This window comes from Gigantopelta aegis, chromosome 9 (assembly GCF_016097555.1).
Source record: "Gigantopelta aegis isolate Gae_Host chromosome 9, Gae_host_genome, whole genome shotgun sequence".
NCBI classification, from domain to species: Eukaryota; Metazoa; Mollusca; class Gastropoda; order Neomphalida; family Peltospiridae; genus Gigantopelta; species Gigantopelta aegis.
The window spans coordinates 6,459,409-6,583,872 of record NC_054707.1 but is presented as its reverse complement, the minus strand read 5'-3'; the positions used below and the strand labels follow the sequence as shown (position 1 = coordinate 6,583,872).

The window sequence follows — 124,464 nt, the reverse complement described above, 5'->3', positions numbered from 1 at the left end:
CAACATAGGTTGTCCCTTATTATTTTTATTAAAGTACCAACATTTTTTAACTTTGTGTTTAAACAAAAATACTTGGATACTTCAGACTATTAGAATAAGATATCCTTTCATTGAAATGGCAGATTTCAGGAAGCACATTTTTAAATGTAAAATTGCAGCACTTTTAATTGCAGGACAAAATAACCTGTATTAATAAGTCATCACCTGTTTTTAGATGACACTTTTATACTCAGGGTTTACCTGTATTTTCGACGCAGCCAAGCAGAAACTATTTTTAATCACTTACATATCTACAACTTTTCTTAATCACTCGCAATAATTTTATTATTTTTATACTATCTTTGTACCCCAATTTTAATTGGTGAATATTGCCATTTGCATTTTTTTGTAATATATGTACATTAACCAGATTTAAGTTTTCTGCTGCTTAATATGTCTTTATATATTTACAATGTTTAGAATGTAATACACATTTTTATTATACAGTTATGTACGATTAATAAAGCTTTTAGTTTGTAATATTTACTTTGTTTTTATTTGTCAGTGTGCATTTATTGGACAAGATATTTAAATTTTGGATCACAATTCTCTTAAAACTAAAGACTATATATACGAAGAAATGTTACAATACTTATATATATATATCTATCAATTAGTGACAAGTCAAAAACTCAGGACATGTATGTACCAGACTTAAGAAGAAGAAGAAGTTTGTTTTGTTTAATGACACCACTAGAGCACATTGATTTATTAATCATCGGCTGTTGGATGCTAAAACATTTGGTAATTTTGACATATAGTCTTAGGAAACCCGCTACATTTTTCCACTAGCAGCAAGGGATCTTTTATATGCACAATCGCAGACAGGATAGCACATACCACAGCCTTTGATATACCAGTTGTGGTGCACTGGCTGGAACGAGAAATGGTCCAATGGGCCCACCAATGGGGATCGATCCCAGATGCTTTACCACCGAGCTACGTCCCACCCCCTAAGGATGCATGTGACACCTCAGCACATCGTTTAAGTATTAGTGTTGTATATGGTGCATGGGTGACCCCTCAGCACATCGTTTAAGTATTAGTGTTGTATATGGTGCATGGGTGACCCCTCAGCACATCGTTTAAGTATTAGTGGTGTATATGGTGCATGGGTGACCCCTCAGCACATCGTTTAAGTATTAGTGGTGTATATGGTGCATGGATGACACCTCAGCATATAGTTTTAAAAGTTTGTCAATCTAAAAAATAAAAAAAAAGGAACACAATCATGAAAATAAAAATCTTTAGATATATTGCATATTACTGAGAATTACATGTTCCAATTATACAAGTATTAAAATAATAATAATAATAATTAACCTGTTCAGAGCGTTAAATCTATGTAAACACTTAGGCAGCACTAAATGTTTGTTTTCTAAACACAAGAAAATGGGTGTACTACAGGGTTTCATTTTACAATCATTACTTTTTGTAAATAATGAAACAAAATAAAAGCCCACATTCTATCTGCAACAGGTTCAGTAAGACCAATCTGCAAATGACGTAACACTGGTTCATGTCTACGGTTGCAGATAGAGTATTAACGGACTATAATTCTATGTTTACATTATTCAGGCATCTGATATCCACTTAGAAATAAAAGCTGAAATAATCTCTAAAAAGCTGAAATATCTCTAAAAATTTGAAACCTCTGTACTACCCCTAAATAAAGATCATTTTTCAGCACTTCAGATCAAGTCCAGGCTACTGAGAAAAGCATTTAACACTAAAAGAAGAAGCTGAAATAAGATAAAAAGTTGAAAAACCATATTCCCGATTATTGTTGTCAGACAGCTGGACGTGATAACCTGTACAGGTATACAATACTAGTAGCCCATTCTTTAAAAGCTCACTTGTGTGTATGTTTAGGTTCCATAAAACTAAATGCTGACAATGTTAACATTTCTAAATACAATATGAAATATTTTCGAATGAAACAAACTATGTGGTGGTAGTGTGTCCCCCCCCCCCCCCCACACACACACACACCCCTCTCTCTCTCTCTCTCTCTCTCTCTCTCTCTCACATAAAACAGATAATATATATAAATAATAAGAAATTAATATCATATTGCAACCCTGGTAGTCCCACTCGGGCAGTATGCATATAAAAATGTTGCATATTATATTTATTCTACCTGCAGGTGACATTTAGAAGATTTAAATACTATTATTTGCTTTTTTATTATTATTATTGGAAAACTCCGTTTTATGTTTTAAAAATTGTATTCTATAATTGTTTCTATCTAGTGTACACTACATAAATACTGTAGTCTACACTAAATGAAATATATTTAATAATAATAATAGGACAAAATTAATCAATTTCACATATTATTACCAATAATGCAGTTGTCTGTTTTTTTCAAGAGCAACAGCCACATCAGTATGAATTCAGAGATTGCATGGTTCTGTCTCACGTTCAACTCATCAAGGATGTCGCAGAGAAGAATTTCAAAGATATGGGTATGTATGGTGTCAAACATGGTAATTCTGACACATAGTCATTAGAGGAAACCCGCTACATTTTTATACGCCCATCTATGGGTCATATTATAGTATGGTGTTGTCTTTCCGTCCATCCATCTGTTAACTTTTTCTTGTCCGGACCATATCTTGCATTCAGATGCCTACAGAACCATCATACCTCACATGTAGGAACAACTTGGGATAGTGATTGGTCCAAAACAAACTGTTCATCCATCCCATTGCAAAAATGATGGTTTTCCATCAAACTCCTGATGGGCGTATCATGTACCTCACCGGTACTCTTGTTATTTATGAAGTAAAATACAGCAAATGACTGATATTTTGTTCTGTAACAAAATATTTTAAATTTAGTATTTATTACCTAGCCAAACAACTATAAATACACATGTATAAATATTGGTCAAATTACATCATAATATGAAAAACGGGTGTGGGACGATATTAACAAGCATTATTTAATTGTGGTGGGGAGAGTTGTCTTAGGGTTACAAACATTACATTCGGAACAGGGTATAAAAAGACCAGACTTTATGTTATGATGAAATTAAATGTTTAAATAATTTAATGTACCAGTATATATTTTTAAAGTTATATTTTTGATGTGTTTTAATGTTATGTACACCAATTGGTGTTATAATATAATACATGTATAATATAATATAATATAATATAATATAATATATATAATTACATGTTTCAATGATTTAATGTACCAGTATATATTTTTAGGTAATAGTGTGCTGGGTTGTTTAAGGAGTCAATTGGTACATGACTCTTTCTTTTAATTTAACATGATATATTTTTACATATAACTGTTAAATTTTATGTTTAACCTATTTAAGAATGTTTACATTTTAAATAATTGCTTTATTTTTTTATTATAGGCTAGGGTTAATAACAAAATACATTTAATGAGCATAATGAAATTACTTACTAGTAATTTTCAAGACATTTATAATATTTTTAACGAAAACACCATTTACTTAACACTATTGTGGGATATAGTACAAAATGTCATGATAGAGGGGAGATGAGGGTGTTTGTCAAAGAGTTACATTATGTTTTCGAAACAGAAACCCCTAATACAAATACTATAGTGACATATATATACTGTTTGTTATATAACATTACTATAACATATCTAAGGTTATTGTTTGGGGATACTGGTGTTCAAAATGATGTCATTTTTATTCATAAATTCAGGCACATGCCGGAATTTTTGCAGTGGAGGGGTCTAGACTCTGGAGACCAAAGTTTATAGGGTGGGGTCGAATCATGCTCTCTTGAAAAATATATAAAAAAAAAAAAAAAAATTGAGCTTGGAGGGGCTTCGACCTCCAAAACCCTCCCACTGTATACGCACCTGAAATTAAATACAGGCCTTCAAAGCCAGTTTGTTTGTCTTGTCTTTATGAAGTGAAAACGTAAGATATAGGTATTTAACACTGAAACTTTTGTGTTTAGCCCAGTGTTAACAATTCTCATTTAGCTCCCATTTCTTACAAACTGTAAGTCCCACATCAATGAAACTTTTGTGTTTAGCCCAGTGTTACAAATTCTCATTTAGCTCCCATTTCTTACAAACTATAAGTCCCACATCAATGAAACTTTTGTGTTTAGCCCAGTGTTACAAATTCTCATTTAGCTCTCATTTCTTACAAACTGTAAGTCCCACATCAATGAAACTTTTGTGTTTAGCCCAGTGTTAACAATTCTCATTTAGCTCCCATTTTTCACAAACTACAAGTCCCACATCAATGAAACTTTTGTGTTTAGCCCAGTGTTAACAATTCTCATTTAGCTCCCATTTTTCACAAACTACAAGTCCCACATCAATGAAACTTTTGTGTTTAGCCCAGTGTTAACAATTCTCATTTAGCTCCCATTTCTTACAAACTATAAGTCCCACATCAATGAAACTTTTGTGTTTATCCCAGTGTTACAAATTCTCATTTAGCTCCCATTTCTTACAAACTGTAAGTCCCACATCAATGAAACTTTTGTCTCAATGCATGTTAAACTAAAGTTTTGGTTTAATTTTTTCAATTCGAATTTTTTATTTTTAAAGTTTAATTATTAAATCACAATTTTAAACCTGCATGGAGATGAATCTCTATGGATCCATTGGTAAAGCATCCGCCCGATGTACGCTCATTTTGGGATCGATCCCCGTCGGTGGGCCATTGGGATATTTTTTGTTCCAGCCAGTGCACCACAGTTACAACTGGTATATCAAAGGCCATGGTATGTGCTATCCTGTCTGTGAGATGGTGCATATAAAAGATCCCTTGCTACTGATGAAAAAATGTAGCAGGTTTCCTCTAAGACTGTATGTCAAAATTGACAAATATTTGACATCCATTAGCCGATGATTGATAAATCAATGTGCTCTAGTGGTGTCGTTAAACAAAACAAACTTTTACTCTATGGATGCAACTATTAGCAGCAGCGAATACTTTTACAGTAGGTTAGACATTCTTATTGACAGAATTCTTGTTACTAATGATCATGTATTTATTAATACTAAAGAATAAAAAAAAATTGTTTTGATTTGTTTAATGACACCACTAGAGCACATTGGTTTATCGGCTATTGGATGTCAAACATTTGGTAATTTGGACATATAGTCTCAGAGAGGAAATCCGCTACATTTTTTCATTAGTAGGGATCTTTTTGTATGCACCATCCCACAGACAGGATAGCACATACCACGGCCTTTGATATACCAGTCATGGTGCACTGGCTTGGATGAGAAATGGCTCAATGGGCCCACCGACGGGGATCGATCCTAGACAAACTGCACATCAAGTGAGTGCTTTACCACTGGGCTATATCCCGCCCCACAAAAGAGAATACAAAAATACTTAATAAGAAAACATAATAATGTTGGTTAACAAAGAAATAGGTGGAGGTTGTGACAACAGCCTTACATAATTTTAGAGGGTAAAATGTAAAATTGCAGCACTTTAATCGCAGGACAAAATAACCTGTATTAATAAGTCATCACCTGTTTTTAGATGACACTTTTATACTCAGGGTTTACCTGTATTTTCGACGCAGCCAAGCAGAAACTATTTTTAATCACTTACACTTTTTTACAGTACTCTCGTGATATATCACAGATCTACAACTTTCCTTAATCACACGCAATAATTTTATTATTTTTATACTATCTTTCTACTCCAATTTTAATTGGTGAATATTGCCATTTGCATTTTTTTGTAATACATGTGCATTAACCAGATTTAAGTTTTCTGCTGCTTAATATGTCTTTATATATTTACAATGTTTAGAATGTAATACACATTTTTATTATACAATTATGTATGATTAATAAAGCTTTTAGTTTATATATGTGTATATAAAATATATATATATTAGTGACAAGTCAAAAACTCAGGACATGTATGTACCAGACTTAAGAAGAAGTTTGTTTTGTTTAATGACACCACTAGAGCACACTGATTTATTAATCATCGGCTGTTGGATGCTAAAACATTTGGTAATGTTAACATAGTCTTAGATAGGAAACCCGCTACATTTTTCCACTAGCAGCAAGATATCTTTTACATGCACAATCCCAGACAGGATAGCACATACCACAGCCTTTGATATACCAGTTGTGGTGCACTGTCCTCTCAGGATGCATGTGATACCTCAGCACATCATTTAAGTATTAGTGATGTATATGGTGCATGGGTGACACCTCAGCACATTGTTTTAAGAGTTTGTCAATCTACAAAATGGGTAATTCTTCATAGCTTCAAACACAGGATTACATACAAAATTTCCACCACAAAAGTTATTCTTCATAGTTTCAAAACAGGACAATATATACCAGTCTTTGATAAATCTGTTGTGACAAATATAATATATAATATATATATATATATATATTAATTCAATATTGCGAGTTCTACCATTAAAAACCGAAACAAAATAAAACAAAGATTTAAATAGTGAGATGTAGAGTTTATTCAAAAAGTGAATAATATAAGAAGAAAAAAAGAGAACAGATTTACAGTACTAAGGCACCGAGTGCATCGATTTATATACAGAATAGTTATTCGTGAAAATATATTATCACATTCTTACAGTGTGTTCAAATATACAGAAGCATCTTCTCTATTACAGTGTTCCACACTTCACTTTTACCATAGACTGGTGGATAGTCTTTCCTTTTTAGTATACCAGATATATACAAACTTAATAGTATTGTTAACAAAAACATCACAGCACACTGATTAATTAATCATCGGCTATTGGATGAAAAACATTTCTTAATTTTGACACATAGTCTTCAGTATATCTTTCTACAATACTAGTTGAAAAAATATTTTGATAAATCTATAGCCAACCATAAATACACTAATCTCATAACTTGTTCAAAATAAACAATCAAGATTCACAAGTTCAAGATTCAGATTAAATAAATTTATTGTAAAGTTTAAAAAATACTGAACTTCAAAATAATAAATTTATTGCTAAGTCTGAAAATATTAGTACAAAATAATTAAGCTTATTGCGACGTCTAAAATATATCGATGTTCAAGATAAATCATCAACCTTATTGTGAAGTCTTAGAAAACATCAAAGTTCTTTGACTCATCATCAATACATCATTGATCATGAAGGCACAGAAACAAAGACGTTTCAGATAATTTATTACACTTATGAATGACAGAAAATACTGAAGTTTAAGCCAATGTATACTGAAGTCAAAAGGAAATACTGAAATGTATTCTAACATATAATGAAGTCAGTGGAAACATTCAGTTTAAGATAACTTGTAGTAAGTTAAAGTAAAACTGAAGTTAAAGCCAACCTATAGTGAAGTACAAGTTAAGCCAACTTATTCTGAAGTGGAAGGAAAAGATGTTTACGTCAAATTATCCTAACTCGAAGGAAAAGCTGAAGTTTAAGCTAACTTATTGTTAAGTCACACATAAAATTTAAGCCACCTTATAATGAAGTTTATGTTAACTTCTAGTGATGTCACAGTAAACACTAAAGGTTAATCTGAATATTAAATAGGCAGAAAACAAACCACTGAGCTGACCTAATATAATGAAATCAGTTAAAAACTGAGCTTCATCAACGTCTGTTACCTAATATAATGAAGTCAGTTAAAAACTGAGCTTCATCAACTTCAGTAACCTAATATAATGAAGTTGGTTAAAAACTGAACTTCATTAACTTCAGTAACCTTATATAATGAAGTCAGTTAAAAACTAAACTTCATCAACTTCAGTAACCTAATATAATGAAATCAGTTAAAAACTGAGCTTCATCAACGTCTGTTACCTAATATAATGAAGTCAGTTAAAAACTGAACTTTATCAACTTCAATAACCAACAGTGAAGTCACAGAACACAATCACCATTTCCAGTAAGTGTTGTCTCTATATGCACACAGTCCTATCTCGGATATGATATGTTTTCATATTTACACATTGGTTTTATACACAATACTGCACTTAAGGGTTTTATTTCATTTTAGATACAAACATGAATAAGAAATCCTTATTTACATAGAACATACACAAAAATCATTTGCATAAAGTGCTGCCAAAGATCGTTGTTAAAAAAAAAAAAAAATGGAACACAATCATGAAAATAAAAATCTTTAGATATATTGCATATTACTGAGAATTACATGTTCCAGTTATACAAGTATTAAAATAATAATAATAATAATTAACCTGTTCAGAGCGTTAAATCTATGTAAACACTTAGGCAGCACTAAATGTTTCTTTTCTAAACACAACAAAATGGGTGTACTACAGGGTTTCATTTTACAATCATTACTCTTTGTAAATAATGGAAAAAAAACAAGCCCACATTCTATCTGCAACAGGTTCAGTAAGACCAATCTGCAAATCATGTAACACTGGTTCATGTCTATGGTTGCAGATAGAGTATTAACATACTATAATTCTATGTTTACATTATACAGGCATGTGATATCCACTTGGAAATAAAAGCTGAAATAATCTCTAAAAATCTGAAACCTCTGTACTACACCTAAATAAAGATCATTTTTCAGCACTTCAGATCAAGTCCAGGTTACTGTGAAAATCATTTCAGATATCAGAAAAAGTTGAAAAATCCCATCCCCGATTATTGTTGAAATGAATATATAATTCTAGCATTACAGATATTCTTTGAAATCGCTAAATTTTACAGATGTAGGTATGGTATGAAATGACTATAATGTTAAGGATACAGGTAGCGTGACGATGAAAACTGAAGCTTGATGCAAAAACAATCACATATACTTTAAACTAAGATACAATTAGTTAAAACCCAAAAACCAACTGGTTACGACTACTTCATCTAGCCAAATATTAACACTGAACACCTGGGACTGTATTTACAGTAAGACTATCAGCCAGACAAGACTTTAAACTACATCTCCAGACTTTAGCTACGTCTCCAGACTTTAGCCACGTCTCCAGACTTTAGCCACGTCTCCAGACTTTAGCTATGTCTCCAGACTCCAACTACTGGGTACATGTTATCTGTATGGATGATTGAGTGGGACGTAGCCCAGCAGTAAAGTCCTTGCTTGACGTCTTCAGACTTTAGCCATGTGTTCAGACTTTAGCTATGTCTTCAGACTTTAGACACGTCTCCAGACTTTAGCCACGTGTTCAGACTTCAACTACTGGGTACATGTTATCTGTATGGATGATCGAGTGGGATGTAGCCCAGCAGTAAAGTCTTTGCTTGACGTCTTCAGACTTTAGCCACGTGTTCATACTTTAGCTACGTCTTCAGACTTTAGCCACATGTTCAGACTTCAACTACTGGGTACATGTTATCTGTATGGATGATCGAGTGGGACGTAGCCCAGCAGTAAAGTCCTTGCTTGACGTCTTCAGACTTTAGCCATGTGTTCAGACTTTAGCTATGTCTTCAGACTTTAGCCACGTCTCCAGACTTTAGCCACGTGTTCAGACTTCAACTACTGGGTACATGTTATCTGTATGGATGATCGAGTGGGATGTAGCCCAGCAGTAAAGTCTTTGCTTGACGTCTTCAGACTTTAGCCACGTGTTCATACTTTAGCTACGTCTCCAGACTTTAGCCACGCCTCCAGACTTCAACTACTGGGTACATGTTATCTGTATGGATGATTGAGTGGGACGTAGCCCAGCAGTAAAGTCCTTGCTTGACGTCTTCAGACTTTAGCCATGTGTTCAGACTTTAGCTACGTCTTCAGACTTTAGACACGTCTCCAGACTTTAGCCACGTGTTCAGACTTCAACTACTGGGTACATGTTATCTGTATGGATGATCGAGTGGGATGTAGCCCAGCAGTAAAGTCTTTGCTTGACGTCTTCAGACTTTAGCCACGTGTTCATACTTTAGCTACGTCTTCAGACTTTAGCCACATGTTCAGACTTCAACTACTGGGTACATGTTATCTGTATGGATGATCGAGTGGGACGTAGCCCAGCAGTAAAGTCCTTGCTTGACGTCTTCAGACTTTAGCCATGTGTTCAGACTTTAGCTATGTCTTCAGACTTTAGCCACGTCTCCAGACTTTAGCCACGTGTTCAGACTTCAACTACTGGGTACATGTTATCTGTATGGATGATCGAGTGGGATGTAGCCCAGCAGTAAAGTCTTTGCTTGACGTCTTCAGACTTTAGCCACGTGTTCATACTTTAGCTACGTCTCCAGACTTTAGCCACGCCTCCAGACTTCAACTACTGGGTACATGTTATCTGTATGGATGATTGAGTGGGACGTAGCCCAGCAGTAAAGTCCTTGCTTGACGTCTTCAGACTTTAGCCATGTGTTCAGACTTTAGCTACGTCTTCAGACTTTAGCCACGTCTCCAGACTTTAGCCACGTGTTCAGACTTCAACTACTGGGTACATGTTATCTGTATGGATGATCGAGTGGGACATAGCCCAGCAGTAAAGTATTTGCTTGACGTCTTCAGACTTTAGCCACGTGTTCAGACTTTAGCTACGTCTTCAGACTTTAGCCACGTGTTCAGACTTAAACTACTGGGTACATGTTATCTGTATGGATGATCGAGTGGGACGTAGCCCAGCAGTAAAGTCTTTGCTTGATGTCTTCAGACTTTAGCCACGTCTTCAGACTTTAGCCACGTCTCCAGACTTTAGCCACGTCTCCAGACTTCAACTACTGGGTACATGTTATCTGTATGGATGATCGAGTTGGACGTAGCCCAGCAGTAAAGTCCTTGCTTGACGTCTCCAGACTTTAGCCACGTGTTCAGACTTTAGCTACGTCTTCAGACTTTAGCCACATCTCCAGACTTCAGCTGTCTCTCCAGACTTCAACTACTGGGTACATGTTATCTGTATGGATGATCGAGTGGGACGTAGCCCAGCAGTAAAGTCCTTGCTTGATGCAGTCAGTTTGGGATTGATCCCAGCCAGTGCACCACGACCGATATATCAAAGGATGTGGTATGTGTTATCTTGTCTATGAGATGGTACATATAAACCATTTCTTACTACTAATGAAAAAATGTAGTTGTTTTTCCTCTCTAAGACTATATGTCAGAATGACCAAATATTTGACATCCAGTAGCCAATGATCAACAATTTAATTTGCTCTAGTGGTATCGTTAAACAAAACAATATTTTAAAATTATTTTTTTGTTTAACGACACCAATAGTTCACGCTGATTTATTAATCATTGGCTATTGGATGTAAAGTATTTGGTAATTTGACATATTGTCTTACAGATGAAACCAACTTCATTTTCCATAAGCAATAAGGGATTGTTATATGCAACATCCCACAGACAGGACAGCACATGCCACGACCTTTGATATACCAGTCATGGTGCACTGTCTGGAACTAGAAATAACCCAATGGGCCCACGAGCGCTTCACTACTGGGCCAAGTCCCGCGACAAACAAAACAAAGTTTAAACTTTCTGTATGGATGAGACTGGTAAAGACTTGATGTTAGATTTAAACGTTTTGTAAGCACAGGTTTGGCAAGCACTACCTACTTTCAACATATTCGTAAATCTAGCCAGCTGGTTAAGGCCATGCACGTTTGGCAATTCTATAATTTATAAATCAGAACGACTGGAATCAAGTGACATATTCAGATGGATTCTGACAATTCCTGAATGGAGATGATGTGAACAGAATCAAAGACGGTGGATGTTAGTATAGCTTGTGAATGCAGTGCTGTGTATATGCAACTTATGCAGTGCTTTCAAAACAAATGGTGGGGATATTTACACCAACCAACATAGGGCTTCTGTTTCAATTCTGTTTGGTGGATACTGGTTGTCACTGCCCAAACGAATTGGTACAGTTTTTAGATGCACATGATAAAGTGAAATTCTACAAATATTTTGAATCACACCAAATCAGGGCTTTCAAGGTCATATATTAAGGCATGCAGACAAACGTTTGACCTCCAAATGTAGTAAAAAAATGTTACTGGTAAGTGTTCATGTACAAATGCTATTTTCAATATCTAGGTTTGATCGAGCTACCAGGCAGTGAAAGACATCATTTATCATTGTTGTGTCATATTTACCCCAAAGCCGAGTAGAATTTGAAAGGTGGCCGTAGTCTAGATGGTTCATATACATGCAATCTGATTAAAATTTGCTCTACTGGGTCTACCAGTAGATCTAACAGCATTGCGTGGACTCCCATGTCCAGGTGACATTTCATCTATAAATAACAATTTAAATATTGACCAATTATACTTAGCCTTTTATAACATTATTCAGGAGCATACAAATTCTAAAATTATCAGGCGAGACTATTTATGCAATAGGCGAACTTGTTGGTCTATTTCAACATTGAAAAAAAGGGGGAAAAGTGCAGTAATAAACTCTGGATTGTATACTCATATAACTAAACAGATTTTATGGCTATATCATCACAGTTTGTTTTTTTCAGTCTTGAAACTAATTTTATATTGCAATTAAGTTTCCGGCATACTTCGTAATTCACCCGAATCATTTCGTATACCCTCTGTATAATCCCGAATGTTTTCAAATTCAATTCAAAACACTGGCATGATTTTGCAAGTAAGGTTTTGATTGGTCGAATGAAAGGTACTGGACATGAGCTGCAACTGGCTGCTGTTAGATCCACATGTAATAGTGGAACTAATTTTAATTAGATTGATATACATGCATTTTTACTATTTACATTGTCATATACAAAAATGATCTAAGATGTTACTGTAATGTGGTGATACCAGGATTCCACCCCAACACTACCACACCTGTTTTCTAAGAGTAATAATACTACTATACAGTACATGTACGTTAGACTACACAAGACATACATACACTACTGTGCTTCCTTCTGTATGCAGTCAGACCAAGAGGTAAATGGTTTTCAAACTCCGAGGCGACGGAAAACAATATGGTTGTCTCGTATAAGAGGAGCCGATTATGACAAGACAAACATTATGATTTCATTGGATGCAATACAAGCGGCTATTCTCATACAAGGCACTAATATCGTGTGTCGCCTTAAGATACAAAAAGTAAGACAGCTATGAACATTTTGGCAAAAGTATCAAGAATATTTCAGTTAAATTTTTTTTTACCTGTTTTACATATTCTATTAAAATAATAATAATAATAATAATAAAAAGTTTCTGAGCTGTTGACAATTATTAATTATAAAAATGAAAATGAGATTTTTGTGAGCTATTTCTGCTGATACGTATCATGATAAAGCCGAGTATTAATCTATAATGTGTCCGTGACCCTTTGTACTTTCTATGAATGGGTTAAACTACACGTTTAAATACTTGAGACAGAAGAATGGTAAATAACAAATCTAACCGAACCATCATTATGATCCCCAGTTAATATTTCATAAATTCAGAGTTTAAAGATTTAATTGACTCTAGTGCATGTCTTCTCGGTTAATATTTCACAGATTCTGAGCTTAAAGATTTAATTGACTTTAGTGTGTGTTTCCTTCTTACTTAATATTTCATAGATTCAGAGTTTAAAGATTTAATTGACTCTAGTGCATGTCTTCTCGGTTAATATTTCACAGATTCTGAACTTAAAGATTTAATTGACTTTAGTGTGTGTTTCCTTCTTACTTAATATTTCATAGATTCAGAGTTTAAAGATTTAATTGACTCTAGTATGTGTCCTTCTTACTTCATATTTCATAGATTATGGGTTTGGGTAAAATAAAAAAAATGTTACACTGATTTCCACGGGACAAGTTTGACCACATTGTTTAACATATGAATTGTTCAATCCTTCAGAACATAACAAAAAAGCATTAATTAAACCAAGAGAAAAAGCCTTTGATCTTGATGTGAGTGAGTCTTTCGTATGTATAGCAGTTTCAGTAACACACACTAGCTTTAACAAACATTTTGAGAGTATGGTACTGCTAAAGCAATACATGTATACATGTATTATATGTATATATACAGGGCCCAACAATTTTTTTTTTAATTTCCTAAGTTCAAGGGCTATAACTAAAATATCAAATGTCAAATATAGGTAAATCGCCAAATTTGATCTGCAACTGTACATGTACATGATACGGCTGTATACAAAATTTCAACTCAATATCTTGAAGCTTTGAAAAAAAGTATCTAAAATTATATGTCGGACAGACAAACAAACGGACGCAAAAGCTACAGTTCTCTCCATTTGGACTAAAAACGGACATGACTAATTGTATAACGGCATAAGCAAAACATAGTAGAAACAGTCCATGTCAACATCTGAAAAGTTAACTAATAAATATCAAACTGTTGACAGCAGCGTAGCATCATTTACTAATATAAACCAGTGCAAAGCACTCCTATATTTACAAAACTCCGTCACTAACAAATATCAGTATAAAAGTGGCATACAACAACAAATAGTAGTAATAAACTCAAATCTCTGCACAACACGGAGTACATGTGTCACACCTATATAATTTATTTCTTTTAGTTTAAAATTACAGACCCTTGTTTTTAACACTATAACATATTTTTCTCTATTATTCCATTTCTCTATTCAGTATTGTAGGAAGGTGCTAAAAAGTGGGAGGCACACACATAAATATATATAAACCATTACTGCTGCTACTGGATCAAGAAAAGGGGGGGGGGGCATACAACCGCCACCCCACCCCCTGCTTCCTACGCCATGGCTATTATCATTTGTGATAATTGAAATTAGATGTTACTTGTATTTATTTCAGATCCATTTCTGTACATCCAAAATGTTTCTGGTCATCCTGCTCTTTGTAATGCTATGAAATGCATTTCGTATAATTCTAATAATGTATGGACCTCTGACAAGTAATGGTTATAGAAACGAGCTCTAGTCTACTTTTATAGGGTATTTTAATGTCCAAGACTATTGTTTAAGTCCAACATAACTTTATCTATATGTTTTACAGGCTTGCTGATTAAACTAGGGTCTGCTGCGGCTATAAACCAAGTCATTATTTCAGTGTAGGCACTGATAATTCACAGCTCAAACTTAATAAATGGAACCAACAGCAATTACCATAGCTGCTATATGAATATCCATAGGTTATAGGCTTTTCCGATGATAGTTTTTTGGCCACTGGATAATTTTTGGTTTTTAATTTTGTGTCTATTTGTTGTACAGTTCTAACCCACTGGATTATTTAATCATTTGCTACATTGCAAAGCTTCTAGATTATGGTAACTCCAGTCCCATGGCTAGTGATATTCAGTGTTGGGCTAGTAAATAACTATTATAACTAGCCCAACGGCTAATAAAAAAAAACCCTTGTCAAATGTTGCATTTAAGTCTTATTTTGTAAATACGAATATCCTGCCCCCTCTTACCACCCCCAATCTAAGAGGGTTTAACCTCTATCTCACTCTTTAGGTGACATATCTGATTATTACAATTAGTAAAATTATATTTATTTAAAGTAGGGCTAGTGGATTTTTAATCATGGCTAGTAAATGTTTTAAATCACTCATCCCATGGCTAGTGGATTTTTAATCATGGCTAGTAAATGTTTTAAATCACTCATCCCATGGCTAGTGGATTTTTAATCATGGCTAGTAAATGTTTTAAATCACTCATCCCATGGCTAGTGGATTTTTAATCATGGCTAGTAAATGTTTTAAATCACTCATCCCATGGCTAGTGGATTTTTAATCATGGCTAGTAAATGTTTTAAATCACTCATCCCATGGCTAGTGGATTTTTTTTATAAAATTCTAGAAGCCCTGGCTATTGGATGTTAAACATTTTCATCATTCTGACATATGAATGAATGAATGGTTTAACAACAGCCCAGCACAACAATGGAGATCGGCTATTGGATGTTGAACATTTTCATCATTCTGACATATGAATGAATGAATGGTTTAACAACAGCCCAGCACAACAATGGAGATTGGCTATTGGGTGTCAAACAAATGTAAGTACATCAATATGATTATCTCGAGAGGAAGCCCACTACATTTTGACATTTGCAGCAAGGGATGTTTTTATATGCACTTTCCTCACAAACCAGATTTTTCGTTATAACAGTTACTGCTTTAAAAACGTTATAGGAAGGCTGAAAAATGCCGTAGGTAACAAATTCGCCTGATAAATTAGTTTTATTATTAACATTTTCATGAGTGTACAAAAGATTTCATGGGGGGTGGGGGGGGGGGGGATGGAGAGAGAGAGGTTGATTAAAGGTAAGTTAGTAACAAACGTTTTTATAAGAAAAAAATGTCATTAAATATTCGTCATAAACTCAACATTTTATTTGGACATTTTCAGGAAGGACATACAAAAAACCCAATCAACAGCCTATACACCCATGAAAACATTAATAATTGTGAACAATTACGCAACAAAGAAGTGTACTGGAATTACTTTCATTGCCACTGATTCAGTAAGAAATACTTGAACAGTACAACAGACACCAAGTGGAGCTGTTTCAGTTGGTTTACAGCAGACGGAAGCTAAATTGTGAGGAACTAAAATTAACAAGTGTGTATAAAATCACGCGCGATTCAACTGAACATTTTCATATGACTGAAACATTGTCTGCAAAAAAGAAAACAAAAAAAGAATCAATGAATATATCTCAGGAACAAAGATTTCATGCACGATGACTTAAAAATACAGAAACTATTTTTAAAATAAATATGATCAACTTGGGTCATGAATGAATGAGTAATTTTAGCTATCAAAACCTTCAAAATAGTTAATTGTTTAGAAAATATCAGTTTACTTACGAATATTTAATATAGTAAATTCTAAATATAATTATTTTTAAGAAAAGATTAATTTGTTTGCTATAATTAAAATCTTAATGTTTAATTGACACGTTTGTATAATCAAAATGTATAAGGTACCATGCTTTAATCCAAGAATATCACAAGTTGTAAAAATAATTAAAGCATACTGGGCCTAATTTACAAAGCCTGTTTTTCTTAAACACAGGTGTTTAAGCATCGTAACTGTGTGTAGTTACACATGTAAGACATAAACAGGTGTTTAAGCATTGTACATGTGTGTAGTTACACTTGTGTAAGACATAAACAGGTGTTTAAGCATTGTAAATGTGTGTAGTTACACGCGTGTAAGACATAAACAGGTGTTTAAGCATTGTAAATGTGTGTAGTTACACACGTGTAAGACATAAACAGGTGTTTAAGCATTGTAAATGTGTGTAGTTACACGCGTGTAAGACATAAACAGGTGTTTAAGCATTGAAATGTGTGTAGTTACATGTGTGTAAGACAAACAGGTGTTTAAGCATTGTAAATGTATGTAGTTACGTGCGTACAAGACATAAACAGGTGTTTAAGCATTGTAAATGTGTGTAGTTACACGTGTGTAAGACACAAACAGGTGTTTAAGCATTGTAAATGTGTGTAGTTACACGCGTGTACAGTAAGAATAAACAGGTGTTTAAGCATTGTAAATGTGTGTAAGCATAAACAGGTGTTTAAGCATTGTGTGTAGTTACACGTGTGTAAGACATAAACAGATGTGTAAGACATAAACAGGTGTTTAAGCATTGTAAATGTATGTAGTTACACGTGTGTAAGACATAAACAGGTGTTTAAGCATTGTAAATGTGTGTAGTTACACATGTGTAAGACATAAACAGGTGTTTAAGCATTGTAAATGTGTGTAGTTACACATGTGTAAGACATAAACAGGCTTTGTAAATTCGACCCATGATTATTATCATGTTCTTACATTAGCAGGGACATCAGTGTTTGTTGTTTCGTCGTCATCAGATGAGTCACCTGAAGAGTGTTCTCCCATGCTTGAGTTAGGGTCTAGGAAAAATAATAAACATGAATTAAAACTTTTTATTTCACATGTAGGCGTACTGTCCTCTACAACACTGAACAGGGTGTGATAAATATAAAATACTAAACTAGCTTGCCTGTCATACCATTTTTATGAAACGAGCGAACAGTTTGGTATCTGACGAGCGAAAGCAAGTCAGATACCAACACTGTTCATGAGTTTCATAAAAATGGTATGACAGGCAAGCTAGTTTAGTATTTTATTTATTACAAACCAATTGTAAACAAGCCACAATGCAGTTCTAAGTAAGCAGTTGTCGGGACCTACTACACGTTATTTTTCTACGAACTGGGTCAGCAAGTAATCTACGTCACACATAAACTTAAATGACATCACAATGAGCAACGAGACGTTAGCAATGTAGTTTAGATTTTGGTGCGAAGCGTGAATTAATTGTCAGTTAATGAGGTTACTGAATTGTTGATCGGACCAGCAAATATTGAGCTGACTGAATGGGATTGACTAGATAGGGCCGTAAAAAAACAATTTGACGACAGACACTTGCTGTAACATCGTTTTTGCTTCAAACACAGTAGGCCCAAATATAACAGCCTATCTTATCGCAATTTCAATTCATGACCATATTTCGTAATGGTACTTTTAAATTACACTTAGGAGATAACCATATGGAGTTTTTAGATTTGCGGGTGTTATTGTCTATTTGATCCTGCAAATGTCATTAGCCTGAGGTAAAAAATGAAACATTTGCGGGCATCAAATAGACAATAACACCTGCAAAGCTAAAAAATCTATATGGTTATGTCCATTGTAAACTGAATCATTTTTCTACAGAACTAACTGTATATTTGGTATTTCTTGAGAAACAAAAACCTGGCTACAATCTAACTGCAGACCCTTGAATCGTCAACTTCGCCTGCTCTAATTGCTAATGTTGTTATTAGCTTTCCGGGTGTTATTTTCATTTGATCCCGGAAAAAAAATGTAATTAACCAATCACAATAAAGAACACACTCACCATCAGTTTACAACATTTCGTACAAACACGGTCAGATACGTTAATAATCTCTAAACAAAACATTTCCCACAGCAGTTTTGCACTTAATGTTGTCTAGCGTTCATAAAAAGGACTCGTCATGCAACTAGTTTATTTTATCGCAACCTGACGTCAATCGAATACTGACGTCATTCAAATTAAAAACCCTACCGTGCCAGTCTGCTCATGCCAATATTACACTAGTTAGATATTAGGTAATTGCTATGACATAAGTAATATCTTACACTGGTGTGTAATAAATATTGATATCTCACATTTAGGTGTGTTGTTCTCTTTATTACTAGACAAGGTGTAATAAATATTGAAATCTTACATGTAGATGTGTTGTTCTTGGTGTTACTGGACAGTGTAATAAATATTGATATGTTATATTTAGGTGTTGTTCTTTGCAATACTGGACAGGGTATAGTAAATATTGATAACTCAAATATAGATGTGTTATTCTCTGCAGTATAGGAAACAATATAATAAATATACAGAACTTCACATGTTATTTTCGCTTCCTATTTATTGCACACGTTTATTTTGCGCAAGAATATAAACCACAAGAGTAGTATGTTCATGCACAAAATAAACTCGTGCAATAACTAGGAAGCAAAAACAATGTATGTGAAGTTCTGTATTTATTACATGACATCAGTAACAAAGACGCTATCTCCAGTAAAAATAATAAGGCAATTCTCCATTTACAAGTTCTGGTCCAGATTGCACATTTGTGTGATACAAGATAAATGTATCACATAGTATGAAACCGTCTTTATCACTAAAATAGAAATATTGAATAGGTATGTAATAAATATTAATATCTTACAAGTAGGTGTGTTCTGTGTGTTACTAAACAAGGTGTGATAAATATTGTTATCTTATCAGTAGGTATGTTGTTCTGTATGTTACAAGACAAAGTGTAAGAAATATTGATATCTTAAATGTAGGATTGGTGGGGTTTTTTTCTGCTGTACTGGACAGGTGTAATAAATATTGATATCTTACCTGTAGGTGTGTTGTTATCTGCAATACTGGATAGGGTGTAATAAATATTGATATCTCACATATAGGTATGCTATTCTCTCCAGTACAGGGAACAATATAATAAATATTGATATCTTACGTGTAGGACTGTGTTGTTCTCTGCGGTACTGGAGAGGGTGTAATAAATAATGATATCTTACAAGTAGGTGTATGGTTCTCTACAGTACTGGACAGGTTGTGATAAATAACGATATCTTACATGTAGGTGTGTTGTTCTGCGCTTTACTAAACAAGGTGTGATAAATATTGTTATCTTACATGTAGGACTGGGTTTTTTTCTGCTGTACTGGACAGGGTGAAATAAATATTGATATCTTATCTGTAGGTGTGTTGTTATCTGCAATACTGGATAGGGTGTAATAAATATTGATATCTCACATACAGGTATGCTATTCTCTCCAGTACAGGGAACAATATAATAAATATTGATATCTTACGTGTAGGACTGTGTTGTTCTCTGCGGTACTGGAGAGGGTGTAATAAATAATGATATCTTACATGTAGGTGTATGGTTCTCTACAGTACTGGACAGGGTGTGATAAATAACGATATCTTACATGTAGGTGTAAGGTTCTCTGTGGTACTGGACAGGGTGTGATAAATAACGATATCTTACATGTAGGTGTACGGTTCTCTGCGGTACTGGACAGGGTGAGATAAATAACGATATCTAACCTGTAGGTGTAAGGTTCTCTGTGGTACTGGACAGGGTGTGATAAATAACGATATCTTACATGTAGGTGTATGGTTCTCTGTGGTACTGGACAGGGTGTGATAAATAACGATATCTTACATGTAGGTGTAAGGTTCTCTGTGGTACTGGACAGGGTGTGATAAATAACGATATCTTACATGTAGGTGTAAGGTTCTCTGTGGTACTGGACAGGGTGTGATAAATAACGATATCTTACATGTAGGTGTAAGGTTCTCTGTGGTACTGGACAGGGTGTGATAAATAACGATATCTTACATGTAGGTGTAAGGTTCTCTGTGGTACTGGACAGGGTGTGATAAATAACGATATTTTACATGTAGGTGTAAGGTTCTCTGTGGTACTGGACAGGGTGTGATAAATAATGATATTTTACATGTAGGTGTAAGGTTCTCTGCGGTACTGGACAGGGTGTGATAAATAATGATATCTTACATGTAGTTGTAAGGTTCTCTGTGGTACTGGACTGGGTGTGATAAATAATGATATCTTACATGTAGGTGTAAGGTTCTCTGTGGTACTGGACAGGGTGTGATAAATAATGATATCTTACATGTAGGTGTAAGGTTCTCTGCGGTACTGGACAGGGTGTGATAAATAATGATATCTTACATGTAGTTGTAAGGTTCTCTGTGGTACTGGACTGGGTGTGATAAATAATGATATCTTACATGTAGGTGTAAGGTTCTCTGTGGTACTGGACAGGGTGTGATAAATAATGATATCTTACATGTAGGTGTAAGGTTCTCTGTGGTACTGGACTGGGTGTGATAAATAATGATATCTTACATGTAGTTGTAAGGTTCTCTGTGGTACTGGACAGGGTGTGATAAATAACGATATCTTACATGTAGGTGTAAGGTTCTCTGTGGTACTGGACAGGGTGTGATAAATAATGATATCTTACATGTAGGTGTAAGGTTCTCTGTAGTACTGGACAGGGTGTGATAACATGTCAAACAGACTCGCAGTGGTTTGTCCGATTGTTCAGGAAATTGCCATTTCTGATTGGAGCACGGGTGGCACACCACTTTCCCACAATTTCTGCAGTGATGCTGTAATCAAAGAAACAAATAATACTAGCACATAAGTCGAAATATTGTCTGGACTCTGCCGTAACTAAACAACAATTCTTGTAATAATTACCATAAACCTAAGATAGTATAATTACTATAAACCTAAAGACAGTATATAGAGGATACTCCCAGAGTGTCTTGTGACACCATAATTTATCAGCACATGTTAATAAAAGTATGAAATCTGAGACGTGCCAAAGATTTTTTTATACTTTTATCAAAAAGTGTTGATAAATTATGATATCACAAGACACGGGGAGGGTATTCTTTTTATCAGCCATTATCATTCTTTTCATTTGCGACAATTGTAAACAATATTAGTAATGTGGGTTGAATGTCACTATATTTGGCAGCGGTAGACTCATTAACTAGCAGAACGATAGTGACGTGACATCACTAATGATAGGTTTAGTGTTGAAACAGTGATGTAACAAAAAGAAGCGATATCTCCTAGGAGAATATCACAGGAGACATCACAAATTATAGTGCCAGCAATATCTCCTACAAAAGCCTTTATTTATCATAATCCTAAGACTATATATTTACCATAACCCGAAGACAGTATAATTACCAAAAACCTAAGACAGTATAATAACCACAAAACAAAGACAGTATAAATCTCACTGGTGGTAAAATATTGTGTTACATTTGTGTTTAATTATCTGCAGGAGGTATGACCTTTTAAATGAACTTTGAGCAAACTTGCAATTTCGTGTTATTTATAAGGTGACGAAGTTGGGGGTGGGCTTATTTACGAATGAGGGCCTAATTTCTTAAATGCTATCAAAACGGAGGGGGGCTTATTCAAAAACATGGGTTAATTTCCAGTCAAATACAGTACCATAAACCTAAGACAGTATAATAACCACAAAACTAAGACAGTATAATTACCATAAACCTAAGAAGCATAATTACCATAAACCTAAAACAGTATAATTACCATAAACCTAAGACAGTATAATTACCAAAAACCTAAGACAGTATAATTACCATAAACCTAAGACAGTTTAATTACCATAAACCTAAGACAGTTTAATTACCAAAAACCTAAGACAACCTAAGACAGTATAATTACCATAAACCTAAGACAGTATAATTACCATAAACCTAAACATGTAATATTACTATACTTAAAACTATGAACTTAGTATTTAATTAGTCACAAAAATCTACTAAGAGTTATTGTTTAGTTAAGTAATCTACTAATAAAGTTTTAGTGCCTCAAAAATATTAGTTAAGTAATCTACTAACAGCTGTTAATATCAACTCTTAGTGACTCATAAATATTTATTAAGTAATCTATTAGGAGATGTCAGTATTAAGTCTTAGTGGCTTATAAACATTAGGTAAGTAATCTATTATGAGATGTTAGTATCAAGTCTTAGTGACTCAAATATTAGTTAAGTAATCTACTAACAGCTGTTAGTATCACATTTCATGACTTATAAATATTAGTAAAGTAATCTACTAACGGCTGTTAGTAGCAAGTCTTAGTGACATGTAAATGTTAATCAAGTAATAGATCTACTAATTAGATATAAGTGACTTACTCTTCTGTTGATAATTGAGAACTCGTACTTGTTGCAGTGCATACAAACAGCTGCTGATGAATCTGGTAACCACACTGGCGCCTCTTTACCTGTCTGATCAACTGCACCTACAACACAGCATATACTAGTGTTAGTGTTTTACCTGACGACACAACCAACCAGACACAGCACATGTTATCATCGGTGCTTAAACTAATGAAACAACTAACAACACAGCATGTTACCATCAGTGTTTCAACTAATGAAACACTTTACAACACAGTAAATGTTATCATCTGTGTTTCAACTAATGAAACAACTTACAACACAGAACATGTTATCATCAGTGTTTCACCTAATGAAAGAACTTACAACACAGCACTTAATCATCAGTGTTTCATCTAATGAAACAACTTACAACACAGCACACGTTATCATCAGTGTTTCAACTAATGAAACAACTTACAACACAGCACACGTTATCATCAGTGTGTCAATTAATGAAACAACTTACAACACAGCACATGTTATGATCAGTGTTTCACCTCATGAAACAACTTACAACACAGCACATGTTATGATCAGTGTTTCACCTAATGAAACGACTTACAACACAGCACATGTTATGATCAGTGTTTCACCTCATGAAACAACTTACAACACAGCACATGTTATCATCAGTGTTTCACCTAATGAAACAACTTACAACACAGCACATGTTATCATCAGTGTTTCACCTCATGAAACAACTTACAACACAGCACACGTTATCATCAGTGTTTCAACTAATGAAACAACTTACAACACAGCACACGTTATCATCAGTGTTTCACCTAATGAAACAACTTACAACGCAGCACATGCTATCATCAGTGTTTCAACTAATGAAACAACTTACAACTTACAACACAGCACATGCTATCATCAGTGTTTCAACTAATGAAACAACTTACAACACAGCACGTTATCATCAGTGTTTCACCTCATGAAACAACTTACAACACAGCACACGTTATCATCAGTGTTTCACCTCATGAAACAACTTACAACACAGCACATGTTATCATCAGTGTTTCAACTAATGAAACAACTTACAACACAGCACATGCTATCATCAGTGTTTCAACTAATGACACAACTTACAACACAGCACGTTATCATCAGTGTTTCAACTAATGAAACAACTTACAACACAGCACATGCTATCATCAGTGTTTCAACTAATGAAACAACTTACAACACAGCACGTTATCATCAGTGTTTCACCTAATGACACAACTTTGCATGATGTTGGGCAATATATCTCACCTGCAGTAGTGAAAAGGTTAAATTAACCACATTTCCACGTTTAAAGAAATACTCTATAAATGTGAAAACTGACGTAATCAGACTTTGTTCCTATGTGAGCCCTGTATCCAATGGAGAACACAAGACACTGCACTATATACTGAAATTAATTTGTTTTTAAATTGCTTGAGCAGGGAAGTATTTCGACCTCCAAAAATATGCTTCAGCAGGGAGGTGTTTCGAGCCCTGAAAACACCCTCCCTGCACACATGCCTGATTATTTAACAGCGAGGGAGGACACTTAAACTTACCATTCATCAGAAGATCATTGACGCATTTCTTTATGTGTGCCATCCATTCCTTTTTCTCCGTCACTGTGGCCGCGTGAACAATAAATGACTTGTGAGGGCTGATTATTTTCCAACCGTTCTTGTTAGCTGATGAAGGAATAAACTAATTAAATACTCACTACAAATGGAACTTTAAAAAATTCACATTGCATCACTAAAGAACAATATAAAATTCTACTGAACTACTAGAATAGCAGAAAGGATATTAAATGATTATAAGTAAATACATATTTTAATTAATCTTTTGAAAGAACGTGCATGATAAAATTCACAACTATAATACAAAAATGTAAATAATTTTGGTTTCGTTTGACATAAGAAGAAAGTAAAAATGTTTCAGAACCCCCCCCCCCAACTATTTTTGTGTCCAGTTTAAAAAAACAATCAGCTCAAAAATAAATAACATGTAGTAAATTTTATAGTATGAAAAAAGGTGTTCCTTGTGGGAAGGACTATAGTCCAGATTTAAAAACTTATATTATGAGCTTAGCATGGGGTGGGCTTATTCCCAGACAAGGGGTCAGTTTTGTCAAAAATATAAATAAATAAAAATAATAATATAAAAACGAACCAAGAAGAAAACAAAAAACATTCAGTACCACATCTATTAATAAGTTTTCCATTTGTTATTAATTAAAAAAAGAAACATTATTTTGTTTATTACTAGTATTTAATTATGAAAAACATGCATAAAATTAACAATTTTACTTCCTATGTAGTATGTTACAATTACTTACCACTGCTGTTTATTTACATCCAAAATTTAATGCTGTGAAAACTTATAACAGCGATTAACAACATACTGGAATTAGTGGTACTGGTATGTATATTTAATTTGTCCACAAAGGTAGTTTATTGAATCATCAATATAGTCTTCATATCCCACCTGTTATTGACATGGGGGTACATACTGGAATTATGTACCTTAGTACAGTAATTAGTGCTAGCTCTGAGTCAGAGGGTTTTTTTGCCAAATTATCCATTAAACTTTAAAAATTGCAAAAACCCATTTATTTTTTTACAAAATAACAATTATTACCTGAAATTATTTCACCAATTTCAATAAAATTCATCAACTATCTTTAACCTTTGTAACTGGCTAATTTGATGAATGGCAGAAGTAGCATAACCCAGAGTGCAAGTTAGTGAGAAAATCACCTTTGAACAGCTTCTCGTGTTTACACAGGGGCGGATTATGGGGGGGGTTTCCCCAGTTGCACGAACACCCCCCACCCCACCCCGGCTAAAAAAAAAAAAACCACCATGTAGATCTAAATTGATGTCCATGTAAAAAATTTAATTTCAAATTATAAACATTTACATATTGTTTCGGAAACCCCCCTTACCTAAAGCATAATCCACCCCTGTTACATGGTCATGAGAAAGCACTAACACTGAGACTGTTAATGAACGTAATAATATCGTTCTTACTTCCAGTATCAGGTACGTCTTCTAACTTGACGTCCAGCAGTGGAATCACCCGCTGCTTGTTGTACTGGAAACAACAACACAGAGGAATATGGAGAACATTAACAACAAAGAGGAATATAGAGAACATTAAAAACACAGAGGAATATGGAGAACATTAACAACACAGGAATATGAAAAACATTAACAACACAGAGGAATATGGAGAACATTAACAACACAGAGGAATATGGAGAACATTAACAACACAGAGGAATATGGAGAACATTAACAACAGAGGAATATGAAAAACATTAACAACACAGAGGAATATGGAGAACATTAACAGAGGAATATGGAGAACATTAACAACACAGAGGAATATGGAAAACATTAACAACACAGAGGAATATGGAGAACATTAACAACACAGAGGAATATGGAGAACATTAACAACACAGAGGAATATGGCGAACATTAACAACACAGAGGAATATGGAGAACATTAACAACACAGAGGAATATGGAGAACATTAACAACAGAGGAATATGAAAAACATTAACAACACAGAGGAATATGGAGAACATTAACAGAGGAATATGGAGAACATTAACAACACAGAGGAATATGGAAAACATTAACAACACAGAGGAATATGGAGAACATTAACAACACAGAGGAATATGGAGAACATTAACAACAAGGAAGGAAATATTTTATTTAACAATGCACTCAACACATTTTATTTACGGTTATATGGCGTTGGACATATAGTCGCCACTTCATGGACTACTCTTTTCGATTAGCAGCAAGGGATAGCACATACCACAACCTTTGATATACCGGTCGTGGTGCACTGGCTGCAGCGAGAAATAGCCTAATAGGCCCACTGACAGGGATCGATCCCAAACCGACTGCGCATCAAACGAGCGCTTTACCACTGGGCTAGGTCTCCCCCCCTCCATTAAGAACAAAGTCAATCACAGTTAGGCCCAAAACACATCGACACTGGGTCTGAGGAGTATGGTACCAGTCGAAAATAAAATGCACTGAATCATGTGTGTGACAAAACACACCGCGTCTGTGCTGGCTACAGGCGACAAAGAACATGAGCTATATTTTCACATAACAAAAGCAAAAATATAATTATTATATTAAAAAGTAGGATTCTCATAATTATTGTTGTTTATAGATTAAGAAGAAAATCTATCTGAAAATTTGAAAGCAGTTAATATATATTGAAAACATGTAACAGTTACAGACCCAGATGACATCTTTGCCACACTCGTCAGACCCAGATTCAGTGTATTTTGGGCCTTAGGAAGAGATGTGATTTAACAGCTACATACTGCATGACCCGCTTTCCATTAATACAATTTATCATGCATGTTTCCGGGTGCCGAAATAAGCATTTTCATATCTGCATTTTCGTAAACGGATTACTATTCAATATTTGACGTTGTCGATGTGTACTTTAACTGAAAGTAAAACTGCACATAATGATGTCATAATGCTGAAAACCTCGCAAGCACAAAAACTGATCATCAAATCATTTTGTTCCAATGCGCAAACGGAACCGTGTATGTGAAAACGTACTGTGTAAATGTATTGCATCAATAAACTCTAGCATGAAAGAATGTTAATGGACAGCAGGCCTAAACCAGAAGAAATTGTGAAATGTTCTTACAAATAAGCACTTTAGTACAGGTTTGTGATATACATTTTGTGCCCAACAATTTTTCTTATCTCCTAAACTTGATCTGCCACATACTTGATAAAGCTTATCTCCTAAACTTGATCTGCCACATACTTGATAAAGCTTATCTCCTAAACTTGATCTGCCACATACTTGATAAAGCTTATCTCCTAAACTTGATCTGCCACATACTTGATAAAGCTTTACACAAAATGTCAGCTCAATATCTTCAGGCATTGCAAAAAAACAAAAAAACAAAAAGTCTGCAAAAACTATTTTTCATATTGCCTAAGTTCAAGGGCCATAACTCTGTGAAAAATGCGTAAATTACCATGAAAATCGAACTTGATCTGTAATAGAACATGATAAAGCTATGCACAATTTCAGCTCAATATATTGATGCATTGCAAAAAAAGTCAGGAAAACTAATTTTCATTTATCCTAAGTTCAAGGGCCATAACTCTGTCAAAAACAATTAACATGCAATGAAAGTCAAACTTGTTCTGTAACAGTACATGATAAAGCTGTACACAAACTTTCAGCTTAATATCTCAAGGCACCTAAAAATATATTGGTGAAACTATATATGTGACAGATACACGGACAGACAGACAGACATGACAGAGATGAAACCTGTGGTTTATATCTTACCCAGGTTTTTTTATTTATTTCCATACACTATTGTATCATTGAAGAGAAAGAATATTTGAGTTTTATATCTTACCCGTTTCTTATGTATAACTATATTTCCATACACTATTATATCATTGAAGAGGAAGAATATTCGAGGTTAATATCTTACCTGTTTCTTATGTATAACTATATTTCCATACACTATTACTTATGTATAACTATATTTCCATACACTATTATATCATTGAAGAGGAAGAATATTTGAGCTTTATATCTTACCCGTTTCTTATGTATAACTATATTTCCATACACTATTATATCATTGAAGAGGAAGAATATTCGAGGTTAATATCTTACCCGTTTCTTATGTATAACTATATTTCCATACACTATTATATCATTGAAGAGGAAGAATATTTGAGCTTTATATCTTACCCGTTTCTTATGTATAACTATATTTCCATACACTATTATATCATTGAAGAGGAAGAATATTTGAGCTTTATATCTTACCCGTTTCTTATGTATAACTATATTTCCATACACTATTATATCATTGAAGAGAAAGAAAATTCTAGGTTTCGTCTTTTTGCGGCACAGTTTAGTGAGAACACCTTCTCCAACCAACACCCGACCATCCCTGCTCAAAGTCTGCAAAAGAAAAACAACCTTTAGTCATATACAGTAGAATGTTGTTAGATTTAACTTGGAAGGGTCTAATACACCGCAACACTTGAACCAAAAATGAAGACACAAGTTTTGTGTTCCGTAAACCTGTATATTAACTGCTGATGGGTCAAACACGTCCAGGGTCGACTATAAGCCTTCGCTGGAACTAAATTATTGGTCCTGTCAGTGTTATTAGCTATATTTCCCTCGAACTGGTGATCAATCAAATATCAAATGGGAAACCACTAACAACTGCTGCACTTGTGCAGTTGGTTATTACAACCTTATGATTATTTATTTAGGCGAATGAACTGTAGAATGAACAGGGGAATTGTAACAATAACCATGCAATCCTTTCTTTAGCACACTTGTCATGTTGTTTGTTAAGCAGCTGTCGGTCATGATCTTTGAAGTATAGCTAGTGTTACTGTAACTGTTAGATGAACCGTGATGCTAATCAAACAATTAGAGCACACTTTGGACTCGGAAAAAAGCTTTATTTTGAACACATCTTCAATACCAGTTTTCAATGAACCAACATGGGTGACTTAATCAACTATAATCACTTCAGCAACTATTAAGAATTTGTCATTTATTTATTTTATTTTATTGCACTTACCTACATAGCTAGTATCTATTTCAAGTTTCGATGTTGACCGAATGGTTAATTCAAACTACCTGATGGGTCAAACACTTTCTCAAGCACTGACAGGGTTCGAGCCAAAGGGATTCCACTGTATTGAACTTAAGGCAAATGCACCACCCAATTTTAGGTACATGTAAATGATGTATTGCTACCGTTTGTGTGAGCTTGGTATAAAACGCACAATAACTCTAAGCCAAGAATACTATTTCTGAGGTTTTTTATTGCCTACCAGGACATACCCAGTTATACAAAATCAGTTGAATGTATTATTTCTCTCTTCTCATATCCCTTTTGTAATTACAAAGGTGACTGGTGCGTCAACACTGGAGGTCAGTGCACATTAAACAATAACGTGATTTGTATTACCCATAATTTGGCAGCATTTTAAAAAAAAATTAATAATAAAAATATATATATATATAATAAATGATATTTTGCAAATTAGATGTAAACTGACATGTAAGTATACGTACTAGTAAAGTACAAACTGGTCTTTACAATTTTTTTTTGTCATGTTCCAAAATTGACAAATATATTCAATCATGAAATACAATTTCAATGGCAATTTTAGATTGAAAGTTGTCCAACATTGTGAAAACAGAAATGTTAAATGCACTAGTTTATTATATTGTAAGGATATGCAGAATGTCTCATTTCCATAACAAAAACACCCCAAAATAACGATGTGTCATATATCCGTATGTCATTTGAATATCAAGTAATGGCTCACTGCCACTGGAAGTAAAATCAAGTATAGAAACGTTTACAAAAAAGTCATTGTTATTAAGCTTGAGATTATATAATAAAGAGATAATTACACATCATAAAATTCTTTTGTTATATAAAAATAATGTATTGTCAATTTGTACCCACAAGAGGCTTGTATAATACAATTTTTATTCCTAATGTATGATATTGATAATACCGAAAAATTCTGGTAATAATCTATATATATATACACACACAGAGACAAATAAGCAATGTTTTACAACTTATTATCATTTCACTTTTTGAGGTGATACCACAAGAAATATGATAGGAAATTTAAACATACGTGGTATGATACCACACACATCACGGTTACTTGTTAATTTTGCATTATTAATAAAACAATACATCTGCAATTACAACAGTAAATTTGTTACCCATGTCAGCACTGCATCGTTATTATGAGTTTAAACATACCACACCACCCGAGCCGAAACACTGCTCCACACAAGCAATCCGCCGCCCATTGGCTTCAGAGTTCACTGAAAAATACAAAAATGTACAGCTGATTGAGAATCAGTGGCTCAGTTTGTTTTGTATATTTGCTTTCAACCACAATGCTTTTCATTATCACTATTTTGTCTGCATTCCTTTCTCAAGTTAAATTCCGTAATATTTTTTCCAAAGCTAGCAACTTCTTGGACTTTTCAACTTCTTTTGCTGTCCACCTCCACATTCCAGTTCTTGTCTTTCTAACCTTAATGTATGGGTCTCTTGTGACCTTTTAATTAATATTTTGACTTTTCATCTGAGCTTATATTCATTTTTTAATCACACCACTATTGCAGTCAATCTGCAGCATGTAGGTGACCGAGTTCCATTGAAAATAGTGCCCCTTTTATTTATTTCATTTTCTTCGAATCAGAACTGATTTTACTGTTCGGTTATGCAATGTTGAAGAAGGGGAGGAATTGTCATTATTAAGGCATAAAAACAGGGTTGAATTCTGCATCTAGAACAGAATACCATATCATGTACATGTTGGGTGTTGCCTGTATACTGAGGTTTCATTTCACACCTCTCGTGGTAAAGAGTGGTAATATTTTAAACTCTAGCTTCCACACTCTTTTTTTTTTTAATTTAATTTTTTTTTTTTTAATTACATGGGTTATTCTCTTCTTCCAAGGTAGGAAGTTAAACACTGCTTTTCTGGTTTGTTTAATTGCTACACAAGACTAATGTTTTATGCTTGGTTACGTAAAAACCTATTATATTCACCGAGATAAGATAACCTTACGGTTCAATCAGGGCACATATCTCAACTACTGTACGTCTGTCTAGGATTGTGGTTAAAGGTCACCAGTTAGGCTTAATTTCCAATGAAGCAGTTCTTTTGAAAATTAGTGTAGCCTAGCTGATTGACACTGAACATTTCGATTGGTAGTAGTATGTATGTTTACTTGATTTTAATTTTTCAGACTGCTTTGCCTTTGCCACTGGGAAAATCCTTGAAAATAATACCATACACAGGACATCCCCACTTCATCATGGCTCAGCACAATTTATCCACAAAGCGATTCAGATTTCATAAAACATAATCTGCTGTTATGAGGACATGGGTCCATATTTTTGAAGCTATCTTAGCATCATGAAATCATAAAACCATCACAAGCTATGACAGATAAGATTCAAAAATTCCTACTAGCCAGATGCGGACTAACAAAAAATGTATAACAATATACATATATAGTGAAAATGGTGTGCTCTGACCCACCTCCTAATAGTGATATCTCATACCTGTATGTGACAGTAATAGTAACGATATACATATATAGTGAGTATTTGAGTCAACAGAATACACCCAGTTCATTCACTCATCCTCTGAAGATTCTGCAATACAAATATTGCTCTTCTACTAATATATTAAATTATTTGATTGTAATTCTGCGCTAGCTCTGGCACGAGCAAACTTTGCCAGCTGCAAACTTTAAAAACAATTGGCAAATTTTATTTTAATTTAGTGAATAAATTTCATGTAATAATTGTTATTTTATTTTAAAAAATTAACTGGGTTTTTGTCATTTTTGAAGTTTAATAGATGATTTGGCATAGTTTTCCGTTTACCCAGAGCTAGCCCTGTAATTTTGTATGGGCATATAGCTGTGGTATATATTATATATATTACATTTACAATTTAAAGCAAAGGTTAATAAATAATTTTGGCGGGAAGCCACCATTATTCAACTCTGATAATGCACCTTTAAGACACCTTAAATCAAAGTCTAAACAAAACACTTAATGTAAATGTCATATTACATTAATAAATAAGTAATATATCTCCAAATACAATCACTTACCACACATTAAAAATAGCTGCACACTGATGTAGGAAGCGGGGGGCAAGGTAAGTATGTGCCCCCCTCCCCCCACTCTGTAGCAGCAGCGATGGTTTTTATATATTTATACATGTATTTGTGTGTGTGTATGTGTGTGTGTGTGTGTGTGCTCACCCACTGTTTGACACCTTCCTACACCTGTGCTGTAGATACTAAATACCTATCATACAAGTCAATAATGTCATAATATAATGTTATAGTTATATTACACATGTATATGTAATATATATCGCTAACACACAGACACACCCATTTCCAGATAAACACATCTTCAAATACAACCACTTCCCAAACATTCAAAATAGCTATACATATTAAAACTCTGGTAGGTGTGTGGATATGTACCTATCATAATGTCAAACATCAATTATTCAACTTGTTATACTTATAATACACATGCATGTGTAATATATACAGCTAACACACACACACACACACCCTATCCAAATAAACGTTTACAATTTATGGTATGTACATTGTTCAATAAAAATAAAATAGAAATAAAGGAAAAGCTTACAAGACATGTATCCAGGTATCGTAACAAGACCAGTGATCAGAGAACAGACACCTACCACTTACATCCTCGTTGATAACCTACATACTATTACCATCTCGGCTGATGTCCGAATATTTAACTGTAAACTAATCACGAGGTCAGAATGAGAACTTACGTCAACAGTAGTTGATAATGTTACAGGAAGTGATTTGTGAAGCTGGCAACAGCATGAAACATATTTGCATGTAAGTGTTACTATTACTGTACATGTAGATGATCTATATCTATAAAACACATCTACGTTAAGTGTTACAGTTACGTGTTACAGTTACAGTATACAGGTTACAGAATACAGTATACAGTTAACTGTATGTAGATGTATATAAAGGAAAGGAAAGGAATGTTTAATTGTATCATAACATATATTTACAAAAGAAAGGAATGTTAATATATCTCATGTTATTTAATCAGTTATTACATATCTAACATTATATTGGCAGTAGCTAGTGGAAAGACATCTAGACATGCAGGCTCCTTTGGGGTGGGTGGGGAAGGGTGGGTGGGGGGTGGGGGGGGGTTAGAGGCTGCTTTTTGACTGAATTAAAAACGAAAAAGGTAATCAACCTGTCTTATACACTTATGGGAAAACAAATGAATGTTTAACGAATGTTTAACGACACCCCAGCACAAAAATACATATACAAAGGTAAAGTAATGAATATCATATATACATGTATACATAAAAAAATAAAATTATATAATTATGTAAAACCAGTGTAAAGAGCTGTGGGGAAAGGTACAATACAATACAAAAAACCAATTAAGTTTATTGTAATACTTTTATCGAAATCAAAATGTTTTAAAACCTTTAAAATTAACTATGATCTGGAATTGAATGTTTAATGACATCCCAGCACATTTTAAACTATGGCTATATACAAGCTTGTCATAATGTGTGTAAGCCTGCACCCTTCTTTGAAATGAATGAATGAATATTTAACGACACCCCAGCACAAAAAATACATCGGCTATTGAGTGTCAAACTATGGTAATGCAAACAAATAAGGTGATGATCAACATCAATATAAAAATTCAAGATTTAAATAAAAACAGTGTAAAGAACTGTGCAAAAATACAAATATCACAGATAGATACCGACTTTTACTCAAAATTTCAATTTGTGCTGTATTGGCCATTCTCAAAGAGAACGTTACACCCCTGCACCACGGTGAGGTTACAGCACGCGCAGGGGCCCTTCTTTGGTTACTGAATTACCGTACTGCATCAGCTGTCTTTTGGAATTACAGATTACATGACAGGTTGATTTGTCTGTTACGGCAGGTGTTTAACATATCTACCTAACCTGAGTTTATCCTGTTTTAAAACATAATGCACAATCTGGGTATTACTAGTACTGTAGTGGTATTGGGTGTCTTCGGGCATCAAAATGAGTCACAGTCGTTCAGGTTACATGTCACGAGTGGGGCTTCATTCTCAACAAAATATTAAACAAAGAGAAGTATACATGCAGTCCGTACAATGTAGTTTGTTAAATTGCAGTATATATTACACAAACATCTAGACGAACATATACGAATACGAGATATACCTAATTATTTATCTAATTTTTTTTTTTTTTAAATTTCTTGGCTTTATTGCTATATACCTCTGCGTGTGCTGTAACCTCACCGTGGTGCAGGGGTGTAACATTCTCTTTGAGAATGGCCAATACAGCACAAATTAAAATTTTGAGTAAAGGTCAGTATCTATCTGTAATATTTGTATTTTTGCAGTTCTTTACACTGTTTTTATTTAAATCTTGATTTTTATATTGATGTTGATCATCACCTTATTTGTTTGCATTACCGTAGTTTGACACCCAATGGCCGATGTATTTTTCATGCTGGGGTATTCATTCAAATATTGCTTTATATGATTTAAATTAATTAATTAATTAATTTGTCTGTTGTTTACAAATGATTTCAAAGTAAATACTAGGCAGGATTTGTTGAAATAGGTACTGGTTCAATGAAAAATATCATATAATCTTCAAAACTTTATTGATTTTTTAAAATTATTTTAAAATTAACTTATGATTTATTTATGTTTTGTATTTATAGTTTTTGTGCACACCACATATATATTCAATAATATATAATAATACCACAATAACTATCTATTCTGCGATTACTGTAAAAACAAAATCACTACTACTGTTGCGAGGTCTTTTTTTTCTTCTTTCTTTTCTTTGTTTTGTATTCGGTTGCTTTTGTCAATTTATCAAGTAATGTTACAGGGCTTGGGGGCATAAATGAATCCCAAGACATCTCCCTCTGACCCTATAGAGATGTTTTTAATTTTCAGATGTTTATTAGGAATCTGTGTGTTGGCGATTTGTATGTGTGCGTATTTGTTTAAATATCATTTTGTTTTTAAATGTTCTGTGTAATGAGTGGAAAGTATTCAATGAATTGCTGGGGATGTTAAAAAAAGGAAGGATGTTTTTAATTTCCTTAGGTCAAAACAATTTTCAATCTGTTTTCTTCAGGATACTCATTTTACAAAAGAAAAAGCCTATTATTTGCGCTGAATGGGGATTTGAATGTATTTTTAATTCTTATAGTAGCCAATCCTGAAGTGTTGCAATATTGATAAATAACACTTTTGAATACAAAATACACACAATATTTCGACATGATGGAGGAAATGTATTAGTAGTGGATATAACTATTTGCAATATATGATTGACTTTAGTAAATTTATACGGTCCAAATTCAGATGATCCTAACTTTTAAGTAAAACTTTTTAGTAATAAAAATTGTATATTTGGTGGGGATTGGAATCTTGTGTTAATCCCTGATATCAATACATACAATTATATAAATATTAATAACCCAAAAGCATGTGATAAGGTAATAGAGACCATTGGGGAGCTTGATCTTGTTGATATTTGGAGAGATCATAATCCTGAATTACACAAGTTTACATGGAGGAGAAATACACTGATTAAACAAGCTGGTCTAGATTTTTTCTTAATATCAGATTCATTGTATTCATCCGTAGTAAAATCCAATATACATTGAGGGTACAGAACTGATCATTCTATTGTAAGTCTTAATTTTGAATTTATGGAACATGAAAGGCACAATACTTATTGGAAATTCAATAATTTACTTTTAGAAAATAAAAATTATATAACAACAATCAAAAATGTTATTTCAGATATTAAGAAACAGTATGCTATATTAGTCTATAATTTGGACCCTAACTACACATTAATAAAACATTTGATTCATATGAGCTTTCTCATTAAGAAACATCTATAGGTATATACTTCAAATCAAATAACAGTTTGTATCTGTGATAAATAATCAGGGAGTAATAGGGGTCTCCAGGACAGAAACTATGACAGATATGTACAAAATGAGTACAATTATAGATTCTCCAGGTATGAATTAGCTAATACAGCAAATTGTAGCTTGATATCTTTATAATTAAAAAAGTTACTAGCATCCAAAAAGCCTCCGAAATCACTTGACAATTTCATGAGCTCTTGTACGGGGGTTATAAATGTAAGTTCATTTAACTATCAAGGAGTTGAGCCACAAAGTCAAAACTTGGTACATATATAGCATATGCACATGAGTTACTCATGTTAAAAACTCATGATGCTGGGTAATTGCCCACGTTGTCAAACCATCCCTGGTATGCAGGTATATTTTTCACAATTTTTTTTTCTCAACTTTGGACCCTAACTACACATTAATATTTCAATGATCCAGATAAGCTTTCTCATTAAGAAACATCTATAGGTATATACTTCAAATCAAATAACAGTTTGTATCTGTGATAAATAATCAGGGAAAGAAAGAAAGAAATGTTTTATTTAACGACACACTCAACACATTTTATTTACAGTTATACGGTCAGACATATGGTTAAGGACCACACAGATTTGGAGAGGAAACCCACTGTCACCACTACATGGGCTACTCTTTTGATTAACAGCAAGGGATCTTTTATTTGCGCTTCCCACAGGCAGGATAGCACAAACCATGGCCTTTGTTGAACCAGTTATGGAGCACTGGTTGGTGCAAGTGGTTTACACCTACCCATTGAGCCTTGCGGAGTACTTACTCAGGGTTTGGAGTCGGTATCTGGATTAAAAATCCCATGCCTCGACTGGGATCCGAACCCAGTACCTACCAGCCTGTTGACCGATGGCCTAACCACTATGCCACCGAGGCCGGTCCTAAATAATCAGGTAGTAATAGTCCCCCAAAATTAAAAAAATATCATTTCCGAATGATAAAAAAAACTAAACTTTAGGGGTCTTCAGGACAGAAACTATGAGAGATATGTACAAAATGAGTACAATTATTCTCCAGGTATGAATTAGCTAATACAGCAAATTGCAGCTTGATATCTTTATAATTAAAAATGTTACTAGCATCCAAAAAGCCTCCGAAATCACTTGACAATTTCATGAGCTCTTGTACGGGGGTTATAAATGTAAGTTCATTTTACTATCAAGGAGTTGAGCCACAAAGTCAAAACTTGGTACATATATAGCATATGCACATGAGTTACTCATGTTAAAAGCTCATGATGCTGGGTAATTGCCCACGTGGTCAAACCATCCCTGGTATGCAGGTATATTTTTCACAATTTATTTTTTCTTCTCAACTTTGGACCCTTAACTACACATTAATAAAACATTTGATTCATATAAGCTTTCTCATTAAGAAACATCTATAGGTATATACTTCAAATCAAGTAACAGTTTGTATCTGTGATAAATAATCAGGGAGTAATAGTCCCCCAAAATTATAAAAATATCATTTCCGAATGAATTAGCTAATACAGCAAATTGCAACTTGATATCTTTATAATTAAAAGAGTTACTAGCATTCAAAAATCATCCGAAATCACTTGACACAGTCGCGAGTACAAAAAATGGGTCAACGGGCCCTGCATTTGACCAATCATAATTTCAAAACTACATGTACTTAGTATTTGGATTTAAAAGTTTGTATGCATCCATCATTTATATAGATGCACAAATGGGTGAAATTTCATCAAAACTGGAGATGGTCACCCAGGAAGATTTCTGGAATTTGGTTGTTTTGGCGTGGAATGACCCAATTAGCATCCACATGTATATCTGAACAAATAAAAAGGGTCCTCGATATCTTAATCAATGAAGATCAAACTGGATTTATGTCAAAACGATATATTGGCGATAACATAAGGATTTTGTATGACACTTTATACTACACTGAATTCCAAAATATTCCTGGTATGTTACTAAGAGTAGATTTTGAAAAAGCGTTCGACTCTATTTCATGGTCATTTATACATAAGACTCACATTTTTTGGGTTTGGGGATCATATTAAACGTTGGATATCAGTTTTTTACAAAAATATTAAATCAAGTGTTATAGTTAAAGGCAATATATCTTCATCGTTTGAAATACACAGGGGATGCAGACAAGGGGACCCATTATCGCCATATATATTCTTCCTTTGTGTAGAAATTCTGGCAGGACTTGTACGCAAAAATAAGAAAATTAAAGGAATTTCAGTACAAAATAAATAGTATCTCATTTCACAGTACGCTGATGATACAGATTTTATACTTGATGGTAGTAGAGAGTCCTTCGAAGAGACAATAAATACTTTGAATATATTTGCGAAATTATCTGGACTAAAAATTAATTATGATAAATCTGAAGTCATTGGCTTATTTAAGAACAGTGCAGTCAGATATTTACAAAACCTTCATTTAAAATGGAATCCTTCCACTTTTAAAGCACTTGGCATTACCTTTAGTCCTGATCTAGCTGATATGACTAAACTTAACTATAATTCTAAACTGTTTGAAATTAAACAGGTAATAAATAATTGGAGACGAAGAATTATCACACCACTTGGTAGAATAGCTATAATAAAATCCTTATTAATATCTAAACTCAGCTACTTACTTTTAACACTACCTAATCCCTCTGAATATTTTATGCGTGAATTAAATTAAATATTATTTAAGTTTGTATGGAACCAAAAGCCGGATAGAATTAAAAGAAATACCATGTGTAAATCTATTAAAGAGGGAGGCCTAGGCATGATAGATATATTTAAATATGTTAAAGCTTTGAAAATTACTTGGTTACGAAAACTGGAAAGTAATGATTCAAAATGGAAACCTCTTTTATTGGTATGTTTTCCCCAACTACATAATATTCCTGCATTTGGTAATGATTTCCCTCAAAGATGTTACAAAAATATTAACAACTTGTTTTGGAAGAACTGTATTGGGAGTTTTTGTGATTTCTCTACAACTATTAAGGTAACAGACTTTAAAGATTTTTTATCAGAACCAATCTTCTATAATTGTCATATAAAAATTGATAGGAAAATTTTTCTAAAACAAAAATGGCTCGAAAAGGCATCTCTCAAATATGTGACCTAGTTAATGATCATGGAGAATTCTTTACATTAACTGAATTTAATTATATTTATGACTTACATGTGTCTTTTTTTAGAATATCAGGGAGTCATTAATTCACTCAAGGTATACCTTAAAAAAAACCTAAAATTAGTAAGATAGACACAAATATTCCTTTAGATGATTCGCCTGTCCAAAGAAAACTTTGTTCGATTAAAAAAGGATCAAAATTATACTATTACACATTAACATATTCAGATGTACCAAATACTGCTATGGCAAAATCGGTTTAGTACTGATCTTATCTGGCCCATTATTTATTTGAAACCATTTCTCACCACACAAGAAGTAAAATTAAGATGGTTCCAATATAGGATATTACACAGAATACTAACAACAAATATTTTTGCCTTCAAGCTAAAACTTATCGATACTGAAACATGTACCTTTTGTAATGTAAATAAAGAAACAATAGAACATCTTTTTTGGGAATGTAACTTTATTCAAACGTTTTGGAATTCGTTTTTAAATTGGTTATCGAAGTACTGTAATCATTTATGTAACATAAAACTGTCTCTCGAACTAGTCATATTTGGATTTAAAGACAACATTAACACAGATAATATTTTTGATCTCTTGTTACTTCTAGCTAAGTATTTCATATATAAATGTAAAGTGCAAAAGGTTAAGTTAAATATCATTCATTTTAAAAAAGAAATTAAACAAAGATACTGTATAGAAAAACATTTATATTTTAGTAACAATAGTCTTAAAAAATTTTTACCAAGTGGTCACTGTATCATTCATTAGTTGAAAATATTTAATATAATAATTTTTGTATTATTATTATTATTGTTATTATTATTATTATTATTATTATTTAAATCCTCTCATCTCCAGCAACAGATGTAATACATGTATATAGTAATTTAATAAAACATCTACTTCCCGCAGTATCACAGAACATTAACAAACTATAATACAACTGATGGGAAACTAATCATGTATACATTTGTTATCAAGCTACAATGTATGTTTCGTGCTGGTGTATGTGCATGTATGTTTTTTTAATCTTAAAACTGTCTTGCTGTCCTGTTTTACTTCATGTCCTGTTTTACTTCATATCTCTCTCTCTCTCTCTCTCTCTCTCTCTCTCTCTCTCTCTCTCTCTCTCTCTCTCTCTCTCTCTCTCTCTCTCTCTCTCTCTCTCTCTCTTCTTTCTCACTTCTATCTTTCCCTCCCTCCCTCTTTCTATGGAAAAATGTACAATCAATCTGAACATATTTAGTCTAACAATACTCATGATGTATTATATATGTATTTAATGTTATTTATGTTCAACATTATCTGTAAGATAGTGATTCCGGGCCCCATTCCTGACACTATCGACATTAAATAAAACATTTAAAAAAAAACCTAAAAAAAACCATTAAACAAAAACTACACCAACTAAATTGTAATCAGTGGTGTTCAGTTCAAATATATAAGATACACATGTACAATGAGAAGAGTGACACGAATGAATAACAAACTAGCAATGTGTTTATACTCAAAAGTTATAGTAACTTGATTAATGTGCTGTAACCTACATAGGTTACCAAGCAGTGGCGTAATGACGGGGGGCGCTACAAGAGTCATTCCCCCCCCCCCCAAATTAAACTTTTTTTAAACTATTAAATTTTATAAAATCATAGATACATACATAATGTGGGTTGCGCACCCCCCCCCCCCCCCCATATGAACTGAACTCCCCAATATAACATCTTGGCTATGCCAGTGTTATCAAGCCCACATTTTGTGTTAACCTGTATGTGGGTTATCAGGTGCTCATTTCAATGTCTGGGTCTAACAAACAGACCCTGTACATAATGGTGATTATAAATAACACTCCATCCAGAGTATAACATGGTTTGGACCGGGGGTGGGGGGTGGGGGGTGGTAGAATTATTTGAATATAACTGGTATGTACATTCATTTTTAGATGTTATATGTTGATGATAAATGGATTCTGCATATGAGCATGGGAAACCAAAATGGTGACATTTCAGTTTAGGTTTTTGAAGAGAAAACAAAAAAATTTGAGGTGGGTTTTTTCTAGTTTTTTATACTATTGGACTTTGGCTGAAAAACTTTATTTACTTGCCTGACAATGAAAAACACTAGCCACGGGCACCAGGCTACCATAATCTAGAAGCCATGTCAAACAAGAACCTAATTTATATATTAAACAAATTCGAGTTAAAAGTTGAATGTGGCAAAAATATAGCAGTACCTATACACATTCATCAAAAAGTTAATTTGAAAACCGAACAATTTGGTTTAGCTAAATGTTACTTGAATTAGGCTACACATTTTCTGATCAAATTCGCCAAATTGCTATTAATTTTTGGTGTCCTGCTAAATCCTAATACATTTTAAAGTTATGGTTTAGCATAAGCATATAGCATATATAATAACATGACAAGGCTCGAAATAGCAGCCTGCAAAAAGCAAAAGGCAGTCCATTTTTTAAACCTTGCAGGTGAAATAAAAAATCATCTGCTAAAATTTTCAAAAAAATTGCAGAACATTTTTCAAGACAGAGATGCATGTACGATCGTCTCATCTTCTATTTAGCCGAAGCTGTGCTCAAGACTGTTAGATTTTAATTTTATAATGCTCTAGATGTCCTAATTTTCCACACACTGTCCCAAACCCTCCACTCACCCCGTGATGTCTTATTTCTGGCATGCCATATTTTTTTTAAGCAAGCCATATTTCTTTTGGTCTGCTATTTAAACAAAATAGTAACAGCAGGCCAAAGTTTACTTCCTATTTCGAGCCTTGAATAGATTATATTTCATATACATTTAGCTTCATACTTTCATACATCATACCAAGGTTTCTGCCAGAGGGTAAAACAGGTATGCATGGCACCATACCCAAATTTTTGTCTGTTTTTGTTTTTAAGTTAACCTTTTGACAAAATTAATCATTGTTACTGTATGATTTCCTTAACCCTAACTAAACTTAACCCATTTTCTTTCTGGGGGAGGGACTCCCATACCCACTTGTGGTTGCATTAAATTCCATAGCACCATACCCAAAAAAAAAATTCTTGCAGAAACACTGCATACTACTAAAAAATATGCACTTTAAAGCTGGCTTTGGACATAAATGTTTTTTTAACCTACAATTTTCAGTTACTGGTCTGATAAAATGTCACTATAATCCAAAAATCTGATATTTTTGTAAATGTAATAATAATGACAGCAACAGGTTTTAAATTGCATGCACTATGACCAGATTACTCATCAGTCAGAGTGACATGCATGGTCACTATGAGATTTGTTAAAATGGCTGTACATATTTTCTACAACAAAACCTGAAAATATGATACGTATTACATGTAGCACTGTAAACCAGGCATGATGGAAGCATGTAGACACTGGTTGGGGGGGGGGGGGGGGGGGCACGCTGACTAAAATTGAGGGTGCAAAGTAAAGTTTCAAGGGGGTTCGGGGATATGCTCCCCCATAACTATTTTCAAAACTAGATGTCCTGAAATGCAATTTCCTGCATTCTATAAGTAAAATTCATCTCTGCCTTATGATTTACTACAAATAATATGTTTGATTCAGAATTACTGCTGTGCCTAACAAGTCAACAAAACATATTATATGCAGAACTACATTTACATGTGAACAAGATCAACTAAATACTATTATTAAAAAATAGCATATCAATATGGAATGTATGTACATAGGCAGACAGGGTTTCTGCCAGAGGGTAAAACGGGTATGGCACCATACCCTAATTGTTTGGCAATTTTTTTTTTTTAATTAAAGTTAACCTTTTGACAAAATTAATTACTCTTACCATTACTGTATGATTTTCTTAACACTAACCGTAACCCTTTTTTTTTCTGGGTGAGCCCCCCCCCCCCCCCATGTTGATTGTGGTTGCATTCAATTCAATAGCTTCATACACAAAAATGTCTTTCTGGCAGGAACACTGGTATTTATGAAAATAACTAATTTAACATAATACTTACACCAGGCGATTTAAGTAAATAAGTTGCCCTGTGACACTGAACTTTGCCTTTCTTAGGTCCATAGGCAAAATCTACTTCGCCTTTGATTTCTTGGAATAAAATCCATTAAATGATCTGTAATAACTAATATGATCACCATGAAAACAAACCTCAACCAAGTGTTTGTCAAACATTGATTTAACAATCAAATTGAAAACTTTAACAAGTAATAAATATTATTAGTCAAAGAAAACTAAATCATTACAAATTTTTCCTTTGTTCACTTTAAATTCAAAATACTTTATATTTTAATAAGTATTATTTTCCATATTATAATGCCATATAACAAAACATTATAATAATTGGAAAACAAAAAATGAAAAAAATTATCAAGTGACTGTCACTGATTGACATAGACATTTTTATGCAGCTCACAAACATATTCAGCATAAAGTAAAAAAATAAATAAAATTAACAATCAGCAAATTATGAATACTGTAAAACGGGTATTATTCGCGAATGTGTAATTTTCACGGTTTTTAAATTTAGCCGCGAAAATTACACTTACGCAAATAATAAAATCCATTAGATAAAAAAACAAAAACAGTTTAGCAATTTTGGCACGATGTTCTGCATAATACAGTCCATATTCACCGTGTTTTTGTTTACGAGTTGTAGAAGTGTTTAATTTATCAACGGCATCATTGGCGGCCTGTGTCGATTGAACTTCTTCGATTGTTAAACACGTTGAAGGGTCAGGTAAACCAACAGTTTCAGGTTTGTTTGCATTTTTTTCAACCACTGCAAAATTGAACCTGCCATAACGCTGCCACGAATAATACCAATTTTATAGTATATCTGATGATACCAGGAAGTCAAAACAAATATATTGCTGGTCTCTGGTCAGAATGCTTATCAATTTTGACCCTGCATGTCAACTTTTTATATATATATTTTTTAATTTACTGCAGTAGCTACAACAGTACCATCTGTACCAGAAATAATACTGAATCACCTAACTAATAATATTGTGAATATATTGTTCTCCTATTTGATATTTTTAATTATTTGTCTATTTAATATCTTATGTTCAATAACTTTACAGAGAACGAAAGATATCTACATCAGAATATTTAAAGAGACTACCAGTCCTAAGCACGATGTGTCTTTTTCTGACTCACTGACCATAATTAAAAAAAACCCAAAAAACATTTCATTGAATCTGCAACTCCACATTAACAATGTTAGAATTCCAAACCATTGAAACAAACAATTCAAAATTATGACAAAATACACACTACCGCATTGACAATAGATGACTTTATAGTTCTGAATTTCACAAGCGCGACATTCCGGAAACACAATCGATCAAAGATCAATACTTCCCAGAAATAGCTTGTTTATGTTGAAAGTATGTTGCCATTGTGACAGTGTTTTGTTAAATACTTGCAGATGTAATTTGAATTTTATAAATCTATATGAAAGAAATGTGAAAAACTTTGTTTTTAATACCAGAATATTTCAAAATAACAATGTATTGTTTTGTCAATCAAGATTTGGGACTTCATTTGACATTTCGTTTGCCACATGATGTTGATCTCTTAGCCAACGAAGGGTCCTTAATATTGTTTTTGTCAAATATATATATCTATCATTTGAAGTGATAACAGTGTATATTATTTAAATTGTTAAACAAAAATATATTGTTCTATAGGCTGGCAGACTAGTAAATTTTAGTTGGTTCTGGTCCAGTGAGATCAGGCTAAAACGGCACCACTATCAAAAGAAACATTTTCGTTGGCGAAAACAGAAACAATTTGGCTATAACAGCACCTCAATGTTTTGGTGAAAACTTAACTTTTTTTTTATTTTATAAATAGGACCTAACAGTTGAAAGATCGATGCATTGTGTTATATCTGGTCCGTATATCCATTCCATCACTGAGATACTTAAAATAGTCCATCCCATCTTCCTAAAAATGTTTTTTGTAAATAAGTTTACAATGTCAAATAATTTTGTTTGTTCATAAAACACAAGAAAAATGATATAAAAAGGTGAATAAAAATAATAACTGTTATTGAACTTAGTAAATTACATTAGTTGGCACATTTTTCAGGAATGCCAGACAACTCGGCCCGGAGGACAACTCGGCCCAGACAACTCCGCCCAGAGTTCTGAGACAACCCGGCCCACCGCGAGACAATTCAGCCCGGAGTCCAGAGACAACTTGTTGGACAAGTGTTGTTTTAAATTAAAGTATTCTCACTGAAATCAAAGAATGTGTTTTTGTTAGTATTGAATTAGTCCAACCTTAACCTAAACGTCCCGAAATGATTTTGAGACAGGTATTTATATTTTAGGGGATTAAACATTTAAAATACATTTCTTGAATTTGTAACAGACTTTGAGACACGTGACTATGCGAATATGTGGATCTTTAAACTTATGTTTATATTTGTTATGCCGGTTTGTCTCGGAGAGGAAGATGCGACGGCGACAGAGGAAGGCCTTCAGGAATCTACAGGGGAAAATTTTCGAACTGTGGGGACGCTACACAGATGGTGACGTGTCCACTTCTAGATTCCTGTCGGCCTTATTTCTATGTTCTTTTGGTGATTGGTGTTTTATTTCATTATTATAACTATTTATGTATATGTGTTCTGTTGGTTTTTAACGTATATATATGTGTGTTTAATGTAATAAATGTGAGAATTTGGCAAATGATGTTTTTTGCGTTATTTCTATAGTACAATACTTCTAGAAACCCATCTGACACTACGATATACGCATACGACATGCACAATTGTCATTCTTAATGGTGACCATATAGTTAGCGGTATCTATCAGTATAATGCATTATTATTACTATAGTACAATACTATGACATGGCCAACTATCACACGGGGCCGAGTTGTCTCGGACACTGGGCCGAGTTGTCCCCTGGGCCGAGTTGTCTGGTCCCCATTTTTCAGTATGGCTGGTCTAAATAGAAATTTTTTAAATAATATTAACTTTAATATATTAAATTATTTATAATTTAAAGCCTTGGAGGAAAGGTTAGCAAAGGGGTGGGCCTTGCGTCCAATCTGGTGTATGTTCAAACAGGCGAGCACACAAGGTATATCATCATTCACAACTTGTAATGATTCTTGTTCCGTTTCTGCCAACACTAGGTTCCATTTTGTCAATTGATTTTGGTGCTGTTTTCGTTTGGGGCCATTTTGTCACAGTGCCATTTTCACTATAACCCGGTCCAGCAGGCTAGTGAAATATTTTCCATTTTTGCACCCCTGATATGTCTTCCCAACATTCATGTATAAACAGAGACACACATATTTAGTCTAGATTTTGAGTAGAAAGGATATAATTTTATAAACTAAAGGACTTTTCTTTTTAACTCTCAGTTACTCTGGTATAGGATTATTATTTAGTAAAACTGAAAACTGATTTAGTGAATACAGCTGAATAAAACAGAAATATTTACTTTCTAATGTCTAAATGTGTATGCAAACACCTGCTGTAATTGAAACTGATTTATTTAAACTGTCCGACAGTTTTAAATACAAAATGTCAACATCATAAACATCATCAAGTCAATGTGAATGTTCAAAAACGTCTTCCCGACTTATCTTCGATTAAAAGTTTCAACCTTTACATAAAGAGTATATATTATATTAAGATTTTCACACATAAACAATGTATTTTATTACAATAATGGATAAAAAAAATCTTAAATGTAGAGATCAAATTAGTTAGGTAATTCGACATAAAGTTTGTCAACTTCTTACCTAATCTATCAACCATCTTAAAATCACACGACTGAGATTATTTGTACTGCTACGCTTCAATGTTTGGCCACTGTACAGGTTGGACTATACCAATTCAAATCCCATAGGCGACCATGTTAACGTTTGTGTTTAAAAACACTATATACAATATATCAACCAAACTGTGACCCATAAATATCAGTACTACAACCCCTACCTCAAAGTATTAACTGCAGAAAATGGTACCTTTCATGGCTCATTTTCGATATAACCAGATGTTTCTGCAACACCCCTAGTTTCGCACAAAATTTGAGTACTTTTTTTTACAGGTACCCCATACATGTTCCAAGCACAAGGCTACTTGACACGGTGGAACTACATCAAATAAAATTGCATACATTTTTAGCCCAGATGAAACTAATTTTTTTTACAACCAACACACTCACATTTATAACCAATCACAGGACTTGTGGTGTTAACTTCTCTGTACACCTCGAACTTCGACCCAGCCGGAAATTAATTGGTATAGTGCAACCTATAGGCAAACCTCGTCGGCACATTCCGATGCCTGCTATTAATATTCGGATTACTTCGTCCAATAGTTTATAATTGCCCGAAGTATACCGAATATAACCGAGATATTATTTAAAAAAAATTACGCATTTTCTCGAGGTGGTGTGGGGGAGGGGGGGGGGAAGTCACATGATTTTCATAGACCGATTTTCAGTAATTCTCTTCGCAAACTTAGTAAAGAGTTGTAGAGCCAAATACAAGAGCGAAACAGTCTATTGGTCATCAAAGCTGTCATTGCGGATGTTTAGCTATTTTTTGCATCTAATCATGATTGCTTGTCCCATCTGTGGACCGAAATTGTCGGTTTACTGTACAATTCTTAGTATTTGGGCTATCATAATGCTAGTAGGTATTTTTAAATCTTCAGTTTTAGCTTGTATGTGGGTGTTTCTACAGTGTTACCTTTTTAAGCATAACCATCTCAGCATCTGTTTCTTCACTTGTGACATCAGTTAAACTTTTAAGTTAAAGTATTCATTTTAAACACTGTTAAAATATTTACTCTTTCTTGGTATTGACAAGCATTTTTAATTACTATCATAACAAAAATGTCTTGGTATATACTGTTCTGCTGATGGGAAAGTGTATAATATTAACTAGGTGAAACTTAAAAGGAGGGCAAGTGAGATAAATTAAATATGCTGTAGCCTATAAATTATTAATATTATAATAAAATGATATGTGTGTGTGCCCATGTTTGTTCGATTCCTGGTGTATGAGTGATAAGTTAGTACTACTCGATGAAACAAGCCATGCGTGTACGCTTTATTGTTATATATACTATAGACTATAATCAATATATATATACAACAATAGAGCATATTATGCACATGACTAGTTCCATTGCGTTATGGTATAAAGCAATTGACATGACGTCATATTAATAACGTCACGTTGTTAGGAGGCTTCCACCCCTCTTGAAAAGTATTCAAATTTTTTTGTTTTAAATGGCAGTCGGCCAATAAATTACAATAGTTTTTTTCAAGGATTATGTCTGGACAAAATGTGGGGGAAATCTAACAGTAATTAAAGGTAGGTGAGTAATTTATATTCATTAACAATGTTGTTCGGACTTCAAAGCGTTACATAATTATTGAACGGCGGGATGGAAGGATGTGGCGTAATCTAACACATCACGATATCTGTTGATTATGATATTATGCAATAGTGATGATGTCACATTAATTATGTCGCATACTTGAGAGGCTTCCACCCCTCTTGAAGAGTATTCCATAAAAAAGTAAAATGGCAGCTAGACTGCAAGAAATTACATGTTTTTTGCCCTAGGAGATCTTGGCAAAGTCGATATAAGTGACATAGTTACAATCTGGTATGTGGAATCTGTGTCATTATAATGTTTTTTCCACGATTTCTGTCTTGGCAAATGGTGAGGAATATATATTGGTAATTGAAAATAGGAGTGATTTATTGTAATTGTTAAGGGGTCATCCATTTAGTATGTACGCACAATTTTCAGATTTTTTTGCACCCCCCCCCCCCCCCCCCCCCCGTACGCATGCGTACGCCAGTGCCCATACCCCCCCCCCCTTGCGTACATACGCAAAAGATCGTCAGTCAGTACCAGTAAATGTAGACAATGCCACCGTCGATGTCATCATGGTATACTATACTAATAGTTCCTGAACCTCGCCCGCCTTCTTGGTTGGGTTTACACATTTAATACATTTCAAAAGTTGGGAATATTTGTCATAATTATCACCACCGGAGGCCATTTTCTTGGCCATGCATGCGTGCGTCAAATGACACAAAGGTCATGCAGTGGAATGACGCAAAGGGTTAGTATGGCGAACAAAACAGGCGCCGACGATCTAGAACGTCAGTAAATAATCAAATTAACTATATATATATATTTTAATTTTACCCTAATAACACCCCTCCCCCCCCGCCGTACGCAAAATGGCTCTTAAATTTTCAACCCCCCCACCCCCCCAAAATGCGTACGTACTAAAAGTATGCCCCCTAACAACGTGATTCAGACTTTAATGTGTTATGTAATTGTTGAATGGCGCCATATATAAGTGTATATAATTAAAAAATTTCTGCATGTATACAATTTCCTCAATTCTGATTGGATGATGTTTAAGAAAAACTGAATGTTATCCTTCGATAAACCAGAAAATTACGTCATTACGCCAGCTGGGACGTCATTGCTCAAAACAGGTCATGGAAAGGAAGTTAGAGGCTGATTTATGTGTATTTGAACCAAATATGGTGTGTTCAGGCATTTGTGCATACATTTTAAAAGAGGGTGGGGGCTAAACTGTGGCTAGTGAAATGTATGAGGGGTTAAGACATGCTTCCCCGGAAAAGTATTCGACTGCCGTAACCCACCCTCTGCACAAGCTCCTGTCTTTGTAATTATATAAAATCTGTTTGTAATTTTTTAAATGATTTTATAGATGTACAACTCACAAAATGCATAAAATTGCGTAGCGTAGTGAAGAATTTGAAACTAAACGCCTCAGAAAATGACGTCAAATGGGACGTCATTATGTAAAGCAGATCATGGGAAGAACGTTAGAAACTAATTTATGAATTGTATGTAGTTTTTGTACAATTTGTGACTGTTATACATTGATAAATTCGCAAAAAATGACAAACAATTCTTATATAAAATTATTTTGTAGTGGCCACACCTAATACCTATAGTCCATCCCACCAATCTACGAAAATAATTTCAGTTTTGTTTGATGTAAGAAGAAAAGTAAAAGTGTTTTGGAAATTACAAAAAAAACAACTTAACTATATTTTGTGTGCAATTTACACCACAATCGGCTCTGAAATAAACTTGTAGTAAACTCAGTAGTATGAAAAAAGGCGTTCCCTGTGGAAAGGACTATAGGTGGATTACTGTTAGATTAATCCATTGTTAGTTTTACAGTGTATTATGGTACTATAATGTATGACGGGGAATAATAGTCTAGAATTGCTCAGTAATTTGAAATGTGCATCTGACAAAAATAACAAAACGCTAAAGTTTATATATAGTCCTTCCAACAGGGAACATCTTTTTTCATACTATGGAATTTACTACAAGTTATTTATTTCTGAGCCGACCGATTTCTAAATTGCACACAAAAATAGTTGTGGGTTTGTTTTTGTTTTGTTTTGTTATTGTATTATTTCCAACACACTTATTTTCTTCTTACATGAAAGAAAGACTTCCGAACTAACACTAAAGTAAGCCTGAATTAACTGAATGCTGGAACGTTCGGAAGTCTTGCAGATAAGAAATAGTGTTAAGATTTGATATCAGCAATGAATTCGGAAATTTGTGTGATTGGTCAGACTTATTTTAATCAGTAACATTGTCAACTATAAAACATCTTTGTTTTTCCATTACAGCGTTAGTTCAAAGTAATTTAGTGTTGCATCAAATAATCACTTGTCAAGGGTTTCCCCAGGCCTGTTAAGTGTAGCGGCCCGACATGCCTTGATCCATAAAGTAAGCTCTTTTGACGCCATGGAAGCGCCTTAAATCAATTGCCGCTATTTGTATTTGTCGCAGATCTGTTGCCCATTTACTACAATTTTTTATTTTTTATCATGATTTCACTTCCGTGAAAATATTCCAATCCTGACATGTGGGACTCAGTCTGTTTAGGTTGCTTCACGGTGTTATAAGCAATCGCTATAATTTATAATAAAAGATCCATAGCTCTTGTAACCTCTTGTAGGTTATATCTTATTGATATGTTGTAGTGGAGGGCTAGAGGGAACTGTGTGTAATATATTGACCCTAACTGGCCTACAGTTAACGACAGTCACTTTTCACACCTTGTTTTGGCTTCGTACACAAAAAATATAATGGCAAGACTTACGAACATTCCAGCATTCAGTTCATTCAGGCTTAGGTTTAGGGTTAGGGTTAGTGATAGTATTAGCAATAGCATGCATTCTGGAACATTTGGAAGTCTTTCCACATGACGTTTCCATTTTCAGAAAGTTCTCAGGAAAAATTCCAATGCAAACTTGCTATTTTTGTTTGAACATTAATAATGCACCTGGATGTGTTTGAAGAAAATCTTGTAATTAATAAATTGTACCATTTACGAAATACAGATTTCAAGTGAAAGTACAGTGCTATATTTATTGTGTACTAAGCCAAAGCAAGGGTTTGAAAAGTGACTGTCATTGACCTTCGTTTTTAAACACTAAGTCATTTTTTTTCTTCTATTAGAGCCATTTATGATCACTGAAATCAAACATTACTTATATTTTAATATTGTTTAGATCATCCATTTCCATACAACAAAGCATTTCTGGTCAACTTGGGGTTTCTAATACATGTAGCACAAAATGCTTCTTTTAAAACAAAAAATAATAATAATATGTGCGTCTGAGAAATAACAATTATGTAGTGGAGTTCTAGTGTATTTTTAAGGATATTTTCTTGTTTCAACGTCAAATACTCTTGGTACACTCTACCTTTAATCAAATGTGTTACGGGTTTGTATAACGAAACTTGGTGTTCGTTTTTACGGGTTGAAACTAGGGTCTGTGCCTTTAACAGTCTGTCTGGTGCCAGGATTTCTTTTTTCTCTTCCTCTTGACCAAGTTTTGAAATAATCATATGTCATAGACACAACATAGCTATCCAAGTTTTAAATATGGTGAAGTGTCATTCAATATTCCACCAAGTCTGCTTTAGATTTGCCTTATGCCGGGGTTGGTGTGCCTTATACTGATTTTAAATATAGTATCAACCAATTTATCTTTTCCACTTGGCAACATGATTCAGATGGTGTGGTTGCAAACAAGCTGCATGCTATCAGGCCAGTCTTGGGAGAGTGGCAGTCCTCCTATAGACAGTGCATGAAGGATGAAATAGTCATGCTCGTATCGGTCATACCTACTTGACCCATTCATTTATCTTGAAGAAGGATCCTCCTCAGTGTGAGCACTCACTGCACTGTCAGTGTACAGTACGCCACATTTTGGTGAAGTGTAAGCATCTGACCGAAACTAGAAAAAATATATTTGGTCAAAGAAATATGATGGAATCATTTTAATTCTATCTTGAACTTATATTACACTTTCTACGTGATACTGACTTATTCTAAATTTTAATTGTATGTATCTGTGATATTTGTATTTTTTGCAGTTCTTTACACACTGTTCTATTTTAACTTGAATTTTTATATTGATGTTGTCCATCACTTTAGTTTTGCCTTTACAATAGTTTGATACCCAATAGCCTATCTATTTTTCGTGCTGGGGTGTAGTTAAACATTCATTCATTAAACATTCCTTTCCTTTTTATTTCAGGGGCTGCTTGGAATTTTTTTTTATCTCCAGAGTCCGAATTTGTTTGAGGATCTTCCCCACAAGGACTGGGCAGCAGCCAACTTCTCAAGAGAGTACATCGTTCAGAAGTATGAGCAGAATGCAATCAACTGCTGGATCGCGGCTGGTCTCTATGTTGTCCTCGGAATTTTCTGTTTTACGCAGCAGCGCATGAACTCACGGGCCAACTATGAAATGTCTTGAAGAAATTTCTTGCTAGTTTTCAGTGATCAAGTTTTCTGACAAACTGGACGAAATGCAAAAAAAAAAAAAAAAAACCCAATCACATGAGTGATGGTGGAGTCTGGACTAGTTATTTTTATTTAGTGTAATCCAAGCAAGCAGAAAAAGAAATTGTATATCTTATGAAGTTAAAAGGTGACAAGTATATGGCTCATCAGTGTGGTTATAACCCGTTTAGCTCCGAGATGGCAACAGTAAAAATACGTAGGGTAGATGGCAACAATAATGACAGTAGTTGTAATTTATAAAAGATGAAAATAACTACAGTATTTGAGGATTGAAAATTCCCCATTATTTGTAGATTGTACCCAGTATAGCTGTAGAAAATGTGAACATATTTGTGGATAAAGTGGGATAGGGCAAAGCTTCTCCATGGATACATTCGGGTAGAAAGGATATTGGCTGTTATTGGACTTTTAGGATTAATACCAATTCACTGAGCATATACTTCATTATCTGGCAACTTCTGTTGTGTCCATGTTCCATTCCATCATTAGTTATAGCCATGTTTAAGAACTGACCATCATATTATATTTGTTTGTTTACCGTAATTGTAGAAAATATTGAACATGCCAACAACCGTTTAGAACCAGATGTATACATGTGTTTACTCTTTAGTGAGGTGTGGATGTTTCAGTATTTGTGTGATGAGTGTACATGATGTATATATTTAACCTGTCACAAAACAGAATGTATATTGTAAATGTAGTGTGTTACCAGTGGCTGTACAGTATTAGTAATGTGTATTACTACATGTACTTTGTCAAGGCCCCCCCCCATCCCCGCACCCAAATTTAATATTTGCATAACCTGAAAATGGTTTATGCCAAACAAAAGTGCATAACATATTTTGGTTTGCATAATCTTGGTTTTTTTGTATTACTGAAAAACAAACAAAACATTAGAATTCAAAATTGCTAATCAAATCAAATCAAATATCCAGTTGCACTAAAACGAGCATTAACGTGTGGGATATTATGGGGATTCCCTAAGAGCCTATTTACCAATTCTCTGCTTTACATTGCCGGTAAAACTCAGCAAATAAAACAGCACCAATGTCCACAAATAGTCAAATACAATATCTGTTAGCACTGATATTCAATACATTTTACATGAAATTGTAATTGGTTATGTTGGATAAAATTGCATAAGCATTAAAGTACAAAAATATCATTCCTGCATTTTGTGGAGGCCTGTTTATTATTCTATAATATTGACATATAAAAGAAACAATATGTGGCCTCTGGTTTGCTGGCTATTAAAGATCAGGTTAATTTTGCCATTGGTTAATCTTTGGATGTGTATTCAGGCTAGTGCTAGAAGTGAGGTTATGAGTGCTTCATTACATTCGGGGCCATTCACAAGGATGTACACCCCAAGGTGGAAGGGGAGGTTATGGCATTACAAAATATGCAAGTATACAAAAAGTACACAGAAAAAAGTACACAGGAGGGGGTTTGAAAATCCCAGATTTTGTGTGTATACTTCATGGATGGTCTGTTGTATTAACGTACAAAAATATTGTTTTTTTAATATGTTCTCGGTAAAAAGGAAAAAATCCCAGTTAACACTACTGTGGAATAATAAAGATGGTTTCATTTTATAGTAAGTTAAGTATATTCATTATGGTAAGAAAATAAAACTCATTTAGCAGCTAAGCCTTTAATTTATTCAAGTGTAATACTTATTAGTAATACACTGTATTATCACTCAGTAATGTATATTAGTACACACAGTATGTGGACATTTATAATACAGTGAGGTAGAACAGTTTTAGAAACTATTTGGTGTTTTGTAAAGATATTTATTATTATAATCATAACAAACATTCCAAATGTTGGATAACAATTATTTATCACTCCAGTGGATCATTTGTGTGAGCAATATCATTGTCAGACTAGGTTCAAATTCACATGGTAATGATTAAACTGTACAATGTCAAATTCATGTTTGTTTATTTTTGATGTTATTACATTTGGTATCCGTATGTGATTTCTGGTTCTGTGAAAGCACTGGTTATTGGATATCGTATATTATTATCCACATGGTTCAACATAACCAAGTTAATAATAATCATACGAAGCACACTTGTAATAAAAAGTAATCATGTGACCAACCAATGACGTAATTTTTGGAAACTACATCATAACATGATGTTGTTTCCCCAGTCTTAGCTGTGTGTATGTGAAATTTTATAATTCACAGTGGTGGATCCAGAAAATCGGGGGGGGGGGGGGGGGGGGGCAGTGACAAGAGATGGAATTCCAAGGGAACTTTGGGGGAGGTTTTGAGGGGGTTCATAAAAAAAAAAAAAAAAGACATTTCGTCGTTGTTACATTTGAACACCATCCTTGTTATTCATAAAAATAATATGGATGATAAAGAAATTAATACACTGGCTTGCGAGTCATACTGATTTTACGAAAATCGTCAATACTCCTGTATTACTCTTGCTCGGGCAGTACAAGAATCCAGACGCTTGTTTCGCAAAATCAGGACACGCACAAACTTGTTTAATAATGTTTATATATTACACACATTATTACACCCCCAAGTATCTGGTACTTTGAGTTCTACCCACCAATACCTGATATATTTTCCAGGGGGGTATGACCAGACCACCCAACCCTCCACCCCGACTTCATTCTCCAGTCTAGATTTCCCTCTGCAGTATGTTTTGCACAGTGTACTAAACTTAGTCCGTCCATATGTACATTTGTACCTACAGGAGGCAGGATTTAGCTTGCTCGCTTGAGGTGCTTGCATTGCAGGATCGAACCACCTCGGTGGATCCATTCAACTGATTGGATTTTGTCTCGTTCCAACCAGTTCACCACAACTGGACAAAGGCTTTCCTGTCTTAATAAAAGATCCCCTTGCTGCATTAGGAAAAATGTAGCGGGTTTCCTCTGATGACTAGGTGTCAGAATTGCCAAATGTTTGACATCCATCAGATTAATGAATCGATGTGCTCCTGTGGTGTCAAACAAGACAAATGTTTTGTACATACATGTATACATTACCATCCGCACACTTGCTTATTGTACATGCATGTATACATTACCATCCGCACACTTGCACACATATGTGCTTATTGTACATACATGTATACATTACCATCCGCACACTTGCACACGTGCTTATTGTACATACATGTATACATTACCATCCGCACACTTGCACACACGTGCTTATTGTACATACATGTATACATTACCATCCGCACACTTGCATACATATGTGCTTATTGGAAACTAAGATATACACAGGAAAAAATAACCAAGTATTTCCCTCTAGTATCTAGCTTTACAGTACCTTTTCAACACTTCTGTTCAAAAAGGTGAATTGAAAAATGTGAGTTTGTGTGACTTTCTATCTTTGTTGGTCATAATAACAGTTTTTTTCACTAATTATTTATCATTTTCCACTTTTGTAAACTATCACATATTTCACCATACTGTCATATATTTTATTAACAGTAGTTTAATATAAACATACTGGGGTGCCTAAATACTATCTTCTCACTTTAATTCATTCTCTCCCCCACCCCCCAATTATTTTCTCAGACAAGTAACTTGTATAGGTTTATCAGTGTTATTCCAGGGTGGCTTTTTATTGTTCATTTCTTTTTCTCATCTTCAAGATGAAATGTGTTTAATATTGAAAATCCACCCAAGACTTGTGAGCTACAACACAAAACTGGGTTTGTTGTTGATGAACATGCCTGAACTTTGCTGACTGTTTAGAGCTGATCTTGTCTTGAGTACCAGCAGCAAGCCATAATGGTATATAAATATAGATCTTTATCTTGAGTGTGTCAGCAGACATCTTTCCTGTTTTCTGTTTATTAAAATAATCATGTCACTTATTTCTCCATCACTTTCTTTTCTACCATCTTATAAGTGATATGCAGCTTGTAACACACAATGCTATTTTCTGATGATTAAAATGATCATGTCACTTATTTTGTTTCTGCTATCTTCTAACTAGTAGAATTATTGTGTCACTTCTTTCTTCCATCTTTAATGTTTTCTGATATTCAGTTTTATCACACAAAATGATTTTTGTTGGTTAGAATGATCACTGGACTTGTCTTCTTTTCATTACCAGTAAAATGATCACGTCATTATTTTCTCCCTTTCTTTACTGCTGTCTTCTCACTGCAGTTTGTAATACACAATGCTAATTTCTGTTGATTACAATAATTACATCACTTATTTTGTCCATCTTTTATTTTTTCGGCCATCTTTGATCCGATATACAGATTGTAACTCTTATAGATCTTATCTTGAGTGTGTCAGCAGACATCTGTCCTCTGTTTTCTGATGATTAAAGTAATCGTGTCACTTATTTCTCCATCACTTTCTTTTCTACCATCTTGTAAGTGATATGCAGATTGTAACACACAATGCTATTTTCTGATGATTAAAATTATCATGTCACTTATTTTGTTTCTGCCATCTTCTAACTGGTAGAATGATCATCTTTCTTTCATCTAACATTTTCTGATATTCACTTTATAATGCACAATGATTTTGTTTGTTTGTTTAGAATGATATTTCACTTGTTCCGTCCATCTCTTTCTCTTCTATTGTTTTCTGATATGCAGTTTGTAACCCAAATAGAGTTTTTTGTTGATTAGAATGATTACATCACTTGTTGCGTCCATCTCTTTCCTTGCTGCTGTCCTCCAACTGATAGGCAGGTTTATAACACACAATACCTCGCTTGTCTATATACTGCAGGGTTGGGTTGGGGTGGGTGTTGTTCATGCTGCCTAGTGACGTGTACCTGTAAACATACAAACGACAATGCAATAATTAGTTTACAGAACATCAATATCTACTGATGTTAAAAAAAAAGAAAAAAAAAAGTTTGTTTTGCTTAACAACACCACTAGAATACATTGATTTTGTTAATTATTGGATGTTAAACATTTGGTAATTCTGACATATAGTCTCAGAGATAAACAAGCTACATTTTTGTATTAGTACCGAGGGATCTTTTATATGCACCATCCCACAAACAGGATAGCACATACCATGTCCTTTCATACACCAGTTGTAGTGCACTGGCTGGAACGAGAAATAGCCCAATGATACCAGTGGGCATTTTACCACTGAGCTATGTCTCACCTGATGTTAATGAAGATGGACTTGTCTGATAAACATTGAGAAGAGTAGTGTGTTCATACTGCCTAGTAATGTGGACTTGTAATAGTTACGTGTGTACAAACAACACAATAATCTATTTACAGCACATTTATATTGACTTTATAGCTGATATATCATCTCACCCAGACTACAAGTTAATCAATGTGTTTAGTAACACATACACGTGTTAATCAAGAGTTATCAAATGTGTTTGGTAACACACCTACAAATATGTGTTAATCAAGAGTTACCAAATGTGTTTGGTAATAAATTTGTGTTAATCAAGAGTTATCAAATGTGTTTGATAACACACATAGAAATATGTGTTAATCGTGAGTTATCAAATGTGTTTGGTAATAAACACATAAATAATGGTGACCAGACTAGGGGAAAAAAATCTGGGGCCCCAATTCACTAAATTATTGCAACTTTCTGGTCTTGCAGAGCAATACAAAAAGACTTGCAGAGTAATACAAAAAGACTTGCAAAGATGATATACAATGTTGCTTAAGAGCGCTTTGTGAATTGGGCTTCTGCTGAATATCTTACCCTCGATCATAAAGACTACAGTATGGCAGACTGAAGGATCTGAGGAAGTGCCAGATATCGTGATAGGTCCAGTCTAAAATCGGGTTCACTCTCATGAACTGTGGCCAGTCGGAATCTGTCATGGTGAATGACGTTAGACCACCTGCAAACAAACAAATAGAGTCTGGTAGGGTGAACATTGATGTAAACCTGGAAACAAATCTTCAGTGACAGGTTTGTGTTTTCTGGCATGTTGTTTGTAAAACATTTATCATGCATGTGATGTCATTACAGATTTGAGTGTAAACTAGTTTCTTAAAGCACAAGTCTGGCGCTTATAAAACTTTTAGAGTCTAGACTCAAGACTTCTGATAAGAGTCTGAGACACTAATGTCATGACAACGCCATACATAATTGTATGCGTGCGACGTCATTAGAGATCGAGTCTGGACTCAAAAAGTTTTATAAGCACGGGCCCTGGTTTAAAAGCAAGGTTTACACCGGCAAAATTAATGTCCTCCCTTCCCATACAATGGTTAATGGTGTTGGTATATTTGTTACAAAGCCTAAAATCAATGACTGTGTAGAATACAGATGGAAAAATTCAGCAACAAAAAACATGAACTTATAAAGCAGACATACAATATATTTTTGCATATCTTACAGATGAGATAAAAACATGGACACGACATTTAATGGCACAATGGACCATAAATAAATTTTTACGGGCATTTAATACAAGCTAATATACTTAGTTATTCCAAGTCATAATCACTACAAGTCTAGTTATACTAGTGTATGACAAATTATAGTTACTTTTATTATTATAGTTTGTCACTACATATCAGTTACAAGTCATAGTTACTTTTATTATTATAGTTTGTCACTACATATCAGTTACAAGTCATAGTTATTGTTATTATTGTCACTACATATCAGTTACAAGTCATAGTTACTTTTATTATTATAGTTTGTCACTACATATCAGTTACAAGTCAGTTACTTTTATTATTATAGTTTGTCACTACATATCAGTTACAAGTCATAGTTACTTTTATTATTATAGTTTGTCACTACATATCAGTTACAAGTCATAGTTATTGTTATTATTATAGTTTGTCACTACATATCAGTTACAAGTCATAGTTACTTTTATTATTATAGTTTGTCACTACATATAAGTTACAAGTCATAGTTATTGTTATTATTATAGTTTGTCACTACATATCAGTTACAAGTCATAGTTACTTTTATTATTATAGTTTGTCACTACATATCAGTTACAAGTCATAGTTATTGTTATTATTGTCACTACATATCAGTTACAAGTCATTGGGGTTTTTTTTACTTGAGAATGGATCTGTCTGCCTGGTTCCCATGACAACAGCCTTGATGACTGGATGCTGTTGCTGCAGTTCTCCAAGACAATTCCTGATCCGCCCGTTGAAATGAAGCATTTCTAAGTTGTACCTAAAAGAAACCATGCTCCAAAGTGAATCAGTTATGTTACTATTAAAACTCTAGCAGTAGGTACATAGGTCTCAAATTCAAAAATGTGTCGCCTTTGGCAATTTAAAACAAAACTTGCTGTGGTGAAAACAGCCCACTGATGGCAGTTTTTGAGTCTGCCTATAGCAATTTTTAATTAAGTTACTTTTGCAGCAAATAAACATGACTGAACGATTATTTTGCTGTGTGATGACATATATTGTAGATATATACTAGTATCTAACATCCAAATGTAAAATACTGACAGGTAATCTACACCAGGTGTATGCATTCCTCTGTCACTGTAGAGCTTTACAGATGGCTGTCATTTTTATCCAGTGGCACAAAAGTGCCATCCATAATGTAATCTGTATCAGTGCCAACATTAAGTGCTGAGTCCTGGGTACATATCAATACTGATAGACAAGCTAAAATTACAATCTGCCAGGATCCATTTCAGAGCATCTACAATTCAAAACCTTACAAGAAACATCCACCAGATTGTAGGGGGCAAACTGCCTTGTGCCCAAATTAAACGAAAATGACTGAATCTGGATAACAACATTTATTCATATTAACTTTACTGCTAAACAGCTATATAGGGTTGTCAACTAAATTTGAGGGTAGAAAGATGCAAAAATACATGGTAAAACGGTCTCAGGTTAGCACATTTTGCCCAAATATCTGTATCATTTTTGCCTACACTAGGGGGCAGTTGCCACTCCATTCTGCCCCCCTCCCTGCCTCCTACGCTTATGCAGCCACCTACCTCTGTTTTGTCTGCTTCAAAATGCTTTGCCAATATGACAGCTGTGTATATATTATACACTTGATCAATTTGAACACTTAATTGTTGTTCTTCTTGCTTTTGTACCTGAACATAAAAGACTATAAGACTCCCATCATATGTGGTCATAGGGATAGAAAAAATACACTCAAGGTGGTGGAAAGTTTGACACGAGACAAGGCTTGCCCCCTGGGTCGAAATTTCCACCACTGAGGTGTACTTTTCTATTCCACATGACTACACACGATGTCCTTTTCTCCCATACATTCGGTAAATAAACTACATGTATTATTTTACATGAACAGACAAATATGGCTGAAAAAGTAACTTCTTTATTTGACCATTTTATCATAAATAAACAACACCATCATATTTGCGGTGTTTGTTTCATGTCCTAAATAAAATTTAACACTACTAATTAACAAGACAGCATTTATAATAAAGTTTTTAATAACAAAAGATTGATGTAAAACTATTTTGTTAGATCACAAACTCGCATTGATATGCCATAAAATATTACCAACAATGTGAAACTTCCCATGTTAAACACAATGACGACATAAAGACAGAAATTGCTTTCGTAGTTTTCTTTCATGGGACAGCTATGTCCTACAGTGAAACCTCTCAAAACTGGACCCTCTGTAAACTGGAATTCCCTCAAAACCGGACATTTTTATGGTCCCTTTTTAAATATCTGTACATAAGAGAACCTCTCTAAACCAGATACCCCTTAAAACAGGACTTTTTACTTGGTCCCGAGTGTGTCTGGTTTAGAGGAGTTTCACTGTATAAACATACGGATAAGATAATATAAATTATTGTGACTGGGTGATTACACCATCCCCGGTGTTGTAGTGATTAACCAGGGTGGGCTGTAAAAACTCAGTGGGTAAATGTAAGGCTACTACACCAACTGCTCTCTCACTAACCTCTAGCTAACCATAAACCCACTGTTCTGGACAGACAACCCAGATGGTTGAAGTGGATATTTGAACCGTCACTGGATATTAGCACAAAAATCAAATAAAAGAAAAAAATGGTTGAGCATCTGACTATGTTCTAAGGAGACTCAAACTATGTGAATAAAACCAATATACATGGTCACCTGTCACGAGAGAGCTGGATGAATTTTTCTACTTCCGGGAACGGAAGCTTGCTACGAATGTACAGAGCCTTCAGTTTGTCTTTGTAATCGGGAAACTTTCTGTGGGAAAAATAACAATTATAAGAAAGGCATTTGCAAAACATGTTAGAATGACATAAGAACCTGTGCTTATAAAAAATCTTTAGAGACTAAACTCAAATCTTTAACAATGTTACATACATGAAATTTGTATGGGTTGCCATGACATTAAAAGTTTCAAGACATTGTTAGAGACTTGAGTCTAGAATTTAAAACGTTTTATAAGCATGTGGCCAGACTTTTCTAAAAATACCTAACATGTCATTTTAATATCAGGGCTAATTCTGGGTCAGCAGAAAATTTCACCCAATTATTTATTAACCTTCCAAATTTTTATAGATACCCAGTTATTTTGTAACAAATTATCAGTTAATAGGCCTACTTGAAATTCTTTCACCAAATTAAAATAAAATTCACTAACTGTTTTCAAAATTCGCAATTGGCGAATTTGGCAAGTGCCAGAGCTAGCCCTAAATATTGCCCTCTGACAAGTGTACCATGATGGATGAATGAATAAAAGAATGGACTCATGGATTACTGAAATGATGGATGAATGAAAGAAATAATGGACTCATGGATGAAAGAATGGATGATTGAATGGATGGATGTAAATACTTAGCACCATTAATCAGAACACTGTTGTTACTTAGTATTCCTAGAAACACTCGAATGTTTTGTTTAGAACATTCCAGAATTGATCACATGTGGCAGGCAATGTTTTTGTACCTCCAAAAAATTAAAATATAATTTCATTTAAACAAAGTATGCACAGGGGGAAAAAACTGCAAACAACCCACAAGATATTAACTAATAATTATTATTAAACAGCATACCTCCTGGCAACAGCATGAAACAAATGCAGCAAAACTGTGCAGTCTTTTCCACCATTGAAACCAACACACACCTCATCCAACCTGAAACACAGGCAGTGGTTGTGATCATTATAGTGAATATAGGCTTAGTGATTTCCCTAGAAATTAGGCAAGGCATGGTAGACCAAACACTTTTGGGGTATTTTCAACATTTTCGGGGCACTTGTTTTTCATTAAAAATACACAAAAATCAATTGAAATAAACATTGATGTAATTGCTTGCTTTAATAAATGAATGGCAAAAGATATAAAAGGCATATTTTATTAACTAATAATACCTTTTTTGGGTGTTTTATAAAGTCAATTTTAGAATTAATTACTGAAAAAGGCTTGTTTAATCTCAGGGCATGGCGCTGATTGAGGCAAGATGGTGCTAGACTACTGAGGCATCGTGCTGCACCATGCTAAAACAAGCTAGGGAAAACACTAATAGGCTGGTATCAACATAGTGCTGGGAAGCAGGTTTCCAATCTAGTATTTCACTTTTCAGATGCTTCCTATGTATTTGCTAGTTACAGATGTCCAAGTGAGAGATTCACAGACAGAAAGATTTCAATCCAATGAGAGTTGGTGTTCTTTTAAAGAAGTTTAGTAAAGGATCTAATCTTTATTTAATTATTTGTAAAGAACATAAAACCTTAAAGTGACAGATCCTAGTTTTGAAACACTAAGGCATACTTTTCACTATTAGAGCCGTTTTTATATGCCCACCTTAGATGGGTCATATTATGGTATGGTGTTGTCCATCCAACCATCTGTCTGAAAACATTTTGTTTCAGAAGCTTATCTTTCTTATCAATTCATGCATGTACAACTTGGGATGGTGGTGTGTTACATACCATAACTAGGTCCTCACGACCTACTTTTCATGCATTACTGCACATTACAAGAAATCTGTGTTGAAGTCTTATCTTCCTTATCAATTCATATAAGATTATCAAACTTTGCATGCAACTGAAAATTTATTAAAAACATATCACCTTACAGATGTCGTAAATAGTGTGATATAACACTGTATCACCATATGATTACCTGTATTTGTCGAGCTAACGTATCACGTTACAGATGTCCTAAATAGTGTGATATGACACTGTATCACCGTATGATTACCTGTATTTGTCGAGCTAACATATCACGTTACAGATGTCCTAAATAGTGTGATATGACACTGTATCACCTTAGCATTACCTGTATTTGTCGAGACATTCCTCTATAACTTGTACGGCACTGTGGATGCGGCTGTTAAACAGACTCTGTCCCTCACACTTCACAATGTCGTTGATGTGCTGGACGGCATGTTGAACTGGATCAGTGTCAAAGTCCACAATACAATCTGAAACATTCACCGGTTAACATCATTGACATCGAACCTTAATAACTCTTTTTTGTACCCCTTATTAAAAGCTTATTATAATATAATATATGATTTTTGATTTGGTAATATTTTATTACTAGATTAGATTTGTTCTAAAACAAAACATACACTGGTATTAAGCCCTCCCAACTAGTGCATGCTTTGTAGACTTGTGAAAATTGTGAATGGCTCATTAAGACCAGTGCAGACACCAGGGCACAATATTTTATGCGAACTGTTGTTCTGTTCATGTGTTATTTACACAACTTTAAAATTCATGCAAACTGCCACTTGGTTACTAATAAAAGCTGCAAACTTCAGAATGTAACTAATTTCAATAGGAGTTTGAGATAACTGATCATATTATGAAAATATAATTCAGACAACTGAACAATTGGTTACTTAGATAAAAACCATGTGAACCATTTTCTGGTTATGTAATTTTTTTTAAATATTGTCGTCTGTACATTGGTGCCACATGACAGTGACAGGCCATGCAACAGCAAAGCAACAAGATTTTGTGGTGTGCAATGCCATAGTCAAGCAACAAAATGAAGGAAGGAAGGAGGAAATGTTTTATTTAACGACGCACTCAACAAATTGGGAAGGAAGCAATGCTATATTTAACAACATGCTTAACCCATTTTTAATTACGGGTATATGGGACCGGAAATATGGTTAAGGATCACACAGATAATGAGAGAAAACAATGGGCTATTCTTTCCAATTAATAGCAAGGGATCTTTTATATGCAGCATCCCACATACTGGATAGTGTGTACCACAGCAGTTGTGGGGCACAGGTTGAAAGGAGAAATAGCCTACACACACACCTAACTGTAACACAAAGGAACTATTCAAACCTGGCGGCAGAACAGTCTTCAAATGGTTGCAGGCATCTTCCAAGTGCTGGGGGCTCAATGATTCCAAAGTCAACTTCACTTTGTAATAACTGAAGAAAAATAAGATTAACATGCAATATATTACACTAAACATACAATGACCTAATAACATTATGACCTAGTAATCTATTAACACATTTTTCAAAACATAACAGTGTTAACAAAAAAAAACACAAGCATCTTTTTATTTCAATTTATATACAACATTATCAAAATAGTTATAACTTTACATTTTGTCTATTATGGTCTATACCTTTAAGTACCTAAGCAAGATCATGAACTAATGAAGTAGTAAACCACAATTGTTTTGTTTTTTATAAAGCAATGAAGTACTAAAGTATGGTTCATAACCTAGTTAAGTAAATGACCTGGGTTTATTACTTAATAAAATGCTTATTCTAGGCATATGACCTGAGGAAGTACTAAGAGACGGTTTATGACCTAATTAAGTGATGGGTCAAGGTATATGACCTAATGAAGAGCTAAGTTAAGATATATGGCCTAATGAAGTACTAAGACCAGGTATATAACCCAATGAAGTACTAAGGCAAGTTGTACGACCTAATAAAGTACTAAAGCAAGTTGTATGACCTAATGAAGTACTAAGACAATGTGTATGACCTAATGAAGTACTAAGACAATGTGTATGACCTAATGAAGTATAAAGAGAAGCTGTATGATCTAATGAAGTGCTAAGACAAGGTATATGACCTAATGAAGTACTAAGACAAGGTATATGACTTAATGAAGTACTAAGACAAAGTATATGATCTAATGAAGTGCTAAGACAAGGTATATGACCTAATGAAGTGCTAAGACAAGGTATATGACCTAATGAAGTGCTAAGACAAGGTATATGACCTAATGAAGTGCTAAGACATGGTATATGGCCTAATGAAGTACTAAGACAATGTGTATGACCTAATGAAGTACTAAGACAATGTGTATGACCTAATGAAGTACTAAAACAAGGTATATGACCTAATGAAGTGCTAAGACACGGTATATGACCTACATGTAATGAAGTACTAAGACAAGGTGTATGACCTAATGAAGTACAAAGACCAGGTATATGACCTAATAAAGTGCTAAGAAAAAGTATATGGCCTAATGAAGTACAAAGACAAGGTGGATGACCTAATGAAGTACAGACAAGGTGCTTGACCTAATGAAGTACAAAGACAAGGTGGCTGACCTAATGAAGTACAAAGACAAAGTATATGATCTAAAGAACACCTGGCTTACCTGTTGTTAATGTCTGGATATGACCCCAGTACAACATGCTCTTTAAACTTGCTATCCACCTCATTCAATATGGACGTGATAGAAACCTCATCGAGATTAACATAAATATACTTTGAGTGAAACTCCACACCAGGGTTGCAAAAGTTATCCTGCAAAAAATCCACAATCCATTATCATCAGCTTATTAGACATGTTAAACAGCACATTTAAAAAACTGTTGTTACACCTGCATGACCGAATACCAATAAAACACTTGCAATAAAATAAATAAAGTACTGCAAGAACACCATGTTCACATGATAGATATATATGTCATGATGACCATGCTCATTCGGTGGGGGCATTCAAGGGGCTTGAATGAACCCTTAAAATATCAGAATCATGTAAATTTGTTTCATTTTAAGGTTAAAGATGCACACACACCCCAAACTAAATCTAAATGCAACATAACCCATAATCTTTTGTATACATACATAGAGATAGACAGACAGATACAGAGATAGACAGAGATATATAAGACAGATAGATACAGAGAGAGAGAGAGAGAGAGAGAGAGAGAGAGAGAGAGAGAGAGAGAGAGAGAGAGAGAGAGAGGGAGGGGGAGGGAGGGAGGGAGGGAGGGAGAGTGAGAGAGAGAGCAGGGCTTCTAGATTATGGTAGCCCCACTCCCATGGCTAGTGATATTCAATGTTGGACAAATAAATAACTACTATTGCCATGGCCAATGGCTAATGAATTGTTTTTGGTCAAATGTTACATGTAAATCTATTCAGTAAATATGAATATCCTTCCCCCATCCCAACCCCCCAATGTTAGTGTTTTTATGCTCTACTCTCCCTATTTAGGTGACACATCTGATTATTACTATTATTAGTAAAATTGTATTAACTTAAAAGTAAAGTAGGACTAGTGAATATTTTATCGTGGCTAGTAAAAAAAATTAAATCACTGATCCCATGGTTAGTGGATTTAATAAAAAAATTCTAGAAGCCCTGGAGAGAGGTAAATGTGTGCAGGGCAAAGATGCAACATCTTCAGGTTTGTCCCATTTAGATTGTCACATCGACTGGTATGTGCAGATGCACATTTTCAGACTACTGCCGACTTGACAGTTGAGTCATCATTAATCGGTAGGTGTGTGTCAAGCATTAGATTTGATTGCTTATGTTACATTTGATGATAATAGTTTCCACACCCAGACCTTGAGTAAGACAAAGGCATGTTCCAGTATGGAAGGAATCCCCGGGAACATGTACACATTGTGTACAGAGACAAGTGGATAGCGCGTTCGCTCTCCCGTGGTCTTGTTCACTCCATACTGGATCTTGGCACTCCGCGGAATCTAAACAAAAAAGGGAGCCATTATCAATCATCAACAGTTCATGAACATATAAAATGTACAGATTTGTTTTTGTGAAACCACACACACACACCCCACCCCACCCCACTCCCCCTTTAAATATATATTAAAAAAAACTTTCTAGAATATTTCTATCAATACTGTTTCGGTTTTAAAAGTGTCAAATGGCATTAATCCTTCATGGGATATTTCTATCAATATTATTTTGGTTTTAAATGTGTCAAATGGCATTAATCCTTCAGATACCCCACCCCTCCCCTTAAGCATATGAAAAAGATAATTACAAACTAGTCCGGTCCTTAACTCATAAAAACAAATATCTCAACAACAAAACAAAAAGTGGAAAAATTTTATATTAATCACAAAGAATTATACCCTGTTCCAGCCATGACTACAGTCTGTTTGTGTCACAAGTGAGCCAAGGAATTCACATTTAACTCTATTAACATAAAACTCATAAAAACATATCTTTAAGTTTTAAACTCATACCAACTCCCATAATATATTTTCACAAAATATTTCTATGTAAATAAGCATGTCATTTTAAGAACAGCAATACTCACTCTTAGTCAATAATGTCATCTGCTTCTGGATTTTGAAATTACCATATATTTTCTCGATTAGTTTATGTTTCTAAATTCAATATTTGATTTTTTTTTTGTTAACGTGTGTTTACTAGTTGGAGATTCATTTTATATGTGTGTATGATTTTTTTTCAATTTAGAAATAATACATTCAAACTCCACGAGCAGACAAGATTCTTCACTACTGGTGAGTATTGCTATTTTATTTATATACAGGTATTGATCAATGTTTTTGACAATTTGTACATAAAAACTGAACATTAAATATGTACATATATTAAGTTGTAATGAGTTGTAAATGGCAGAATGCAGTTTGTGAAAGACTGAGAAGAAACAGCCAGAAGGGTGTACAAAGGTTAAAAGCTTTTATTTATGTGAATAGTAGAATAAAATTACTGAATGTTCTGCTTTGAATAAAACCTAACAACAGAATTAGGTTGTGACTTGTAAAGGTGAACTGTACATAGGCCATTTTCATTTTGGGAGACTTGAGGTCCTCGGTGTTGAAGTATTTTTTTATCAGCTCCACAAGATCAGGATGTGGAATGATGTCTTCCTTGAATGCTTTGGCAACCCCTGGAATGAGATACAACATGGTTACTATGGAGATTCTACAGAAAAGAAAAGGAATGTTTCTTCACTGAGAAGCTACAAGTGATAAATTATGCGTCTTCATCAATTGTTATATATATATATATTTAAAAAACAACTTGCTGTCATCACACAGGGTATTCTTTCAAATGAATAGCAAGCAATATTTTATACACTGGCCTCAAGTAGTGCTGTCGAGCTACTTTCGGCATACTAATCTTCCAAAACTATACGTAGCTCCCTATCTTTGATTTTTGGCAGACCGTTCAAAATTGTGCCTAATTTGCTTCACAAAAAAGCGCACCCATTTTCCTTTTGCTCAATCCTATTGGACTTTCCAAATTCCATAGCACCATACCACCCGTTACTGGCCCGGTCGGACTGCTGGTGCTCCCTTACACCTGCCGGTGCAGGCTGTCTCCCCTCCAACCCAACTCACCCCTTTCCTGTCCTGGACAGAGGAGCCGGCCGAGGTAGCCACCTGTGCCCAGGACAGGCATGAGCTACAACAGTTTGTTCTGAATGTGCACGTTAAACTCTCTGACCTCACTTGACCTCAGTGGTGTTGTAGTTAAGCCATTGGACATAAGACTGGAGCAAATTAAGATCACCACACTGACTTCTCTCTCACTAACCACTAACCCACTGTCCTGGACAGCCAGCCTAGATAGCTGAGGTTTGTGCCCAGGACAGTGTGAACCTTAATTGGATATAAGCACAGAAATAAGTTGAATTAATATTTTATACATATGTGTTTTTACAGTCAAGAAAGTATATAACACAATTAATCAAGATTATTATGTTGGATTATCATTGGTGAAATAATGTTTATGTTATGGTTTTGTTTAACAACACTACTAGAGCACACTGATTTATTAATCATCGGCTATTGGATGTCAAACATTTGCTAATTTTAACATACAGTCTTAAAGAGAAAACCTGCTACATTTTTCCAGTAGTAGCAAGGGATCTTTTATATGCACCATCCCACAGACAGGATAGCACATACCAGGGCCTTTGATATACCAGTCGTGGTGCACTGACTGGAACGAGAAATAGCCCAATGGACCCACTGACAGGAGTAAAATGACAGATACATGTAGCTGGTTGGTGAAATATTTGGTTAAAAATTGTATGGATATGGTTGGTGAAATGATGTTCAGTTATTGTGGGTAACATGTTGGGTTAGGGTTGTAGGTAGGTTATGGTTGGTTGGTTTGTGAAATGATGTCCAGTTATCGTGGGTAACATGTTGGGTTAGGGTTGTAGGTAGGTTATGGTTGGTTGGTGAAATGCTATGTAGTTATCATGGGTAAAATGTTGGGTTAGTGTTGTAAGTAGGTTATGGTTGGTTGGTGAAATGATGTTCAGTTATCGTGGGTAACATGTTGGGTTAGTGTTGTAGGTAGGTTATGGTTGGTTGGTGAAATGCTGTGTAGTTATCATGGGTAAAATGTTGGGTTAGTGTTGTAAGTAGGTTATGGTTGGTTGGTGAAATGATGTTCAGTTATCGTGGGTAACATGTTGGGTTAGGGCTGTAGATAGGTTATGGTTGGTTGGTGAAATGATGTTCAGTTATCATGGTTATCATGGTTTAAGGTTGTAGGTAAGTTATGGTGTTGATGAAATGTTTGAGGGTTATGGTTGGTTGGTGAAACGATGAAGCACTATTGTTGGTGAATGGTTATGATTTAAACATGGGCTGGAAATTATATATTTATATAGATGATGACATGACAAGAAAGTTCCGGAGCTATACATGATTAGCACTGAACCTGAGCTCCACACCTTCAAATGTAACATCATCATGAGTGGGCCCGATCCCACCAGACGTGATGACGTGGGTGTATCGCTGTGAAAACTCAGCCACTTCACTCGCTATTGTGCTCAAGTCATCGGGAATCACAGAAATCTGAAACACAACATGTGTCATTAAAGACAGGGCTAGCTCTGGGTGAGCAAAACATTTCACCAAATTGTCTATTAAAATTAAAAAATTGAAGAAATCAAGAGATATTTTCTTTAAAATGTCAATTATTACCTGAAATTATTTCGCCAAATTTAAATAAAATTCGCCAAATGCTTTCAAAATTCGCAATTGGTGAATCTGCTGAGTGCCAGAGCTAGCCCTGAAAGTGATCATCCTGAGTTTGCGGCAACTGTTAAGATGTTGCCAACTAACAGAAACTTTTTAACGAACACTAATTATAGTACATCAAGATTTACATATTAAATATATTTTCTTGCATAACATATCAGTGGCTGTATATTACATGTGTTTCTGATTGTCATAGTGTTTGTACTAGGCCAAATTCACTTTACTTCATAATATATATTGTTTCATACGTACAGATTTATTGACACCAAATCCAGTTCTGGGTACTGAGTACTTAAAAACATTAGGACAATCAGAAACACACTGAATAAACAGACACTGATCTTCTAAATAAGAATACATATTAAATTTAGAATGTAATTTTTGTCGTTACAAAAGTTTATTAGTTGAATACATCTTATAATGGTAGCAAAATCATGACAGTCTCTTTAACAAACTCAAATGATACCTAAAGTTTCCATGATGATACTGTTACTAAAATACACTTTTGAAATATAAAAATGGGCGATCGATGACACTATTTATAAGTACATATATTTAAGTCAATAAAGATTGATATAAAGATTAAATGAGTAATTCTAAACTGATAGCAAGTCATATCATCAAAATAAAGAGTGAACACTGACTCCCCTTGAAAGTATAGTTATCCAATTTATTAATGAGTACATGTATATAATATATATATATATATATATATATATATATATACATAAAATATGTAGAATCAGAAATATTACTAAATACCTTTTGAACCTTCACACCCATAGAGTAGAGATGTTTGCAGATAAAATGAGAGTTTGTATCTGCTGTCTGCCCCTTCAGTATTTCATCCCCTATCACTGAAAAACAACAGTACTTTTAATAAAACAGCATATCACATAACAGTGAGCACCAACAATAAGCTATCACAATGCCACACTTTACACTAAACCTAAAACTGAACTGTAGTAACACTAATATTTACACAGACAGTGAACAGTTATTGCAGTACAACATTGACATGAACACTGAACACTAACTGTAGTACATCAAGATTTACACAAACACTAAACACTGTAGAACACCAATATTTACACAAACACTAACTGTAGTACACCAATATTTACACAAACACTAACTGTAGTACACCAATATTTACACAAACACTAACTGTAGAACACCAATATTTACACAAACACTAACTGTAGTACACCAATATTTACACAAACAATGAACACTAACTGTAGAACACCAATATTTAACACAAACACTGAACACTAAATGCAGTACACCAATATTAATACAAATATTGAACACTAACTGTAGTACATCAATATTTACACAAACATTAAACACTTACATAGTACACCAAGATTTACACAAACACTGAATATTAACTGTAATACAATGTACACCAAGAGTTATACAAACACTTAACACTAACTGTAGTATATCAACATTTACACAACCATTGAACATTAACTGTAATACACTGTATACCAAGATTTATACAAACACTGAACACTAACGGTAGTACACCAAGATTTACACAAACAGTGAACACTAACTGTAGTACACCAAGATTTAATGTAGGACAGCAAGATTTACACAACACCTGAACACTAATATACCAAGATTTATACAACTGAACACTAACTTTAGTACACCAATATGTACACAACCACTGAACATTAACGGTAACACATCAAGATTTACACAACAACTGAACACTAACTGTAGTACACCAATATGTACACAACCACTGAACATTAACGGTAACACATCAAGATTTACACAACAACTGAACACTAACTGTAGTACACCAATATGTACACAACCACTGAACATTAACGGTAAGACATCAAGATTTACACAACAACTGAACACTAACTGTAGTACACCAAGATTTACACAAACAGTGAACACTAACTGTAGAACACCAATATTTAACACAAACACTAACTATAGTACACCAATATTTACACAAACACTAAACAATAACTGTAGTACATCAATACTTACACAAATACTGACTGTAGTACACCAACATTTACAAAAACACTGTTGAACATTAACTGTAGTACACCAATATTTAACACAAACACTAATTGTCGTACACATATATTTATACAAACACTAAACACTAACTGTAGTACACCAATATTTACACAAACACTAACTGTAGTACACCAATATTTACACTAACTGTTGTACACCAATATTAACACAAACACTGAACACTAACTGTAGTACATTGATATTTATACAAACACTGAACACTAACTGTAGTACATCAATATTTACACAAACTCTAACTGTAGTACACCAATATTAACAAACACTGAACACTAACTGTAGTACATCGATATTTACACAAAACAATGAACACTAACTGTAGTACATCAATATTTACACAAACACTAACTGTACTACACCAATATTAACACAAATACTGAACACTAACTGTAGTACATCAACATTTACACAACCACTAAACATTAACTGTAATACACTGTACACCAAAATTTACACAAACAGTGAACACTAACTGCAGTACACCAGATTTACACCACTGAATACTAAATGTTGGACAGCAAGATTTACACAACCACTGAACACTAACTGTAATACACCAAGATTTATACAAATGAACACTAACTGTAGTACACCAATATTTATACAACCATGTACTGAACATTAACGGTAATACATCACGATTTACACAACCATTGAACATTAACTGTAGTACATCAAGATTTACACAAACACTTAACACTAACAGTAATACATCAAGATATACACAAACACTGAACACTAACTGTAATACACCAAGAATTACACAACCACTGAACAGTTTTAACTGTAATACAGTGTATGCCAAGATTCACACAAACACAGAAAACAGTGAACATCAATTGTAGTAACCCCACAATTTACACCAACTGTGAACTCAGAACTGAATTCACATTAATTGTAGCACACCATTATCTATAAGAATTAAGATTTACATAAATACATGAACACCAACTATAGTAACTCCTTGATTTGCATAGTGAACATTAAGTTAGTGTTCACTGTCTGTGTTTTACAAGATTTACAGAAATAGTGAATACTAATAACGTTAGTTAATCATCACTGCATGAATATGTTCCGAAATTGGGTTTAATACGGTAATGTCAACTTTTTAGTGATTTCTCTCTCACCGATAATACCAGCAGTACTGTGATTGTTTGATTGTGCCGCCATACTGGCGATGTGGCGATTCACGACCCGAAGCCTGTAAACATATCTCACTGACTGCATCCGCTTTTGTAACCTGTCACAGTTTCAGTTAACCGGTACAATACCATCTACTAACGAACTTTGACCTCTACCACTGGCGGATCTAAGTCTGTTAAGTCCTCCGATGTAGAAAAGTCAGCGACATGTTCCGGGTTCCGTTCTTTTTCGCGCACTTGTCGAATGATTCCGAGAGTTCCCGAAATTTACTGACTCACGTACCGCATTATATCTAAAAGAAAACCTGCAGAAATCGAGTGGGTTTTTTGGTGTTATTTTGTTTGTTTGTTTGTTTGAAGGTTGGTTGGTAATTTGGTTTTGTGGGGGGGGGGGGGGGGGGGGGGTTACAAAACTAAAGTCCATGAGATGTCAGTTTCATAAAAACAATGTTTTACATTTCAAACAATATATATATAGGCTACATAGAGAATAATATATTCATGAGTGGCCGTTGGATACCATTTATCTCACAACGAGTTGTTTCAAAATGTATCACTTCCAAGATAACTCTCGATGAAGTTGGACGCTGTCGCCTGTGCTCTCGACTTATCTCCCCCCCCCCCCCCCCCACCACCTGGGGGGCTTGATTGCAAGCTTTGGATCGCTGCTGGAGTTTCGCGTCGTGTACACCGGGTCACGGGCAACCGTGACATTGGTGTATGGCGACTCGGACTTGCAGAAGAGGAAGGGAAGCTGACGGAGGAAGAAGAAACGTGCGCCAGGAGCGGCTCAGGGGGGAACAAAACTGGCGGCTCAACCGCCAGCGGCGGTCACTTCTGCGTCGCCGCCCCCGGCTCGGCCCAAGACGAAAGGACCAGCTCATCCGGACCCGCCGTCAACACCGAGGGATGCTCTCAACGCGCCGATGTGCGAGACGCCCACAGACGGACCTCCATCTCCCTCTACGCCACCGCCTACACGTAACTGGCCATTGTCACCAGTCTTGCCAGTTCGGAAGGCGGCGGTCCGGGCAGGAGCCGTTGCGAAGAGGAAGGCCGTCGCTCAGCCGAGCGACCAGCCTGACAAGGCAAGGCTTCCACCTTCACAGGCACCGTCCCCCTCCGACTCGAAAGCCGTCTGGAAAGTTCAGATCGGGAAAATCAGGTCCGGCTTCCTGTAGTTCGTGCAGGGGGACACCTCGGATCCGGCATTACTGATAGGCGGACTAGTGGAACCAGAGCTGAAACAACTGCCTGATGGAAGCGCTTACGAGCTACACACCATCAAGTCTACAGCCGGCAAGATGGGGTTGGTACTAACTCAGCGCCGAGAAGGAATCTACCGACAAGCGGTCCTAGTTAGAGAGATGGATAGCCATACCATCCACAGGATCGTCAAGGCCCTTTTCGGCAACGACTACCGGAGTGTTATAACCATCCTCGCCGACCAGAGATGGAAGCACTTCATCCCCGCCTTTGCCGGTTCTCCGCTCATCAGTTCGCCGTAGGCCAACCTCCACACCCTAACGGCCTTAACGAGGCCACTCACGTGGACATATAGATTGGACTTTAAACATTTAGACCTTCGTTCAAAATTTTATGCCGAAATTACTTTTTTTTTAATATTATTAAATAGTCCGATCCTCTCTTCTTTCTCTTATTTATTTTTGGACTGTCCTTCTAAAATGGTCATCACCTAGGAGCAGCTAATCGTATGTCTTGAAACTGTTAACACACATACATATATAAACAACCCATGTGCAAAAAAAAAAAAAAAACGCACGGTGTTCTTACCAACGGGTGTGTAAGAATAGTGATTTCCCTAAAAATTAGGCAAGGCATGGTAGACCAAACACTTTTGGGGCATTTTCACCATTTTCGGGGCACTTGTTTTTCATTAAAAATACACAAAAATTAATTGAAATAAACATTAATGTAATTTATGTTCTTGCTTTTGCTTTAATAAATTAATAGCAAAAGATATAAAATGCATATTTTATTAAGTAATAACATCTTTTTTGGTGTTTTATAAAGGCAATTTTAGAATTAATTACTGAAAAAGGCTTGTTTCATCTCAGGGCAGCATGGTGCTGATTAAGGTAAGATGGTGCTAGACTATTGAGGCATGGTGCTGCACCATGCTAAAACAAGCTAGGAAAAAACACTAAAGAAAATACACGTCATTGTAAGGGGGATCCAGGGGAAAGGTCTTGGATATGCGCACCCTGTCCGCTGAACTTACAAGTAGGTGGGTGGGTTATTGGGTGTGTTGGAGGGTTGGTGGGTGCATGGATGATTGGATTGGTTGTTTGCTTTACTGGCTGGTTGGTTGGTTTATTGATGGATGGTTGGTTGGTTGGTTGATTTATTTATTTATTTATTTATTTATTTATTTATTTATTTATTTATTTATTTATTTATTTATTTATTATTTTTTAAATATATATACAAAAATAAAGTCAACAAAGTGTAGTATAACTTGGTCAGCTGGGTGTTTCTGGAGTAGAAATTAAATACGGTATATAACATGCATCAACTAGTGACTGTATTTGCATTCTCTCTCGACGTTTCACTCGCTTATGGCTCACTCCCTCTCTAGAAAAATGTGGAAACCGTTTTTAGGAATTTTTCATTGTGGGATCTTAACAAGTTTTTTAAGCAAATTTAATTTTGTCATCAATAATCGATCACCGTCGATAGACCCCTTGTCTGGTTCTCGTTTTAGCTAGTATTCTACAAGTGGTGTTATAAAGGCAGTGGTATGTACTATTCTGTCTGTGGGATGGTGTATAGGATATAAAAACATCCGTTGCTGCTAATCGGATTTCACGAAAACGATCGTTAATTAAAAAAAAGTAGCCAGGTTTCCTTTTTAATTTTATTTTGTAACGTAATAGGCGCTGATTAAATTCGAACAATATATTTGTTAGGTGCGGGGTTGTTAGTCGGTGAAGGAATGTACAATTGATTAAAGACAGAAGATAAAAATGGCGTAACTTTTTGTGTTGACAAACAGTGAAAGAAAAACGTACTTTGTGTTCGATTTGTTTATCTCCGTACGTTTATTTTCTGCTATACTTTTATAGCACTGACAGCTCGAGTTTTGAACTGATATAGAAGAAAGGTGATAAGTAATTCCCTAATTTATGGCTTTTGTGCCATTTAGTTTTTGTAGTTTCGTAATTTCCTGAACCATTATCCATAGTTTCAGTTCAAGTCAACTGACATCCGCGTTCCATTCACATTCGAGCAACACATTAGCATTTAAGACAAATATGCCAGGTTTAGATTTATTTTATATTTGAATCGATAGTATTAGTAATCAATAATACTGCCACCTCATAGTTACATAGTTCATCAAGATAAACGTCTCCGGCACGATATTTATTATTGTGATGTTTATTGCTGTGCCGTAACGTTTATCCATTGGATCGAATTTTCCATTTGCAATCACGATTTAATAAAATCAGGCATATGTGCTTTATTTAAGAGCCTCAACACGTACAACAACATATTTTAATAAATTTTAGACAAAAATATTAAGTACAATACCTTTGGTAACCTTTCCAGGATTAGATGTTTGAAGATGACACATTTAAACATTTGAAAACTATTTTTATCCTGGCACATCGAAAATGCGGAATGAAAATTTTGCGGAACGAGAATTATTCGTATCAAGCATTTTACGTAAAAAGAAATATTGCGGAACTGAATGGAATTGATTATTAAATGTATTTATTTTGTTATTTTTGTTTCTACATATGTGCTTTGTGTGGGTTGCATTATATGCATTGTTAATAATATTATCACATTAAAGTTTTGGGGTGTATTATTCTTTTTTATTATTATTAAAAAAATAATGATTGTTAGTACAGGTCATTACTTATTTTAAGGCCTTCATTTATTTACTTTTTCCAAAATTATTATTTCCTTTAGTAATTGTTTTTAAATATTATTATTACAGGCCATTGCTTACATGTGTTTCAAAGGTTTTTTTCTTCTTTTTTTCTCTTCTTTTTTGTTTTAATTTTATTTATTTTTTTTAGCTATAATTACTGGTCATTAGTTATTTTAGGAGTTTTATTCAGTTAAATTTAATTGTTATTATTAATTTATTATCAATTAATTGATTTTTAAACAATATTATTCATTAATTAAGTTTATTTATTTATTATTATAAAACGTGATATTCCATTAAATATCGTGGAATAAACTCGTGAACCCGAGACGAATAATAATAAAAATAATCCGATTCCACCAACAGTTTTCAATCACATTTTAACTATGCTCACAATGGCCGGCGGGAATATTCGAGATTTTGTTCGTAACTGAAAATTGGATTACTATTTGGACAAACTGTCTATTTATGCGTAAAACGTGACTCGGGAAGTTTTCTTTATACAGTAAGTGTTTATATTTATTGCTACATCTCATATTTCGCCACGAAATAATTAATTCCATGGTTGTATCGATTCCGCCTGAAATCTGGGCGGAAACTGCACGCTTGTTTTTGCTATTAACATTGTAAACATCGGGTCCAAATAAATGTCAAAATGTTAAAAAACGGACCGTAGATGTTTACCGTGGTGAACTAATAGTTACATAGTATTATAAATAGTATGCAGCATTTATCATCAACATCCCTAATTAGTAATTGCGTTGGGCCTCAAAATCAAATGACAAATTACATTAGACTTGTTTTCTTGTGTATGGTTCATGCAATCAGCATCAGATTTGTTGTTGTGTACTTGTTGTGGTTCCTTTCAGAGGTTTTTCTTCAGAGTTCTGAAACACCTATTGTCCGAACCAAATTGTTAACAACTACGAAAAATTGCTCTCCTACCTTTAATTGCCGTTAAATTTCCTCCAAAGTTTGTCCAGGCACAAATCTTGAAAAACCCCATTACAATAACATAGATTCCACATACCAGATGATAACTATGTCACCTATATCGACTTCGCTGAGAGCGCATAGGGCAAAAAGCATGTAATTTTGTGCCATCTGCCATTTTGACATTTTTTGGAATATTCTTCAAGAGGGGTGAAAGGTTAGGACTTAATCTAACAACGTCATAACATGTTATGATATAAAAAGCAAACGTGATGACGTCATATTATTTATTATTATTTTTATTTTTATTTTTTTAATGATACCACTAGAGATCATTGATTTCATATTAATTGTGTCACATACTTTAGAGGCTTTCACCCCTCTTGAAGAATATTCCATAAACAAGCAACATGGCAGACGGCAGAAAACTGCATGTATTTTTTCCTATGCAATCTCAGCAAAGACGATATCGGCGACATCGTTGCAGTCTCGTGTGTGGAATCTGTATATTTGTAGTGGGTTTTTTTTGCGATTTGTGTCTGGACAAACTTTGAAGGAAATCTAACGGCAATTAAAGGTAGGGGAGTAATTTTTTGTAGTTGTTAACAATTTGGTTCGGACAATAGGACTTTATATTTTTAAAATTATTCATGTTTAGGCCAAGAGAATGAAAGTTATAGATTTGCATCCGAACAATTTTAAAAACACATGAGGCTTTTTTTCATTTTTCATTATTTTTATTGATCTATTATTTCCATAGTAGATTCAAGTCCAAATGAGGTCTTTGACATGTTTGAAGGTGGAATACAAACTATTGAATTTTTTTATTTCATTTTAATTGAGCTCTAACTAGCTAGCTAGGGCCTATATGATTCAGTGTCTCCTTTGGATTGGTGGATCAAGGCAGTCCTTGCACTGAGGATAGGTATCTGCTTCATCTTCGACACCATGGAGGTTTTCCATTTGTCTATTCGATGCGCTGAAACAGAAGGACCAATCACATCGTTCGACACATCAAGAGTTAGGCAATTTTCGTCAATGTTTGGAATATACTGCTTCCTGCTTGAGGATTCAATGCTACTAGGCTACACTTCAGAATTTATGATGGAGATGGCAGTTTTAGCAAAGGACCTCGTAGACATCACCACTATTGACAATTTGAAACTTGAATTTGTGTGATGATCATTAAGTGCCTTTTTTGTGCAAATAATGCAAAATTTTGTAAATAATGAAAATTTTCGGTGGTACCTTTCACGGCATGCAGGCAGTGGACGCAAATCTATAACTTTCATTCTCATGGCCTTATGCATATGTTTGTGTGTGTGTACTTTGTTTACTGTGTTTTGTTTAGTTGTTTTCTTAATTGTTTGTGTTCTAGTAAGATCATGGAGAGGTAGACTGCGACTGAAAACGAAAGTGTGAGATCATTATGATGTCTGAGAAGTCCAAGTCATCGGATCAGTACAAAGTTCTCAGTGGAACTTGTCCGGACGAGCGATGTCGTGCCAAGCTCTACTTCCCTGTGTTTGACAAGAGCGTCGAGTGTACCAGCTGTGGACAGCGTCACGAGAAAACATCGCTACAGAACGTAACCGAGGTAACCGACACCAACGTAGCACTCCACAACCTTTTGCGCAATGTCCTGCTGGGAAACGTCAAACCACAGAAAGGTCCAGAGAGTGTCAAGGTTCTCGGACTTTCAAATTATGTCTGCAAGCTTCTGTCACCAATTTTAACCAAGCATGGTATGGATAAGCAGACCGGGAAAGCCATGCTGCTAACAGCAATGGGTCAACCGGAAATCTTTGACTGTGGGGTTCTGGGTGACCGGGCATTCCTCATCGACCCGGAACATCTGTCTGTCGTTGGGTATGGTCGGGATCGATCCGGGAGCCTCCAGTACCTGGCAGACACGCTGGATATTATCAAAGAAGCTAACAGTGACCGTGATCTCCTGGTTCCGATTCACGCTGACGGAGACGGACACTGTTTGGTTCACGCGGTGTCACGTGCTCTCGTTGGTCGTGAGTTGTTCTGGCATGCACTCCGCGTGAACCTGCTGAATCACTTCAGAGGGGAGCTAGAGCAGTACAAACAGCTGTTCAAAGATTTCATCGACCGAGACGAGTGGGTCACCATCATGAATGAGTGCGACCCGGATTTCGTTCCCCCCGACAACGAACCCCTCGGTCTGCGGAACATCCACATCTTCGGTCTCGCCAATGTCCTGCGTCGGCCAATCATCCTGCTTGACTCCCTGAGTGGAATGAGAAGTCTCGGAGACTATTCAGGTATTGTCGTATTTTAGTGTAATGCTAGGCTTAGACTACCAACTCTCATGACAAATTAGGTCAACTCGCCAATCTCTCTACTTCTACGACTGTCCAGTTGCTAGTCTGAGTGCTGTTACAACTCAATTCTCGTTGTATACAACTTCTACAACCGATTAATTATTAATCTGAGTGCACCTGTTATAAGTTGAGAGTGGGGAAAATTACAATGCAACTGTCGAGTTGGTTAACTCCATCGTGATAGTTGATAGTCTGAAACTAGCATTAGGTATATTGGCTCGTACTCATTTCTTCATTATATGAACAACAGTGTCATTAAAAGACATCACAAGAACAGTGGTAAAAACAGTATTATTAAAAGACATCAGTTACAAGTGAGGATAACATTAGAAACAATATTATTAAAACAAATTTGTCAGGTCAGCTCTTAAAAACTGGTCTGAATTTACGAAGCCTGCGTTTTCTTAAACACAGGTATTTAAGCATTGTAATACTAAATTGTAGTTAAATGTGTGGCTTGGTAAATTTGTCCCAATATCTTTAAACGAAATTTGTGAGGAGAATGTTAAAAACACAATATTAAAAGACATTGTGATTCTCTGTTATTTGATTTTTCTGATGATAATTAAAGGTAGTACACATATATTTAGTTGTTATTAATGTTAAAAATTGTATGTTTTAAAAATATATATTTTTTAAATGGGTGATACATTTTAAAACTGAACTATTCTTTATTTCTAGGTGTGTTTTTACCTGGTTTGGTAGCACCAGAAAAGTGTACAAAGGGTGGCATTTTGAACAAGCCACTGTGTATTGCTTGGAGCAGCTGTGGGAGAAACCATTTTATACCTCTTGTAGGGATTAAAGGTATGTCATAGATAGGAACAAACCAATGTTTTATGGACAATTACCAGCTTTCTTGCTACTGATTAAACAAAGTTTGCCTATTTGGTCTTTGGCTCTCATAATAACTAACAAACAAAAAAATTCACTGTTTATAATATAATAGTTTTTAATAGCATACAATTACATATTACATGTTATTTGTTTTTGTATTGCGGCACATATATATAACTCAAGGATGTGATTCCTCAGAGTGGAGTTTGCATAAAAGATTTTCACACAGTAGATTTGATTAAAGTAGACTTAATAATGATCTTTGTTTGAGTATGACATTTCAAATAACTGTATGATGAGTCTTCTTCCACAGAAGTTATATAACATTTCTCCATGATTGGTTTTAGGAAGTAGTGCGCCCAAGTTGCCCCGCTATCTCTTACAGAAAATCTGGGGCGTACCTAACACGCTCATTGACCAGTACATCGACTTTGACGATGGGATGTGTGTTGTTGGTGGTGATAAATCTCTCCAGGTAAGATAGAGTTGGTTTTGTTTAATGACACCAACTAAAGCACATTAATTTATTAATCATCAGCTATTGCAAGGCTCAGGCTGTGCATTGCCAAATTAGCCAGTTGCTAATGTTTATACAAAGTGGCTACAAAATTTAGTACTTGGCTAATGAAATTTTCTTTTAATTAGGCACTTATGAATAATTTACAAGAAAATACTGTACATGTGTGAAAATTGGCTAAACAAAATTATTTCCAGTGTAAGCCCTGCTATTGGATGTCAGACATTGGTAATTCTGACATAGTCTTGAATAGGAAACCCACTACATTCTTCCATTATTAGAAATGGATCTCTTATATGCACTATCCCACAAACAGGATAGCACATACCACAGCCTTTGATATACCAGTCATGGCACACTGGCTGGAACGAGAAATAGCCTAATGGGTCCAGTGACTGGGATGAATCCCACATCAACCATGCATCCCAACCCCTCTCTTCAGGTAAGAGACTGGTTACTGTATTCAAGGGAGATAACTCAGTGGTCCTCCCCCTTGTACCCAAACAGGAATTTTAATGCATGGGTTTCACTAATTTTTACAAAATAGAAGTCGCCTTTATTGGAAATGAAAATGTACATAATGTGATATATTATTATTTAACATGGCAAAACATTTTGTGTGTATAAATTTCACATCGTTTGTGGCAAACATCAAGTTTCAAAATTTATGCACAAATGCATTATTTTAGTTGCTAATATACTGCGAACATGCTCTACGTTTACAGTACAGTGAAAAATTAAATGGAAAGCAAAACCAGCTTGTGAAACTGATTATTTAAAAAGCAATATCCATTTTGATTGGTATTTGCTTGCCTGCTTCTGGTCAATTTTAAGCATTGTTACATCAAGAGACTGGCAGAACATATACTAGTCTAATTGGAGTGGACAGTCTACATGTTTCATCTTTGTCCGTCTGTCTGTCTGTCTATCCCACATTTAGTTTTTCGGATGTTTTGTTCACATTGCCTTGATATATTGAGCTTAAGTTTTGTGTATAGTTTTATCGTGTATGGTTACAGATGAAGTTTTTACTTCCATGGCGATTTACTCATTTTTGACAGTTATGACCCTTAAACTTAGGAGATACAACAAATTATATTCCGCACATTTTTTTACAATGGTTCAAGATAAGAGTTGAAATTTTATGTATTTGTTTTGTTACAAATCAAGTTTGACTTTCATAGCGACTTAAAAATTTATCAACTGGCCTTAGTGGCGTCATGGTTAGGCCATCAGTCTACAGGCTGGTAGGTATTGGGTTCGGATCCCAGTCGAGGCATGGGATTTTTAATCCAGATACCGACTCCAAACCCTGAGTGAGTGCTCCGTAAGGCTCAATGGGTAGGTGTAAACCACTTGCACTGACCAGTGATCCATAACTGGTTCAACAAAGGCCATGGTTTGTGCTATCCTGCCTGTGGGAAGCACAAATAAAAGATCCCTTGCTGCCTGTCATAAAAGAGTAGTTTATGTGGCGACAGCGGGTTTCCTAAAAAAACCTGTGTCAGAATGACCATATTTTTGACATCCAATCAGTGTTCGAGATTAACGGTATCGCGATATCCCGGGGATACCAGAATTTAATTTTGAATACCAGACTTCAAGAACCCAGTATCCCACCGGGATACCATATAATACTAAATTCTCAGGTGGGATACCAGATTTTGAAATGTTAGTTTCCAAATGGGATACTGGCCAAAAAATTTAATCTCGAACACTGCCAATAGCCGATGATAAGATAAAAAATCAATGTGCTCTAGTGGCGTCGTTAAATAAAACAAACACTACTCTTTTTTTTACCAATTTATCAAAGAATTATGGCCCTTGAACTTAGTTGATATGAAGATTTGTTTTCCTGACCTTTTTTTGGTTTTGCAATGCCCAAAGATGCCTTGCTGAAATTTTATGCATAGCTTTATCATGTTTTGTTACAGATCAGGTTTGACTTTCATGGCAGTTTACCAATTATTCAGTGTTATGGCCCTAAAACTTAGGAGATAAAAACATTTGTTGGGTCCTGCAGTGGATATATATTGTTTTAGCAGTGCTGTCAGAATGCTTGTTTAAACACTTTATTCTTTGAAGTGCGAGGTCAAGTCAAGTGTTATTATGACTGTGCTGAATTGTTTGTTTTTTAGGATCGTTATCTGCAACGTCTTGTTGCTGCAATGGAAGATGTATTTTTTGAAAAATACGAAGTTCACCCCAGTCTGGTGTCCGATGTTCACCAGTTTGTTTACAAAACATCAGGTTAGTACATGCATGTGTTAATTAATTTATTCACTTTGTTTACAAACAATCAGTTCTGTCTGTGGAAAGTGCTCATAAAATCGGGGTTCTTATGAGTCATGGAAATCGTGGAAAGTCCTGGAATTTATAAATGTCATTTTTCAGTCCTGGAATTTACTGATGTCATTTTTGTTTGTGGATGACAATTGAATTTGTTTTGTTTAAAATAACACAAGAAGTGAACCGTAATTTGCATCAAAATTGATATTAGATTATGTTGGTGATCACAGATGTAATAGATAGAGATTATCATACAAGCTTGTGTGTCATACTGATTTTATGAAACGAGTGTCAGGATTTTTGTATTGCCCAAGTGAGAGTGAGGGTAATACATGAATCCTGACATGAGTTTCGTAAAATCAGTACGACTCACGCGCGAGTGTAATACTTTCTTTATTATCCATATTATTGTTGTTGTTTTCTTTATGAATAACAAGACCAAACTCAAAATGTTTCAGCCACAACTAGAAGGAGACGACAAAATGACGTCATATTTCAAATGCACAGTCTGAGATTACGTCATTACACTTGTTATTACACGTGTGCTTCGTATGATTATTATTAACTCGGTTATGTTGAACCATAGGAATAGTAAAAGACAATGAATCCAGCCAAATATGGACTACTCTTTTCGATTAGCAGAAAGGGATCTTTTATATGCACCATCCCACAGACAGGATAACAGTTGCACATACCACAACCTTTGATGTACCAGTCGTCGTGTACTGACTGGAGCAAGAAATAGCCCAATGGGCCCACCGATGGGGATTGATCCCAGACCGATGGCCCATCAAGCAAACACTTTACCACTGGGCTACATCCCGCCCCCGTAAAGTTAGAATAATGTAATAGAATATGATGGAATACCAGTCAGATTGTTTGTGTGTCTCCTCAACACGCTGATTTCTTTTGTTATTATTTAAAGTTTGTTTTGTTAAAGTTTGTTTTGTTTAATGACACCACTAGAGCACATTGATTCATTACTCATTAGCTATTGTATGTCAAACATTTGGTAATTTGACATATAGTCTTAGAGAGGAAACCTGCTACATTATTCTATTTAGTAGCAAGGAATCTTTTATATGCACTATCCCATAGACACGATAGCACATACCACAGCTTATCATATTCCAGTCATGGTGCACTAGCTGAAAACAAAAATGGCCTAATGGGCCCACGGATGGGGATGATCCCAGATCGGCCGGGCTATGTTCTGCCTGTTTTGTTGTTATCTTGACCATAAGTCATACCTTTGTTTGTCAAATACCTATTGCTGGAACAGTGTAACAAATAAATGTTCTATTCCTATGATCAGTTTTCAGTGAAATGTGTTTCCTTGTATTACAGGATTTGTTGGCGCCAAGCTCGACATGGTAATCAAGGCCACACAGAGTGCGGTACAGGAGAACCGGCTGTACCGCTGTCTGCTGTGTGACGCAATCATCGAGTACCAGCTACCGGCCGAGTGGTTCCTGCACGGCGGGGATCTGTACAACCTAGCGATACAGGTGCACGGGGAACTCATGGTCAACAAGAGATATTCATTTCCAGACAAAGGTAAGTAACTAATAATTATCTTACATCTTATCTGTAAATCTGTAACTTCTCTGAAAGCATGATGGCCAAGCATGTTGTCCCCTAGACAATTGACTTAGCATATAATTTACATATGTTTTTATTTTAATGATGAAAATAAAATGACAGCACTTTGCATTTTCATTTGGATTAAATTTGAATGGAAATACCAGCTTATCGGGATCATATTCAACATGATGGACATGGTTTTGCAAAAAAACAATTTTGGTTCAAAGTACTTGTAATTTTATAAACATTAGTAAAAATTAGGCAATCAGTGTTGGAACAGGTCTTGTCTATGGCAATTACTTTCAATCGTAGATAGCTTTTTAAACAAAACAATTTTTTTTTTATTTAAGGATATATTCACTTCAGTAAATTATATATACATATACTATTCAAAAGAAGAAACGCAAAACCACATTGTCGTAACATTTGGAGAATTGATTTAATTATTGAATGGTGAGTCCGATAATTACCAAATGTTGCAGGATTGTTCACAATTCACTCTAGTCCATTGTGAGTAAGTGATAGGACACACCACCAAGGTCAAGGTCATCTGGAGTCAATACCGGGTGTGGCCTCCGTGTGTGTTGACAACTGCCTGGCACCGCCTGCCCATTGAAGCAACCAGAGTACGGATGACGTCCCGGGGGATGGTGGCCCACTCGGCCTGCAAGGCTGCTGCCAGCTCGGGCAGGGTCTGGGGCTGTGGTTGTCGCTGTCGGAGGCGTCGGTCCAACTCGTCCCATAGATGCTCAATTGGGTTCAAATCCGGTGATGTCGATGGCCAAGGAAGGACATTAATGTTGTTGTTCTGTAGGAAAGCCGTTGTGAGACGTGCTGTGTGAGGCCTGGCGTTGTCATGTTGGAACACTGCGTTGGCGTTGGCCATAACTGGAACGATGTGTGGCCGGAGGATCTGGTCAATGTAGCCCTGTGCATTCAGGTTGCCCTGCACGTGGACCAGGTCAGTTCTGCCAGTGTGTGAGATGGCTGCCCACACCATGACACTACCCCCGCCGAATCTGTCCACTTCCTGCACGCAGTTTGCCACATAACGTTCACCACGACGCCTATACACGCGACATCTTCCATCATGACGTCGGAGCAGAAATCGGGACTCGTCACTGAACCACACCTGTCTCCATCGCAGTTGAGGCCATTGTCGATGAATCTGGCACCACTGCAGTCGGAGTCGACGGTGTTATGGTGTTAAGATGACACCTCGAACTGGACGTCTGGCACGAATTCCTACCTCACGTAGGCGGTTCCGTACGGTCTGGTCGGATATCCTGCGCAAACCTGGTATTGCTGCGGCTGTGGAGGTGGCAGTAGTCAATCGTTCCCGAAGGTGGCGTACCCGGATGTAGCGGTCCTGCCCGGGGGTAGTGACCCGTGGTCGATCGGATCTAGGGAGGTCACGTGTTGATCCATGTTGCTGGTAACGGTCCCACAGTCTGGAGATGGTGCTTGGGGACACATGGAATGCCCTGGCAACGGCCGTTCTGGATTCGCCTGCGTCTTGTCGGCCGATGGCATTGTTTCTCTGCGGTTCACTGAGACGTGGCATGTCCTGGATTGTCAACTGTCGGCCAGATACAGAGGCCAGGCAAGCGAACACCCTGCACTTTTATACTGTCGGTGTTCATGTTGCACGTGCAGACAACGCACGTGCAGTGGTGACATGGTTTGCACGTGGCTGCGTTTTTGCGAATATTCACATTTTGGAACTTTATTGTACAGTAGCTGCGTTTTATCGAATGTAACCGTGGGAATGTGTTTGGGACATGCAATGACCTTATATTCACAAAGCATGAACCGGTAGGAAACATAAAATCGGAGTTATAACCCATTTGTACCCTTTTGCGTTTCTTTTTTTGAAGAGTATATCTATTTGCAGTATGCACACTTTTTTTAAATTGTTGGCTCAATGCCATGGTAAAATTAGTTTGTAATGTCACTTAATTACCAACTTATTTTGTAACTTTAAAGAGGATATATGTAAGCTAGTCAGTTTATTACTGTAGATCCTGAAATTAATGCAATCATAATATTAATGCGAAAAATGCGAGATTGTGTTATTCGCATTAATATTATAACGTATTTATTTCTATGTTTTTGTCTATGTGCCCCATGTTATTAAAACAAAACAAAGATTAAAATTTTAATATATTTATAACACACAACTGGAAAACAATTCATCGTAAGCGAGACAGACTAATTGTCCAATAGTTCAGCAAGCTACCAGCCACGTGTGACGATTGCAGGGTCTTTGGCCACCCTGTCAATAGCCGACACGATTTATCAGGCGTGAATGTGGTTTAGCATGCTAATCCTGAGGTCAACGGTTTCTTTATTTTTACTGTTCAAGTTTGATGCAACTTCGTCGGCATACCACTGGGTGAATTGTTCTTTCATTATGACTTTGAAATCACCATTCAGAGATAAAGATACAGCTGTAATAGTACATACATGTTTAACCAGATTTAGCTAAATATACACATTATGTAAATGATTGCTAAAAACATATGCTTTGAGTTAATCTCGCCAAAACACAAGGGACTAAACAGGGTAATTGATGTGTACACAGACATAACTTAGCGAGTTGATCTTATTGAAGAGACCTTTAACTCGGATTTAACCGAAAAAAGTACTCAGACGTATGTCGTTAGAAAAGTAATATTTCAAAGGGAGGCCACTCGCATTAATTTCATGTCACATTTTAGTCTGCCCACCGCCACTCGCATTAATTTAGGGACGTGTTAATTTCAGGATCTACAGTATTTGCTTGATTTGGAAGTGGTGTCATCAGCTTGTGTATGTAGTGCTCGGTACTGTTTTTGATGCTACCTATTTGTTGACTGCTGTTTTCAGGTGCTGTGTGTATGTACGACAAATCTCGTGATGAGCTCATTCTTGATCACCAGCAAAGTAAACTGATGAAGTGCACGTTCTGTCAAGGGTTCGTATAAACTACAATTGATTTTACCTGTCAAATGGTTTTAATTCTACTTGTAGAAATTATTTATTGTACTTGTTTATTCCAGAGATCACATACGTTTGGTGAAGGGTGATGGTGTAATAATTTATATATTGTATTTGTTTATTTCATCAACAGTGCGGTTTTGTGAAGGATGATGGTGTAATAATTTATTTATTTATTGCACTTGTTTATTTCAGTGACCATATGTGGTTGCTGAAGGATGATGGTGTAATTAATTTATTTATTGCACTTGTTTATTTCAGTAACCGTGTGTGGTTGCTGAAGGATAATGGTGTAATAATTTATTTATTGCACTTGTTTATTTCAGTAACCGTGTGTGGTTGCTGAAGGATAATGGTGTAATAATTTATTTATTGCACTTGTTTATTTCAGTAACCGTGTGGTTGCTGAAGGATGATGGTGTAATAATTTATTTATTGCACTTGTTTATTTCATTGACCATGTGAAAGGTGATGGTGTAATAATTTATATATTGTACACTTGTATATTTCAGCGACTGCATGCAGTTGGTGAAAGGTGATGGTGTAATAATTTATATATTGCACTTGTTAATTTCAGTGACTGTGTGAAAAGTGATGGTGTAATAATTTATATATTGCACTTGTTAATTTCTGCAACACTGAAAGGTGATGATGTAATAATTTATATATTGCACTTGTTAATTTCTGCGACACTGTGAAAGGTCATGATGTAATAATTTATATATTGCACTTGTTAATTTCAGTGACTGTGTGAAAGATGATGGTGTAATAATTTATATATTTCACTTGTTTGTTCCAGAGACCGTGTACGGTTGGTGAAGGGTGATGGTCATGTGTTGTACGAGAACGGCGACCGAACTTTGACCCCGTCCTCCTCCACGAGGTGCACATGTGGATTCAAACACTTTTGGGAGGGAAAAGAATATGATAACTTTCCAGAAATGTTAGTATTACATTACCCTATTAAACAGTGTTTGAAGCTTTGTCTAGTGCCCTATGTATTGTATTGATACATTTGGAGGGTGGGGAAATGTAGTCCAGTGGTAAAGCGCCTGCTTGATGAGCAGTCAATCTAGGATTGATCCCAGTTGATGGGCCAATTAGGCTGTTTCTCATTCCAGCCAATGTATATCAAAGGCCCGTGGTATGTGCTATCCTGTCTGTGGGATCCCAAACTGTGTTTCTTCTCTAAGACTATCCTATATGTCAAAATTGCCAAATGTTTGACATCCAATAACAGATGATGAATAAATCAATGTGCTCTAGTGGTGTTGTAACACCCCCCCAAACCCCCCCCCCCCCCCAAAAAAAAAAAACCTACTTTAATACAGTTCATAATTTCAACTAGCCCAGACTAAAAATTCAGCAGCCTAGACTAAGGGCTAGTAGATTTGTGAAAGCCTGTATTTAAAGTGTACAACCATCTACAGACGATGTACAATCTAGGTGAAATTTATACGTTCTTGCTTAGAATATTTATTTTTGTATATTCAGTGGTTTTATTGGTCCTAATATCTATATAAACTCAATACAATGTCTTCATTTAACTGCACCAAAATCTTGAAAACACTGGTGTTTGTAAATGACTTGTAGAAACACCTCTAATTGAATTATTATGTTTGATAATTCAGTGTGTGTGTGTGTGTGGTCACATGAGATGCTTGTGTCCTCGGTGGATCCATCCTGTGATTGCTTTTTTTCCCATTCCAACCAGTATATGAAAGACCATGATACTGATTGAGTTACGGGCCAGGGCCCATATTTTCAAAGCAGTCTTAGCCTACAGAATTATAAAACAATCCTGTGATTGTTTTTTCCCATTCCAACCAGTATATGAAAGGCTATGATACTGATTGAGTTAAGAGCCAGGGCCCATATTTTCAAAGCAGTCTTAGCCTACGAAATTGTAAAACCATTGTAAGCTATAACATCACTATAGCGTATATTTGTAGTGATGTCACAACCTACAATGGTTTCACAATTTCGTAGTGCTAAGATAGCTTCAAAAATCCCTGGCCAGATTTGATACAATGCAGAGAGAATATACACATAGATCTGAGTATGTTTGATTATTTAGATTGCCGATAACACTAGAGTGGAACGACAAGACAATAAAAGAGCAAGTCGCGTGGTTCCAGTACGAATCCGACCCAGCAATGAACAGCAATGTTTATCAAGTGGCACAGAATGTAGTACAGAAGCATTTTCCAGGTTAGAAATGTTGCTGATCTGTTTGTGTGACATTTGATGATAAAACTGATGCCAAATCAAATTTAGTTCTACTTTTTTCCGTTTGGTATTTTGTGACCAATGTATTTCCATGAGTATGGATCATTTATTTTTCAGTAGCAAACTCTGTGATATACTACTTATTTCCAGATAAGAAGTTTTGTCAATATATCTGTGTGTTTTTTCTAGTAACTGTTTTTCTGTGTTTATTGTTTGTACATGCTTATTTCCTCTAATTTTCATCTAATTCTTTCTGATCTGACAGATCCTGTCCTTTAACTTCTTTCTGTCCACGTCCACTTCCCAGTCCTTGTCTCCCCAACCACATCTATGCTTAAATTTTATTGTACAATGAATGTATTTCTGTCATTATAAATTGCTTCAGCAGTAAACTGTGTAAAACACTGCAGATTCTAACAAACTTGTCTTGCAGGCGAGTTTGGTAGTGAGCGACTTGTGCAGAAGGTTGTGAGTAAAATTCTCCGTCAGACGGCTGCCCCAGAACAAGTGAGCAATGCCTGTGAAATGCCACCCCCTGACCCAGTAGCCTGGTCCCCCGAAGCCTCATCCAAAATCATAATAACAGGACAACAGGTACATAATGTTGTTTATTATCCATATAGTTCAAGATTATCAGGGAAATATGACATGTCTTATAATGGTTTCACGTGCACAACAAATGACATAATTTTGGGAGTAAACGACATCATAGCTTAATGTGGCTTCCCCAGTCTTAGATCAATGTAAATGTTTGCTAAAATTATGTCATTTTGGAAGATGATGTTGTTTTGTCGTCTCTCTAGTTACATTTGCAATGTTTTAACATGGTCCTCGCTTGTTATTCATACAAATAATATTTTAAATAATGTTGATAATATAGAAATTATTACACTCGCATGTGATTCGTACTGAATTTACGAAACTCATGTCAGGATTCATGTACAGTCAAATCCGCTTAATTGCATAGCCCCGGTGCGTGTCAAATTTATGCCAATAACCGGTATAACCGATTATCCGATAGAGCCCCACTTCCAGATTATAATCAACGGTAAACTTTACAAATGCCTTGTGGACAGTCTAACTGCAGAACATTGTCTGAATACTGATACATGTATGCGTTTCATTTGTTTATACATGTATTTTAAAATAATAATAAATAAAATAACAGTATAAATGTTGTAAGATCAAATATTTTTAATTTTGCATTGTTACAAATCTGCAGTTGTGTTTATTGATGCTATGTCTAGCTACTAATATTCACCTTGCAGTTTGTTGCACACAGCTTTTCCACAGTTCACACCTATTGTTCTGAGGGGTGTTGAGTAGTGAAACCATGTTACTTGGCAGAGCGCAATTTCCACGTACAGGCGAAATAAACATAGCTTAAATTAGCAACTGTTAATTGTCAACCGATTTCAGCTCCAGTGTACTAATGTTACAGTATATTTTGTTAGAGATGCATTGAACAAAATATAAGAAGTGTAGTGTTTATTTTGCTTATTTCATTAATTAATTAGAAAATTAAAAATATTTAATAATGAATAAAATGATTAAAACCATGTAAGCCAGAACTGTGCCTGCCCCTCCTCCCCCCTATAGGAACCAGGGGAGAAGCCTGTGACCGTCCCTTCCCCCCACAAATGTTTGTGGGGGGTTTTCCTATTCTATATACAGATTAAAATCTGGCTCTCCCCCCCCCCCCCCCCCCAACTAGACTGTGCCTTCCCCACTCCAGATGTCTTATTCTAGAAACAAAGACCCAATATGAATGTTGGAAAAAATTATTTATTTGGCTTGAGTTGAAAATTTTTGTTCTGCTAAGTTCAGGAAGGGTCAAACCTCTTGAAAGAAAAATACAAAGATTCAACTCAAATGTAATAACATGAAATCAAAGTTCCCTCCTCAATGCAGTGTAACAGATTAAAACATTGTAACACTTGTCAATTTCACTCTGGCTGGCATTTGCTTTGATGTAGCCTTCCGCAAGTAAAAAACAAAAATGATGTTTATTTCTTTCATGGGGCAAGCCGCTTGCTATCTATCACATAGACCAACTGTAAACTGTTGAGTGGCTGTAACAATGAATTAATTGACAACTGAGAAGGCACAATTGGATTAGTTTATAGTTGTGAACGTTTTACCTCAGACATGGTAAGTGTGTCTCTGTTGAAAACAATGCCAGTGATGCGGTTAGTTGCAGTTTCTATAAGTTTTTTTAATTATTGTTTTAACATAAATAAATAGCAGTGATAATTAATGTTAACTTAAAATACGGTGGTTCAAATGTGACATACAAAATACAGTAAAAACTAATCCTATTTAATTATCTTTATTAAATTTATTCTAGGACACAGTTGCCTTGGCAAAGTCTATCTTTCAGTGTTGTCAAAGGCTTTAAGCTAAGGCATGCCACATAAAAATAACAAAGGACTATTCCACTACTGTAGGGAAGTTTCTGTTTTCTGTCATCAGAGTTCCATTGTCAGTATTGTTTTTAGTAATTTTGTAACATAGGACCAATTACATCTGAAATACTGAAATGATGCAATAATGGTCCCAGAATTACTGCAATAAACACTTGAACACATTGCTATAAGCACTACGATGAATCTTGTTGCGTGAGATGTCAACATTGTACATCGCCTGTTTTAGTAACCGCTTTTACTTTTTTCATCTTTTAACATTAGTTTTTAATCAACATAGAACATTCTGCTTTATTCTCTGTGCAATTACAATTGTTTCTGGTAAAATATTAAAGGTTTGTGGAACATTATATGATGGAATTTTTTAGATTTTTTTGGTTTTCATATGCAATTAACCAATGTTTGTCTTTATAAAGCTATTCGAATATGCGACATAATTTGTATTGATTTAATGCTAAATGGTTCTGTGCAGCTGAATTATATATATGCAAATAACCGATTTATGCTATAAACTGATATGCAATAAAGTGGATTCGACTGTATTACCATTGCTCTCTCTTGGGTAATACAATAATCCTGACACTTGTTTCGTAAAATCAGTATGACACACTAGCTCATATAATAATTTCTATTTATTATCCACATGGTTCAACATAATCAAGTTGATAAAAACCATACTCAGTAATAACAAGTGTAATAATGTAATTTTGTGAATGACGTCATAACCTGATGTTTCTTCTCCAGTCCTAGCTCAGACTGTGCATGTGAAATATGCTGTCATTTCGTCATCTCCTTCTAGTTGTGGTTGAAACATTTTGTCGGATGTTAGTATGTGTTATATTTGATTGTTTTATGTGTATTTTGATGTTTTCAGTGTGTGTTATACTTGATTGTTTCTGGTTTCGGATGTTTTCAGCATAACGGCACCTGTCTGATACCAGTGTGTGTTATATTTGATTGTTTCTGGTTTCGGATGTTTTCAGCATAACGACACCTGTCTGATACCAGTGTGTGTTATATTTGATTGTTTCTGATTTCGGATGTTTTCAGCATAAAAGCATCCACAAGGAGGAGCTGACGATGAGTGAGACGGAGAAGACGATCAAAAAGAAAATAGAAACAAATGCGCCGCTCCACCAGAAGAAATCTGCCAACATCCCGCGATCGCAGTCGGCGAGCAGTGCCCTCCGGGGAGCAAGTCAGGTATTACACAGAGTTACAGCCCTTGATCTGTGTAGAGATGAGTTTTAGCCTTTTATTTATGTAAAGATTAGTTTTTTATTACCCATATGGTTAAAAATATCTTGGTAAATATCAAAATGATACGTCCCACTAGAATGCCAAGTAGGGTGTAGCATTTCGATATTACACGATGACATCATCGATTGGCGCACTACAACCTTACAGGAACGTCAACCAAATGAGTTGAGTGATATCAGTTAAGATCGATTATGGATAATAAATAGAATATTAAACTTGCTATCATTTTGTATCATGTTTATGTCCCGAGTGAAATCATTTTTATTGTCACTCGCAATAGCCTGTGACAGCTGAAAATTATTTCACTTGGGACATAAACATGCTACGAAATGAAAGCTTGTTTAATATCCTATAAATATATTATATTAACAGTATTGGTATAATTTAAAGTCAATATTCAAAGTCATCAAGTATTAAGCAGAACACTTGATAACTGACCTACAGCACAGATTCGTTTGTTATCGCAGCCCTTCCTGGACTAAATAAGAGCAATTGTTAATGATGATTTGTAAATGTTTGAGTAAATATTGACTGGCGATGCTTGCAGAAATCATGCACAATGGGGGATGTTTGTATTTTGTACCATATATAAGGATAAATGACAAAAATGTCTTCTGGCCCTTAATTTTGTTGAGTAGACATGTATGGGCGGTAGTTGTAAAATGTGTTCAAACAAAGTGGTGAGTGTTATTTAAAGGGTTGTGTTATAAACTGAGCCTTTACATCACATTAAACAAATCGTATGGCACTCGGTCACATCGACAATGTAATTTAACTGATGGCACACCACATGCTGTCACGCTATGAAAGGGTTAAGGAAATTCTGTTGGGGAGCTTTCTGTTAATTAAAGAGGCATGTTAGCTGCTAGTGTTCACTGAATGTAGACATGTTAGCTGCTAGTGTTCACTGGATGTAGACACGTTAGCTGCTAGTGTTCACTGAATGTAGACACGTTAGCTGCTAGTGTTCACTGGATGTAGTCACGTTACCTGCTAGTGTTCACTGCATGTAGACACATTAGTGCATGTAGACACGTTAGCTGCTAGTGTCCACTGCATGTAGACACGTTAGCTGCTAGTGTCCACTGGATGTAGGCACGTTAGCTGCTAGTGTCCACTGGATGTAGGCACGTTAGCTGCTAGTGTCCACTGGATGTAGGCACGTTAGCTGCTAGTGTCCACTGGATGTAGGCACGTTAGCTGCTAGTGTCCACTGGATGTAGGCACGTTAGCTGCTAGTGTCCACTGGATGTAGGCACGTTAGCTGCTAGTGTCCACTGGATGTAGACACGTTAGCTGCTAGTGTTCACTGGATGTAGACAGGTCAAACACTGATCTGCGGTTGAGAGTGACAGTGTGTTTACTGTATTTATTCGTATATTAACACATGCTTTGTCTTGGAAGGCTTCTCGGAGCAGTCCAGAGAAGAAACCTATGCCACACAACACGGGTTCAGCTGCCACTGCTGGGCAATGTGACAACACGAGTCCAACTACCATAGCACAGCAGTCTGGTTCAGCCGAGACTACTTCATTGGCAGCATCGACCACTCAGGAAGATAAGAAGATACGCATCGCAACGTCCGAAGGAAAGCAGGTGACTAGAGACTTGTATTTGCAGGGATCAAACTCAACAACAAAGTTTTTCCTGTGGTCATTTTAAAATGCTCACCTTTGGCAAGTCTGAGCTTGCCTGCAGCAATTTTAAACCTGTAATATTTGCAACAAATAAACATTATTAAAAATTAAGGTATACCTCTAGGTCAAGTTTAATTCTTGGATACCTCTAGGTCACTTTAATTAATGTGTTTTGGGGGAAAAAAAGAGAGAGCTATTTTTATGTAATTTAATCTAATTTTGTTCTTTTTTACCTGTATTAAGTAACAACCATTTTCATATTGTTTCAAATCACCTAAGTTTATGAAACTTGCCCTGTATTATTATAGGAGTGGGAGGATCTAGCTCTGTCTGTAGAGCACTTGCCTGAGGTGCTCGGATTTGAGGATTGAACTCCTCTGATTAAAAGGCTGTGGTATGTACTACCCTGTCTGTGCGATGGTGCATATAAAAGATCCATTGCTGCTAATCGAAAAGAGTAGCTCATGAAGTGGCGACAGCAGGTTTCCTGTCTCAATATATGTGTGGTCCTTAACCATATGTCTGACGCCATATAACCTTAAGTAAAATGTGTTGAGTGCGTCGTTAAATAAAACATTTCTTTCTTTTTTTTCCTTCTCTGAGTTTTTTTCTATCCCATCTCATTGAGAAAATGCATATAAAAGATCCCTTGCTGTCAATGGAGACATGCAGCGGGTGTCCTATTAAGATTACAATCATGTCAAAATTATAAAATGTTTGACATCCAGTAGCTTATGATTAATAAATGTTATTAAACAGAACAAACTTTTAACTTTGACCTATATTAAGCAGGCACCTGGGATGGCATTTCAGTACTCACTTGTCTGATGCTTTCTCTGTAATGAAGGAAGGAAATGGTTTATTTAACGACGCATTCAACACATTTTATTTACGGTTATATGGCGTCAGACATATGGTTAAGTACCACAGATATTGAGAAAGGAAACCCACAGTCACCACTTCATGGGCTACTCTTTTCGATTAGCAGCAAGAGATCTTTTTTATGCACCATCCCACAGACAGCATAACACATACCACGGTCTTTGATATACCGGTCGTGGTGCACTGGCTGGAGCGAGTCTGTAATGAAGTGATGATTGTTTCAGGTAATGCTGTCACTGAAGGAAGACGTCACGTTTTCCGAGCTGCAGCAGAAGATATTGGAACTCGTGGGTATCGCCCTGGATGAGCAGAAACTGCGTATTGGATTCCCGCCCCGGGAACTGAAACCAGCCGAGTATGAGAATGACGAAAAGGTCATTTTAAGACATGGAGACAAGATCACCGTGGAGACCGTTGCTAAGACTGTGGTGGTTCCCGATGACAGCGGTCAGACTGGATCTGGAGGTAGGTGAACTATTCCTCCTTGCACTAACACTTGTGTAGATTATGCTCAACCCACTGTCTTTCATTTCTTTAACACTAAGACAGCCAATACAGTATATGACAATATTAATTAGATTTTATTAGATTTTTTTTACATAAACATCTTAAATGTGCTCCTCTTGTCATCCAGTTCAGGTCTTTTTAAAATTATTATTCTAGAGTTAATTATGGATAGATTAAGCATGGGATTGATTACAAATAAATGTAAAAAAAATAACGAAATATTATAGTTTCAACTTTGATATAGCATCTTTAATCAGGTCCTTTTCTTTGGCTTTTGGGTTTGGATCATACTTTGACAGCACACTCCATTGTTCACTTGTCTTTAGTCTGTTTTAATTCTATTTTATTCTCATTCCCCTGAACAAGTATGATTTATTTGCGCTAATTTTCCCAATCCTTTCAGATATGGGACCTTGGCGAAAACTCCTGGATAAATCCCTGATTGTTTTGTTCTGAAAGCTAGAATTGATACTCTTATAGCTCATATATGTATTGTTGTTTATTTTTTACCTTCTGTCAGTAGATGGGAAGTCGGACAAGATGAACTGGAGCATGTTTGATGACAACATCGCCGCGCCCGCCGAGAGCTTGCTACAGAGTCTGTGCAGAACGGACCACGGTCAGTGGGGGTCACTCTCTCGTTTCTTCTCTATTAGTCATACATGTTAACTGTCGGTAAAGTTTGTCAGTTTAAAAACTTCGATTGTTTTAGCTTTTAGAATAGGTACTGTGAGGGTGGGACGTAGCCCAGCATCAGCCTCGCTATTGGTCTTCCTCAGATTTGCTTTTTTCCTCATTCCATCTATTGTCACATGACTGGTACATCATGGACCATAGTATACTGAGAGAAAGAAAGAAAGAAAGAAGGAAACACTTTAGTATTGTAAACTAAATTTCAGTCATTATTGGCATTGTAATGTCTGTATGTGGGATTGAATGTCAGTAATGCAAGACTGAATGTCAGTAATATGGTTACGCGATTTTATAGAATTTTTGTGACTGTTATACATTGATAAATTCACAAAAAGTGACAAACAGTTCCTGATTCAATTAATTCCCTTGTAAATTATTACGATCTTATTATTGTGGTCACTGTTGCTTCACTGATATTTAGTTTGATGATTACCAATGCATCTGATCATATTTGAAAAATAAAACAATTGTACCTATAACATTTTTTATATAAAATATCTAAAACTGATTGAGTACGAAGCCTAATAATGGTAACACAATGTCTTGTCATTGAGTGTATGTTAAAGTTTAACTTTGAGTTTGATTCATTTTTTGTTTTGTGTAGTTCAAAACAGCTGGGACCGACAGTATTGAAGAGTAAAATATTTCTGTGTATTTTAGCTGGGGCCGACAATTATGAAGTGTAAAATATTTTGTAATTCTGTGTATTCCAGCCGGGGCCAACAGTATTGACATGTCAATTTCCTCACTGGCCATGTTGGCATCACTGTCGGGTCGCGACCTCTGGACATATGCACAGAGCAATCCACATCTGTTCTCGGTGGGTGGTCTATTCTACAAACAGGTGGAGCGTGACCTTGGGCTGTCAGGTGGAAAACACTGTACCATACCGTCACTCCCAGGCAAGGTAAGAAAAATACTGTACCATACCGTCACTCCCGGGCAAGGTAAGAAAAACACTGTACCATACCGTCACTACCGGGCAAGGTAAGAAAAATACTGTACCATACCGTCACTACCGGGCAAGGTAAGAAAAACACTGTACCATACTGTCACTACCGGGCAAGGTAAGAAAAACACTGTACCATACATACCATAAATATATTAAGTCTATGTAAATAACTGTATATCAAGTTTAAATACATGTACAGATTTATGTAAAAACAGAAGTTGGTAATTTAAAGTTGTTTGTTGCTGTTTCAGGTATTTCGATTCAATGCAGCTGACGATCGTCTTGAGTTATGCCTTGAGCCATACGGTCACTTTCCTGTTGAGCCCGACATTGAAAACAAGATAAAAAACCGGTCGCCAGTGGTCGGCGACGGCAGTCACAACATCAAGTTCGGCTCAAGTGGAGCCATCAGCCGGGATGATAAAAACATGGTGGCATTCTCGGGTCACGGCCACTCGCTGAAAACGGCAGACATCCGTATGCCAGCTGACCTGCTGGAAACGTCGAACCGAGGGGCCAAGAGAATGCAGACGTTGTGTGACCCGTCTAGTCACCAGGATTCCATCGCCGAGGAAACGGATGAAGCAGAAACCAGAACAACCGATGTCGACCAGGGTCTCGACAAAGATCGGGGAGGTGTGCAGACAGGGGAGAAGACTGCGTATCAGAAACTGGGACCCGGTTTTAGCGTGATAAGCCCGGCAGTGAACACGGCCAACGAGCGCGTGGACGTGTTCCGGCAGTTGGTCAATGCTATTGAGAAATCCGTCTCTGACTGTGATGAGTTTTCTCAGACTTGTCAAGATGACAAGACCATGAGTGCCTCAACTTCCGCGGCTGTAGGCCTACCAGAAAATCCAAATACACAGCAGACGGAAAATCCAGACGCACAGCAGACGGAAAACCAAGACACAGAACAGACACAAAATACAGACACAGAACAGACGTCTCAGGTAAACTAAGTAATTAATCTTCTTCTGTCTTATCAAACAACTAAAGTTTTCTTTTATATATTTATTTAGATTTCAGCTAATTAAGAACACTTTTCTAAAATATTGAAAATAATGTAAAATGTATTATCCAAATAAACCAGCATTGTTGAGCCAGTCAGTAAAATTTAGCACTTGTTTAATTTGATGTTAGGACTAAGATGGGGAGGTGGGTGGGTGGGTGGAGAATCAACTAATTTTAAAAGTGAGGTTAATTACCACAGATCATGCACATTTTGTCAACCCTTTTGGCTGTGAAAACTGCAAATGAATAATGATTGCGATAGTTTAATGCATTATTACTATAAACTTTTTTTGTTAGTTATATCTGTTGGATGAACAGCACGTGACACGTACACCTTATAAGCGTTCATTACAATGCTGACAAAAGGTGTTTATCAGTCCTTAGCTTCTGAAAAACCATGGTGAGTGAAAAATTGCACAACTCAAAATGCTTAGGCGAGTGAAAAGTCGCACTCATCAAAATGCTAAGGCGAGTGAAAACCAAGCATCATTAATTTATGAAGTAATTGGTACATGTCAATGCAGAGACATATGTTGCAAAAATGAACCAATAAACCAATAATGTTTTCTTCTAATTTTATGTTGTTTGGTTCTTTAGAGTAGTCCAACTTCTTTTCCCTTTCAGGAATGGAATTATTCAACATTTCAGTAGCAGTGCTATAGAAATATAATTATGGAACTAGCCCATTTTATGACATACTCTGATGCAGACAGTTTCAATTTTTAATTATGATATGTACTATTCAGATAATTTGATGCATACACTTATAGATACCTTTTCAATATTACCATGGTTTGATGAAGGTGCAGATAAACATGTGTAGGAATCAACTTGTCTTGAATTTTATTATTATGTACAATGAACATGATTAGGACAGTTGAGATGGGGAAAACCCACTGGCATCTCAGGTGTGAACTACGGCAGAGTATGACAAATATTTTGAAAAGTCACTAGCCACAGGGCTAGTGGGTTTGTGAAAACCACTAGCCCACCAAGATAAAGCACTAGCCCAAATTCCTGATCAATTATAACTGGATTTTCATATAATTTTTGTAACATAACACATTTACGAGTATAACAGTAAAATAAAACAAACACTTAAATCATGTTGAAAGTTTTTTGTCGTGTCGTACGTTTTGTCTTTTGTCAAGTGTGATCCATGGTCATTGTCCCGTTTTCATTTTTGCCCTATCCCCGGGGAAATATAATTGAGCAAACTCTTGGTTGGTATCTAAAAGCACTATCAAAATAATTAAATTTAAATGAGGGTACGACAGTGTGACACACGGTAATAGATGGTTCAGTGTATTTGGTAGTTGGTTATGTATTTAGGGCCTACTATTTATGTCGCCAGGAACAGTGATGCCAAATACAGGGCATTATTCCGTGTCAGACCGATATCAAAAGAATATAACGGCGACATCTAATCCGTTGTTAATTGATGAACAAAAAAGGTATTATCTTGTATAGGCAGCTGTGACGTATTATCCAAACCGCTACACGTAATAGGCCAAGCCGAGTCATTGCATATGCGGTTACCATTAAAGTAAATTGTTTTCCTGATTGCCGATAACCACATGTTAGCAAAGTGTTAAATTAGAAAACAATAGGTAAATAAAACAAACACTGAAATTCAAAGCATGGCTGGGGTTTACTTGATTGAGATTAACCTGTCGTCGCGATTGGTGATTTCCAAGTTCTTAGCCTAAAACATATGTGCGAGATTAACTACCACGTGACGTGTCTAACCAATCAAAACACGCATGTCATTAGACTTTATTTCCTGTGCCAGAAACTTGAAAGGGAAAGGTAAACAATGCATGCTGTAACTGTGACGATGTAGAGATAGCATGTTACTGCAGTTTGCAGACCTAGCTCAAGTGGATTATTATTATATACTGATTGCGTTGTTGATATTATTCGATGACAAACGTCACAATCAAATTTATTAAACGAAATTTCAGCCGAGAGAAAAAGAAAGAAAGAAAAAAAACCCTGCAATGACGAGAGGAGGGGAGAAACCACTAGCCCGCAGGGGCTAGTGGTTTTGCCTTTCTCACTAGCCCGAACTTAAAAACCACTAGCCACGGGCGTCGGGCTAGCGGATTTGTCGAACTCTGACTACGGACTGAATTAGATCCCTCATATTATTATTTTATTTTTTAAATATCTCGTTAAACGTAGGCCTATAATTAGTTCAATTGATAGTGTTGGTTGGGACACTGACATTCATGTGGCATTTTTAATTCAACAATTACGCAACCAGTCTCCCTCCCTCAACATTTTGTAACACGCCATTTGACCTACCACTACCAGTTACAAATGGCTCTGACATCTATGTTCAGTCAGCATTATGTTATTGATCTAGAATGGTCCCAGTGTTGTTGATAAAAAAATCTAAAAAAAACCCTTAATTTTTGACACCATCATAAATGTGCAACAAGTTGTCAAGTAAACCAGCGTGTGCATGCAGCTGGAGTTCCAAGAATAAAAATAATCTGACCCCAATAGCTCTGATTGGTCAATATGCCACAAGGTACTGCCCATCAAATCAAATCATGTTCCAGTCACAAGGTTTGTGACTTTCTAACAAACGTATTAAAACAAACAAAAATTAAATAGTCTGCTATGATTACTCTTACTATATTTTGTACATATTATATACACTGGTGGCACCTAAGTCTGCGCACCTAAGCATTTGTGTTATATTTTAAAGTTAAAATATTTCTTTAAAAATATTTCTTTCACCGCCACAGTACAATGGAACAATAAGCGTGTTAGAACTAAAGTTATTTTAATTTTAATGTTTTTTAAACTCAAGTAATAAGCACATTTTTAGTGGGACCCCCCTGCATTTACTGGCCTGCATAACGGCACATACGTCTGCGCAGCAAACAGTAAAACAACAACTTCTGTCGCTAATGTTTACATAAAACAGCCACAAACAATGGATCCAACTTTTATAAGTTCTAAATAATGAATGAATGAATGAATGAATGAATGAATGTTTAACGACACCCCAGCACGAAAAATACATCGGCTATTGGGTGTCAAACTATGGTAATGCAAATAAATAAAGTGATGATCAACATCAATATAAAAATTCAAGGTTTAAACAAAAACAGTGTAAAGAACTGTGCAAAAATACAAATACAAATATCACAGAATTTTACGGACACCGAATCTTACTCTAAACTTCAATTTATGCTGTATTGGCCATTCTCAAAGAGAATGTTACACCCCTGCACCATGGTGAGGTTACAGCACGCGCAGGGGAAGTTCTAAATAACAAACACTTCCTGTTATAGTCTGTTTCAGAAACATTTAGATTGTGCAAATGAGATAAATATAAATGGTGTTCCATGCTCCTTAGTTTGGACAACACAAAATGACAATATAAAAAAAGCCAATGTAAAAATATTTGATCATTATTCAAAAAAAATTGTCTGTTATTAACTGTGTAAATGAGCACAAATAGTGTTCATTAGACATAGAGGACAATCAATGATAATTTTGAAACAGACTATAGGTAAAATAGGCCATGCTGTAAGTGCAATCTTCAAAGTCTGTGTGCAGCCATTTTGCATTGTGCCACTCTGAGGGAAATTCAAAGTATGCTTGGATGTTTACGTCATCAGATAAAATAAGACATTCATTTCATTTATGGATTCATAAATTACAATAAGGTATGTATTGAAGCTTCTATGTAAATTTATGTAAGTTGATATGCAAGGTTGATCATTACAACGTCGACAGACACGTGTTGACAGGTGATAGAAAAACATGTTGATCGAGGCTGGCAAATGTATACTTTTAGTGCATTAATTCAGAGTTTTTTTCAATAAAAGTGTTATTGACCAGTTTTATACATATATTCACAATCAAGATGTGTTGTTTTAACAACGGTTTGTGATTTAAATTAACGTTGTTTGTTTGTTTATAAACATACCCCGACACTTGTTTCAAGACGTAATGTAACATCATTAACGTGCGCAGACTTTTGTGCCGCGCAGACTAAGGTGACATGAGTGTACATATGTAAATGATTACTGTTACTGTATTTTGTACATATTATATACATATATAACTAACACATGTACATTCATTAATATCTGGCTGAAATACAAATATTTAAAGTAAGTTTTATTTGATTTTTTTTAAGATAAAAAAGAAAATAATAGACGCAAAAAAAAAATAAAGACTTTTTTTTGTTTGTAAACAAGACCTGCATACCTATTATCATTTATTTTCTTTCTTTTTATTATTCTGTCTACTATTCAATCGACTTTGTGTAAATTTCATTACTTTTTTATAGAAAGTAGAAAGTTACATGCTTGCCATTTTCGGGATCTCACGTAATCTTTGTAGGCTAACAGTTATGAACTAATCGAGACAATTTAACCGACTTTGCTGATTTCCGTAACGAGTTCATTTGTGTAGGCTACAGAAGCTACTATTTAATTCAATTCTTTTTTTTTCATAGCTATATAAACAGTATAAATGAGATGTTATGATCAATTACCTTACAAAAGTGAAGTGTTTCCAATTAATAATAAATTAAATACGCAAAGGAGTTTTGATCAAATTGGTACGTCTTTGAAGATGTCTATTAAACCAGTGTTTTCCAATTTGTATAACAAAGATATGTACATATATTCAAAGGTTGCATGGACGCTACCGTTCTCGTCAAACTTTTTTTTTCTGGTATTATTAAACAGGCCTTTTTATCAGATACATAAAGTTTAGTAAATAGTGGCAATCAATATACAAAATTATTTTACGTGTGCCCTTTGTTACGTGTAACGTGCATTGTTTTTTACACTCATCAGATTGAAATTATGTGCTCTGTACGAGCGTGATAACACTCGCACGCCTTAAAAGACAAGGTCTGGTTTATGTTTGGAGTGAGTTTATTTTCAATGCCAGTGTCAGAATACTTTTCCTGTAAACTATTGCTGACATCATAATACTTTCTATATGAATTTCTACAGTATTACTGAAATGCAGAAATCCCTCAAATTTTGCCCAAATTTGTTAACTTGAGACAGAAACAATTTCTCCAGCCAGTGTCCCACAGCTGAAATAAAGGCTATAGTATTGCTGTCTTAAGTAAGTTGATATAAAAACAAACAAGTATCAAAATTATAATGTTAGATAACTTTTCTGTTCTGGCTTATTAAACAATTATATTGGTATTGCTTCGTAGAATTTTGAGACATCTCTAAAAGCCTCTTGTGCTAATTAAAACATTTGGTGGGTTTCCGGTGAAAACTTTGTCATAATTACCAAATGTTTGACATCTAATAGCCTATTAATTAAACAATCTTGTGGTGGTGTTCAACAAAACAACCGTTACTTCGTTCTAGATCTTTGAGATATTATAATATTAATGTTCGTTTTTGTGTGTTTTTTCTCCAGATTCCATCGACAGCTGACAAAGAAGAGCAGATGGACATGAGCTAGGAATTTAAATCCTTGTTACAAGGAAACAGGTTGCTAGGATACAGGTTGCTAAGAAACAGATCCCAAGGATACAGGGCCCTATTCCTTGAAATGATCTTAGTGCCAAGATCACCTTAAGTTCATAAAGTAGTTATACACTTAGATGATCTTGGTGCTAAGATTGCTTTGTGGAACAGGGCCTTAGGCCCCGTTTTATGAAGCGATCTTACCTCCTATCGAACTTAGTTATTTAAGGTCGATTTTACGCTACAGGTCTTAAAATTTACAGCTGTTCGATGAAGCAACCATAGTGCAATTGTAATCCCAAACTTGCTACAATCATGATTTTAACTAAGGTTAAAATCTTAGATCGACGACAGTCATTCTTCACACCTTTGTTTTGGCTTCATACACAATAAATATAACCTATCCAATGGTAATTTTTTGATGTGATATATTTGACAAAAGGTACTTTTTATAGCTTTCATCTTTTGTTTAAAATTATGAAAAAATAAAAACATACCGAAAGTAAACTGCAGGGCACAATATTTTATGCAAACTGCAAATCGGTTATGTCGTGACCTGTAGATGTTCAGAAATCAAAACTTGCAAACTTCACGATTACAGGAAGTTTATTATACAGTTGAATATTGTAATTTCGAGACCCTAAAGTGTGTCTAATATTCCGACATGTTTTAGATTGATTTTTAGATACTTGATGCGCAGCAAACCAGTAGACAACATTATATTGCAACAGTTTAACTTGCGACCAGTCTAAACTAAATGTTCAGTATAGAGTGGAGCCAAACGTTTTAAAGAAATGTACACGGACCGCTGGGTCACCTGAATTATCTACTGCTATTTTATCTCTTAAAGGAATATATATTAAACATAATATTTTACAAATATTGAAAACAGTTTCCACGTTAACAGTAATCCAAAAGTGTCACAAAAGTTGAAAAATACTAATATCGCATAATGAGCTTTAAAAAACAACATTTGGAATGTCACTAGTATAGAAGTACCATTGATAAAGTGAAAGTAACTTGGCCACTGCAAAATGAGAAAAGGATTCTGGAAGTGTGTATATTTTGTTTTAGTATTTGGGCTGGTATTTAGTCCTTTTACAGTATTGTTAACTTTAGCAAGCATTAAAGAATCTGTTTTATAAAATGTTTTCTTTTGTATTTTTTATAGATTAACTTCATGTTTGAGTTAAAAATTATTTACTTAAAATATAATTTTAATGTAACTTTGAGGTAACCAATCAGTTAACCCACAGGTTACGCAATTATACTTCACGTAACCGAACAATTAGTTACCTAGGTTAAAACCATGTGAACCAACTTTGGTTACTTCAGATTTCGAAATATTGTCCCCTAAAACTGTGTTGTCTGCTCTCAGAATTATTTTGACGGGTCAGTGTTAGTAGACTAGTTTTTATTTTAATGTGGCATAGCATTGTAATGATATAGCTAATTATGAATTTAAATGACGTCACTTTCCATCTTCTTACAATTTAACAGCAAACTGGGTGCATGACGTTTCCATTTTAATAACGCTGGAAAAATCCCAATGCAAAATTGCTATTGAAATTTTTATGTTTGAACATTACAAATGCACCTGACTGTTTTTTGAAAAACATCTTGTGATTAAATAATTGTACTATTTACGAAGTGTGGATTTGAAGTAAAATTACACTAAGATATGTTATTTATTGTGTACGAAGCCAAAATAAGGGTGCGAAGAGTGATTGTCATCGACCTTAATGGCGAAAGAGGCCGTCGATTCCAATTCCAAAGATACAAAATAGCATGCCGAAGCATCTAATACCTTGATATCAGTTCCTCTAGTTGAGTGTGTTTAACTTCATTCTTCCGTCACGAAAAACGCGCTCCATTTGCCTTTTATTTTTCTAAGTGTTAATTTAAGATTGTGATATTAGAACTTACGATAGGTGCAGATCTGTTGTAAATACTGATAGTAACTTAGGTGATTGTAAACTACAGTCATTTAATAAAATAGGCTGTCGATTGTAGGAACACGTTCTAGTCGCTACCTTAGGCAATTAAGGCGATTTTAGAGCTAAGATCACTTTGTTGGATGGGGCCCAGGCTCCGTATTCATAAACATACTTAAGTCAATGTATGATACCTAAATACATACTTAAAGTACATAGATAAGTATCATACATTGACTTAAGTACGTTTATGAATATGGAGCCAGGGGCCTAATTCATAAATGTCTCTTAGCATCCTTTGCAAGTCTTGTAGCATTGCACTGCGAGAGTTTAGTGAATTAGGCCCTGGTCACTAGGAAATGGGTCACTTGGAGGTATTCTTCATTGTGTGGGTGTACAGGCGTGTTTCTGTGATGACGCCATCAGAAAGACAATTATACAGTATTGAGAGGTGATGAGGACTCATCACCACATACTATTAAAAACTGTTCTCCATTCCAGGCTCCACTAACAGTGTTGGGGGTTTTTTGGTCAAAAATTTCAGTTTGGCTTTACATAAAAAGAAAAGAATAAAAAGAAAAAAAAAATCGTACAAATAATGAAAATGCTCTATTCTTATGTGTAGTTTGTGAAAACATTGGTCTCAAGATATAAATAAAATAGCAATACTAACTCATATTGATGAATGCCATCTGCTCCATGAAAAATTAAATTATATTTTATCAGTTGCTATATTCTACTGATCTTTATATTTGTTTCTTTTGTTAATCTGTCATAATAGTATGCAGTAGTTGCAGATCTGTTTTTTTACTAGTAGAATAAACCAACTGATACAATATAATTTCATTCTTACATGTGACAGATGACATTCTTCACTATGGGTACGTATAGCTGTTCCAACCATCACAACTGGTCAAAGGCCGTTGTATGTGCTTTTTTGTCTGTGGGAAAATGCAGTTAAAAGATCCCTTGCTACATTAGGAAAAATGTTACGGGTTTCCTCTGATGACTACGAGTTAGAATTACCAAATGTTTGACGTCCAGTAGCCGATGATTAATTAATCAATGTGCTCTAGTGGAGTCGTTAAACAAAAACAAACAAACTATTGCTGTTTTAGACGCAGGATGTAGCCTAGTGCTCCTGATGCACGGTCGGTCTAGAATCAATTCCTCTTGGTGGGCCCATTGGGGCCTTTCTTGTTCCAGCCAGTGCACTATAACATATATCAAAGGCTATGGTATGTGCTATCCTGTCTGAGATGGTGCATATAAAAGTTTCTTTCTAAGACTATGTCAGAATTACCAAATGTTTGACATCCAGTAGCAGATGATTAATAAATCAATGTGCTCTAGTGGTGTCATTAAACAAAACAAACTTTGTATTGCTGTTTTAATTATATCTGGACTAATGGGGTGGGTTGGGTTTTTTTTGATGATCTACACGCACAAAAAAAACGAAGATTTTTTAAATTTCCAATCCATTCTTTTTACCTGAAGCCAAACTGAAATAATTGACAAAAAGAATGTTTAGCAGAGGCTGGGATGGAGTGCAAACACTCATGCCACTGAACTCCTACCGACATTATCTTGGATAACTGTGATATTAATTACTTTTAAATTATCTGTACTAAATAATACCCCAATTAATTAAACAATTCTCTTAGCAAACTCACACTTCTAAGTTTGCTACTAAGATTATCAATTTAGCTGTTCCCTCTTTATTTTACTATTAATAAATTATTTGAAATGTTGTCTTATGTTTGTTCTCAAATATTCTGGAGTGGAAAATGTGTTGCCAACATTGACCACACAAATATAGTTGAACCTAGATCAATTTGAAACAGAAAGTGATTTTAGTCGAAGTGATCCTACAGGATCTACTGAACATTATGTTAAAACCACAGACACTGGATGGGGCTAATTGAATCCATTATGGCTGGCTGGGCAAACTTTGAAATTTGATTTGGTAAACCGTTGATTTTAGACATCATAAATGTATGATAAAGAGATAGAAATATACTCTTTAAAAAAGTAGGGGAATTTAAAATGCAATTGTCATTACCAGTGATTGGAACAGAGATCAGCATTAAAAAATGATTGCCTAGGAAAGAACATTCATGGCTGCACAACCTAACACCCAAACAGCCACAGAGTGGTCAATAAATCTGTTTTGAGAGATTACTACTGTTAATTTTGCTGAATCTCTTGATCAATTAACCTTTGTTCTTTGGACGTTATGCATTGTTTGTATTTGAATTAGTGATGCAGTGTCTACGATGTGAAGAATGCCTTAGGGCTATTGGCATGCTTCAAACTGGTAGAATTCAGCGTGATGTAGCCAATATGTTCAATGTTCCTCCGTCTGTGATCTGCAGACTATGAAATCATCTACATGCAGCTTATCTGCAACCTCGGCGACCACATGTTGTGCCAGTTAACGAATCCCCAGATTGTAAACAGGCACCAATGGTTTACACAGTGTCAAAACTGGGGGAATCATTGATGGTCTTGTGGAATGTTTTCTGACGAGTCCAGAGTGAATTTGACAATCCAGAGTGAAGTTCTTGGATAGCTGTGGTTGGGTTTGGTGACGTTGAAATGAACGGCAAGCAAACATCAACCTCTGGCCACATGACAGATTTGGTGGTGGTTCAGTTACGATGTGGGGTGGCATTACTATGACTAACACAACACCACTCCATAGTGTTCAAGGGAGGGTCACTGGTCAGTACTACCGGGATAACATATTGGCAACGATTGTTGTCCCATTTGCTCACCGTGCTGGTCGACAGTTTTTGTTTTAAGATGACAATGTTTGGGCCAGCTGTGCACATATCGTAAATGACTACCTTCCTTCAGCAGCAAAATGTTACTAGAATGCCATGGCCAACAATGAGCCCTGACCTTTCCCCCATAGAGCATATCTGGGGCGTGAACGGCCGCCAGCTACATTAGCTGAACTTGGCCACGCGCTGCAAGAGGAGTGGGATAGACTTCCTCAAATTGTCATTGGGAGATTGATACATAGCATGCTACGTCGAATAATTGTGGGGGTATTACCCATTATTGATAAAACCATTGTCTTACGTCATTAACTAGTTATAATCTTTATCCTGCAGACCATAAAAATGGATGCTGGGATATATGCAGTTGAAAGATTTGTCTGATGAACACTGGTACCAAACATTGAAGCTATCCATCGTGTAGCAGGATTGAACCACCTCTGAACCATTCTCTGATTGGGGGGTTTTCTCATCCCAACCAGTGCCCCATGTCTGGTATAATAAAGGCTGTGATATGTGGTCCTGTATGAAAAAGTACATATAAAAGATCACTTGCTGCTAATGGAAACATGTAGTGGCTTTCTTTCGACTTTTGTGTAAAAAAAAAAAGTACCAAATGTTTGACATAAGTAGCCAATGAACAATAAATCGATGCACTCTCGTCATGAAACAAAGTGGGATGGTGCATATAGAAGATCCCTTGCTTCTATAATAATAAAAAAGTAGCCCATGGCTTGTCGGCAGTGGGGTTCCTCTCTAATCATCTCTGTAGTCCTTTAACATGTCCGACACCATAAAACGATAATAAAAATGTGTTGAGTGTGTCATTAAACAAGCATTCTGAGAGTACTGCTAAAGCAATAATGTCCCATACGAACCTAAGAATATTATCTCCTAAGTTCAAAGCCCATAACTCCCATCAAAAATGGTTAAATTGCCATGAAAGTCAAACTTGATCTGTAACAGTACATGATAAAGCTATACATAAAATTTCAGCTCACTATCTCAAGGGAATGTGAAAAAATATCCAGAAAACTACATGTGAGACAGACAGAAGGATGGAGATGAAAAAACCTATAGTCCCCTCTCCAGTTGGACCGATAAGACTAATAAAACATTTCTTCCTTCTTCGCTAAGCAAAACAAACTTTACCATTACAGGAATCAAAAGTGAAATGCAATTGGAAGGAAGGAAATGATTTATTTAATGACACACTCAACACATTTTATTTACACTTATATGGCATCGGACAAGGACTACACAAATATTGAGGGAGAAAACCCCGTCATCACTTCATGAGCTACTCTTTTCGATTAGCAGAAAGGGATCTTTTATATGAACCATCCCATAGACAAGACAGCACATACCACAACCACTGATGTACCAGTCGTGGTGCACTGGCTGGAGCGAAAAATAGCCCAATGGGCCCACTGACGGGGTCCGATCCCAAACTAACCGCGCATCAAGCAAGCACTTTACCACTGTGCTGTGTCTCGCCAAAATGCAATTGGAGAAACTTGAACTAAATGTTGATCATCTCCAACTACAAACAGTCTTTTTTAAAATCAAGTGGGATTTGGTTTGGGGGTTTTCTCCATCCCCAACCAGTATCCCACAACTGTTGTGTCTGTGGGGAAACTGCATATAAAAGAATAATGAAGGGAATAGATGTTTAACAACATCCCAGCACGAAAAATACATCGGCTACTGTGTGTCAGACTGCATATATAAAAGATGCTGATGGGGAAAATGTAGTGGGATTCGTCTGAAAACTACAATTACCAAATGTTTGACACTGTCAAAATTCAACAGAGCAAGATATGATTTGATTTGATATTGTTCCTACGCGCCTCTCGTATCCCCTTAGTGGATGAAGGTTGATTTTTCTGTTGCATAAACATACATATATATATTTTTTAAAAAGAAGACAGTTGTAAACAATTTATTGTAGTAGTTGAAGTATATGTACTAACAAAATAAAGAAACGTATACAAACATTGCAAATAAAGCATGAATTTTACAAAATACAGAATGTCTGGACAAAAATTAAATAAACCAACAAAGTCTTTCAATCTATATAATGTGCATGTTGATTGGTTTCTCTCATTTTAAACTTATTTTTTGCCACAAATAATAATTATGTGCACATAATTACATCCTAAAATATTTTATGGTAAACTCCTTCCTAGTCTCCAGTAAAGTGCCATTTCATATACAAAAATATGGCAAGCATAGTAGATGTTAAGAGCAAAATTCCATTATTTGCAGAGCTGTGTATTTTTGTTAAATTTAAAATTTAATATATCGGTGTATATTGAAACAGTTTATTTAACATGATATAAAGCTAATAGGCATCATGTGTAAGTTTAAACGTGTTAAATAAATACAAAGTATGGATATGTTTATTAAGTATATGTGTAGAAACAGTATGCAGAGTTTATTTTTAGAAGCACAAAAAAGAGATTTGCCAAACAAATCAAGAACAGATCATATTATTTTGCTGCAGCAATGCACTATTTGTGTAAAGGTAAAAGAAAATAACAAATCACGAAACAAAACAAGAATTAATCGGGCCTATCAATGGAACAATGGAAAAAAAATTTATATAGCCATTTTTCACATTGAATTTCCTTGAAAATTGTTCAAGTGACTAATTTAAAGACAATTTTATTAGCCAATGCTCTGTTGTAACCACTTTCTATGAAAATTACCAATTGGCTAATTTGACAATGGACACAGTGAGCCCTTTAATGTCTAATTCACAGAGCTTTCTTAGGCTCCCTTAAACATCACATCGTCTTAGCAAGTCTTTTTGCATTGCGAAATCACAAAGTTGCAAGACTTTAGAGAATTAGGCCTCCGATTAAAATGTCCCTCCGTATTTAGTGAACGTATTGTAAAGCATTATTGAATTATTATAATTTTTCTTGTATTAAATAATATATTATAATGCATTTAGGTCACATAAATATTAATATATTGACACAATAAATAGATGTATCCCATTCACCAGAAGGTTAGTATGTGACCTCAAAGAAAGTTTGTTTTGTTTAACGACACCACTAAAGCACATTGATTTATTAATCATTGGCTATGGGATGTCAAACATTTGGTAATTTTTAACCTGCTGCATATTTCCATTAGTAGCTAGGGTGACCTCAAAGAAATGCAGAGTGCTCTACCGACCAGTGACCCACTTATAATAGTCCAAAATATTTCACACTTTCTACCAGCTAGGATCAGTGTCTTTATGTCTGATAAACTAAAAAAATAAAATCATCACCACCAGTTATTTGATGTATATCTTTATTATTATTCACAAGAATTAACGACAATGGTACAAAGTTTAATAACACTTAAGTGCTCTTCCGAGAATTACCATTATGTGACACACAACACACTTTCAATAGTTTATTTCAGAACTAAATTATATTCTGCTTACATTGCTAAAAGCCACCAATTTCAATTTCTCTGCTATTATCACATCATTGAAAACCAACAATTTCCACTTCTTTGCTATAAATCATTATGATCGAAATAGTTTTCACTCAGTCACAAAATACATGTATTGGCAATTTACTGTAGATCAAATCTACATACACTGAACAGAATTTCAATGGGTGAGAAAAAAATCCACGTTAATAGGCAACTTCATCAAAGACAACCCAGTGCCGAGTTCAACCAGACCAAGCAGAAAAAACATCTGCTAGACCAAATGGCCATGTTGGGAAGCAATAAAATAATTAGCGAATGTTAGCAAAACGCTAGCTGGCTGAACTTGGGGAAGGTGTTATTAGTTTTACAATTCTCTGAAATATCATCAAGATAAAAGTAGTATAGTGATCATTCTGTCCATGAACAAAACAAGACCACAGGGATTTTGTTGAGCAACTATACATATATAACAATATGTTGGCGTTTTACACAACACCCCAAAGGTTTCTCAAATAGATATAATGGTTTTGTTGTAGTACCTGGTTTGAAATTAATACTGAAACTTTAAAAAGTCATTGAGAATAATAATTACAACTATTGACTCAACCTCTTTATTGTTGGTTTTTAGACAGAAATTAATGAGGCAAGAATAGCATTAAACAGAAACCTCAAATTATATCTAATTTTCATGTTTATACTGAAGAAATCGAAACTTGGATACTTTATATTACAAACATATATAACACAAATATTAGGGGGAAAACAACAACACATACAACAAAAACAGGAAATAAAACTGTCCTGTTCAAATATGTAACAAACAAATGTTGCCTTTTTTTCTCTCGAGACTGCAGTAGAGATTAAAACATTTTCATTCTCGACAAGAGATATATTCCTTGATTACGGCAATGGAAATATATGCATTATTATTACGAAACATTACGGTAAAATAAATATGGTCCAGTAAAACCCCTCTTAACCAGACCCTCATGGGACCAAGTAAAAAGTCTGGTTTTAAGGGATATTCAGTTAAAAAGGATTCTGTTCTGTACTAATATTTGAAAAGGGATCATGACAAACGTCTTGTTTTGAGGGAACTGGTTTACTGAGGGTGTAGTTTTAAGATATTTCACTGTACGTGTTAAATTTTTTTTGTATTTCACTGATATTGCATACAATATATTATGTCAAATACATGTAACTATCAGATTTTATTAATAACATTATCAGCTACAAGATAGAGACTTTTGTTACAGGATGGAAAACAATTTTTGATAATCTTTTCTGTGCACATACTAAAACAAATTTAACATACTGATCTTTAAAATGTATGAGATAATCAAGGCAACTTCTAACTAGTGAACAATTCCACATTTTCCAGATTTTTTGTTTGCTTTTTTTGTTCCGTTAATTATGTCCCTTTTTATTTTATTATAATCTGTTTTTAAATCCCTGTGCAACCTCAATCTTTCAGGTTCTGTCACTGTTGCCTATTTGTATCATGTCAAGTAATGGTCAATGGAATTAATAAAACTTGTACAAAACAATACTTCTGCACATTACCAACACAGGGAACAACAACACAACAGCCAATAGATTGTTAAGAATCGCTAATAACACCAGTCAAACGTGTCCTGTCTACATATAACATATATATATTATATCCAGTAAATAAAAATGATGTGCATGAGAGTAATTTTGTCAACTGTAACTAAACTTGGCTGCAAGAAAACATCATCCAGCTGCTCTCTGTCCTGAGCCTGTGGTAACAAAACTTTAGTCCATGCCCAAAGTTCAAATATAAAGTTTTCAATTTTTGTTTCATTTAAAGTTGACGACCCTAGTTTGTGCCATGAAAACAGGCACCAAGGTTGGTTAATCTACAAATCTGTCTGTGTCACTGAAGTGGGGGAAATGCCTTCCATAAATAGACTAGAACTCATTTCTATAAGTGTTGCTTCTCAGCATTTTTAGAATTATGAAAAATACATTTTGCGGTATTACATGTACAAACACCAGGATAATTAGCAACAGTTCAGATGCATGGACATGGATAAAGCAAGCAATAAAATGTTTGATTTCAGTTATCAATAATGAGTATAATAGTGAAAAATATTTGGTTGTGTTTAAAAACGATGATCTGCAACTTTAATGACCGCACTAGATCACACTGATTTATTAATTATCAGCTATCAGATATATGGGCTTGGAAGCAGCAAGAATCGTTTTATATACACTTTCCCACAGAAAGGACAGCACACACCATAACCTTTGATGTAGCAGCCATGGGGCAGTGGCTGGGATCAGAAACATCCAGTCCGAGAATGGTTCCACTGAGGAGATTTCATCCTTTAATCAAAGCACTTTGATTAAGCATTCCACCGACTGGGCTAGATCCCACCCCTGCACATTCTCAGAGCTCGGCCACTAATTTCACCAAGTTAGTCTTGAGGTATGATCAAACATCATTAGTCTTTTACATGTAGTTAGTGAGGAATCGCTTAGTGTGGAATCACTTAGTTCAAATCTTAATAAAATTTCAACCAAACTCTAAAAATATACCACAGTCATTGCCTGTACCATACCAAAACAAATTATTTAAAAGTCAAAATAGACAATGAAAACTGCACAGTCTAGAAAATTACACGGTCACAAAGAAAATATATATATATATTTTCAAAATGCAAATAATTTCAATGAGATTGTATACCAAACATGTATATTAATTCTAAAGAACTAGTTTTCTTTTTAAAACTGTCTAAAGCCTTTTTTTGACGTTTTCATCTTTTGAGTGTCATTCCAAGTTTATAGGTCCTACATAAATTTTTTGTAGATTAACAATGTATGAGTTACAGCAATTCACTTTAAAAGTTGATATTTTCAGTGTTGTGTTGAATTCTATCTACACTAACAAATACCTACTATCTAGCATCATTATACATTAAATTCAGTACATATATTACCTATTAACATTAAAAAGTACCAGTTATTACTAGGAGTCAAATCAGTATAAAACCTCTGTTTTTGCAATTTCTCACACTTGACAAACTATGTCACAAAAATTATTAATTTGTGAAACCGACAAGTGTCAATTCTTAATTTTTTCTGGTCAATTTCTGCCATAAATTTTAGGTCAATATTCAATGAAAACAACGTGGATAAAGAATACTGTATAAATTCTCGTTACCAAGATAAAGGTAACTGTCCCCGAGTTTGTCACTATCGTTAAGATGTTGCTAACAGATGATTTAATGATTAAAATTACATATTAAATACATTATTATCTGCATAAAATATCAGTGGCTGTATATTACGTGTTTCTGAACATCATAGTGTTTGTACTGTCAAACTTTATTTTATTTCCTTATATAGTTTTTTGTACATAGGAAATTATTGGGAGACCAAATTTAATTTGGGTTACTTAATATTACAAGCATTAGGATGACCATAAACACATTGAATAATACAGACACTGATATTCTAAACAAGAAACTGTATTGTAGTCGCTAAAAGATTTTATTAGTCGGAAACATCTTACAATGGCAGACACACTGTAAACAGACTTGTGACCAAATCGATCATCCTGATTGCATAAGATGGCATAATGCTGAATATCAAAGACAGAACAGGGAAATACTGCAATGCTGCCATTTGTACCTTGAGGGACACATACTACTATATTCAACAAAATTAAGGATCACAGCCTAATTTTTTTTTTTTTTAAATATGGTAAAAAAAAATTCAATTAAAAAAAAACTCCAGCTTCTTCTGTTGTACGGTGTCGATGTGAAATATTCTTAAAACTAATGATTTAAACAAGTTAAAGTGAACAAAATGACAAGTTTTGTTGTGAACCAACATGTAATGAATCCTAAGTAAATGTGCATTCAACAGTTTTCATAAATGCACACAAAAATTCACAATGTGGAGGAATTTTGCATGAATCACAGGTCAAATTTTAGTGAAACAATGTTTAGAAGTGATCTGTATCACAAATTGTTAAAATAACATAACACCAGCAAAGAAATACTAAAAGGTCTCCCGACTCTTAATCAATTTTATTGAGTACAATAAAATATCACTACTAGTACAATATAAAAAATTAACAGTGTTAGAAGTCAGAACAGTCAAAACGTCATTTCCCTGAATGTTGAGAAGACGCGATATTAGAACATAGATTCAGGGTGATATTCTTGAAAAATACCTACTACTAGAAAAAAATCTTACAGTACAGAAGCCAATTTCACAACATCGCAAGTTTATGCCTAGGACTAGCAGTTATACCACTCGCTGGTTTACATTGTTTGACATCTATTTCACGTTGAAAATTACATCATTACGGAAGATGCAGCATTTTAAGAACAAACGAAAATGAAATATGTGTACTTCTAACTATATTTACTGTACTATACTGGTAATAAGAATTGTTATTTAGTCATAAATTTATGTTTAGGTGCAAAACTAAGCTTAAAAATGTTTTGTGAAATTGGCCCCTATACTACAGTATACACGTGTCGCCACTATGGTAATTATCACTGTTAGGAATAATGATATTCCAGCCATTAGCAGGCCGAACATACAGTTTGTGTAGTTTTATCCACAGAAATAGAATTAGAGATTAAAACAAAAGTTTTACATTCCAAATACAATGTATTGCTAGCTAATGTAACTATATTATCAATACTTTAAGTAAATGCTAAACCTATAATCTATGTTTAAGTAAATGCTAAACCTATAATCTATGTTTAAGTAAATGCTACAATGTATACCTGTAACCATTTTTATTTATAAAGCAGTATTATACAAAAACAAAAAAGACAAGAAAAAAAGAATACAAAGGGCTTGAGACAGGCTATATTATTCAAGAATCTATGAAAAGATAAAGATATATTATTCCATTAGAAATGGTAAACCGTGCAAGTATAAAAGTTCAAAAGCAAATACCTATAAGAAACTAAATAATTATCAAAACATGAAAGCAAATGATTATCAGTTTTATCTTCAATGTTTCAAAAACACCAAATGAAAAATTCACACAGAAATAAAAATAAACAAAATGGAAGGGGGAACAGGGAATGGGGGAAATGGGGGCTGGGGGCAGACTGCATCATGAGATTAGTATGCACCGAGTTTTAAAACTATTAACTAAAGATTGTCGCAGAAATGACAAAATAACAAACACCGATTCTAATACCCAATTCCAATATATTATTACACCAGTATATTAGTCTATCCACAGAGACACACAATTAACAACTGAAGCAATGCATTCAATATGGGGCCCAACAAGTCCACAGTACCTGTTTTACAGGAATACATGTTTTTGTTTTAAATACCGTACTCTCAGGGTAACCATATAAGACTCCATAATATGTGGTCGGCTGTTGGTGTTATTGCATGCGTGAGGTTGCTGTAAAACACAAGAACCTCAACTCTTGTATACGATTGTTTTGTTATTTACGGCCAACCAGAATACATCCAATCATATAGAATCAGTTAAATGTATTATTATTTCTTCTCAAATGCTTTTTACAATCACAAATCTGACAGGTGCCTTTCTGTGGAGTTCAGTACAGTATAACCATGTGTACAAAGTGGAATCTGATCATTCTTGCTAACAATCAGAAATTTTAGTATGAAAAGACCAAAATTGATTTTTAAAAAAAATAAAAAAAGTATATATATATATTTATCATATAATATCTTACATTTTCAGTGCAATCAAAGTATGTGATATTTTTCAGATCACATACTTTAAGAATTTGATAACTTTGCAAATTAGATGTAAATTAGTCGATGTCTCGGCACTAGGTTTATTGACATTTAAGCAAACGTACTTGGGTGACACTCCATGATTGATGTATGCATTCATAGTCATCAAATAAAAACATTTCAATAGCAATTTGACACTGAAAGCTGTCCAGCGTTCAGAAAACAAAAAACGTTAGACATAACTTTATTTTGATGTACGGACATCCAAAATGACATCATTCGAGTTTGACGTCATTTCCATTCAAAAATACACCGCACCACATATTCTTACGTCATTTGAATATCTAGTAATGGGGGACTGGAATTAAGTTGCATGTATAGTTTACAAAAACATGTTGTATTAAGCCTGAGCTTATATGATAAAGAGATTATTACCCTCGTGTATTTCGGTATCGTCAATATCATATATTAGGAATAAAAATAATGTATTATGCTCGCCAGAGGCTCGCATAATACAATTTTTATTCCTAATATATGATACTGATACCGAAAAACACTCTGGTAATAACCTCTATATATATATATATGTATATATATGCACATGGAGTTGAAGCCATTATTGAATTCAATGCTTCAATTACTATGGCAACCTACAATTGCTATATACACATAATAACCAAAAACTAGGTGGAACTGTACTGCCAGACATTATACATTTGCACCAAGAGGAAACACATAAAAATACATACCATCAGACAACATACCAATGAAAACAATGCATATCTCAAAACTGTTAAATTTGAACAAAACTGTTTCATTTAATTATTATAAAAAAAAAGAAAGAAAGAAGCCTAACAGTGGACATTTAATAGCTCTTGCATAGTACTCAGTAATAGTAGATTGTTTAGGAAACATTTTTGCAAATTTTGTTTTCTTGCTTGCTCAACTCATTTACTAACCATAACTTGCCCATATCCGCTTAGGTTCAGACACACTCTTCCTCTGCATAAAGGCTGACTTTGTCCCTAGTGGTATATGGGCACAATCAATCAGTTACTAAGCTAAGCTGATGTTGTCATTTGCTAGATACAAAGGAAAGATGGTTTCTCACTTGCTTGTTTGGTTCAATTAATTTTTGTCTTTATATCCACTTGCGGTTTAAGCACACCATCCTGGAGACACACCTCAGTTATCTGAGCGGTTTGTCCAGGACAGTGGGTTAATGGTTAGTTGTTAGTGAGAGAGAAGTCAGGGTAGAGACCTTACACCTTACCCACTAAGTCGTTAAACTTGCTCTGGGTGGGAGCTGGTACCAGGGTGCGAACACAGTACCTACCAGCCTTAATGTCTGATGGTTTAACCACTACACCACCAAAGAAGGTAGGTTTCTTGCAAACAAGAGGTCCTTTAATATTTGTTGAAATCAGAGCTCTTGCAAACGGTAAATAATAATTTCAATGGCTTCCACATCACATACTTTTTACCAATTACCATACATTACAGATTATTTCATTAATTATATTGTTTACAGAGGTGCTGAACACATCTGCTTAGTCTGAATAAGCAGCAGGTTATTCTGAAATATGATGAACACTTACATGTAGATACTGTAAATTTAATAAAAATGAAATTAAAAAGAATAGAGTACTTAATTCTTTCAAAAAACAAATTTGAAGGACAGACTTGAAAACCTGAAAAGTGTATCACAAGCACACAAAACATTACGAGGCAAATTTACGAAGCCTATTTTTTTCTTGAAGAAAGTGTTTAAGCATTGTAGATGTATGTAGTTATATGCCTGTAAGTCAAAAACAGGCTTCGTAGATTTGGCACAGGTTTTTTTTTTTTTTTAAAAGCTTCTACAAAATAGTATCAGAAAGGATAATCCTTGGACTCTTACAAACTGATACACGTTTTGGCCCCAATAAAAGAATGCAGCAAACAGTAATACTAGCACTTAAAAATATCAAATAAAAATTATTCTACCCATCGACAAAAACAAAACACACTAACAGGAAAGACCCATGTTGTTTCCAATCATTTCAAACAATAGGTAATACTAAATCTGGTAGGTTTAATAGATGCTACTTATTAACACAAACAAAATAAATAAAGCACAAACAAATATTTCCAATGATATCAAACAAAAGTTTAAGTTTAGATGGCGTATTATATATACATGATGATAAACAAGTAACCAGTTATCAAATTTATGTTCCTAGTGGTGAAATATTTTTACTTCTCACAAGCTTCAGTGATTGCCAAAATAAAACGGTTTCACAAGAGACATAAATCTGATAATAACTGGTGCAGACGTTATTCTATTTATTACCTCAGGTATTTTTCTCTAAAAGCCTTTAGTTTTCTATATCCTTATATGTATATATGTACAGAAACAATGTAAACCACTTTACATACTGTTCTGAATATTACTATAATTTTGTATTTTATTCACGTTCACTGATATATGAAAAAACCAAGTTCTATTTATTCTGATCATTTTTTGTTTTAATTATGTTATGAATTCTATTAAAATAACATTTTATTGTACATTTAACAATAAAACTGAGAGACATAAATGCAAGCTATTCGAACTACGTGACGTCATTGTGTATGCTTGCCAAATCGTGATATCATCATATTTTGTACCGACAAAGCATAATAATTTCTCACTTAGAAACTGTGATGTTATTTCCCCAGTTATGAGTGCCCAGTGGGGTAACATAATCTACTCAGTACTAGACACACAATGGACAAAGATCAAAGACAAATGTTATTTTCAAAGATGTCAAACAATTGTTAATTCTTTGTCCAACAATTGTTAATTCTAACTGTGGGGAGTATTATAGATTATACTCCTTAATACAAACAAAACAGACAAAAAGCGTATACAAATGTTATTTCCAGTGGTATTAAACAATAGTTAATTCAAAACATGGACAGTATTATAGA

General features: G+C 35.0%; 4 protein-coding genes and 1 long non-coding RNA gene across 8 annotated transcripts; 3 read left to right on the top strand and 2 right to left on the bottom strand.

The window, feature by feature from the left end:
* Positions 1-15,680: 15,680 nt before the first annotated feature.
* Positions 15,681-47,770, bottom strand: LOC121382123 (pleckstrin homology domain-containing family F member 2-like). Of its 2 annotated transcripts, none has more exons than XM_041511627.1 (9): positions 47,735-47,770; positions 31,074-31,138; positions 29,087-29,224; positions 26,268-26,331; positions 24,798-24,923; positions 23,221-23,327; positions 21,502-21,649; positions 17,722-17,804; positions 15,681-16,557 (listed from the first exon to the last, which is right to left on the bottom strand). In XM_041511627.1, the coding sequence occupies exons 1-9, from the start codon at positions 47,748-47,750 to the stop codon at positions 16,513-16,515; spliced, it is 792 nt and encodes a 263-aa protein (XP_041367561.1). In that variant the 5' UTR covers positions 47,751-47,770; the 3' UTR covers positions 15,681-16,512. The 2 variants fall into 2 exon arrangements, with proteins under 2 accessions (XP_041367561.1, XP_041367562.1); XM_041511628.1 differs by lacking the exon at positions 47,735-47,770 and adding an exon at positions 33,510-33,608.
* Positions 33,607-46,667, top strand: LOC121382124. Of its 2 annotated transcripts, none has more exons than XR_005959121.1 (2): positions 33,607-33,733; positions 46,063-46,667. It is a non-coding gene; the product is annotated as an uncharacterized LOC121382124 (long non-coding RNA). The 2 variants fall into 2 exon arrangements; XR_005959120.1 differs by lacking the exon at positions 33,607-33,733 and adding an exon at positions 34,751-35,246.
* Positions 47,771-48,474: 704 nt separating the features above from the next.
* Positions 48,475-55,779, top strand: LOC121382027 (ribonuclease kappa-like). Its single transcript, XM_041511493.1, has 2 exons — positions 48,475-48,631; positions 53,576-55,779. The coding sequence occupies exons 1-2, from the start codon at positions 48,527-48,529 to the stop codon at positions 53,795-53,797; spliced, it is 327 nt and encodes a 108-aa protein (XP_041367427.1). The 5' UTR covers positions 48,475-48,526; the 3' UTR covers positions 53,798-55,779.
* A 1,641-nt stretch (positions 55,780-57,420) lies between these two features.
* On the bottom strand, positions 57,421-75,417 carry LOC121382026 (FAD synthase-like). The gene is made up of 13 exons (XM_041511492.1): positions 75,181-75,417; positions 72,743-72,837; positions 71,671-71,794; positions 69,755-69,867; positions 68,549-68,689; positions 67,348-67,496; positions 66,064-66,152; positions 65,036-65,180; positions 63,809-63,889; positions 62,898-62,996; positions 60,866-60,987; positions 59,539-59,680; positions 57,421-58,627 (listed from the first exon to the last, which is right to left on the bottom strand). Exons 1-13 carry the CDS (start codon positions 75,278-75,280, stop codon positions 58,489-58,491), a joined length of 1,539 nt encoding a protein of 512 aa, XP_041367426.1. The 5' UTR covers positions 75,281-75,417; the 3' UTR covers positions 57,421-58,488.
* A 2,763-nt stretch (positions 75,418-78,180) lies between these two features.
* On the top strand, positions 78,181-108,795 carry LOC121380607 (deubiquitinating protein VCPIP1-like). Of its 2 annotated transcripts, none has more exons than XM_041509502.1 (17): positions 78,181-78,319; positions 81,405-82,317; positions 83,059-83,184; positions 83,562-83,689; positions 85,870-85,981; positions 87,368-87,577; positions 90,473-90,560; positions 91,383-91,526; positions 92,661-92,794; positions 93,246-93,406; positions 96,286-96,438; positions 97,900-98,091; positions 99,239-99,479; positions 100,045-100,140; positions 100,928-101,121; positions 101,418-102,119; positions 107,599-108,795. In XM_041509502.1, the coding sequence occupies exons 2-17, from the start codon at positions 81,456-81,458 to the stop codon at positions 107,641-107,643; spliced, it is 3,588 nt and encodes a 1,195-aa protein (XP_041365436.1). In that variant the 5' UTR covers positions 78,181-78,319; positions 81,405-81,455; the 3' UTR covers positions 107,644-108,795. The 2 variants fall into 2 exon arrangements, with proteins under 2 accessions (XP_041365436.1, XP_041365434.1); XM_041509500.1 differs by having other exon boundaries at positions 100,042-100,140.
* The last annotated feature ends 15,669 nt before the right edge of the window (positions 108,796-124,464 follow it).

Excerpts from the sequence above, each read along its gene's own strand:
- LOC121382123 (XM_041511627.1), bottom strand. Across the intron at positions 29,225-31,073 it reads GTTTCGGCTCGGGTGGTGTG|ACTTTGAGCAGGGATGGTCG; the intron begins GTATGTTTAAAC and ends TTTCTTTTGCAG. Across the intron at positions 16,558-17,721 it reads ACACTGATGTCCCTGCTAAT|ACAATGTTTCAGTCATATGA; the intron begins GTAAGAACATGA and ends TCTTTTTTGCAG.
- LOC121382027 (XM_041511493.1), top strand. The coding sequence starts at position 48,527 with ATGTTTAGCTATTTTTTGCATCTAATCATGATTGCTTGTCCCATCTGT. Across the intron at positions 48,632-53,575 it reads TTTGGGCTATCATAATGCTA|GGGCTGCTTGGAATTTTTTT; the intron begins GTAGGTATTTTT and ends TTTTTATTTCAG.
- LOC121382026 (XM_041511492.1), bottom strand. The coding sequence starts at position 75,280 with ATGCAGTCAGTGAGATATGTTTACAGGCTTCGGGTCGTGAATCGCCAC. Across the intron at positions 67,497-68,548 it reads ATGCCTTTGTCTTACTCAAG|GATAACTTTTGCAACCCTGG; the intron begins GTCTGGGTGTGG and ends GATTTTTTGCAG. Across the intron at positions 58,628-59,538 it reads TGTAGTCTTTATGATCGAGG|GTACACGTCACTAGGCAGCA; the intron begins GTAAGATATTCA and ends GTATGTTTACAG.
- LOC121380607 (XM_041509500.1), top strand. The coding sequence starts at position 81,456 with ATGATGTCTGAGAAGTCCAAGTCATCGGATCAGTACAAAGTTCTCAGT. Across the intron at positions 90,561-91,382 it reads AAGTGCACGTTCTGTCAAGG|AGACCGTGTACGGTTGGTGA; the intron begins GTTCGTATAAAC and ends TGTTTGTTCCAG. Across the intron at positions 96,439-97,899 it reads CCCTCCGGGGAGCAAGTCAG|GCTTCTCGGAGCAGTCCAGA; the intron begins GTATTACACAGA and ends TTGTCTTGGAAG.